The 144179-nt window shown below is 42.8% G+C and overlaps 1 protein-coding gene across 1 annotated transcript; it reads right to left on the minus strand.

The window, feature by feature from the left end:
* Window positions 1–29916: 29916 nt before the first annotated feature.
* Window positions 29917–103293, minus strand: LOC120937540 (opsin-5-like). The gene is made up of 6 exons (XM_040350846.1): window positions 103034–103293; window positions 65119–65324; window positions 41140–41239; window positions 38976–39080; window positions 32554–32774; window positions 29917–30977 (listed from the first exon to the last, which is right to left on the minus strand). The coding sequence occupies exons 1-6, from the start codon at window positions 103152–103154 to the stop codon at window positions 30519–30521; spliced, it is 1212 nt and encodes a 403-aa protein (XP_040206780.1). The 5' UTR covers window positions 103155–103293; the 3' UTR covers window positions 29917–30518.
* Between the last annotated feature and the right edge of the window lie 40886 nt (window positions 103294–144179).

Raw genomic sequence — 144179 nt, forward strand, 5'->3', positions numbered from 1 at the left:
GGGCGGATCAGTAATGATCCGCCTCCGTGTGTCTGTAAGCTCAGCGGGGATCGCTCTGTATATCCCCACTGAGCTGGCGGCTGACAGGGCGGTCCCCGCACACTGATTTTTCACGTTCGTGTCCCATAGACTTTAACAGTGTTCGTGTGTTCGAACACATTTTTTGCCTGTTCGCATGTTATGCTGCAAACCAAACCGAGGGGTGTTCAGCTCATCCCTAATACAGACCAACAACAGGTTCTTATGGCATAGGCCTGTTTTTTAAAACACAATAAAAACAAGCAAAAGGACTCACATTTGTTAGTGCCTGTCACTCAGCACCAAAGTGTTCTATGCCTATCCTGTAGAGGGAGCTCGGCCACTCCTCCTGCTCTCTATGGAGATGGCATGCATCCCAGCTTGGTAAGTGGAAAATGTAGCACTAAAAAGACTGAGTAAGCAATATTAAAAAAATCAAATGTACTATACACATAAAGATAGGTCACAAAGTGCAAGAACATAGTATAAATAAATATAACGCATATTTAAAAGGTTATGGGAAATGTCCAAATTAATTAACCAAATGGAAACATCGAGATGACGTGTCTTCAAACAAAATAATGGGGTATGTACTTGAATGTCAATGACAATGAGTCAATCGAGAAGAGATGGGTAGTCTTCCACAGAGGTCATGGAAACCCAGGCGTTTCCAGGAGCAGCTTCCAGGGGTCTTGTAGGTGACAGTAAGGTTGAGAAACCAAGTTGGAACAGCCGAATGGAAGGGCCAATAAAAAACTCTCATCAGGGAAGATATAGAGAGAAAAAAGAAGGGCTCCACGTGGTATAGATCAAAAAGGATAGGTTTTATTGAATAAAAATCAATTACCGTATTTATCGCGGTATAACGCGCTCTGGCGTATACCGCGCACCCCCAAAGTGGCCCCCAATCCTGTGGGAAAAAAAGATTTTTTGTTTTTTTGTACTTACAGTTTTGGTGTCTTGCGCGGCGTCCATCTGCGGCCTCGTCGGGTCCGGCGTCCTTCTGCAGCTTCGGGTGTCCTCTTCGGCGGGTCCGGCGTCCGTCTTCGGCGGGTCCGGCGTCCATCTTCGGCGGGTCCGGTGTCCATCTTCGGCGGGTCCGGTGTCCATCTTCGGCGGGTCCGGTGTCCATCTTCGGCGGGTCCGGCGTCCTTCTGCGGCGTCCTCCCGCTCGTTTCCCGCCACGACTTTGAATACTGCGCCTGCATATAGCGAGCGCAGTACACTCGTGAATCTTCGGACAGGCTCGGGCGCCTCTCGCACTGACGTCCTGTACGCTTAGGACGTCAGGACGTCAGTACGAGAGGCGCCGAGACTGCCCGAAGATTCACGAGTGTACTGCGCTCGCTATATGCGGGCGCAGTATTCAAACTCGTGGCGGGAAAGCGGGTATCGGCGTATATCGCGCACCCACGATTTTGCCCTGATTTTCAGGGCAAAATAGTGCGCGGTATACGCCGATAAATACGGTAACATCCGTAGTAATAAAAATTTGTGATCACAAAGGTAAAAAAGAGCAATATGGAAAGCAATAAGCCAAGCCCACTTCCAGCTTGGGCCCAGAAGTAACGTCATGACAAAGACTCCATTCTAATGCACATTTCGTCCAGTAGATGTCTTCAGGATGCAATGTCTCAGTGGTTCATGAGTATCATTTCATTTTTAATTTTTATTATTTTTATTTACCTTCCGCTTACATCTTTACACCTGTACCTATGCCCAATGGCGACCCTAGGGGGGGGGCAGAGGGGGCCCTGACCCCCCCAACATTATGCTGTGCCCCACCATGTGCCCCCCCATATTTTGCTTGGGTCGTCGCTGGAGTAACACAGTCTCTTCTGAGAGGGAGAGTGTCCCCAGTCAGCTCCTGCGGGGGATTCCTCCCCCCTCCCTCTGCTCGCTGACACTGCATAATGTGAGCGCTCACACAACCACAGCCGGCCGATCTGCTCCTTCCCCTGCATCCTCATTGGCACGGAGAAGAGCGAGTTGCAGGAAGGACTCCACAAGCACTCCACAAGCAATGTGGGGGGCCCAAGCCTTCATCTCAGACAGGAGAACCAGCCTGTAATTTTCGAGAGTAGTGACTGCAAGCTGATCCGAGTGTCAGTCTATGACACTCTTTCACAGCCCAGCGAGTCCAGCCACCCCACCACTCTCCTCACATATGAGCAGGGAGTAATACAGTTCCTCCTCCTCCTTCCAGTCCCGCCCACATTATCCGGTGTGCTGTATCTGAAGAGAGGGGATGTGTGGGTGGGAAATATGAAAATCAGCAGCATTCCTGGCTGTGTGTGAATGGAAGGGCCAAGAAAAAACTCTCATCAGGGAAGATATAGAGAGAAAAAAGAAGGGCTCCACGTGGTATAGATCAAAAAGGATAGGTTTTATTGAAAAAAATTCAATTACCGTATTTATCGCGGTATAACGCGCTCTGGCGTATACCGCGCACCCCCAAAGTGGCCCCCAATCCTGTGGGAAAAAAAGATTCTTTGTTTTTTTGTACTTACAGTTTTGGTGTCTTGCGCGGCATCCATCTGCGGCCTCGTCGGGTCCGGCGTCCTTCTGCAGCTTCGGGTGTCCTCTTCGGCGGGTCCGGCGTCCGTCTTCGGCGGGTCGGGCGTCCATCTTCGGCGGGTCCGGTGTCCATCTTCGGCGGGTCCGGTGTCCATCTTCGGCGGGTCCGGTGTCCATCTTCGGCGGGTCCGGCGTCCTTCTGCGGCGTCCTCCCGCTCGTTTCCCGCCACGACTTTGAATACTGCGCCTGCATATAGCGAGCGCAGTACACTCGTGAATCTTCGGACAGGCTCGGGCGCCTCTCGCACTGATGTCCTGTACGCTCAGGACGTCAGTACGAGAGGCGCCGAGACTGCCCGAAGATTCACGAGTGTACTGCGCTCGCTATATGCGGGCGCAGTATTCAAACTCGTGGCGGGTATCGGCGTATATCGCGCACCCACGATTTTGCCCTGATTTTCAGGGCAAAATAGTGCGCGGTATACGCCGATAAATACGGTAACATCCGTAGTAATAAAAATTTGTGATCACAAAGGTAAAAAAGAGCAATATGGAAAGCAATAAGCCAAGCCCACTTCCAGCTTGGGCCCAGAAGTAACGTCATGACAAAGACTCCATTCGAATGCACATTTCGTCCAGTAGATGTTTTCAGGATGCAATGTCTCAGTGGTTCATGAGTATCATTTCATTTTTAATTTTTATTATTTTTATTTACCTTCCGCTTACATCTTTACACCTGTACCTATGCCCAATGGCGACCCTAGGGGGGGGCAGAGGGGGCCCTGACCCCCCCAACATTATGCTGTGCCCCACCATGTGCCCCCCCATATTTTGCTTGGGTCGTCGCTGGAGTAACACAGTCTCTTCTGAGAGGGAGAGTGTCCCCAGTCAGCTCCTGCGGGGGATTCCTCCCCCCTCCCTCTGCTCGCTGACACTGCATAATGTGAGCGCTCACACAACCACAGCCGGCCGATCTGCTCCTTCCCCTGCATCCTCATTGGCACGGAAAAGAGCGAGTTGCAGGAAGGACTCCACAAGCACTCCACAAGCAATGTGGGGGGCCCAAGCCTTCATCTCAGACAGTAGAACCAGCCTGTAATTTTCGAGAGTAGTGACTGCAAGCTGATCCGAGTGTCAGTCTATGACACTCTTTCACAGCCCAGCGAGTCCAGCCACCCCACCACTCTCCTCACATATGAGCAGGGAGGAATACAGTTCCTCCTCCTCCTTCCAGTCCCGCCCACATTATCCGGTGTGCTGTATCTGAAGAGAGGGGATGTGTGGGTGGGAAATATGAAAATCAGCAGCATTCCTGGCTGTGTGTGAATGGAAGGGCCAAGAAAAAACTCTCATCAGGGAAGATATAGAGAGAAAAAAGAAGGGCTCCACGTGGTATAGATCAAAAAGGATAGGTTTTATTGAATAAAAATCAATTACCGTGTTTATCGCGGTATAACGCGCTCTGGCGTATACCGCGCACCCCCAAAGTGGCCCCCAATCCTGTGGGAAAAAAAGATTTTTTGTTTTTTTGTACTTACAGTTTTGGTGTCTTGCGCGGCATCCATCTGCGGCCTCGTCGGGTCCGGCGTCCTTCTGCAGCTTCGGGTGTCCTCTTCGGCGGGTCCGGCGTCCGTCTTCGGCGGGTCGGGCGTCCATCTTCGGCGGGTCCGGTGTCCATCTTCGGCGGGTCCGGTGTCCATCTTCGGCGGGTCCGGTGTCCATCTTCGGCGGGTCCGGCGTCCTTCTGCGGCGTCCTCCCGCTCGTTTCCCGCCACGACTTTGAATACTGCGCCTGCATATAGCGAGCGCAGTACACTCGTGAATCTTCGGACAGGCTCGGGCGCCTCTCGCACTGACGTCCTGTACGCTCAGGACGTCAGGACGTCAGTACGAGAGGCGCCGAGACTGCCCGAAGATTCACGAGTGTACTGCGCTCGCTATATGCGGGCGCAGTATTCAAACTCGTGGCGGGTATCGGCGTATATCGCGCACCCACGATTTTGCCCTGATTTTCAGGGCAAAATAGTGCGCGGTATACGCCGATAAATACGGTAACATCCGTAGTAATAAAAATTTGTGATCACAAAGGTAAAAAAGAGCAATATGGAAAGCAATAAGCCAAGCCCACTTCCAGCTTGGGCCCAGAAGTAACGTCATGACAAAGACTCCATTCGAATGCACATTTCGTCCAGTAGATGTCTTCAGGATGCAATGTCTCAGTGGTTCATGAGTATCATTTCATTTTTAATTTTTATTATTTTTATTTACCTTCCGCTTACATCTTTACACCTGTACCTATGCCCAATGGCGACCCTAGGGGGGGGCAGAGGGGGCCCTGACCCCCCAACATTATGCTGTGCCCCACCATGTGCCCCCCCATATTTTGCTTGGGTCGTCGCTGGAGTAACACAGTCTCTTCTGAGAGGGAGAGTGTCCCCAGTCAGCTCCTGCAGGGGATTCCTCCCCCCTCCCTCTGCTCGCTGACACTGCATAATGTGAGCGCTCACACAACCACAGCCGGCCGATCTGCTCCTTCCCCTGCATCCTCATTGGCACGGAGAAGAGCGAGTTGCAGGAAGGACTCCACAAGCACTCCACAAGCAATGTGGGGGGCCCAAGCCTTCATCTCAGACAGGAGAACCAGCCTGTAATTTTCGAGAGTAGTGACTGCAAGCTGATCCGAGTGTCAGTCTATGACACTCTTTCACAGCCCAGCGAGTCCAGCCACCCCACCACTCTCCTCACATATGAGCAGGGAGGAATACAGTTCCTCCTCCTCCTTCCAGTCCCGCCCACATTATCCGGTGTGCTGTATCTGAAGAGAGGGGATGTGTGGGTGGGAAATATGAAAATCAGCAGCATTCCTGGCTGTGTGTGAATGGAAGGGCCAAGAAAAAACTCTCATCAGGGAAGATATAGAGAGAAAAAAGAAGGGCTCCACGTGGTATAGATCAAAAAGGATAGGTTTTATTGAATAAAAATCAATTACCGTATTTATCGCGGTATAACGCGCTCTGGCGTATACCGCGCACCCCCAAAGTGGCCCCCAATCCTGTGGGAAAAAAAGATTTTTTGTCTTTTTGTACTTACAGTTTTGGTGTCTTGCGCGGCATCCATCTGCGGCCTCGTCGGGTCCGGCGTCCTTCTGCAGCTTCGGGTGTCCTCTTCGGCGGGTCCGGCGTCCGTCTTCAGCGGGTCGGGCGTCCATCTTCGGCGGGTCCGGTGTCCATCTTCGGCGGGTCCGGTGTCCATCTTCGGCGGGTCCGGTGTCCATCTTCGGCGGGTCCGGTGTCCATCTTCGGCGGGTCCGGCGTCCTTCTGCGGCGTCCTCCCGCTCGTTTCCCGCCACGACTTTGAATACTGCGCCTGCATATAGCGAGCGCAGTACACTCGTGAATCTTCGGACAGGCTCGGGCGCCTCTCGCACTGACGTCCTGTACGCTCAGGACGTCAGGACGTCAGTACGAGAGGCGCAGAGACTGCCCGAAGATTCACGAGTGTACTGCGCTCGCTATATGCGGGCGCAGTATTCAAACTCGTGGCGGGAAAGCGGGTATCGGCGTATATCGCGCACCCACGATTTTGCCCTGATTTTCAGGGCAAAATAGTGCGCGGTATACGCCGATAAATACGGTAACATCCGTAGTAATAAAAATTTGTGATCACAAAGGTAAAAAAGAGCAATATGGAAAGCAATAAGCCAAGCCCACTTCCAGCTTGGGCCCAGAAGTAACGTCATGACAAAGACTCCATTCGAATGCACATTTCGTCCAGTAGATGTCTTCAGGATGCAATGTCTCAGTGGTTCATGAGTATCATTTCATTTTTAATTTTTATTATTTTTATTTACCTTCCGCTTACATCTTTACACCTGTACCTATGCCCAATGGCGACCCTAGGGGGGGGCAGAGGGGGCCCTGACCCCCCCAACATTATGCTGTGCCCCACCATGTGCCCCCCCATATTTTGCTTGGGTCGTCGCTGGAGTAACACAGTCTCTTCTGAGAGGGAGAGTGTCCCCAGTCAGCTTCTGCGGGGGATTCCTCCCCCCTCCCTCTGCTCGCTGACACTGCATAATGTGAGCGCTCACACAACCACAGCCGGCCGATCTGCTCCTTCCCCTGCATCCTCATTGGCACGGAGAAGAGCGAGTTGCAGGAAGGACTCCACAAGCACTCCACAAGCAATGTGGGGGGCCCAAGCCTTCATCTCAGACAGTAGAACCAGCCTGTAATTTTCGAGAGTAGTGACTGCAAGCTGATCCGAGTGTCAGTCTATGACACTCTTTCACAGCCCAGCGAGTCCAGCCACCCCACCACTCTCCTCACATATGAGCAGGGAGGAATACAGTTCCTCCTTCCAGTCCCGCCCACATTATCCGGTGTGCTGTATCTGAAGAGAGGGGATGTGTGGGTGGGAAATATGAAAATCAGCAGCATTCCTGGCTGTGTGTGAATGATGCCTGAGATTCTTGCCTAAACCGTGGGTAAGTGTGTGCACTGCAGACTGCAGTACACTGTAATCACTGAACTGCATTATCTCCACCCCTTCTCTCCCCCCCATCTGTCTCCCTCCCCCTCTCCTGTTCTTTCAAGACATTTACAATTTACTTTCACTTTCAGTTAGGCAGATAATATAAGGTGCAAATTTCTTCCCTGCATCCACAGATTGCAGGAAAGAAACTTGCATGATTCCCCCATCAACACAGACAGTGCTGACAGGGGAATATGCCTCCTGCCCAGCAATTGTATTCTCCTGACAAACAGTGATTATCACTAGTGGCTATAGCAACCACTAGTGATAATCATAAGAGAATCTGCTCATTAATGGTTCAAATCTCAGCCAGTTCCTGCTGAACAGCTGAGATTTAAACTGTCTATGGCTAGTCTTAGCTCGTACATTGAACACTTTTTTCATTCAACTATTAGGTTGAATGAAAAAAAAAAAGAAATGATCCAATTCCCCCATCTACACATTATAGATGGATGGGGGAATCCTCCCAGTGTGGACCAGTGCTGGAACAACCTGAGTTGCTGTCTTGTCCCGGCTATTCACAGAGCTGGTCTCTGTCTCCGTGGCAGTGGCGGCAGCAAATAGGAACCCAGTGCTGCTTACTTTTACATGGTTACATAGTTAGTCAGGTTGAAAAAAGACACAAGTCCATCCAGTTCAACCACAAAAAACAAAATAAAAAAACACAGTAAAATCCTATACACCCAACTCCATACCCACAGTTGATCCAGAGGAAGGCAAAAACCCCAGCGGAGCATGATCCAATTTGCTACAGCAGGGGAAAAAATTCCTTCCTGATCCCCCGAGAGGCAATCGGATTTACCCTGGATCAACTATACCTACAAATCTTAGTACTCAGTTATATTCTGTACATTTAGGAAAGAATCCAGGCCTTTCTTAAAGCAATCTACTGAGCTGGCCAGAACCACCTCTGGAGGGAGTCTGTTCCACATTTTCACAGCTCTTACTGTGAAAAAACCTTTCCGTATTTGGAGGTGAAATCTCTTTTCCTCTAGACGTAAAGAGTGCCCCCTTGTCCTTAGTGATGACCGTAAAGTGAATAACTCAACACCAAGTTCACTGTATGGACCTCTTATATATTTGTACATGTTGATCATATCCCCCCTTATTCTCCTCTTCTCAAGAGTGAATAAATTTAGTTCCTCTAATCTTTCCTCATAGCTGAGCTCCTCCATGCCTCTTATCAGTTTGGTTGCTCTTCTCTGCACTTTCTCCAGTTCTCCTATATCCTTTTTGAGAACTGGTGCCCAAAACTGAACTGCATATTCCAGATGAGGTCTTACTAATGATTTGTACAGGGGCAAAATTATATCTCTGTCTCTGGAGTCCATACCTCTCTTAATACAAGAAAGGACTTTGCTCGCTTTGGAAACCGCAGCTTGGCATTGCATGCCATTATTGAGCTTATGATCAACTAAAACCCCCAGATCCTTCTCCACTACAGACCCCCCCAGTTGTACTCCCCCTAGTATGTATGATGCATGCATATTCTTAGCCCCCAAGTGCATAACTTTACATTTATCTACATTAAACCTCATCTGCCACTTAGTCGCCCAATCAGACAGAGCATTGAGGTCGGCTTGTAAATTGGAGACATCCTGTAAGGACGTTATTCCACTGCATAGCTTGGTGTCATCTGCAAAGACAGAAATGTTACTTTTGATTTCAGACCCAATATCATTTATAAATATATTGAAAAGTAAGGGTCCCAGCACTGAACCTTGGGGTACACCACTCATAACATTGGACCATTCAGAGTAAGAATCATTAACCACGACTCTCTGAATTCTGTCTTTCAGCCAGTTTTCTATCTATTTACAAACTGATATATCCAATCCTGTAGACCTTACCTTACACATGAGCCGTGTGTGCGGAACTGTATCGAACGCTTTTGCAAAATCCAAATATATCACGTCCACAGCCACGCCTCTGTCCAGGGTTTTACTTACCTCTTCATAAAAGGAAATCAGGTTTGTCTGACAACTTCTGTCTTTCATGAATCCATGTTGTATGCTGCTTAAATAGTTTTTTTCCAGCAAGAACTCATCCATGTGGTCTTTTATTAAACGTTCCAGTATCTTCCCAACTATAGAAGTTAAACTAACAGGTCTATAGTTACTTGGTAAAGACTTTGTTCCCTTTTTAAATATGGGCACCACATTGGCCCTGCGCCAATCCAGTGGTACTATTCCTGTCTTTAATGAGTCCCTAAATATTAGATACAGTGGCTTTGAAATGACAGAGCTCAACTCACCTTACTTTATGGGGCTGATGTACAGGAAGGCCAGCACAATTTGTTGTTAGAGATGGGCTGGGCATGTTCAAAATTCCATATGCCAGAGTCTGCCAGGAAGCCCACACTGCACAGCACTAATCACAGGCAGTGAGACATTTCCCAGTCCGCAGCTGCACAGATCAGGATATGTCTCACTGGCTGTGATTAGCACTGTGCAGTGTCAGCTTCCTGGCGGGATCAAGCATGTGGGATTTCAAACACACCCGAGCCCATCTCTATTGATTGTAGACTAAGGTGACCAGATTTTAAAATGAAATCCGGGGACATATATTTTTTTTCACTAGTAATGACGGCAATCAGCGAATCTCTGCCCATCGCCACCGCCCGCCTCACAGCCTGTCAAGTCTTACTCTCCGGGCCCCGGCTACTACTGGGTGGGGAGCGGAGAAGATCACTCCGCCAGGGAAGGCAAGGAGATAAACAGGCAGACGGCTGGCCGGTACTTGAGCCAAGGCAGAAGAATATGCGAGCGAAGCTGAATGGGCATGCAACCAAAACTGAAGAAATATTCCCCCGCTCCGACCAGCACATGATCATCAGAAAGGGGCCCCCGGTTAATGGAAAAAAATACACCCCCCTAAGCTAGTAGGAGCCGCTGAGCGGGGGGTGTAATTCTATTTTTATTTTTTGTATTAATTCTGCACTGACTGTTCTTCAAATTGCCCCAGCCCCTGTTCAAATCCAATCTGGGGACAAAACAGGGGACAGACTTGGTCCGGGGACAGTCTCCTCAATCCGGGGACTGTCCCCTGAAACCGGGGATGTCTGGTCACCCTATTGTAGACAGTTGAGCTCCCTGCAGGTTGCTTAGCAGAAGTGGAGTCTTCTCTGACATGCTGATCGTGACGCAATCCAGGTGATGCTCCTAGTCAAATCCTAGTGTTAAATATCAGTGATTTTATTTATCAAAGCCCACACAGGCATAGAGCCCACATGGCTGCTGAACATATGGTTGATTATATATATGTGGTTGTACTCTTGATGCAAATAAATACTGTGTTTATTAGATCTGACTGGGAGCATCACCTGGATCACATCCTGATCAGCATGTCAACAGAGAAGGTTATACAGCATTATTGCTGCTAGGTGACCAGCCGGGGGCTCGGCTCTCTACAACCAATAGTGCCAGCCTTCCCCTGCATGCACCCATAATGTCACCAGCACTAGGTCCTAATAGACTGCCGCCACTGCCAAGGAGACAGATGCCAGACCAGTGCTGTCAATAGCAGGGACAGGACAGCTGGGGAACCCCACAGTGGCAGAAAAGCAGAGCCCGGTGGCAAGACAACATTTGCAACCCTGATACTTCTCCCACTGCTTTGGATCCTTATATATTCTTGTTGTGCTGGTGACATATATATCTTGTTTTCTGTCACCCAGGGGGGCCCCAGTATAATAGGAAGGGAGCTCACTGCAGAACATGTAAAGGGCCCATTGTGGGATCGTAGTAAAGGGCCCCAGGATTTAGTTGCCCCCCTACTTTTGTCCCTGTCCCCCCATGTGCCCCCCCTAAATACGAAAGCTGGAGACGCCACTGCCTATGCCTAAACTACCACCATACCAAGTCTTGTTATACATTCAATAAACTATAAACACATTTAAAAACACTCTTTACAATCCAAAATGGGCAACAACAGTAATATTGATACAACTCTGATCCAGGATTTACACAATTTTCTAATTAAAAAAAAGTATAACCCTTAGCGTCTACAAATTGTGATATCTGTACTATTCTTGATTGATAGCACTGAGGGTTACTTTCTTTAATTAAAGTGTTTGCCCACCCCTGTCAAGGATGTTTTGCTATCTGGTGCTTCACTAGAAGTATTATCCTCATTTCCTCTCCTGCTGACAACATGTTACTAAACATAATGTTTATGTATCCTTTGATAGCTGTGTTCCCTAAAATATTTTTTTTAAATCAGAAGAAAGTTTTATTTGAACACATTCAAGCATACATGTTCCATAAACACTTACAAAAGAATGCAGTGTTGTAAGTTGTAATGTAAAAAACAGTAGAAAACAAATAGGCAATTACAGCTCCCAACTGCATAGAGCTCACTAAAGAGAACATACTTAGTGTCTGAAAACCAAAATTACAGTGCCAATAGAGCATTAATATTGCACACTCCAAAGTCAGCTAGTAATAACCAGCATTGAGTAACCAACAGAATTCTATATATCCCATCTATAATCAGGTCTACTAGGGCCAAGCCTTGTGCATCAAGCCAACCTCCCCAAACCCTCTCAAATTTAGCGGGGCATTTACAGTGCTGGTAAATAAACTTTTCATATCTTAAAGTTGTTCCCATATGGTCTAGCCATTCCTTAAGGGTTGGAGGGGAAGTACATTTCCAGTGGAGGAGAATCATTTTACATGCCTGAAACAAGGCTTTGTCAACAGCTTCCTTAGTAAAGACATCTAGTATAATATCATCAAAAACTCCCAGCAGAGAGAGCCTGGGGTCAGAAGGGATGTCTGTTTGGAATACTCTATTGACCATTGCAAGAACAGATGTCCAGTATCTGTGTAACTTGGGACATCTCCACAGCATGCGGATGAGATCCCCATGATCTCTACTACATTTTGGACAAACTAGTTCTGACAAAAGCCCCATTTTAAATAATTTACTGGGGTATAATAAACTCGCACTACAAGGTACAATTGCAATAAATGCTGAGAAGTATTAAGAGAACTGCCCCTGGTGACGGTTTTCTGAGCTGAAACGCGTCAGCTTTTTGGCTTCACAGCACCCCATACTGCTTTTATTCTTTCATTCATGTGATCACTTTTTATTTGTTGTCATTTTTGTATGACCTCCTTTTTATCATAATAAACTTTCAGGGCCATATTCTCAGAAGAGTTACGACAGAGTATCTCAGGATACTCCGTCGTATCTCTGTTTTTTGACCCGCGTATCTATGCGAGTGATTCCTAGAATCATTTTCGCATAGATACGCTGAAGATCCGACAGATCTAAGTCACTTACACTGTCGGATCTTAAATGTAATTCGCCGCCAGCCGCTAGGTGGCGTTTACGTTCAGGTCTCATTTGTTTATGCAAATTAGCCTGATACGCTGATTCCCGAACAAATTCGCGTCTTTTGCGTAAGCGTAAACTTACCCCTGCTATATGAGGGGTAAGTTTACGCAAGTCCGCCGTATCCATGTTAAGTATGGCGTCGGGTCCGCGTCGTCTTTTCCCGTTGGGTACGTCGTTTTTCTAAGTCGTTCTTGAATACGACTTTACGTCAATGACGCACACGTCGGCGTCATTGACGTTTTCCGCCGAGAACTGGAGCATGCGCACTGGGCTATTTTTAGCCTGACGCATGCGCAGTTCGATCGAAACGGGGGCGCGCTTAATTTAAATATAAGCTGCCCCCTTTGAAATACGCGGGGATACGCCGGGCCTTTTACACTACGCCTCCGCAAACTACGGAGCAAGTGCTTGAGGAATACGGCACTTGCTCCAGTAAGTTGCGGCGGCGTAGTGTAAATGGCTTATGCTACGGCCGCCGCAAATGTAGGAGAATATGGCCCTCAGTGTTTTTTATGACCTGCATTAATTTGGAGCACTCTCTTTTTGTTTGTTTTATTTTTGGAGTATATACAAACTTGTCAATATTCAGTCTGCAGCAGAGGGTCCACTGGTTTGTCGCTTCAGACCTCGAGATCCATTTCATAGGAGTTACCGAGATTGCATCGCTCTCCTGGGAGATCCTGCCACGCTTATTCAGGCCCTTAAGACCACAAGCTCATCAGACCCACTGTTTTATAAACAGATGAGTCCACAACACAGGGTAAGAGTATTTCATCCTCTCTTTGTGTGAAGTAACCTTGATCCCCTCTGGCTATCGGCCATTCAACATCCAGTGTCTCTATTTGGAAGGAGCTTTTCCACATCATGTGGTCACCACACATATATGGACTTCCACACCACTGTATTTCATTGTGATAATTTCCCTTAGCATTTGTTTTGATGTTACTTTATCAGTCACATTAATAATGATATATACACCCATAAAATGATATCCTATAATAGAAAATAACTATAGGAGTTCCAAAAATAAGGAACCAAACACATTAAAATATAGGCAAAGTAAAATATCTTGTGTACATCATTCACATAATCCACATAACAGACATAGATATACAATCAGTCAGTCCTTCATGTGAGTCCACCCAGGTTCAGCCTTAAAGCGGAGGTTCACCGCTAAAATGCTTTTTTTACCCTTAGAGTGATGCTCGTTGTGTCTAGGGGAATTGGCTAGTTGTTTTAAAATCGAACCTGTACTTACCTTTTTAGAGAGCGATCTTCTCCGCCACTTCTGGGTATGGGCTGCGGGACTGGGCGTTCCTTCTTGATTGACAGTCTTCCGACAGGCTTCCGACGGTCGCATCCATCGCGTCACGATTTTCCAAAAGTAGCTGAACGTCGGTGCGCAGGCGCAGTATAGAGCCGCACCAACGTTCGGCTTCTTTCGGCTACTTGTGACGTGATGGATGCGACCGTCGGAAGCCTGTCGAAAGACTGTCACTCAAGAAGGAACGCCCAGTCCCGAAGACCCATACCCGGAAGTGGCGGAGAAGATCGCCCTCTACAACGGTAAGTACTGCTCGGGTTTAAAAACAACTAGCCGATTCCCCTAGACACAACGAGCATCCATCTAAGGGAATCGAAGTAAAAAAAAACATTTATGGGAGAACTCCCGCTTTAAAGCATTCTATGCATCAAGGTGAAAAACCTTCTGTCAAGCAGCGGCCCCCTAGAACCACCATTTTTCTTACCTGAATCAGATCATTCCAGTGAGCACGAGCCCAGCAGCTCCAGTCACTGTCTCGGGTCCTCATTGGATGGACTGATATCAGCAGGAGCCATTGGCTCCAAATGCTGTCAATCAAATCCAGGGGCACAGAAGCCAGGGCCCAGGCTGAGTCCTGCTGTCTGTGTCAATGGACGCAGCAAAAAGACTCGGGAGCTTACCCGCATGAGTGCTCCCATGGAATGCGGCTCTCTGTGGGGGGCACTCGAGGAGGAGGAGCCAGGAGTGCCACTGGGGGTCTCCAGAACTGGAGGATTGGGGCCACTCTGTGCAAAACCCTTGCACAGAGAAGGTAAGTATGACATGTTTGTTATTAAAAAAAAAACAAAAAAAAACCTTTATAATCACTTTAGGTTTCACTGGAGTGCCTGCACCTCCACTGTTAAGTATTATTCCAGAGAACACCGACATGTCTCCACTGTCACCTAAACATGTATGCAAAGGGGTTGATTTACTAAAAAATTTTATACATCTGTGCATGGTAGCCAATCAGCTTCTTACTTCATCTCGTTCAATTAGGCTTTTTCAAAAACCCTTGAAGCTGACTGTTTTTTAAGCAGAGCTACTCCAGATTTTGCCCTCGCCAGAGTTAGTAAATCAACCCCACAGGTTTTGGAACTCTTAAAGCTCTGTTTTTTTTTCTATTATGATAAAGAAAAGAAAATGGTTGTAAATGTTATTCTCATAAAGAATAGAAATGTAAATCATAAAAAATATACTTTGGAACCCCTAGGAAATTTTGTTAAGGTTAGATGACTGACACAAACAGTTGATGATGATGCTGGGTCCTATAGGATTTCAGATACATTTGTTTGGATTCACTAATATTTTGCCTGCAAGTTAACTCTCAGCTAAATCAATGGAAATGATGTGTAGAAATGTAAAATAATTTCTATGTGTGTAGCCAGCAAACATATTCTAAGGTCTATGGAAGAAATAGTAAAGAAATTCATACATGACCGGAGTTTTGCTAAAAATTGTTCTTTTAAAAATCTGATTATTAGTGGATTACAGTCAACCTTTGAATTTGATCTTGTGGATGGAAACATTTAAAGCAAAAGTTTGGAAAATAATTCTTGTTTCTTATCAGAACAAGCTAAATTCTAGCTGTGAATGTTATAAACTAAAGCCAAGGAAAAAAATGTGCCAGGGCAAAAGCACTCAAACCTGAATTCATGCCAGAAAATCTGATAACTGTCAAAGATAGATATACAGTATATAGCTCAGATCCAGGGGTGTTGCTAGGTGGCAAGAAGACCAGGGGCTTCAGCCCGAGGTTGGCACCGGGGGGGGGGATTCGATATGGTCGTGGCGCGAGGCATAAACATTAATACATTTTGTTGTTTGTTGGACACCCTAATACAACCTTATATTTTTATTAATAATATCACTTGTATATTACTGCCAAAGTGCAGGTAATCCTACTGTACTATTTTTTATCATTTAAAAAGAAACATGATTCTGTGCCCATTAACATTTCCAGTGCCCAAGGCTCAGCTAGCTGAGTCCAAGGAGGGGAGAGAGACTCGATCTAAATATTGTTGAAGCTCCAAGGAACTATAAGAAGCTCTAGAGGCGTAAAGGTTCTGGTAAAAGCTCAGAAAGCGCTCCTTGATATCCACCTGGCTAGTCAACAATTCGCCATCCGGTCCCCTCAATCGAGCAATGTGGGTGACCCCCTGCTGCCCCCTCGCCAACCATGCCAGCAGCCTGCCATTTTTGTCCCCAAACTCAAACACCCTCTGGGACGTGTCAAGCATAGATTTTTTGGTAAGTTCTAAGAACAGAGAGGTCTCTCACTGAATCCTGCCAGGTAATATAGTTATTCTGGATGGGCACCCTCACATATTCAGCCTCCCGGAGCTTCGCCTGATCATCTAAGGACTGCAGAGACTGCACAGAATGCCTCTTCCGCTGAGCTATGCGAGTGATAAATTCCCCCCACATCCATGCCTTAAAAGCATCCCACAGCACCTTAGGGCCCGCAGAACCATCATTGTCCACCCAATAGTTACATAGAGCCTCTGGCATTACCTCCTGAATTTCAGGGTCCGCAATCCAGTACTTAGACAGCCTCCACACCCCCGTCCCCTCCACCTGCGAAGTCCGAATAACAACGGATAACGGAGCATGGTCGGATATACCCCGAGAAAGGATCTCAGTAGAGATCACCCTCCGCAATAGCGTCGGGGAGGCAAAGGCCAAATTGATCCGAGACATGGTCCGGTAGGTGGTGGAAAGGCAGGTGAATTCCCTGTCTGACGCATGGAAGTGTCGCCAGACATCCGTCATATGAAAGGCAGATGTCCAGTGAGAAAGACTCTGCTGCTTGGGACCAGATGGGTGGAGTCTGTCCAGATCCCTAGACGGCACTAGATTAAAGTCGCCAGACCAGCCAGCCCAGCCCCACCCCATCCAGACCAGCTCATGGCCATTACTGGTGCGTGGCTGGGGGGATACAGAGGACACAGATGATACACCTCCCACAGAGGACAGCTTTTCGTTGCCTCTGGGCAGCCTGGCACACATGAGCAATTACATGCTGCAGTGTCTCCGCAACGACCGGCGTGTTTTGCACATTATGACAGGTGCTGATTACTGGGTGGCCACGCTGCTGGATCCCCGTTACAAGGACAATGTACCATCCTTAATCCCCTCACTGGAGCGTGAACGCAAGATGCGCGAGTACAAGCGCACGCTGTTAGACACGCTGCTGGTGCAATTCCCACCTGGCAGCGGGGCCACAGTGGAAGCAGAAGGCGAAGGCAGAGGAGGAGGAAGAGGTCGCCAACGCAGCAGGGGCACCGCCAGCACCTCAGAAGGCAGGGTTAGCATGGCCGAAATGTGGAAAAGCTTTGTCAGCACGCCACAACAAACAGCACCACCAGCTGATATGGAACGTTTTAGCAGGAGGCAGCATTTCAGCAACATGGTGGAGCAGTATGTGAGCACACCCCTACACGTACTGAATGACGGCTATGCCCCCTTAAACTTCTGGGTATCCAAATTGGGCACATGGCCTGAGCTTGCCCTTTGCGCCTTGGAGGTGCTGGCCTGCCCTGCGGCCAGTGTATTGTCTGAACGTGTATTTAGCATGGCAGGGGGCGTTATCACAGACAAGCGCAGCCGCCTGTCCAGATCCAATGTGGACAAGCTCACGTTCATTAAAATGAACCAGGCATGGATCCCAGAGGAGTTGTCCGTACCTTGTTCAGAATAGACACCGGGCCGGTCTTACCCAGCCATTGTTTTTTTCTTAGCTTTCTAGGGTTGCCATCTCATCCCTTTCAAAGCAAAAACATATTAATTACACAGGTTCTCTGGCTGATAATCAAATTAGCCCCAGAACCTGTGTAACTCTGTGTTCAGGTTTAAAGGGATGAGGTAGCAACCCTAGATCTGTCTCACTATTTTGGGGTTTACCCTAATTTAAAAAATAAATCAAATAAAAACCAAAACCTGCTGTGTTGGCTACCTCCTCCTCCTCCTCCTCCTCCACCGCCGCTTCCACCTTCAGTCACATTCTTAGGCTTGCACACTGCAACTGCTTTCTTTAAGTCCCACCAGAGGTTCTCAATCGGATTTAAGTCTGGTGACTGCGATGGCCACTCCAAAATGTTCCAGCCTTTAATCTGCAACCATGCTCTAGTGGAGTTGGAGGTATGCTTGGGATCATTGTCCTGTTGAAAGGTCCAACGTCTCCCAAGCCTCAGGTTTGTGACGGACTGCATCACATTGTCATCCAATATCTCCTGGTACTGAAGAGAATTCATGGTACCTTGCACACGCTGAAGCTTCCCTGTACCTGCAGAAGCAAAACAGCCCCAAAGCATGATTGACCCCCGCCATGCTTCACAGTAGGCTAGGTGTTCTTTTCATCATAGGCCTTGTTCTTCCTCCTCCAAACATAGCGTTGATCCATGGGCCCAAACAGTTGTAATTTTGTTTCATCAGTTCACAGAACACAATCCCAAAACGTGTGTGGTTTGCCCACATGACTTTCGGCATACTGCAGTCGACTCTTATTCTTTGGAGACAGCAAGGGGGTGCGCCTGGGAGTTCTGGCATGGAGGCCTTCATTACGCAGTGTGCGCCATATTGTCTGAGCAGAAACTTCAGTACCCACATCTGACAAATATTTTCTCAGTTCCTCAGCAGTCACACAGGGACTTTTCTCCACTCTACGCTTCAGGTAGCGCACAGCAGTCGAAGTCAGCATCTTCTTTCTGCCACGACCAGGTAGCGTTTCAACAGTGCCCATTGCCTTGAATTTTGCATTTACTACTGTATTACAAAACCAATTGATGTCATATTAGTTGCATATGGTTCTTTATGAAGTCCTTGTAGGATTTCATTCTGAATACAATTACAAATGTACACTAAATTCCCTAAAACCCTTTACAGCATTGGGGGGTTCAATAATTTATAACAAAACATGTTTGGACCTCGTCCTCAAAGGTCAAAAATCATTATATTTTTTATTTTATTTTTTTTTATGTTATTTTAAGTTATTTCCCTATCCACATTTATTTCCAGAGTACTTGCCATGCTCTTCCCGACATGTTGCTGCCATTTGCAGCCCTCCAGCCCTTTCCCTTAGTTTTTAGAGACATTTTTGTAGTCAAAAGTCCGGGTCCCCATTGACTTCAATGGGGTTCGGGTCAAAGTCCGGGTTCGGGTTCGGTCCCGAACCCGAACTTTTTTTTCAAAGTCCGGGTTCGGGTCCGAACCCGAACATCCAGGTGTCCACTCAACTCTAGTTTCTAAACATTCTCTCTCCAAAACAACAAAGAACATTTAGGTATACATACACTATAATTTTCAAATCTTTTATCTGAAAATAATTGATGAATCCAAACTGGCAAGATTTTTTGCATATATGATGAATAAACTCCATAGTGTTTTTGAAGTATGAGAAATAGCAATATAGCTGAATACAGATTAGCAGTCTGCAATAAAACTTGAGGGCAGTTATAGAGGAAAAAATAGGTGTAATTGGCTAAAATCATTAGTGCAGTATAATAAACATAAATACAGTGTAAATACAATACACAATACAGATAACTGTCAAAAATATATATATACCGTATAGCTCAGATCTTTTATAAGTGAATGGCCCCTGTCTACTGTCTGTGGTTAACCTTAGAAAAATTGTGAAAGCTTACTAGTTATATAGTAGGGCATAAAGAGATGAGATCACAGTGTTGAAGGAATGGACACTATGTTCTTCCATCATGGTTGACAAATCCTTTGTGAACTTCTATCTTTTATTTCTTTGAAGGTCTCACTAGTTTGTAAACAGTTTTTGTTGTTTGTTGGACACCCTAATTCAACCTTACATTTTCATTAATAATATCACTGTGACTTGAATACCACTGTCAAAATGCACATAGTCCTACTATTTTTTATCATTTAAAAAACATTTTTTGATTCTGTGCCCTGTAGTCATTAACATTTCCAGTGCCCAAGGCTCAGCTAGATAAAACCTCTTAAACAAGGTCACAACTTTCTCACGTTAACATTCTTCTTACTTGAATCTTCAGACAGGAAAGCTTTATTGGTTTCTAATGATACCAGTTCTAATAAGATCTACAATTATAGAATACAATGATTTTGTGTGTTATAATCAGAGAGTACTTTTCAAAGCTCTAAAAACATATATTATACACTCCCTTACTCTTAGTCTTAATAAAATATTTTTATTTAATTAAAGTGTATCTTTAGCCAAAATGTTTTCTTGTTAGCTTTGGATTGATTACTAAAGGAATAAAATATCTGTCAGATTATTATTGCTTTCCATGTCCCTGCTGAGAAAATCTCCTTCCCTATTTGTCCAGGTGACCCATATCATCAGGACAGAGGGGAAATACAAAATGTTATGGTTGTCATATTTACAGGGGAGAAGGGAACCCCGGAGAACGCAGCAGTTCACAGCAGGAGTCCAATGTGTCTCCATTCACTGTTTTAGGTGTGAATTCAGCCTGAATTCTTGGCTGAATTCGGACCTGAAACGGACTCCTGTGCAATGCGCCCCGGAGTCGCCACCGAGATGTGTGAACCGACTCCAAAAAGAGCAGGTCACATCCTACTGCTATGTGAATTGGATGCAGAGAAACCAGCATCCAATTGGCAATAGTGTGAACCCAGCCTTATAGTTGGGATGCATATACAGAGAATTAATTTATGTACTGCTTCCAGGTGTAATATTGTAAGCACATTAAAATCTGAGTAAACAGTTGTCTCCATATCAGTTGTACATTGCAAGATTTTTATCAGATTTTATTCCCTCATTTTTATCTGCATCCTCCTAAGGCTCCATGCATACTGGGCTTAAAAAAAGTCTGTTCTCTCAGGAGTAAAAAACACTCATATAGAGCATTTTTTGTACAAAGTTTAGACGAGTTTAGGAGAGCTTTACGTTTTTCTGCCTCCAAGCTCAAATCAGAAATGCAAACCAGAAGTATTTTTTTTCTGCATCTAAATGTTGAGCTCAAAATATGCCTCTTAACATCCTAATGTGTATGGAAAAATAATCCCAACTCCTGAAAAAAGTGATGATAGAAGCACCTCCCCACCTAGGTCACACACTGACTCTTACCGGAACTCTACGATCTCTTATTACAGGAGATCATAGACAGCATATGATAATGGTATCCTCACAGCATATCACCAAGCTGGGACGGTCACAGTGATGGATGGCCTCAAGCAGTATACCGGTACATATGTTTAAAAAGAAAGGAGAGCTCCCATAGCATAAGATCCTCAAGATTTTTTAATAAGATAAAAAGATGTGCACTTACATCAAAGTAGTCATATTACAGCATGTATAAAAGTCGAGCCGGCCGGCTCCTCGAACAAACACCTGTATCTTCCGGGTGTAAACACTTAACACGGTGACGCCAGAATGTCGCCTCCCAACGCTTCGTCTCGATGGGGACGTGGTCACGGGATACCGTCCCCATCGAGACGAAACGTTGGGAGGCGGTTGGTATATGATCACCACTGGGTTTTTTATTTGTTGCTAAAAAAACAAAAAAAATCAAGATTGTATTCTCACCTCACATTAATTTCTATCTTACCATAAGATGTTCTTAGAGCTAAGTGGGTGCGAGATATACCAGATTTGGATATGGAGGATTGGAGGGGTGTGTGGGGTTTCCCTTTGCGATCTTTGGTATCCTTGAGAGACATCATGATCCAATATAAATTGGTACATAGAGCATACATCAAGCCACACAGACTTCAAAACATAAATTCTGTGTGCCCTTCAGAGTGTTGCCAATGTGGAGCAATTCAGGGGGATTTTACACACATTTTCTGGACTTGCCCATATATAGTTATTATTTGGGTGGAAGTGGTGGATCTATTGAACTCTATCACGCTTGCTCCTTTACGGTTTCAATGTCTGTTTGCTTGCTGGGTCTGGTAGAGGCTAATTTTCCTACAGTGTCTGAACGAGTGTTCGCTAATATAACATTATTCTACGCAAGAATAGCCATTGCGTTGTATTGGAAGAAATCTTGCCTTCCTATGCTCCTATACTGGAAACAATTGGTAAATAATAATCGCCCATTGCATAGAGATACTTACATGAATAGGGGTTGTCCTAGTAAGTACGATAAAGTGTGGGGGGCATTAATTATAATATGTGTGGTTCCACATAAGGAATGCTTGGGGTCACTGGGGATAGAAGGAATTAAGGAATTCATGTTTATTTTTTTCCCCTTTTTTTTTATCTTCTGGCTCGGTTTGATAATTAATTGGATATATGGGATGGTTTTGATTTAAGCTTTGATAAAATATATAAGAAGGGAAAAAAAAGAAAACTTTTTTTTGGGACGGATTAATAGTTGTTATAATGGATTTTGAAACCATTATATTATATTTAAGGTTCAATGTGTTATAGAATTATACAATTTTGTAAACAAGTACATTTTATCCTTCACTGACAGGCACTGTTTTGGCTGCACTAATGGGCACTGATAAGGCAGCACTGATGGGCACTAATGAGGTGGCACTGATAAGGTGGCACTGATGATGAGGCACTAATATTCATCACTGATGGGCACTGATGGGTGGCACTGATGAACACTGATAGGCAACACTGGTGGGCAACGATGGACACTGATGGGCGGCACTGATGGGTGGCACTGATATGCAGCACTGATGAGGAGGCACTGACAGGCATTACTGATGGGCAGTAATTGGCATCTCTAAGGCCCCGTACACACGACCGAACATGTCTGCTGAAACTGGTCCGCGGACCAGTTTCAGCAGACATGTTTGGTCGTGTGTAGGCCCGAGCGGACAGGATTCCAGCATACATTTGCCCGCCGGGCCTTTTTCCAGCGGGCAAATATTTCTGGACTTGTTTTAAAACAGCCCGCTGGAATCCTGCCCGCTCGGACATGTTCGGTCGTCCGAGCGCCTGCCATCCCTCGCATGCGTCGAATGACTTCAACGCATGCGTGGAAGCATTGAACTGGCAGGGCCGCCCACGTCGCCGCGTCATCGTCGCCGCGACGGCACGGACACGACCCGCGTATTGTTTACGCACGGATTTCTGTATGATGGTGAGTACAGCCACCATACAGAAATCCCCGGGCAGACATGTACGGTGAAAACGGTCCGGCGGACCGGTTTCATCGTACATGTTTGGTCGTCTGTACACGGCCTAATAGGCACTGATTTGCATCCCTGGTGGGCACAGATGGGCATCCCTGTAGGGCTCTTAGTGGGCATCCCTGGTGGGTCTGTACTGATAATTAATGCACTGATTATCAGCGCAGACCTCCCCCCCCCCCCCCAGATCGGCTTTCCTCTACCCGTGCCTTCTCAGCATGAATAGAGGAAAAGCCGATAAAAGGCACTTCCTGGTTACGATGTGACCAGCAGTGATTGGACAAAGCTGATCACATGGTAAAAAGCCTACATCATAGATCGGATCAGAGCAACAACCCACACGACACCACCGATTGCCGCTTTGCTTGCTCTCGCGGGCGTGCACAAGACGCTTATCCTGCTGGGCATCATATGAAGCCCAGTCAGGATAACTTAACCACTTTGCACCTGTCCTTCTGCTATATGGTGGGCGGGAAGTGTTTAGACATTGATTAAAATGACTGTGGAATCATTTTGGGATAGGAAGTGAATAGGGACTCAACTCAGGATTTTGCACACATGCCTTCTGCATTTAGAAAACCCACCTGATGTCATACATGCATATGCACATGGGGCTCAATTTACAAAGCATCTTACAAGGATAAGAACCTTTATTTTTACCTGTAACTATATATTTCAAAATAACTTTGTGGTCTATTAAAGTGGAATTATACCCTTTACAACTGGATAAACAGTAATGTTCTTTAGCACTGTACATACATTCCACATTAAAGTGGAACATTAGTCAGACAATGAAGTCCTGCTAGATCACTTCAGGCTGGCCCCTTTTGCAGGTATATCTATGTAAAACATAAAAAATGAGTCTATACTGTTTAAAATCCAGTAATACAGTTGCTCCCCATTTTTAGGCACTTTTAGGCACTGACAAATTTGTAGAGGCCAATGTGCTTACAACCTGAAAGTGGAATTAAACCCTCCTATCATTTACAGCCAAGGAAGCTGTGTCTGTTTGACCAGCAACACAAGCAAATGTGACAGTTAGCAATCCTGGCAATCCAGGAATATATATATTTTTTAAACTGTTATATCGATGGGTTTAGTTCTGCTTTATGATTTCCTGCTGTTCAGGGGCTCTGGTCTTCAACAAAATGGCAGCATCCAGCAAGAAGAAACAGGAGCAATGCTAGAGAGAATTTACAGCACATACTAATTTTGGTAGCATAATTGTTAGTGTGGAATCTATGGGCCAGATTCAAGTACAAATGCGGCGGCGTAACGTATCCCGTTAACGTTACGCCGCCGCAAGTTTTCGACGTAAGTGCTTGATTCACAAAGCACTTGCCTGTAAACTTGCGGCGGCATAGCGTAAAGCCGTCCGGCGCAAGCCCGCCTAATTCAAATGGGGCATGTACCATTTAAATTAGAAGCGTTCCCGCGCCGAACGTTCTGCGCATGCTCCGTTAGGAAATTTCCCGCCGTGCTTTGCGTGAAATTATGGCGCCCCGACGTGTTTTTTGAATGGCGAAGTGCGTAACGTACTTTCATATTCCCGGACGTCTTACGCAAAAAAAAGACAAATTTAAATTCGACACGGGAACGACGGCCATACTTTAACATGGCTGTTCTAAATGTAAGCAATGAAAAAGCAGGCTTATGTTTGCGACGGGAAAAACCGACTAGCGACGACGTAAGAGAATGCGATGAACGCGCGTACCTTCGTGGATCGCCGTAATCAGCTAATTTGCATACCCGATGCGGAAAACGACGCAAACTCCACCCAGCGGTCGCCGAAGTATTGCATCCTAAGATCCAAAGGCGTACGAAGCCGTACGCCTGTCGGATCTTAGCCAAAAGCCGCTGTATCTTTGTTTGTGAATTACAAATAAAGATACGAAGCGGCAAATTTGAAAGTACGCCGGAGTATCAGCAGATACTGAATTTTAAACAGTATATACACTTATTTTTTTATGTTTTACATAGCTATACCTGCAAAATGGATCAGCCTGAAGTAAACTAGAAGGACTTAATTTTCTGACTAAGTTCCACTTTAATTTTAGCAGACGACAATGGCTCTGATCACATGGGATGAAATCCGATTTGAAAATAAGCATCAATAAAGATAACTGACATGTTGACATATACAACAGTGGTATCTATTTTCTTTCTTGCATTGACTGTGGCTCAATCTAAAGAATATTATTAGATTTTTTTTTTATAGGAATTTCTAACATGATATTAAACTTTGACTAGTGTAGTTCTCAGCTTTTCTCCAACCACGTATGACAATGATTAACAAGTTGCTGTGGGCTTTCTTACACTATCAATACTTTAGTGTTTGGCACTTGTTAAATGCCATACACTTGGCTCTAGCGACTCACAAATAAAAGCAGTTCTGTTATCCTTAATGAACAGACTCTATTGAAGCATTGTTGAATGAGTGCTGGTCACTAATAGCAAGCTGTTTCCACTGGGAAGGTGTTGGCTGGATATCAGCAAAGTTCTCAAACATTTCCAAGCATTTTACACTCTGTTTCCTATTTTAAAAGCAAATTGTTGATGAGAGAACTAAAGCATCCCACGCCCTGGGAACAATGCTTCTAATCACTTTTACAAGCTCAGATTGATTCCATTGGAGCCAAAATTGAAAAAGAGACACTAGAGCCCGGTACACACAGGTTGAATATCGGGAGACATTTGCTTGTTCAAAAAACTGTCCGACATTTGGCCTGTATGTATGTTGGTCTGTCCGACAGATGCCAGCCTTTTGGTCAGCTTTTGGCAAATGAGCATGCTGGAACACCAGCAGCCGGCCCACTCCTGATCAGCACTCTAAGCCAATGGCGGAAAGCGCTGATCAGAGTGTTCTTGCGGGGCGGGGGGCCACCCCCCTGTCACAGCTCAATGGGGAGAGATCGCTGCACTTACTTTGCATAGTGAGCACAGTGGCTCCGACCAGAGCTGACAGTTTTTTTCCTTCAACTGGCTGGGTTGAAGGAAAAAAAACTATAGTGTGTACTAGGCTTAACAATACTCATAGACACAGTGACATTAATGATTTCAGAAATTTCCATTCACCTTTTATTTACCTAGTGAAGAGAAAATGTAAGATTAAAAGTTTTGCTGGAAGATGGACTTAATACTATGTAAGGGATGATGTTCTGGTCTATGGCGAAAGTTCATAGCATAGGTTTTCAACTAAAGATATATTCACATGACAAATCTAGTTATGAGTATGGTCTTGCCCTTCTCCCCACCTGCCATAGCTGATCCAACAACAGCTGTGTAAGGAGACGGCAGTGAACACTTTGTCAATATAAACAATGGCAAGTGCAATGCAGAGGAAGGGGGAATGTGTCAGCCTCAGCTTTTGTAATCATGGCAACAGTATTTATTTTCTAGGCAAAAGATCCAGAATATCTAATCTGCTTTCTCTTGAATTTGGCTTAATGCTTTCTTAGAATTACTGCACTGAAATTATAAGCATCCTCAACACTTAACTGCAGTATTTATTAGACATGTGCACACTGAAATATTTTGTTTCGGATTTTCGTTTTTGTCCGAAAAAAAAATTATTTAGTTACTCCCGAAATTTGTTTTTATTTATTTTGTTTTTCATTGAAAATTGCATTTGTTCAAAAATCCAAACAAATTAAGGTTGAATCTGTCATTGAAGGCTTATGGTATCTGACTGTCTGTCGAATGTTCAAAGAAGATTCGACGGAGCAGTGAAACTGTACGACACTGCAATCATACTTTTCCGGACGAATGTTCCGCCTACAAGCTAGCTATAGTAGAATTCTAATGTTGTATGACTAGTAATAATTATATTTATTAATTATTATTACTAGTCAACCAACAATAGAATTTTTCTATAGGCCTATGGGCCGAGCATTTGACCGGAAATGTATGATTGCAGCGTCGTACAGTTTAGCTGCTCCGTCGAATCTTCGTGGAACTATCAACAGACACCATAAGTCTTCAATGACAGATTCAACGTTTTTCGATGCTTTGTCGAATCTTCATCGTTCATGTTGAAATGTCAAGTTAGTTCTAGCTACTAGCTACTGCTCCTCCTCTTTGGTTACAATCAGCCAATAACATTCATCATTATTTTTATTTTTATTCCCCCACCCAATTCCAGCAGCGATCTTTTCTCTCTATATCGAATATTTTCTCTCTATAATGTCGAATCTTTCCTCTCTATAAAGTCAAATTTGTTCTCTCTATAATGTCGAAGCTTTTCTCTCTATAATGACGAATCTTTTCTCTCTAAAATACCTGAAATTCAGACGAAAATACATTCGGACGAAAACGAATGCACATGTCTAGTATTTATTAGACTTGGGTAAACCTAGGAACATTCATCTGAATAAATGAATTGTGCATGTTGTATTCAGTGAAGGAATGTCAAGCAATAGAAGAGAAGGGTCAAATGTTTACGTAGATTATCTAATACTCAACTGATCCGTTTTGTTTACAATAGACAGGTATCAGATAGAATTAAGAGTATTTGCCTAGATCAGATTGGAAAAGAACAATCAGTGAGTCTGATTGCCATTTTTAAAATAAATAAATATGAAGAAATAAAGCAAATATCAGCCTGGGAAATAAACCATAAATAAGCAGTTGGCTAGAGTTGAACATATGGCCCATATGAGCATTATCTAATGTGAGATACTTGAGCTATGATTAAAGCTTACACACAAAGCATACATTATACAATTTTCTTATAAAATTTCCCTGATTTACTTTCAACTATATAGTGCAAGAGGCTGCCTGATTGCACACATGTGTTTAGGTTTGATCCATGTTATATGGTTTGGGTAAATCTAAAGGAAAATGGTACAATGTAAGGTTTTGGAATAAATGCATTAGCACTATGTTGAATTAAAGGATTGAAGGATTCTCTGGATTGCTTGTCATTTTCCTAACAAAGTATCTTTCAGGATTAGAAGCTAACTCCAGTTATTTTATCTACTTACGGCTATGGAGATACTTGAAAAGATATGGCATACCCAAAAGGAATGCTCATGTAATAACATTTTTCTTATTGGAACATTTGGATCGGGCATGTCCTTATAAATCCTACCACAGTAGGCATCTGCAATAATGTTTATTAAAATCCTAGCAATGTATATAGTATATAATTTACTTGGAGTGGGATTTTTTTCACCATTCTGGAATATAGACTTCTAGGGCCTGTCTCCCAAAGTTATATATTTTAGGTATAAGTAGAGCCCTGTTGGATGAGTGAGCCCCTGGCTTCTTATATTTCTTGGGCACTCCAGCAGCAAGATCTCCCTGCCATGGTTTCCAATTCTGTTTCTGTCCATCTGGGAGTTGTTGGTGTTCCCAACCACTTTTTTGTGTTTTAGCTCCTCTTTCTTCATTGTCCATAATAAAGGGTGAACACCTCATCCAGCAAGGTGTGTAAAGACCTCTGATGTGCAGACCCAAGACTTCAAGTGCAAATAGTTAGCAACATTGTCCCTGAGAGATACAAAAAAATAGTTCTGTTGTTTTATTCCCCAGTTTTTGTTAAAAAATGGTTCTTTGTTTTTGGTGGACCGACCATTAAATAAAAATAAAAAATAAATATCATCATCATTTCAGCTTCTTTGCATTAATTATATTTGGTTAAGCTTACATGGATCTGTGGCTACTCAGCAACTGATTACACAACCTTAGTTTTTACCTGTCATCATGAAGTTGTTTGGTATTGTAATGATTTGAGATGTTCCACGTAAACAATGCCAATTTGTTTGTTTTAGATATATTTAGGAATGCTGCTCATAGCAACTAATTACGTGTCAGCTGTCCTTATTATAATGACAATGGGGTTAATTTACTAAAGGTATACAGACTGTTCACTTAGCATAGTGGAAAATATGAAGCTGTGTTCACTTTGATTTTCCAATCTTCTGCAAGAAAAATAATGATTTTTTTTTGTTCCCTTGTATATGACTGGGTATTCACAGCGAACAAAGCTTCATCTCATTTACTAAGCTAAGTGAATTTTCACCTTTTAAGTGAACAATTTCTTTAGGTAAAGGATAATAGTCAACACTATAATGGATACATTTCCAATACATACCGTATATACTCGAGTATAAGCCAACCCAAATATAAACCGAGGCACCTAATTTTACCACAAAAAACTGGGAAAAAATATTGACTCGAGTATAAGCCTAGGGTGTCCATCTGCATGCCTCACTGTGCCTCACTCTGCCTTACTGTGTCCATGTGCATACCTCACTGTGCCCATGCCTCACTGTGTCCATGCCTCACTGTGTCCATGCCTCACTGTGTCCATGCCTCATTGTGTCCATGTCTCACTGTGCCTATGCCTCACTGTGTCCATGCCTCACTGTGCCTTACTGTGTCCATGCCTCACTGTGCCCATGTCTCACTGTGTCCATGACTAGACTTACGTTTAACATGGGAGTATATAGAAGGGGTGCCCGGCTTTGAAAAATCAGTGCTCCCCGGCCCTAGGTCTCCCAGACAGAAAACTTTGCATACTTATAGAGGAGAACTGTGGCTACATGTGTGACAAGTTTTGGGTCTAGGGGACCTACGGCTGACTGGTACCGGGTCCGCCAACTTAACAGAGAAATGACCATTTAACATGGGAGTCTACAGAAGTGATGCCCGAATTTGAAAAATCGGTGCTCCCCGGCCGTAGGTCCCCCGGACAAAAAACTTTGCACACTTGTAGAGAAAGAGTGGGTCTATATTTATGCCAAGTTTGGGGTGCAGGAGATCTAGGGCCTGCTGGTTCTGTGTTCCCAAATCCGGGAGATCAGGCGCACAAACGTGACTCGAGTATAAGCCGAGGGGGGCATTTTCAGCACAAAAAAATTGTGCTGAAAAACTTGGCTTATACTCCAGTATATACGGTACTTCCAATTTTAAAATGAGCTTCTGTGAACAAAAACATAAATCTCAGCATATTACAACATCAAAAGTACATTTTCCACAAATGTTAGTACAATACAATACATTGTAATATATACATTGAACATTTTACAGAAGTTAGTGTTATACGTCATAACTTACTAGAAGAGTTTAAGTATGGTGTTCAGTCATTCAAAAAAATTAAGTGAAGTCAAGTGTTGTTTATTTAGAATGAAACAGAACATACTGTATGTTACCGCCATATACTTTGCAATTTACACAGAAATATAACAGTGAAATAATTATGAAAACATATTTAAAACAGCATTGAAAACTAAACTTTCATTCTTGCCTTCAAGATCTGACCTGATGGCTGCCATACAAGGTCGCTGCTTTGCTTTAGGCAGGTATTTAGATGCGGCTTGGCTGTTGCCTAGGTGGTCTTCCCCCAAGCAGAATTCCTTTTGCTGGTTATTAGATGACTCAGACTAATTTGTTAAGATTTCTATCAATATTAATTACTTCTTTTGATGTCAGCAGATTGCCTATTATACTATGAAGGTGATGAAAAAAGCATGGCTTTTTAACTTGTCACTTTAAGGTATATATACAACTATTTCCTTCAGAGATTACGAAGGCAAAATGTTGTTACCTATAAGGCAGGTGTGTATTTTTACTGCTTCATATAATATATACAACTACAGACCAAGTGATGCATAAAAATACAGCATAATTCAAAAAGTCTTGCATTTTCTTTTTGCTTTTATAAAAAAAAGTAATGAATCATTGTATAACATGATTATACAACTCACAGCCGATCACACTGATAACTTGGGTTTTCAGGTTCTATATTTAGATGACAGGTATAGACATCTTTCATTTCAAGTGGTGGGGTATTGCTGGGACTTCCCACTCCAGAGTCTTGACTTGGTGCTACCTTTGGTACTTCTTCAGGATGCTCAATATGTTTCTGTTCTTTGAAATTAGCATTGGGGTCCTGTTTATGTTTCAGACGTTTGAAGCGTTTTAGTCTGACAGGGTTCTTACCGCTTGCCTTTGTGCATGGAAGCAAGATGCCAAGGTCCTTTCTGAACTTAGAGCTCATCCCAAAATAAATCAGAGGATTGTAGAAACTGGCAGATTTTGCAAAAAGAGCTGCTAGTATACTGGTAAGATTGGGAACAAAATATCCCCATGCTGACCACATAGATATCACAGCATAGGGAGACCAGGCAATTATAAAGGCTGTGCAAATGACGATGGAAACCTATAAAGAGAACATAGGAACACATTTTAAAACAGAAGCAATTGCAAAATGAGCACCACTGCATTGTTTCACTGATGCATTCTGATGGAGGCTGCTAGCAAACACATGATAAATGCTTAAGGGTCCCCACTCAGGCTGTCAAGGTCTGATGAGTTGGATGCCACTAGCTAGTGAGTGTGCAGGCTGAGGAAAGGTCTGTCCAGACCCAAAGCATACTGCAAAAATAGGAAAATATAGCTACCATACACCTCATCTGGCCCAAGTGGTTAGCAGATAAAAGCAGCCCCAGCTTGATTCATTCAGACCATAACTCCATGTTTTGCCTGCCCTCAAGGATTAGACATGGAGAACCGAAGGTGGGGTAAAACATGCTGGAGTTGTAGTCTGAATGAATCAAGCTGAGGTTGATTTTACCTTCTAACCACTCGGGCTGTGTAAGGTGTGCGGTGGCTAGGCTATCTCTTCCTATTTTGCAGTATGCTAGCAAACCCAGACACATTGTCATGCTTAGCTCTTGGGGATTGGCCTCAGAATGAGAATTACTTGGGACAACAAATGTATTTGAGCAGAAAATGTTAGTATCCTTAATTTGAGTCTTTTAGTGTTTAGTTAGATACACTAGTGGATTACTACTGGTGGGAAAGGGAGCATGATTTGCTTCCTTGGCTTTAGATATGTATATGGTGCAGAAAACAGAAGACAGGGGCTGTCACCCTAGAAACTTACACCACAAACTAGTTTTTCTTTGGGGTCTGTAGCACCTGCCACATTATGATTTTCAGGTAGACAAACAGCATAATGCACAGTTAAAATAGTCCTCAACTGTTTAAACTGCCAAAACTATAACAATAATACATTTATTTAGGCAGTGATTAAACCCAGACTCCCTGGCAGGCACTTCTCAGATGCTAACTATTTGTTTTTCCACTAGGGATAGGATAGAGGACTTTCCCTATCCTTGTGAGGAAGCCAGGAGAGGTTAAAAGCATCAAGCAAGGTTGGCTCCCAGGAAGGAGACACTGTTGTATGCAAACAATTTGTTTACAAGTAATAAACATGACAAAAGTAGCTAAGAGTAGAGTGCAGCTAATACATTTTTTAGAACTCACATGTTGTTAAATAAGTACTATAGAAAGACCACTCAGACCACTGGAGAAGAGAAGAATTTGTAACTTCAATGGGTTGGACAAAAAACTGCACGGGCAAGGCATATATATATATATATATATATATATATATATATATATATATACACACATACAATTTGGGGAGAGAATGGGTGAGTTAGCCAAATATGCATTTTTTTATATTTATACTTGATAACACAATAAAAAAAGGGGTAGCAAATTTCTAACTGATAGTCAATGAGCCAGACGCCTCCTTTTAAAAGTTTTGGGTCTCTGTGTCTATATATACTATAGAGACTCAATAACTGAAACAAAGAATGAGATTTTTAGTTATAACAGAAACATGGTCCATACACAACAGTTGAACTGTACTGATATTAAAAAATCATACAATACATCCAATAATATTCTAAATCTGTCTTTATATATTTCAGTATAAAGATACCTACCCTGGTTACATCTCGTTCCATCTTTCTTTGTCTGTCTGATAAATTTGCTTCAGTTAAAGCACGACTTGATTTAACAGTGTTGATAATAGAAACATAGCAAAAGACCATGACCATAACAGGCAGGAAGAAACAGCAAATAAATATGGACACAATATAAGACTTGAATATAGTGGAGAAACTGGCTTTAGTCCAGTCTATTTCACATGTTCCATACAAACGATCTAAGAAAAGCAGACAAAATTACTTAGTATTAGTTTTTTAAATATTTTGAAATTGGGAAAAAGTGAAAATTATTAAAAATATATGCATGCAGTTCTGGTGAATTTCTAGATGCTAAGGCCGCGTACACAGGACCGTTCTCATCGGTTAACCGATGAAGCTGAATGATGGTCTGATTTACCTACACACCATCAGTTAAAAAACCGATTGAGTCCAACGCGGTGACGTAAAACACAACGACGTGCAGAGAAAAATGAAGTTCAATGCTTCCAAGCATGCGTCGACTTGATTCTGAGCATGCGCAGGTTTTTAACCGATGCTTTTGCAAACTAACCATCGGTTTTGACCTATCGGTTAGGCGTCCATCGGTTCAATTTTAAAGCAAGTTTTTAAATTTTTGACTGAAGGATAACTGACCGATGGGGCCCACACACGATCGTTTTGGACCGATGAAAAGGTCCTTCAGTCCGTTTTCATCGGTTTGGACCGACCGTGTGTACGCGGCCTAAATGAAAATGTTTCTCTGCTGATCTTACACAGTAAGCTATTTACTGTTTTCTGTGCTGTCAACTGATCTTTGTGTTGTCTATTGACTACATCAAGAACATTGACTAAGTTTGGCTCATCACGTTCGTATATTAGCTGAAATTAGAAAGGGTATAGTGGGACTATATTACGAAAGGATATGCATGAATACCAGTGCATCATATAATATCCACTTGGCATTTACTATGCACCCACAATGTATGCATGCATGTGCATAGGCTGCAGTACAAATATGTTGAGTTTATTAAGTTTGGTTCGCTATGAAAAAAAAATACTCTGGTGTCCAAATGTACATCGCTTGAGTCATGAAATGCCAAGAATTAAAATGTTTTGTTCTCCCATGTCTTGCATGTCTGTCTAACTGTTGTTACCATACATACATACCATGTAGGAATAAATCTTTATTAAGGGCACACTACTATTATCATTAAAAATCAGCAAAAACGCCATGATGAATTTTATAGGGGGTATTGTACAGAGTACAGTATGTGTGTATCTTTGTGTGCTTGTACTAAAGTTAACACACACCAGCTTGTGTATGAGTTTCCAATGATAAATACTCATGCATGCAATGCATTCTTGCTCTGATAGCATGATGCATGGGCTTTTAGACCTGCTGCTTGGCTTGGTACATGCGTATTTTATTGCATAGTGCAGATATTTTACAGCAGCCCCAATACCTGAACATTCACCAAATAATACAGAGAAAATTGGGTACTGTCTGTGATACTTTTTTTATTTGCACTAAATTAGTGCAAAAAAAAAAAAAAAGTATCACGAACAGTACTCAATTTTCTCAGTCACAATTGCACTAATACGGCTACAATCACGTCAAGTACCAAATAATACAATATTATCATTACATTGGTTGTTTTTCTATTGAGTGCATATAATGGAAAGACTGGTTCAGCTGTAATTATATTATTTTGTGATTCCACTGCTTAGTTCAGACTCCAATAAAAAATACAATATGCTAGAATGTTTAACTGAATTTGGAAAACAAAATGTTAATAACTTTCTCTTGGGTGTGTAAAAAGGGGGCATTGAAACTCTTGCAAAGTAAATTTTTATCCCAAGCGTACATTTTCAGCTCAAGTATCCTGGCACTTTATACACTTTAAATATGTCTGCATATTTATCTTCTCAGATCATCTTCTGCTCTCTGTATCCTTAGGCCCTGTACACACGATCAGTCCAAACTGATGAAAACGGACTGATGGTCTGATGGTCTGATGGCCTTATGGACTGATGGTCTGATGGTCTGATGTGCCTACACACCATCAGTTCAAAATCCAGTCCAACGCGGTGACGTAAAACACAACGACGTGCTGAAAAAAACGAAGTTCAATGCTTCCAAGCATGCGTCAACTTGATTCTGAGCATGCGCGGGTTTTGAACCGATGCTTTTGCGTACTAACCATCGGTTTTGACTGATCGGTCATCAGTCCATTAGTCTGATTTTAAAGCAAGTTCTAAAACTTTGGACTGAAGGACAAACGTCCGATGGGCCATACACACGGTAGGTTTGGACCGATGAAACTGAACCTCAGTCTGTTTTCATCAGTTTGGACTGATCGTGTGTACACTGAATTTTCATCTGCTTTGATGTCTGAGTGAATCTCTCCCTGCTTTAGTTTACTCTCTCCTTTACTGGCTGTCTGTGTAAATTTACACCAAGTGACACTCTCATTGCTGGTATGTTGAGTTAACCTTTGTTTTACTGATTGTCTGTGTGAGAACTCATCCTACTGTATGTTATCTTGTATCAATCTTATAGAAACAGATTTATCCAATAAAACCTCTTATGATATACCAACTATAGGTAGGGGCGGGCCTTAGGATATCACCTGTCCTCTGCCTATTGATTAGCACACCTGGGCTCCCTTTCAGGAGACCTCAAATTCATAGTTAGGACTGCAGCTACACAGAGTGCCGTGTCGCTGGCGCTGCAGCTTCCCAGGTATTTGCAAATGCTTGCAACTAAACCTCTGTTTTTACTTACATCAGTTAGACAGATTAATTTGGTTTAGTGCTTTTTGGTTGACAACTTTGAGCCTGGCCACATGGTAACATTTTTTTTTCCATGTTTATATTTAATTGCATATTGCTAAAATCGCATCTCATATAAAGTCCCAACCTCCACCATTTTTTATCTATTTACAGGGATGGAGGCCTATGGTAGTATCTCTATATGCCTCATTTAAAGTCCCACCCCTATCCCCCCTCTTTTTGAAAATATATTTACAAGGTTTTCCCCTCACTAGATGCGGAATTAGGTCCCAGCTCCTACAACCCTGCCAAACAGATGACACCAGAAGTCTCAAAAGACATAGCCTCATCTTAAGTAAGTGTGGCATAAAAATAGGTCTCTGCAAGACTTTGCCATGTATAACATTTCCTTCCCTGCTGACAAACAGATTTATTTTATCACTTTCATTGAAACCCTCTCATCCAGTTCTTGTCTTTTTCTACCTTTAACTTTCTACTGTGTCCCCCGCTGCCACCTCCAACTAACTAAACAAGATGCATGCAGTTTGTGATGAGATTGTCATTGTCCAGATATCTTCCCAAATAACTTATCTTTATCGCCACATCAATGCTCTCCTCTTTTGATTCTGTCACTACAGAGAAGATTGCAAAAGTTTTCTCTGATGCCCATCTCACCACCTGCCCCTTGGCCCCCATTCCCTCACAACTACTCAAGTTACCCTTTTGCTTTATTCTTTATTTTCTTACTCACCTTCTCAATCTCTCCCATTTTACTTGCATCTTCTTGCTTCACTTCCTGATTCCCTTACCGAAGATTGTGGCACCTCCACCCGAGAGCCGAGGCCGAGCGACAATTTTTTAAAAAATTCAATATTTTTTACTTTTTGCTATAATAAATATCCCCAAAAAAATATATAAAAAAAACATTTTTTTTCCTCAGTTTAGTCCGATACGTATTCTTCTACATATTTTTAGTAAAAAAATCATTGTAACCTGTGTTGTATGGCACAATAAAAACTTTTTCTGATCAAAAATAAATAAATAAAACACTTTTGCTGGATCCCACCACTCTAAACATCCTACAATACATCTCCTTGCTCCCAATTACCTCCAAACTCATAGAATGCCTAGTTTATAACTGTCCGGGATACTACCTCACTGAAAACAATCCTTTTGACCCCTTACAGTCTGGCTTTTGCCCACAACACTCTACAGAAACGACTCCTCTAAAACTCATGACTTATTAACTGCGAAAACCAATGGCCACTATACACTACCCTTACTATTAGATTACTATACTTACTATACGTTTAGACCTTTCGGATGACTTCAGCACAGTTTAACACTACCTTGGCTTTCAATATTTTCCTCTTTCCTGATTCTACGCCTACCATCCTCTACCATCCTAAGCTCTCCTTCAATATCACCTATAACTGTACCTCCCCCTTTCCTCTCTCTCTTTTTGTAGGGGTCCCTCAAGGCTGTATTTATTTTGTTTTCTATCTACAGCTCTTATCTTGGTCAGTTGATAACTTTGCATTGCTTGTAATACCATCGCTATGCTAATAATTATCAAATCTATCTCTCTACTCAATAGCTTACCCTTTCAGTCTCCTTGTGCATCACTATTCTACTAACCAACATATCAATATGGATGTCAAGCCACTTCAAGCCACTTCCCAAAACTTTTTCAAAAACAGAGGTCATAATTAGGGTTGTCCAGATACCGATACTGGTATCGGTATCGGGACCGATACCGAGTATTTGCGGGAGTACTCGTACTCGTGCAAATGCTCCCGATACCTAAATAGAATACTTTTTTTGTATTTATCAACATGTTCTATGAAAATTCTTTGAGTTTTTTACTACTGCGTGACAAGCAAATAAAACATTTTTATTCATTTTTACTCATTTTTATTCTTTTATAATGTCTTGAGTTAGAGTTCTTCATAATTCTAAAGAAAATATCCTTAGTCTGTATTGTGGTTTGAAAACTGTCACATGACATTTAAAAAAAGTATCGGTATTCGGTATCGGCGACTACATGAAAAAAAGTATCGGTACTTGTACTCTGTCCTAAAAAAGTGGTATCGGGACAACCCTAGTCATAATATTTACTCCCCCATGCCTCCCAGAATTTCTATTGAGCTTAATAACATAACTAGCCTTCTCTCCCCTTAAACCAGGATGCTAGGTGTAATTTTGGACCTCTCCTTTCAGTCCCACATCCAAGCACTTTCCAAAGTGCCTTCACCTATGTAACGTTTTCCCAAATACACCCCTTCGTAACCAACGTGACCACCAAGCTACTAATTAACTCTCTTGTTATCAATGCAACTCCCCCCTCATTGGCCAATCCCTCTGTTTTCTGATCGCCCAACAAATACTTTTCACAATATTAGTAATAACTGGCAAAGACAAGCACAACAAGATCATATCAAAATCTCAACTAAACTGTCCACTTAGCTCCTCCCAAAACCTACCCTATAGCTCACTTGTCACCTCCCTCCATGTTTTCCGCTCTTCTCTAGAGCCTCTCCCATCCTCTGGAGCCTCTAACACCAGCCTTTCTACTGATCTTTCTTCTTTAAACCACAGGGAAAAAAAACTGCAAGACAATAGCATAATGTGCTAGTATGCATTGCATACTAGCACATTATGAAATACTTACCTTAGAATGAAGCCCTGCAGCAGCACCCAGGCACTGCTGAGGGATCTGACATGTTCCTTCAGCGTTTATTCCAGGATCGCTGGCTCCGGCGCTGTGAGTTGCCGGAGCCGCGATGACGTCACTCCCGCGCATGAACGTGGGAGCCCTCCATTCCAGCAAGTTCCGGCACAATGCAGGGTCAATATAAAATAAACCGTGCAGGTTTAGGAGATATTCTTTTTACCTATAGGTAAGCTTTATTATAGGCTTACCTGTAGGTAGCAATAACAATGCAACTGCTTTACGCAATCTCTGTAAACAAATTTTTCAGGAATGCCTATTCTGCCTCTAGCTAGCAACTGAATTTTATTTTATTGAACAGCCCATCCCCATACAGTTTTGTATCATTTCCCCCTCCCCTTAGATTGTAAGCTTTCATGAGCAGACCCCCCAACCCTCCTTATTTAAAATATATTGTAACCGTACTGTCTTTCTTCATTCTTTAAAGCCCCATGCAAACTGTTGGTGCCATATAAATCCTGAATGATAATAATAATATTATTAATAATAATAATAATAATAATAATAATAACCATATTTATGGTATTAAAATGAGCTAGAAGTTGTGTATAAGTACAGAATAATATATGATCTGACAAACAGGTGGAATTATAATGGACTTATTAAATTAACTTTTTATCTGTACAGTACATGGTAACACTAACACATTCCAATATTATTTTGAGTAAATAAGTACTCTTTGTTTCCCATGAATAAAAAAAATGCTGTTTCCAACCTCCTAGCCTAGACAGCCTAGATCACCTGATCTCTACGTACTATTCATTAGAAACTATAGTATATTTAATGCAAATATGGTTGTCTCCATGTGCATGTACTGTGCATAAATACCTGAAAAATGTATAACGATTACCTTCCTGATTTGCTTAAGAATTTATTAACACACTGTAAAAAGCAGACAAAAACAAGTTGCAAATGTCCATTTTATCAGGCACCTTACCTCTATAGCTTCCCCATCCTAGAAGTGGAGCTGCTGACCAAAACAAGGCTGCAATCCATATAAGTACCAGGGACACAGCAATGCTGTTTTTGCTAATGCAGTTGGCTGTAACATTACATAAAAATATGTCATACAGAGTATGCAAAATGTAGAGGACACTCAAAGAGCAGAGGGGAAAAAAATGAAAGGAGAATGAACATTTCAGAGTTCAAAGAGGAGGTCCATACATTTCGACTTTTTTTCTATGCAATACATCGATATAAGTTTTAAATTTGTTAAAAGTCAATGTATTTAGTGGTACATAGTATCATGATTGCATAAATATGCAGCATATTTGTGAATACAGTATAAAGTAAATGTGAAGAAAATTAACTGAATGTTAAGAGAGACCCTTACTGAAATTGGCAAATTTAAAAGGGTATAAAGGTAAGAGATGTAAAACAAATATTTGTGCATACAGTTTTGTTTGTCTAGCTCAGTGTATGCACTGCTTGTATCATTGCACATAATGTAAGGGCTGTTTCCACCTCATTTGTTCCAGTTAGAAATTATTTTACAATATAGAGATGAAGTTCGTGGGTCCTGCATTGTGTATTCTGGTGGCTTAGGCACCGTACACACCATCGGATCTATCCGCTGAAAACAGTCCGCCGGAAACTAACCAATTTTGGTCCGCTGGAAACTGTCCGCTCGGGCCTACACACGACCGGGTCAGTCTGCTGGAACTGGTCCGTCGGACCAGTTTCAGCGGATAGATCCGGTCGTGTGTACGGGGCCTTACATTTGCTGTTGGTCTGTTGGATTTATAAGAATATTACCATCTTGAAAAGTATGGATTTAAAGGATAAGTTCACCTTTTGGGAAACCAAAAATAGTAAATACGCATATTTTTGCAGGTAAACAAAATGTGCGTTCATTATTTTGTTTCTCAGGAGCCTGCAGCTTATTGAACCCCTTATCAGTGAGTCGTGGGTGCAATGTCAGGCTCCTGCTACAGCTTTCTGCCCATTCTTCTGTACAGGCTTTCTGTTTAAAATCTGTAGGAAGTGTCAATAAGCTATGAGAATGCTCACCAGCAACCTAAATATGGGTGTAGCATGTAAAATGCTCCAAAAGGCAAACTTATCCTTTAAGCAGATTTTTGAGAAGGATGCACTAACCACTCACATATATCCTACTTTACTGAAGTTATAGATTTTACTTGATCATTATAAGTATGATGTCCACTACTTCCAATAAGTGTTGGAAGCATTTGGTAGGAATGTATTAACTTCCCTGGCGGTATGATTCTTTCTGGTTTTAGGTGCTGAAAGCGGGACAATTATTTTGCATGGAAATTTGGCGGTTTATATTGTAGGCCTGTAATTCTTAGGAATAACTCACTTAAATCTGACCAAACAAGAGTCTAGTAGACATCCCGGGTATGATAAAATTTGAAACACAAAATCATAAATTATAATATAATAAATAACTATAAATAATTATAAGAAATAATAATGTAATTATAATAAAAATCATTCATTAATGTAATCAAATCAAAAACACTGAAATTTGCTCAGTTGCAGAATTGTCGCTGTCATTACTTTTATTGTTTGATGACGAATTTCCCCACAAATCGCTATCGCTCAATTCTGCAACTGATTCTAATTTATTATTGCTGTTTTCTAGCTGGTCTAAAAGCACTTTTGATGTAAAGGGGCACTTTTTGGTTGCAATGAACAATCACCAATTTCCAGGCAGAAAGAACAGTATTTATTAAATAAAAGTGAATGCAGGACACTGGGCAGACCACTAGGGACAAAGGGGATGTGTAATTATTTTATACAGTACTATAATCTATAAGATTACAGTATACTGTACTGTGTATTTACTTTTTGAATTTGGCGCCGATCTCCGCCCCCGTGCGTGGTAACGTTGCAGGGAATGGAGATCGGCGGCACACGAGCACTGTGTGAATCGAGCAAGGAGACAGCTCGATCACACAGCGGGGAGGCATCGCAGGATCCAGGGACAAGGTAAGTAAACTCTGCCTGTGGATACTGCGATGCGATCCCGAGTCAGGGTCGGGGATGCTGCTAATAGTACTGGATTTCCACCCCGAGCCAGACTCGGGAATACCGCCAGGGAGGTTAAGAGAATTTATACCATGTTTCAAACTTCTTACCTCTTTGAGGATGACATCCTTTAATATAGCGAGTTACACTGATAAGAGTTAGTGTGTTTATACTGGCCAAACCAAACAGCAGAGTAAGAAAACCATCAACCTGTAATTGAAATGCAAAAGTTAAGATTTTGTATTAATTCTCATAGCATCATCCTAAAAACTGTGAAAAGTCTGGAATTAAATTTTTAGTGTTTAATTCCTGAGACTGAAGATGCCACATTCTGTGAAACACAAATACAAACAGTGGGTCTAAAGCAGGCCATAGATGATGCAATTTTCTTTTCTGAAACAGTCAGTGTTGATGTGGGAATCCTTATTGTGTTCTTCCGGCAGGGGGGTGTGGAGAGCTGTCCCTTCCAGGAGAACACATTGATTACTGCGAACAGTTATAGCTGCTGGCAATAATTGCATGCTCGAAATTCGACATGCTGGCTGTACTCAAGTTGATCCATGGATTGACTTGGGTACAATCAGCCTGCTAATACATTGATCAAATCTCACCTGGTCCCTGCTGAGTTGGCCAAAATTTGAACCATCTATAGCTGGCTTAAGTTGGCCATTTTTATCTAATCAGACCAAGCTTAAACAAACTTATTGAATATACAAAAGTAGTAAACATGACAAAAAAAATTATTCCAACAGGTTTTAATTTCTTAATTCTCTGCACATTGATTGTTTAGTCAAATCTTTATTGAATCTTGAATCTTGAATCTTTATTGAATTGCCATGACAATCTTTTCGTTTATGGCCATCCTAAGGTACACAGGCTCACTTATACCTAAAAACAATAAAACAACATTTATTATCACTGATGGCCAACCTATTTGATACAAATAGCCTTGAGGGCAGCCCTAATGTTGTCAACAAAGGGCTATACTTATTATTTAGTGAATGTAATTGTACAGAAAGCTGTCAGAGGCTGCAGATATGCACAAGGAGATGGTGAATGATTATGGGCATGCTACATAGGATTGTTAGAGACTACACAGGAGATGGTTGGAAATTATGAATGACCAAATATACATACTATAGGAGTTGTTGGAGACAGCGGACATTCTTCAGAAGACAGTCACAGTGTGGAGACACCTTACCGGAGATGTCTAAATTGCTTCACTGTTATTAGAGCCACGTTAAAAAAAATCAATGCTTCCATGTTTATGCTCTCTACAGCCCCATTAAAAAGATACTTTTCCAAAATTTGATATTTCTTTCAACATGGTCTATTATATAATCAAACATAAAAGGAATATGTCACACAGAAAACCTAACATAATGTGAAACAAATAACCTAAATAAATTAAATACTGAAATTCAGTCTAAAGAATGTTTCCTTCACTGATTTGAGAAAGTACCTAGCCAAGACTAACTTGTCTGCAGATGACCTAAGGGCTGCATAATATGTGTCAAAGGGCCGCATGCACCCCCTGGGCCGCAGGTTGGGCACCAGGATTTTTATATATTTATTTTTACCAGTGCTTACATGTGGTAGCTGCATTTGTTTTCTTTGTTTTCGGACTATTTCCCTTTATTTTCACCTAGTGATCCTGCCAGCAACAAACTTCCTGTCCTAGGGTGACAATACTTAATTATTTTGAAATATGTACTGTGCATCTGGAAAGTCTTCACAGTGCTTCACTTTTTCCACATTTTGTTATGTTACAGCCTTATTCCAAAATGTATTAAATTCATTATTTTCACTCAAAATTCTACAAACAATACTCCATCGTGAAAGGAGTTTGTTTGAAATTTGTTTGAAATTTTTGCAAATTTATAAAACATAAAAAAATGAAAAAAATCACATGTACATAATTATTCACAGAATTTGCTCAATACTTTGTTTAACCAACTTTGGCGCCTTTTACAGCCTCAAGTCTTTTTGAGGATGATGCTACAAGCTATTTTTGGGCATTTTTTTCCATTCGTGACCAAGTAAGAAAAATTAGCTGCACACCAACATCCTGAAAAGCACCATGTCACACATACATGGTGCTTCTTCAAAACCCTTTTTGTGTGAAATGTTGTCACCCGTCACGTCGTCACCCCTTGGCCTGTTGTTTTAGTCCTGGTGGCAGTCTTTTAATAAACCTGTTGGACGGATGTTGGTGTAATTTTTATCACTCTACATGTTCACGGTTGCGAGCTAGAGCTAGCACCCTGCCCTTCCTTTTTGGTGGATTATTATACTCACCTGGAGAAGTGATCTGTTTTATTTCCATTTTCCCTTGCAGAACCTCTCAAGCTCCATCAGGTTAGATGAAGAAAGTCGGTGCACAGCCATTTTTATTTTTCTCTGGAGATGTTTAATTGGGTTCAAGTCTGGGCTCTGGCTGGGCCACCAAAGGACATTCACAGAGTTGTCCCATAGCCACTCCTTTGTTATCTTAGCTGTGTGCTTAGGGTCATTGTCTTGTTGGAAGATGAACCTTTGCCCCAGTCTGAGGTCCAGAGTGCTCTGGAGCAAGATTTCATCAAGGATGTCTCTGTGCATTGCTGCATTCTTCTTTCCCTTGATCCTGACCAGTCTCCCAGTTTCTGCTGCAGAAAAACAAGCCCACATAATGCTGCTACTACCGTGCTTCATTATAGGGATGGTATTGGCCAGGTGATGAACGGTGCCTGGTTTCCTCCAGACATGACACTTGCCATTCAGGTTAAGTGTCAATCTTTGTTTCATCAGAACAGAGAATTTTATTTCTAATGATCTGAGAGTCCTTCAGGTGCCTTTTGCCAAACTCCAGGTGGGCTTTCATGTGCCTTTTACTGACGAGTGGCTTCCATCTGGCCACTCTACCATACAGGCCTGATTTCTGGAGTGCTGCAGAGATGGTTGTTTCTCTGGAAGGTTCTACTTTCTCCACAAAGAAATGCTGGAGTTCTGTCAGATTGAATATATAGTTTTTGGTGATCTCGCTGACTAAGGCCCTTCTCCTCTGATCCCTCAATTTGACCAGGCGGCCTGCTCTAGAAAGAGTTATGGTGGTTTCAAACTTCTTCCAATTACAAATGATGGAGGCCACTGTGCTCATTGGGACCTTCAATGCTGCAGAACTTTTTCTGTACCCTTCCCCAGATCTGTGTCTTGATACAATCCTGTCTCGGAGGTCTACAGACAATTCCTTGGACTTCATGGCTTGGTTTGTAGTTCTTTCGTGTTGTCATTATGGTGTATTATTTGTAGAATTTTGATGAAAATAATGTATTTAATCAATTTTGTGATAAGGCTGTAACATAACAAAATGTGAAAAAGGTGAAGCACTGTGAATACTTTCCGAATGCACTGTATACAAGGGCAGTATTGTCACCGTAGGCTTCTCCCCTGATTTGAACTACAATCTCCCCTTTCATAGCCCCATACCATGGAGCAGGAGATGTTCTGTTGTCCACAGAGAAAACTGGGAGGGTTGTTAGCATTGTTTGAAATTTTAGTTACAAGGACACTGGATTTTTGTCAATAGGTGATTTATTTACTTACAGAAAATTTACTTCAACTGAAAACAGAAAACTACTGCAGCCACCACATCTGATGACTCGTACAAAGCCACACAAAGGTACTTATGATGAAAAAGTGACTTAATCCAAACAATCAGATTACATGTTTTATCATTTTTATAAAGGTAAGATCAATAAAGGTTAATTTGCCCAAAATTTACTCCAAATACCTAATTATATTGCTGCTGTTTTATAAAATGAAAGCCTGAAACTGGCCATCAATCCTATTGTTGTGACAACTAACTGCCTGTGCCTTAAACCTTTTCTCCCAAATTGTAAACTTTTTATACACAATGATGAAAATACATGTAAACACATTATTGGGGATTGCATTTTATCCTACCCTATTTAATGTGAAATTAAAATAAACATTTAAGTTTTAAATTCTATGCCGCCTGATAAGCGTAGCAATATTTGGCCATAAATAAAGTGAAACAATTTTCTTTCAATTTTAGAGGTGTCTCACATGAATCCTGTCTATACTTCTAATCATTTTGAATACATTTCTAGTTCTAATATAGATGTCACTTGACCCTTGCTGGCTAACCTTGACCCAAAAGGAAGCCAAGGCAGAAAACCTGTTTCCATTTTAGGCAGTTTTATTTTTAAAAGTTATAATTTGTTCATATTAGCCATCATGATTTACCTCATCAATTTAAACATAAGCTAATAAAAGAAATAATGCTGCTGATATAAAAAAAACAGGCACCTAGATGTCCCTACACATGCCTGCAGCAACCTTCCAAAATTCTTATGTCACAGCTGAATGCTGGGCTGTTCTCAGGCCTCGTACACACGACCGAGGAACTCGTCATAAATAAAACATCGTTTTCCTCGACGAGTTCCTTGTTAGGCTTGTAGAGAAACTTGACAAGCTTTGTTTGCGTACACACTGTCAAGACCAAATCTTGTCGTTCTCAAACTCGGTGACGTACAACACATACAACGGCAGGGGAAGTTCGATTCCACTGGCACAACCCTTGGGGCTGCTTTTGCTAATATGATGTTACTGCGTGTTAAGTAAAAGTTTGGTAGGAGACGATTTGCACTTTTCAGTCTGTTACCGTGTGACAAATGTGTTATCTCCATTACAAACGCTACTTTTACCGAAGGTGCGCTCCCGTCTCATACTTTATTCTGAGCATGCACGGGTTTCTTAGCATACACACGATCATGTTTCTCGTCGTAAACCAGCCCGACGAGAAACACGACGAGGAAATTGAGACTCCCGACGAGGAAAAAGAGAACTTGTTCCCTTTCTTTCTCGTCGAGTTCCACAACAGTTTTCTCGATGAAAAACCTACACACGACCGTTTTCCTCTGCAAAAAAGCTCTGCCACCAAGTTTCTTGATGGATTCTTGATGGATTCTGTCAAGGAAAATGGTCGTGTGTACAAAGCCTCACAAGCAAAGCTTCAGCACTTCCGGCTAGTTCTCCACCCTTTCCTGTCTCCTGCACATTCCTGTAAGCTGTTATAGCTTACCATTAAAGTGATGATGACTGATTCTATAATAAGGAATACATTAAGAGCAGGCATTAATAACAAACTCCTTCTCTACCCAGAATTGTAGAAACATTGCCTGGCATAACTGGCTGCAATTTGGACTTCATGACACCTACAACGTGTATGTGCAGGAACTTCTAGGTGCTTATCTTTAAGACTTGCAACAGTTTTTTATTTAGATGACAAGGTCTCTTTAGGTAAAAGCTAAGAAATGTATTTGTAATGACCTTTGTACTAAGGCAATGTATGTGTCATCATTGTGCCAGAGGGCATTTGACATCATGACTAAGTGATTACCTGATAGTGGAACAGTCATAAACTATCCTAAGAGATTAACAAAGTATCTTTATTTTCCAGTTACATTTCAAGTACTGTAACACCAGAGCCCCAGGCAAGGAGAATTGTATCACTTTTGTAAAAAATAATGATTAATTGCCTCATAGGTAAAGATTGAATGCCCCAAAGCTACTATGGGCGTTACTTAGTACACCTTTGCCATCATTGATGAGAAATGTAAAGCAGCCCTATTTAATGAGACAAAAAGCAAAAAACAAGATCCTTTATTTAAATCAACCAGTCAAAGTTTTTATTTCAGTAATCGTTATTGAAAAAATCCTAAAATAAACAAAACAATAATATCTTGCTTTCCCAGGAGAAAGATCTGTTATAACAAATGGTTAAGGCAATGTAACTAGAGAAAAACAAATAATGAAAAATCAGTGGAAGAACAATTATTCCATTATTTGCTCCTCTTTGGTTACAATTATTCCGTTAGTACTGTATAAAAATTGTAAAACATGGACTACTTATCTGTTTGCTGTTGAATGTTGTGTCGTTCCTCCCATCCCTTCCCCAAACATAAGTAAGGGGACATCCCTGACCTAATAATGACGTATTGTAAGTAAGTTAGGAGAGCACCTTATAAAGGTAATATTATAATAATTAGTCAATTGACATCAATGGGTAAGTGATAGATTCTTGCCCTTAACCCCCTTTTGAAAGTTACCAGAGATTTTGGTGGCTACATTTGGTTTACCAGCAAACCTGATTTGTTTATTTAACTTGGAAAGTTGTCCACTTAACCAATGGGCCATGGGCAGTTAAAAAAACAACTTGGCAAACGATCAAACACTTACTGATTTAGTCGTTTATGCAAATATCATTATTAAGAGGTATTAAAACCAGGCAAAACTGGATAAAGCTTAAACCAAAGAGACAGCTAACAAAATCAAATCAGCAAACTTGTGAATCATGGCTCTGTTAAGAGTCCACATTGCATTGGGGCAATTAATATCACCAATTTATACAAGCATCATTTTTTGTACTAAACAAATAAATAAAAATAAGACCAACTCTGAATTTGAGATAGCAAGCTGCCCGTGTCATACTGAAAAGCATACTGAGAAAAACAAGATGTCTAGATTTTACTTGCACTGCAGAGAGTCTTGTGAGTTATCAGCAGCTCTTTACTGTGCGAAGAGATGGTTAAACAGAAATGAAAAAGAGTATGAGCGAATTGATAATGTTGTATTTTCTTGGAGCCAAAAGTTGTGTTTTACTAGCTCAAGCGTGACTTTTAACCACTTGCCCCCTGCTGCACGCAGATATACGTCTACAGCCTGGCACGGGCAGGCAGAAGGACATACCTGTCGGTCCCTTTAAGAATCGGTTGTTGTGGGCGCATGCCTGCCACAATCTCCGTGTGCGTGCCTGCGGGTCCCACGGACTCGATCGCCGCGGGCATACCCGCGATCGTCTCACTGAGAGATAGAACAGGGAGATGTTAGTGTAAACACAACATCTACCCGTTCTGCCTAGTGACACTGTCACTGATCGTGTTCCCTGTCCCTGTTCCCCCTACAGTAAGAATCACTCCTTAGGGAATACTAAATCCCTACCGCGCCACCTATTGGTTAACCCCTTCACTGCCAGTGTCATTTTCACAGTAACCAGTGCATTTTTATAGCACTGATTGATGTAAAAATGACAATGGTCCCAAAAATGTGTCAAAAGTGTCTGATGTGCGCGCCATAATGTCGCAGTTATGATAAAAATCACAGATTGCCACCATTACTAGTAAAAAAAAAATATTAATAAAAATGCTATAAAACTATTCCCTATTTTGTAGACACTATGGGCCAGATTCACGTACAGCGGCGTATATTTAGTCGGGCGTAGCGCATCTCATATGCGCTACGCCAACGTAACTTAGTGAGGCAAGTACTGTATTCACAAAGCACTTGCTCCCTAAGTTACGGCGGCGTAGCGTAAATGGGCCGGCGTAAGCCCGCGTAATTCAAAGTAGGCTGGTAGTGGGCGTGTTGTATGGAAATGAATCGTGACCCCATGTAAATGAAGAGCCGAACTAACGGCGCATGCGTGCGTATGCTCAGTATCACTTCGAATTTATGCCCTAAGATACGACGGCTCAATGGCAATGACGTGAACGTAACCTACGCCCAGCCCCATTCACGTACGACTTACATAAACAACGTAAAAAGAAATGCTTGTTCCAACGTCCATACTTTGCATTACTTGCACCTCATATAGCAGGGGTAACTTTACGCCAGACGTAAGCCTTACGTAAACGGCGTAGCGGGCGCAAGTACATTCGTGAATCAGCGTATCTAGCTCATTTACATATTCTATGCGTAAATCTACGGAATCGCCCCTTGCAGCCAGCGTAAATATGCACCCAAGATACGACGGCGTACGGCAACTTACGTCGGTTGGCTTAAGCCATATTTCAGGCGTATCTAGGTTCCTGAATACAGGGCGTAGATACTTACGCCGCGTATCAATAGATACGTCGACATAAGTCGTCTGTGAATCTGGCCCTATAACTTTTGCACAAACCAATCAATAAACGCGTATTACGTTTTTTTTTTTACCAAAAATATGTAGAAGAATACGTATTGGCCTAAACTGTGGAAAAAAATGTATATCTTGTTTGGGGATATTTATTATCGCAAAAAGTAAAAAATATTGAATTTTTTCAAAGTTATCGCTTTATTTTTGTTTATAGCGCAAAAAATAAAAACCGCAGAGGTGATCAAATACCAACAAAAGAAAACTCTATTTGTGAGGAAAAAAAGGACATCAATTTTGTTTGGGAGCCATGTCGCACGACCGCGCAATTGTCAGTTAAAGTGATGCAGTGCCAAATCGCAAAAAGTTGCCTGGTCCGTTAGCTCCAAAATGGTCCGGGGGTTAAGTGGTTAAACTATGAAAAGAAGGCAAGTTAAACACAACAGCAGAGATGCAGGGACACAATCTATGGGAAAAATAATCATTTATATGAATATAGGACACCCCTAGTCATCTTAAAGTAGAACAATAGGAAAAACGTTTTTTATTTTGGATAGAATAAGGGAGAGTTATAATTCCTGTTTGTTTATTATTTTTCATTTGTGACCCATTGATGAGATATCGCTTGGACCCCCCTGGCCACCAGAATAGAGTCCCCATTGGAAGATTTCCCCTCTATTACTTTTCTGGGGACAACCCAAAATTTGGGATTTTAATTTACTTTCACTTTCCATGATAACGGTAAACACGGCTAATAGAGAGGATGAATCTTCCTAATGGGGCCACTGAGAGCAATTGAATCTGACAGGTGTTCTAATCCCTCTCCACTCTATCCAAAACTAAAGAAAATATTTTGCCTTTCATTATACTTTCATTATACTTTGCCTTTCATTATACTTACATAAGAAAACATAGAAATTGGGCCTATATTTACATCAAGCCAGAGGTTTAGAAGGTACTTCAAGATACATTGGTTAAAAATGTCAATCTAGTCCTGTACTTTTTTGTTGGAAGATCTCCAGTTCTACTGTTCTAAAGTATACAATCAATGTACCACAAATAAAGAATCCATAGACTTAGTATGCTACTCAAACACCCTTTACAATACACTATTAGATCATTCATGACCTGTCACCTTAGAAAATAATCTTCCACCCAAATAATAGTGACTCTTTAACAACAGCTGAAATCTGAGACTTCAATAGCCTGCTGGGGCCATGGATAGGCTCCTACTTGATATCATTCTACCTCGAAAAGCATCCATCAAATTTTATTTTTACCAAGCTGATCAGCTGTCATTGGCTGACAGCTAATCATGTGGTAAAGGGCCCTCTGTGATTGGCCATTTACCCTGTTCAGTCATCGGTCGAGTCGGCAATCACAGAGTGTGCCCCACTCCACAGGGGGCGAGCGAGCAGTGCGATCACGGGAGGACATCTATTGATGCCCTCCCACCACTGAAAGCCTGCGCTGTAGCTGTCATTCTGCTACAGTGTGACCGAAGAGTGGTTAAAGAACAGTACTATTTTAATAGACAGCTCCAGCAACACTGTATTCTGGCATTACACACTTTTAATTTGTAATTGATTTTCTTTACTTTTAACATTTAGTTTGACCTTTGACCTTTAATTCAGCTTAACAAAAAGTATTTTAGATTTGCCATGGCATCTGATTTTTTATCAAGCAGTAATGGGCCCAAGTTTGCTTGTGAAAGTAGCAGCCACAACAGATCTAAACGCTAGTCCTACTTCATACAAGTTGGCTGGTGGTACAACAGTTTAATAGTATACTTTGCAAGTGTCTTTTTTCTCTGTATCACACTGCATTGGAAAAAGAAGAAATGATTGCACATTCAAAGGTTCCAAAAACTTGCCTTTATTGAAAATCACCAGGATACACCAGGACACCAGATATTTAGTCACCTAGACACCTTTCACACATCCAAACTGTGCTTAATCATTAATTAATGTACGTTTTTTTGGATGTGCAGCCATTTCTTCATTTTCCAAGTATTCCACGGAGATGGGCCGGGGCTAACACTCCTAATTGGTTACAATTGGGATTGTATACACCTGGAGTGGCGGATTATTTATTTCTTGACTATCACACTGCATTGCCTTAGAAGTTTAATACAAATTTCATAACAGAATGCACAAAGGCACTTCAAAACCACAACCCTACATTCCACAAACCCACTCCCATACCTGTGTTCTCAAAATATTCAAAATATAGAATTAAAGTTTGTGTTTGGTAGAAATTGGCTAGTGTCAGGACAGTACGCAAGCACTTAAATAGGCAGCAAAAAGAAAGTGACAAGCCAAAGTTGTATCCTGCAATACAGATTAAAGTGTGTTATTTGAGAGGTGAATAGCCACAAACATCGTTCAGTGGCTGAAGCGGCTTGGTAAGGCTGCAATATAAGAGAGAGACAGGGTAGGTTTTATCTTCAAACATTAGAGAGACTGTAGCCACAAACACTGTACAGTAGTTGGACAGTTTGTAAACAGTTTGGTAGGGTGCAATGTAAATTGGAGAGACAAGGCAGGTTTTATATTGAAATAAACAATAGAGTGTATTATTTGAGAGACAGTAGCCGCAAATATTTTTGAGAGCGTGATCATCAGAATAGGCTGCAAACTTCAAGGTGCAATCTGGGATTTACCTTGCAGGATACACTAGAAATGTGGCAGCTGAGATCTTATGCTGGAGCCTATATAATAGGCTAGACAAGGCAGCAGGAGCTGGTAATGTTGGTATGTGTAATTTTTATTTTTTGGAGGTCAGATGTCAAAGTTTAGTATATATTTTCTGCAGCAAGGGTTTTGTAGTCATTGGTAATCTAAGACTGTCTCATTGGAAAGTGTTGGGGGACAGGGGGATTTATCTCTCTGTACCAGAAGGGGAGGGGAAGAAAAAAGAAGGCAGAGTAGCAGCAGTTTCAAATAACTGACTGATCTGTGTCTGGGGGGAGAAAGAAGAGGAACACTTTGTCAGCCACTCAACTATTTCCTGTGTGTGATGTGGCTGTAAAGAATGACTGCTTGGGGAAAAAACAGGAAGCTGTGCCCTTCTTCTAGATAGTGTGGCCCAGCCACTGTCTGTCCTGCAGAACCTTTGCTTCTCACTTAGGGGATTTCCTACATTCAATAACAGCAATGACAATAGGGGATTAAATATGTGGTGCTTTGGTGCACACTACTTTATCACACAACTATGCAGTGACCTGTTGCAAACAAAGGGCAGCTTCGCCTGTGTCAGCAAAAAGTGTACACTGTGTACTCTGAAATAAAGAAAAGTGTGAGGAATGGGTTCACCTGCTGGTGGCACTATGACTCCCAGACCTATAGGTTGTAGTTCCAGTGTTTTACAGCGGGTGTCTCGCATATTTAGTCCTGCCTCTGTTACTCTATTTTGCCTTGGAGTTTTGCCCATGTGCCTCTGAATCCTGTATCCTGCTCTTAATAAATCCATTTGTGCCTGGTGGTCTCTGTGCAAGTTCACACATTTCTGGTCACACCTGTTTACAGGATAACCAGCACATGGTATCCCTGGCAAAATGTTCTAGTAACAGGGAAAAAAATACTGTCACCCAAAAAGAAACTTTAAAACAATTAACCCCTGTTTATCTGGAATGTGAACAGATTTGTGGGGTGTACATAAGAATGCGTAGGACACCACATAAATTTAGTGTACTATAGCACAGTACAACACCATATAGCAATTAATTAACTTTACACAGACTGTCAGTTTTCTCTAAATTACCCTTGTAAACACTGACAAATGGCTGCCAGGAACTCACCATTTTATAGTAGGGAGATGATATAAAACAAATCCCTTGTTACTTGCCCTTCTAAGCTAGCTGACCTAAGTTCAAGGGCCAGACAGTGTGGTGATAAGGAATTCAGTTCACCATAAATTTGCCACAACCGACAACCTCGAACATGCATGGTCACCTCTAACCCAAATCTCACATCCCTAACAAAAACAATTAGGAACCGCTTTTACCTTTTTAGTGTTCTTTTAGCAATCAGCCTTTTCACTCTGCTGCATGATCTCACAGCAGAGAGATGAGTGACAAACCCCATAGCATCAGTCATCTCAATTTGAAAAAGGTGTATGGACAGATTAGATCAATTAATGAGGACTGTCGAATGAGCTTAAGGTTTGAATGCCTGAATATTTTCCAATTTGAGTATAATAGCAGTATTCCTCAGGCAATGCTGAGCCCCTTCTTCTGCCCCATTCACTTACACTGCTGGTCCCATTTGCTTACATAGGCAGAAAATCCTGGCCATGTAAGCAAAGAAACTGGAGAGTAAAAAAAAACAATGTGAAGATCCTCTCAAATTGTATACCAGACCCTCTGGGTCTTGTATGACATTTAAAGGGAAAACCTACACAAAACGTGTGAGGTACCTTCCAAAATTGACACTAGACCCTTATCAGAGCATCAACATAGGGTACCTCTCCAGGCTGAGATTGTTAAATATATATGGATATAACCATATAGGGTCAATTATGTCAATAATGTCATAGGGATCATGTGACATCATTGACCATATGTGGTCAATAATGTCACCTAGGGAACCCACCCATGGTCTGGGACATCACACCCAAATAAACATACCAGACTCTTATTCAAGTATGCAGCCTGACAGGACAGGTGGGGCCTGGGGGACAAGTGGAGGACAAGCATGCAACCCTCCAAACCATACCAGCGGCCTGATATGAATTTGAGGTGGAACACCTAGAAATTTACTTTGTGGGAGTTCCCCATTATTATCTATATCAGACTTTCATCTAGGATATGGATCTGGTATAGATGCATGAAATCCCCCACTGCTCTTTTTGCAAACAGAAGGAAGCAACTGGGAGCTGTCATTTTGCTGGCAATTCATACACAATTTTTTTGGTGAATGCCAGTTTTGCTGCAGTAGGTTGTATAAATTGCACACATTTGCCACTGCACAGGCAGGTCTGGAGCATCCCTCTGGAATGTTATTTAATGCAATTTTAAACTTTTGTTATTTTAATTGAATCTTTGCTAAAATCGCTGATCCCCTGCAAATAGAATTTAAACTTTTGTTTTCATACATGTTGCCCAGGGCAGTGCCCAGCCCCCACACAATTTGTTTGACAATACATTGCCTATTAGCTCCCATAGACTTCAACAGGGTTTGGATTTGGCATTCGAACTTTAGTAATGTTCACTAAACCCTACCTGAACCGAACCCAGGTATGTTCGGCTCATCACTACTGTCTAACAGGTAAAATGCCTCTGGGCTCCAGGACCTAGACAAGAACTTATTAATGCAAAGCTCCACCCAAAAGGGGTGCTTGTTTGCACCCTCCCCCCTCCACTGCCACATTTGGCACATTTTGGGGGGAGCGGGTACCTGGCTTTGGCATGTACCCGCTCCCACTTCTGGCTCAGATTGCCATGGTGAACTGAGCTGGAAGTTCGGCCCCTCTCCTTCCCCTGTGGTCATTTGAGACACACCACAGGTCCCAGAAGACTACGGGACCATTCACAAGGTGCAGAACAACTCACGCATACGCAGTAGGAAACAGGCTGTAAAGCAGCAAGGCTTCACTTCCCGCTTCCCTTACTAGAGATGCCGGCACCTGCAACTGAAGCCAATTGAAGAATCAGTTCGGGTGAGGACATTGCAGGATCCCCTAACAGGTAAGTAACTCAACTCACTACTAAGGGTTGCTGTATATTGCTGTGTGCTACAACACTGGTATGCTGCCTTAGGATATTGGAGTGTCTTTTAAAATAAATACCAATACACCATGTTCCATGTGTTACCTCATGTTGCAGTAATGAGCGGTAGTGTGAACAGGCCCTTAGTGTTAATAAACATTAACTATAAGCAATAACCGTGACATATATTTTATGGTGGTGAAGCAGAAAAGATTGTTATTGAGACATGAATGGAATTTGACACATACATGACATAAATAAACTACACCCCCCTTTTCCAACAGGATTTGCACATAATCCGTACCATATCCTATCTTAACATTGCACAAAGACAAGTAGATCTCATAAGTAATTACAATATGTTCCTTTTGTTGTTGACATTGCCATCAATCCTGCCTGATGTGATAATTGTGGCTAACTAAGACCATTTAACATTTGATGTATATACATTGAAAGCATCATGCAGTTTCCCTTGCAAGGAGAGAGATTACTTGACCAACCCTGAGCTTTATTTGGCATTGCAGCACATCATATTGCATCTGACCTAGGTGACATATAACTCTGATCGCATATGGTTACTTTTTGTTACACAAAAAGCTACAAGAAATCATTATCACATCATCTGTAAATAAAAAGAAGGGTTGTTTTATACTGAGAAGTTTCCCTTTCACTGGCTCTGTTTGTCTATGGTGTGGCAGCTGTCTCTGAAAATGTTACCAACATTTTTTCCTAATCCCTTTTTAACAGAGTTAGGATGGATTGAAAACAGATTGCAAAGTAGCTATTGTGTGTCAACTTAGTCTGCAGATCTAATCCTTCCATTATCTGCTAATAAAGCTGCTGCACAAGTCACATAAACCACATCCGATTTTTTTCGTCAGTTGGTTTTTGCTGAGTTTTACTTCCTAACTATTTGAAAACAGCACATAGTATTACGCTGTAATCAAAGACATTTTTATCGAAGTTGTCCAAATAATGACCCAGGATATATTTTTTCACCTGTTCTTTAATTTCCTCAAAACTAAATCTTAAAAACATTTATTTAACATTCTGTATAGTACATTCTATAATTACAAGAAATAAAAGAAGTCCAAAGAGGGTTCACATTTAAATGCCTACTTTTTGAAGTGAGAGGTTCTTGTCTGTTTCTGGTTTAAAAATTTGAAACACTGGGGTTGATTTCCTAAATACCCATCTATTTGCAAGGGAAAAAGAAAAAAGAAACATGCTTTTTGCCAGCACATTTCTCATTAAGTTTCAATTCATTTCTTATTACCTTTAAATTAAGTTTAAATGTGTCCATTTACATATAAATATCAAACATCACTTCTGGAAATAGTGAAAGGGGAAGGGAGAAGAAGGGGAAGAATGGCCAACAGTTAACCGATGAAGCTGACTGATGATCAGTCTTGCCTACACACCATCAGTTAAAAAAACGATCGTGTCAGAACGCGGTCACGTAAAACACAACGACGTGCTGAAAAAAATTAAGTTCAATGCTTCCAAGCATGCGCCGACTTGATTCTGAGCATGCATGGATTTTTAACCGATGGACGTGCCTACAAACGATCGTTTTTTTTTCTATCGGTTAGGAATCCATTGGTTAAATTTAAAACAAGTTGGCTTTTTTTTTAATCGATGGTTAAATAACCGATGGGGCCCACACACGATCGGTTTTGACCGATGAAAATGGTCCATCAGACCGTTGTCCTCTGTTTAACCTATCGTGTGTACGAGGCCTTAGAAGCACATGTAGTTGCCAAGAAAGAATCTACCGTTTGCCAGCAGGAACAACGTTCTATATGTTTTTCTTTATTTTACATCTGAATGTACCCTATTATTAGGTTGCATTTCATGCCTACGGTATAATGTAGTTCTACATATATGAATGAATCATTGTCCAACACTTTCTGCCAGATTGTCATAACTGGATATGGATTAAGGCAGAATGGGGCTCTAGGCAAGGTAGCAGCTTTGCCATCACTGCTTCTTCCATGTCTTCCATTTACAATAATAATGATTTCAATGAGCATACAGAAGCCATCCTTTCTTCACTGTATTGCCATAGCCCTTCCCATCAGATAATAACTGCCTACAAGTGTATCCTGTATTGTGAACTGACAGGCAAGTCAACTGCTTTATGCCTGTTTTATGTTTTACTGTGGGAACATGAAGGTTGTATCTGGGCTTCATCTTTTGGATGATCCAGCTGTGGCAGGGGCGGACTGGCCCAGGGGGAGGGGTGGAGTTTGCCCCCCAGGCCGGCTACTTTATATTCAAAACGGCCGCGCTGCCTGTCTGCTATTTTTTTTCCCTGTAGATGGTAAATTCGGCCACAGCGGCCCCTGATTGGCTGGCTGGCTGCAGTGTATTCTGGGAGTTGTAGTTTGAACCATGCTCAAGTTCCTGGTGGCGGTGGGTGGAACTGAGCACCGCAGCAATAGGCACGCCCTAATCACCTCCTGCATGTTACATGCTTGTCAACAGCAGTGGGATCCTAGGATCAGGGCTGTGAAGACAGCAGAGGTATCATTGCTTGATGTGTATGCAGAAGCTTTCAATCTCGTTTTTTTCTATCTCCCCCAAGTCTCCTGTCTGTTTGATCTGTGCCCTCATTCACTCAGATCCTCCCCCCATCTCCAGTGCTGTCTGCCCAGAGAACCCGGAGGTGAGGGAATGCTATTGCCAGGTGCTGCTGACACTGTGCAGGGAGGGGGGTGAGCTTCTGAGCTGATGTTCTAAGTCTAAGAAAAGTAAATTTTGGAGAGGTAAACTGGCAGTTTCACATGAGGACTATTCCAGAGGATTTGTTTGCAGTGTGATGACGAGAATGATTTAGCTAACACAAAGGATCGAAGAGCAGAGTGTGTATGGGGGAGTCGGCTGAGTTGTCAGCCTTGCTCACAGCACACAGATATTTTGGCAGTGGCACATATCACTGTATAAACAACCCCCACACTCTGTGTATGTCCAGATAATGTGAAAACTTTATAACCATTCAATTTAACCCTGTGTTCTCCAAACTGTACAATCAACATGTCAATTCCCCACATAAACTAAACCCTCTATGTACATGTTAGCTGTCCTCAATAAACAGAGCAGAGCACAGTGTTTACAGTTATTTACATGGTAGTGCAATTGTATGAACACATACATACATACAATACACATACATACAATACAATACAATACAATACAATACACATACACATACATACAATACACAACACATACAATACATACTGCCCACGCTCATACCCGCCACTCTCCTGTCCTGTACATACTGCCCACTCTCATACCCCCCACTCTCCTGTACATACTGCCCACTCTCATACCCCCCACTCTCCTGTACATACTGCCCACTCTCATACCCCCCACTCTCCTGTACATACTGCCCACTCTCATACCCCCCACACTCCTCTCCTGTACATAGTGCCCACTCTCATACCCCCCACACTCCTCTCCTGTACATAGTGCCCACTCTCATACTCCCCACACTCCTCTCCTGTACATAGTGCCCACTCTCATACTCCCCACACTCCTCTCCTGTACATAGTGCCCACTCTCATACTCCCCACACTCCTCTCCTGTACATACTGCCCACTCTCATACCCGCCACTCTCCTGTACATACTGTCCACTCTCATACCCCCCACACTCCTCTCCTGTACATACTACCCAATCTCATACCCTCCACACTCCTCTCCTTTACATATTGCCCACTCTCATACCCTCCACACTCCCCTCGTGTACATACTGCCCAGAGACATATGAAGTCCTGCCTCTTGGACCGGCTCCTGTGATGGATGTCATACTGGTCCAATGCCGGGACGTGTGATGTCCATCTTAGGAGCCAGTCTTGCAGGCGGGACTTAATGTGACAATGGCCGGGTAAGCGGGAGATAGCCGCACTGTGTAAACCAGCGGCTCTCCTCTCTCCCCCTGCTCTGGCAAGGCTGCGCTATTGGGCACTACTGTCTGATCAGGCTGAATTGATGAGCACAGGTAAGGCTGAGCTGATGGGATGGGCACTGGCGAGGCTGCATTGGATGGGCACTGGCGAGGCTGCATTGGATGTGCACTGGCGAGGCTGCATTATAAAAACAGGTAGACATGAATGGTGAGCTGATTCGGTGGTTCAATGGGCCACTTGACTGGACTTGCCCCCCAGGCTTAAGGCTGCCAGCCCTCCCCTGAGCTGTGGTCAGAACAGTCCTGAATAATAAAAGTTTAATTTGTAATTCTGACACTTAATGACGTTTTTTTTTAATGTCATTAAAAATCATTGTGTGTGGGCTTCAGCGCATTTTTCACGATCTAAAAAATGAGCATTACAAATTTTGAACATGCTCTATTTTTTCATGACGTTTTTAACGTTGTCATTTTTAAAGTTGTAAAAAATGGTCGTGTGTGGGTTTTAACGACGTGAAAAAAACGTGCATGCTCAGAAGCAAGTTATGAGACAGGAGCACTCGTTCTGGTAAAACTAGCGTTCGTAATGGAGTAAGCACATTCATCACGCAGTAACAGACTGAAAATCGCGAATCGTCTTTTACTAACACAAAATCAGCTAAAGCAGCCCAAAGGGTGGCGCCATCCGCATGGAACTTCCCCTTTATAGTGCCGTACGTGTTGTACATCAGCACACTTTGCTAGAGCATTTTTGTACGCGGTCGTGTGTACGCGGCATAAGCCTATTCAAAATGAATACGTTGTAATGCATCTGCAAATTTTTATCCTGCTGCATTTTGTGCAGTTTACCACAATGAACACTGAAGAGAAAGTTGGAGTCGCCATTGGTGTCACTGAATGGAATAAACCCACCCCAGCTCTGGTTTCAGTGGAAACTATAATAAGTCCCAACATTTGTGTCAATGGCTGCAATAGTAACCCTCCAGCATTGGAGTCTGAAACCGCAAAAAAAAAAAAACCACACACATAATTGGTGTCAGTGACCAGAAAAATAGACCCCAGCAATGGCATCAATGACACAATAATAACTCCCAGCATTGATTTATGTGGATACAATAATAATCCAAAGTTTTGGTGTCAGTGACTGAAATAATAACCCCCAGCATGGGTGTCAGTGACCAGATAACTAGCCCCCAGCATTGGCATCAGTGACACAATAATAACTACCAGCATTGATTTATATGGATACAATAATAAGCCCCAGCACTAGTGTCCGTGACTGCAATAATAACTCCCAGCAATGGTGTCAGTGACTGCAATAATAACTACCAACCTTGGTGTCAGGGAACACTATAAAAAACCCAAACATAGATGTCAGAGACTGCTAATTAACCCACAGCACTGGTGTCAGTAAATAAAAAATAAAATAAAGATGCTTAGTGGCATTGCATTGGAAACGCCTGAGGGCCTATACGCCCGGATCAAGAACGTGGAGACTATGGAGAAAATGACCGCCAGATTGCAGGACTGGTTGGAGGCTCATGACTGGGAGCTATGGCACCTCTGGGAGGACCCACCCTGAGACGGTACGTGGGCCAACATGATGACACTTCCCCTCTGCTCTGCTCTTCTTCTCTTTTCTTTCCTCTCTCCTCTTTAACTCTGGAGCCCCCTTGTGACTCCGGCTGATACACTATTTAGATGTTAGGCTTATTGTTCATTCTAGCCACAACATACAGGTAGTCCTTATGGACGAGGGTCACACTGACACTACCGTATCCACTAGACAAGCTGGTATAGCGGATTACAGTACAGCGGATTACAGTAAGGGATGATATTGAGCACTCCCTGTTTTAATGTTTATGTGCCTTTTTTCTATATTATCTTTGTTTGCTTTCTGCTTTGTATGGCTGTAAGGCCTCGTAAACACGACCGAGAAACTTGTCATAAAAGAAACATCGTTTTCCTCGATGAGTTCCTTGTCGGGCTTGTCGAGAATCTTGTCAAGCTTTCTTTGCATACACACTGTTAAGACAAAATTTCGTCGTTCTCAAACACGGTGACGTACAACACGTACGACGGCACTATAAAGGGGAAGTTCGATTCCACTGGCACAACCCTTGGGGCTGCTTTTGCTAATCTCATGTTAATGCGTGTTAAGTAAAAGTTTGGTAAGAATGCGATTAGCGCTGTCTGTTACAGCGTGACAAATGTGCTACCTTCAGTACAAACGCTAATTTTACTTAAGGTGCGCTCCCGTCTCACACTTTATTCTGAGCATGCGCGGGTTTCTAAGCATACACACGAACATGTTTCTCATCGTAAACCAGCCCGACGAGAAACACGACGAGGAAATTGAGACTCCCGACGAGAAAGAAGAGAATCTTTTTTTCTCGTTGAGATCCAGGTTTTTTTAGACGAAAAACATACACATGACTGTTTTCCTCGGCAAAAAAGCTCTGCCACCAAGTTTCTTGATGGATTTTTTCGAGAAAAACAGTCGTGTGTACGAGGCCTAAGTTATGTAAGCACAAACCTCTGATCAATAAAAATTGTTATTAAGGAAAAAAAAAAGAAGTTTGTTCTTAACTTTATTGCTATCACATAGGGGACTAAAAGCCCTTAAAGTGAAAGCATGCTCACAGTGACAGGTCTTCTTTAATGAGACATCAGGAGTCCATTGAAGCTATTGTAGCAAGGAATGTATTCTATCAACTTCTTTCCTGGCCACAACAATCAGCGAAAGTGACACTAGCGATGAAACCCTCATTGCTTCTGGATTATTACTGTTTTTATGATACAGCATATATATAGTGCTAACAGTTTGCGCAGAGCTTTACAACTTGAGGGTAGACCGTACAGTTACAATACAATTCAATACAGGAAGAATCAGAGGGTCCTGCTCGTCAGAGCTTACAATCTAGAAGGAAGGGTAAAGTTATACAAAAGGTAGTAACTGTGAGGGATGAGCTGATGGACAAAATAAACATACAGTTGTTAGGTGAAGAGGAGGGGTTTCAGGGATTGTCTAAATGCTAACAGAGTAGGAGATAATAAGACAGATTGGGGTAAGGAGTTCAATAAGATAGGAGAAACTCTGGAAAAGTCCTGGAGGCGAGCATGGGAGGTGGTGATTGAGGGAGCTAGAGAGCAGGATGTCTTGGGAGGAACGAAGACAACGATTAGGTTATTATTTTGAATCTAGGCTAGTGATGTAGCTGGGGGCTGAGTTGTGGATGGCTTTGTAAGTTATTGTTAGTATTTTGAATTAAATTTGTTGGGTAAGTGGAAACCAATGGTGGGATTGACAGAGAGGAGTAGCAGACTCGGAGTGATTGGTAAAATGAATAAGTCTGGCAGGAGCATTCATGATTGACTGAAGGGGATATAGCCTATTTAAAGGCAAGCCAATTAGAAGGGAGCTGCAGTAGTTGAGGCAAGAGATGGCCAGGGAGTGAATAAGGAGCTTTGTGGTGTATTTGGTTAGAAAGGGGCATATTTTGGAGATGTTGCAGAAATTGAGGCAGCAAGATTTGGACAGTGATTGGACGTGGGGCTTAAAGGAGTCCAGATTACACCTAGAACCTTGGCATGCGAGATGTAGATTGAAAAAGGGATTCCTAATAGCTAGGAGAAATCAGTGAATGCATGTGCATCTAAAATTAAACAGTCAAATGGATTTCGCAAACCCCCTGCTGCTGCCCATGTATGACATATAGTGATTAACCCCCCCCCGCCACACACACATTTAGCCCTCCTCCTACACTGTTTCTCAGTAGCAGTGCTAAAAAAAAATACAATTCTTTATTTATACTGTCACATTGCAAATGTCCTTGTCAGCTTAGGAAGGTGTATAAACATATAGGCCCGGATTCACGTAGATGCGCGTATCTTTGTGCGGGCGTAACGTATCCTATTTACGTTACGCCTCTGCAACTTTTTCAGGCAAGTGCCGTATTCTCAAACCAAAGTTGCGGCGGCGTAGCGTAAATAGGCTGGCGTAAGCCCGCCTAATTCAAATGTGGTAGATGGGGGCGCATGCGCCGTCCGTAAAAGTATCCCAGTGCGCATGCTATAAATTAACCCGCAAGAAGACAATGCTTTCGACGTGAACGGAAATGACGCCCAGCCCTATTCGCGAACGACTTACGCAAACGACGTAAAATTTTTAAAATTCGACGCGGGAACGACGTCCATACTTAACATTGGTACGCCGCATGTACGCCTCATATAGCAGGGGTAACTTTACGCCGGGAAAATCCTAACGTAAACGGCATATCTGTACTGCGTCGGCCGGGCGTACGTTTGTGAATTCGCGTATCTAGCTGATTTACATATTTCTAGGCGTAAATCAGCATACACGCCCCTAGCGGCCAGAGACTTACGCCGGTCGGATCTAATACAAATCTATGCGTAACTGATTCTAAGAATCAGGCGCATAGATACGACGGCTCGGACTCAGAGTTACGACGGCATATCTGGAGATACGCCGGCGTAACTCGTACGTGAATCCGGGCCATAGTCCACTTCAGTAAATACCACGATAATTTACAGAGTGATTAGATTGAGAGATTATCCACATACATAATGTAAAGATTATAGGTACAATTTATAGTACAAATAAAAGAGTTGGTTAAAAAAAAAAGATTGACATCATTATCATCCCTTCACCCCAACAAAGAATGGGCTAATTGGTGATACATTAATAATCGTCTTTATGTCATAAAGGGCAAAGAGTTTGATGATCACAGGTTACCTATACTAAAGACCAGACAGATGAAAAAGTAAGGAACGGTTATGGAAAGAAGAAGAAACAGTGATGCCAAGGGTCCAGATGGTCAAATTATGGGTGGTAATTTGTTGCAGTCAGAGGGCCAATGTGACTAAGGGTGCTTCTAACTTCAGCTTGGTCAGTTACGCTTTGACAAAAACATGGAAGCTGATTGGTTTCTATGCAGAGCTGCACCAGATTTTGCACTCTCCAGTGTTAGTAAATCAACTCCTCTGTTACATTACATTAAGTATAAGTTTATTTCTATAAAATATAACCGGGGTGTTCATATGGACTTGAATTTGTCAGCCAAACAGAATGCTTCTCCTTTCAGCCATGGCCAATCAGGAAACGCGTCTCACACCTACGCTTCCTGATTGGTGGAGAGGCGATTCAATGTTAGAATAGAGAATATTAATTTGCTATTCTAACACACCTGGGTGGGTTCTGAGCGCAATGCTCTGCATCCAAAGCCCATCCTATTTTGAAGCCTATTAGAGCCGCTGCCTCTAATCAGGTGTTTAATGGATAGCCACTCCTGTAAGTGAGATCATATACTTGCAAATGGTCTCCCGGTCATATGAAGAAGGAAAGCAGCTGGATTTTGACTCAGATCTAATGAAGTAAGTTGTTTTTTCATGGATGTTACATCAATCCAGAGCGTCTGAATGTTTAGACATTGCCAGATAATATGTAACATAATGCCTATTGTAGTGCCGCATCTCCATCATTCAGAATTTGGTGGTACATTTTATGCAACATGGCAGGCCCTTTATATTATCTCATTAGAATCTTGGACCCCGTCTCCCAGGAACCGATGAACAATTGACGATGTGTATGCAAAATATAGTATTTTTTCGGTTGCTGGGTGCATAGTTGGATACAGTATCTAGCCCAGATTCCGTAGCAGTGCTATTTCCCCCCCCCCCCCCCGCAATTAGTGGTCAGTGGCAGTGTTCCTCAACCCCCACCCCAAATTGGTGGTCAGTGGCAGTATTTTTTAAACTCTCCAGCTTTGGGAGTTCGGCATTGGTAACCAGTGGCATTTTTTTTAAACCACTCCCTCCATATTGGTGGTCAGTACTGTAACAATGAAATGTAAACTTACCTGGTCACAAGCTCCTGCAGTGTTCTCTCCTCAAAGAGGCCTGTACAACACCTGTACCATTGGGTGGAGTTTAACTCTGCATGACTGTACTGTGTTTACTCCAGTGCTGCCAACCTGCTGCAGCTCTGCAAATTCCACAGGTTCCCAACACTTGTGGGCCACAAACAGGGAGCCAGCAGGCACATATAATGCTTGTTGGGCATTAGGACCTTAAATAGTGAGTTAGGGCACTTACAGGGAGGGTTGGAGGTAAGTGAATTGTGAAACGCTTGATCTTTGCTACTTAAACAGGCTATCATAATTTTTATTTTCAAGAGCCTGGTAGGCAAGTATATACGACTTTTAGAACTGAACAATTGGCTGAACTGCATTCCAAATCAACTCTTTGATCACGTTTAGGAGCTTTTATGCATTGTAAGTAAAGATTAAAATGACAAACACTCAGATGCATGATTGTCTTTTATAAAGTTGTGCAATGAACAATGATGTCCAAAATCAGTGGTAAATTTTTTTTAAACCTCACTAATATTTAAGAAAAAATTCACAGGTGAATAGGAAGTTTATGCGTGCAAGTATAGGGTTAGACAAATTGCCAATACATGATTTAAGCCATTAATAAGCTAGTGTGCCCACAATCTGTAAATACATTAGTTGTAAAGAAAACTATTATTTATTCCTACCTGGCATGTCCATATTGAGGTGATAAGAAAACCATCATCTCTGAAGACATTAAAGATCTCTATGATGCCCCTAGAATAGCCAAATACAGATATGCTGGCATCAGACACTGCCAGGTTAAATGTAAGATAATCTGTGGGCAACAAGTGTGTTCTCTGCTTGTATAATATAAATATTACAATGCTGTTGCCAAACCAAGACATCCAACCTGTGAAAAAAAAAATAAGACATGTTAACACAAGTAGGGGAATACAGCAAGTGAATATGATCTTGTAAAGTAACATATTTTTGTTTTTCTGTTCATGGCTTTAAAACATTCATGTTTTTAATATTGCCAGGTAGAACTAATCATGTCAACAACCCAAATGTTTTTTTTTATATATAATCAACTGCATTAGCCCTCCCATATGAGGGTCCTAAATCACATGGGCCAATTCATTGACCTTCATATAAAAACCATCTACCTGCATTCCAAACCTAGCTCTGAAGAAGAGGGGACACCCCCTCAAAACGTGCCAGCTTTCTTTGGACTCTACATCCAACCATTGTTTACTGGCCAGCAGACCTTGCTGGGTGATGCAAATGATGAACTTTATACTATTAATTTTATCACTCGTTTGTGAGTATGCATTTTTATCCTTCAATATATTTAAGTGTCGCAAAGGTAATGCGCAAGGCTGGTGCACCCACTGTAACATTTTTATTTTGAGAGTTTTTTCTGGGTTTACCCTAAACCTATTGAGAGTGGCAGCACAGCTGACGTGGTGGCTTGATTGGTGTAGATCCACTTTTCGAATCTACCGTACGGCAATTTCTTGAGCGTAGGAGCATTTGTTTTTCGGACGAAAACTAATGCACATGTCTACTATCCTGTTGTATCCTATCTTAAAGTGATTCCTCTATATTAAAGACTGATCTTCTCTACCATTACTTCCTGTAAGTTTTAAAAAGTTGCAAAAGTGAATCTTCTTTAATGCTTGAGAGCTCTCAGTGTTTAGTACAGAGACTAGATTTTAGCAATCAAACACCAATGAGATATTTGTTTAAAATCATTCAGGTCCAATTACCAATTACTGTGTACATATTGTTACAAATCCTTAAAGGCCAACATTTATAATTTCCCTAGTCTTATCTGTTTTTGAATTGCATGCTAGTTTCTATAATTTTTATAGCAACCTGCCATGAAACTATTTTGAAACATAAAAATAGGAAAGGAGGGCATTACCAATGGTACATTTTATTAAAAAACGAAAACAGCAGTAGTCATACTCACAAACGAGCTTATACAAAAAAGATTGTCAATCTGCAAGCAAATAGAACTGCGTCTCTGGACACCTACAACCCGGACCGGATATTGGAGTGGCCAGATGGCATGACAAGCTTTTTTGTATACGCTCATTTGTGAGTATGATTACTACTGTTTTCGTTTTTTAATAAGTTTTACCACTGGTAATGCACAAGGTTGTTGTGCCCTCCTTTCCTCTTTTGATGTTTCAGTTCTAAGGATACCCATTGTTCCGAGGAGGGCAGCAAGACCACAGGCATTGTTCTATCCAGAGGGTTGGCTGCACCACTTACCTATAGACTAAGCCCCCAAGCGCAGGAGATTGTTTCTGTGATGAAACAATTTTGGCCTGCCATTTTTGTGCTTTTGTGGAAATTCTCTTTTCATGCTGACCCTTAGGACCAACCGTGAGAGAGATCCTCTTGCCGCAACAGCTTGAGTGACCAACCTAGAGCAAGCATGACCATTATGACTTCTGACTTTTGTCTGATTTTCTTGATAGGCATATTTCTTCCAGGAATTTTCAAAGAGATGCCAGCAATAGCAGCGCCAGCATTTCTCTTGTGGTCGCTTTTGTAAATGTTTTTTTTATATAGGATTCTTGGTGACTTCTGGGTAAAAGTTGTGTGAATCCTGTGTAAAAACATTTAAACATTGTCCCTACGGCCCCATACACACGATAGAATCCATCCGCTGAAATTTATCCGCGGATCGGTTTCAGCGGATCGACGGATTTATCTGTTGATCCGCTGGAACGTACACACTAGCGCCCAAAAATCTCCGCGAACCAGAACGTATGCAACGTAAACCACGTAAGACGGCACTATAAAGGGGAAGACCAAAGTCAACGGCGCCGCCCTCTGTTCCGCTTTTGCTAGTTCCGTGTGACCGTGTGCTAGTGAAGGTTTGGTTAGAGCCGATTCGTGCTTTTCATTCTCCGCGTTTTGACAGTAGGTATTCTCGGGTTCAGTGCGTTTGCTTGCGGGTTTGCAGTTGGCATTCGGGCACAGGCTTTCAGCACGTTTCCGCGTACTGTGCGCTCGTATCTGTGTGTCGTGCGGGCTTAGCAGGTTGTGCTGGATTTGCGAGTGCTTTCTGTTGGAGTGTGTTCTTGACTGACCAGCCGGCCGGTTTGAATCCATGATGGAGCAGCAGCGTCGATTCTCGCGAATTGGTGCTGGTTATGGGATTGCTTATGGACATGCTCAGCGAACCAGTTGTTTGGCCAGGAACAGTGGGAGGAGGCGTTTCTGGGCCAAGAATTGGTTGCGCCAGCGTGACCAGTTTTCTCATATGCCTCTGCTTAGGGAACTCCAGGAGAATAATCCGGATGATTTTCGGAATTTTCTCCGCATGACGGACCCCGTATCCAACCGTCTGCTGGATCTTCTGTCCCCCTATATCACGAGGCAGGACACTGTGATGCGCGATGCCATCACGGCCGAGCAGAGGCTTATTGCCACGTTGCGGTACCTGGCGACTGGGAGGAGCCTGCAGGACCTCAAGTTCTCGACAGGCATCTCTCCCCAGTCACTTGGGGTCATCATACCGGAGACGTGTACTGCCATCATACATGTTCTGCAGGAGGAGTATATTAAGGTAAGTTCCCTAATTTGAACAACACAATTTTTTTTTTTTAAATGTGTGAGAAAGTCATTTTTTTTTTCTTCCCTAATAACCATGAGATTGTAATCTGCTGTGTGTGGGATGTTCCCTTTTCTCCCCATGCATGTTGTTAACCTTTACATGTTTGTTTTGGGCCTAGCTGCATATTTTGTCCTTACCCACCATAAACCTGTCCAGCATGCTTTCCTAGGCCCAAACCCACCTAGCCTAAATTGTTGGTTATTTTTTGGATAATCAATTGTAGCTCTGCCCCTCCCCCCCCCCCAAAATAGTTTCTTGCTCTATCATCAGAGGGATGTGGAGTCTGATAATTAAGTGGGTCTATATTTTTCCAAAAAATAAATCACTTCACAATGCTTGTGTGAAATGTGAATCCTGTTGTTGATGTTGCACAATGATGGATTTTCGATTATGTTTGCAATGTTTATGTGCCAAAGTAGTAAATCTCATTTTTTGTTTGTCCCCACAGCTACCCTCCACCCCACAGGAATGGCAGTCTGTGGCTTCCCAATTTGCCCAGCGGTGGGATTTTCCTAACTGCGGTGGAGCAATAGATGGGAAACACGTCCGCATTGTGCCCCCACGCCACTCGGGGTCCTACTATTTTAACTACAAGGGTTATCATAGTATTGTGTTGATGGCGGTGGTGTCGGCACAGTATGAGTTTCTATATGTGGACGTGGGGAAGAATGGCCGGATGTCAGATGGGGGAGTGTTCTCACGGACTGAATTCTACGATCGTCTCCAAACTGGTGATCTGGCACTGCCACCAGATGAAGACAATGTGGAAGGACTTCCGTTTGTGTTCCTAGCGGACGAGGCTTTCGGGCTTGGTCCTCACCTCATGCGGCCTTTTCCCCAGAGGACCCTCACCTCAGAGAGGAGTGTGTTTAATTATCGGTTGTCCAGGGCTCGGAGGGTAGTCGAGAATGCCTTTGGGATCCTCAGCAACCGGTTCCGCCTGTTCCTGACATCGATACACTTGGCGGAATATAAATTGAACACCATTGTATTTGCCTGCTGCATTTTGCACAACTTTTTACGCAGGCATTCCCAGACGTACCTATCCGACAGCGTTTCTGAGGCAAGACTACTCTCAGATCCTCTCCCTGGGCTGGTCACTGGTCGCGCTGGCATTGGCACCCAATCTGCTCGTGAGGTACGCGACAAATATGTTGAGTACTTCATGGGTCGGGGGGCCATTGCTATGCCAGATCATATTTCTTTCTAATTTGGCCCCCCAAAGAAAGGAATATTCACAGAAATAATAAATAATTAGACCATTGGACTTTATACAGTTGTTTGTCATTACTGCTTTTTGTATTTTTTTCTGTCTTCCTGGTTAGCCCAAAAAATAGTGCACTTCTAGTGCCAAATGTAGGGTTCAGGTTTTAGTAAATAAACACAATTGCACATTATTCACTCATCTCCAAACTGGGTATTCAGCATCTTAAATAATCAAGCCACTCCTTGTAATGTTTTTAAACCAACTTTTTTTATTGTCAGCTTTTTCCTGTTTTTTTCCAAAAAGGATTTTTTTTTGCTCTTAAACATGCCAACATTTTTAGTTTTCACGTTTATTATTTTTTTGTTTTTTGTTTATTAACCTTCTGAGCGGTATTCCCGTGTGTGTCTCGGGGCGAGATTTTTAGGCTACGATCGGTAACCCCGAGACACACACGGGTTTGCTTCGCTAGATGCAGGAAGAGGTTTCTTACCTTTTTCCCTGCGATCCAGCGATGTCAGCGATGTCTTTCCCCAGTGCACGGCGGCCGGATGTCCGCCCGATGCACTGTGTTCCTCTGATTCCCTTCCCTGCGAGCGTCGCGACGCAGGGGGGCGGAACGGGGGGGGGGAACGGCGCGAAATTCAAAAAATATAAATAACACATAGTAAAACACACTGACACAATTGGCTAAAAATTAAAAATAAATTACAGTGACCTTTGATTGCCCCCCAGTGCTTTCCCCAGTGCCCTGTCTGCAGATTGACTGTACCTGTACTGTACCTGTGTCTGCAAACTGCACAGCGATCATGGCAAAGCGCACCTGTACATCAAAATCGCTATGCGACCTGCTGCAAAACAGCGACAGCGATACGGAATCACTTGCGGAGGAGCTGAGTGACAGCGACGCATGGCAAAGTTCGTCATCAGACGCAGAAAGTGATATAAGCGACGATCCTGTGCCCAGCGATGTGCGGACTTGGTGCGCAATTGATTGCGGTGATGACCACGTAGCGCCCCCAAGATTTCCATTTACAGGAGCACCTGGGATAAAAGTGGACGTTGATGACAATCCCCTGGAATACCTCCAACTTTTTCTGACCGCTGAAGTGATCGACAAAATAGTTATTGAGACAAATCGATACCAAGAACAAGAAGCTGCGACTCCTCAGCGATTTTCAAGGCGCAGAAAATGGGAGCCTGTAACCAGCGAGGACATTTGGAAGTTTTTGGGCCTCATTATTTTACAGGGAGTGGTGGGGAAACCCCTGCAAAAATGGTACTGGTCCACGAACAAATTATTGGCCACGCCTTTTTTTTGGATCCGTGATGTCGGAGTACAGATTTTCATTGATCATGAAATATTTGCACTTTGCAAATAATGAGGACTTTGATGAGCATTCTCATCCAGCTCCAAAGCTGAAAAAAATTTGGGAGGTTTACCAGCTTATTTTGCAGAACTTCCAGCGGACCTATATTCCTGAGCGCGACGTTACCATCGATGAAAGTCTCATGGCCTACAAAGGTCGGCTCAGCTGGATACAGTTCATCGCATCAAAGCGAGCTCGCTTTGGTATAAAAACTTTTATGCTGTGTGAATCCAGCTCTGGATATATTTGGAACTCAGTCGTATACACTGGGAAAGGGACCAAGTTCTGCGAGCGATTCAGCGATTTTGGGATGGCAACCGCTTCAGTTCTGTCATTGATGGAGCCCTTGCTCAACCAGGGCTATTGTGTCACCACAGACAATTTTTATACCTCCCCAGAACTGTACGAGTTCCTTATCCAAAATAAGACCGACGCTTATGGAACCGTGAGGCCTAACCGGCGTAACATGCCGTCAGCATTTCCCAGCAAAAGGCTTGGGAAAGGAGAAGTAGCTGCATGGCAAAAAGGGAAAATGTTGGCACTGAAGTGGCGGGACAAAAAAGACGTTTCCCTTATGAGCACAGTCCATAACACCTCGACCGTCATGGTGCATACCAAAGGTGGCAAGGATATTATGAAGCCACAAGTTGTGTTGGACTACAACCACACGATGGGAGGTGTGGACAGGGCTGACCAGGCCATGACTTTTTACCCTGCGATGAGGAAGCAGCAGAAAAAGTACTATAAAAAAATTTTCCGACATCTTGTCGAACAATGTCTCTGGAATTCCTTCATCCTGATGAAAAAAAAAAGTGACAGGCCTATAGCCCATTCAGACTTTGTGTGGAAGGTGGCAGAACAAATCTTTCTGAAGCACCAAACGCCAATGGCGGTAAACCGATCTGGACGTCGGGCTTCTGGTGTAGTGAACCCTGAAAGACTGACCGGTCGTCATTTTTTGGACCACATTCCACCTACTGAAAAAAAAACAGCACCCACAAGGATGTGTGTGGTTTGCTGCTCCAAACGCGACGAAAACGAAAGAAAAATCCGTAAAGAAACGCGTTTCTATTGTGCCGACTGCAACGTTGGACTTTGCGCTGTACCCTGCTTTAAAATGTTTCATACCCGAGACGTTTACTGAATAATTATTTTGCACCCTTGTTTGACCCCCCAAAAAATCAGAGTATCTGAATATATTATTTGTTAAGATTTATTGAATAAAAAGTATTGTTATTATTAAATTATTACTTGTTATTATTTATTATATTATAATTTATGATTTTGTGTTTCAAACTTCATCATAGTCTACTAGAGACTCTGGTTTGGACAGATTTAGGTGAGTTATTCCTAAGAATTACAGGCCTGCAATCTAAAACGCCAAATTTCCATGCAAAATAATGGTACCGCTTTCAGCACCTTTTTTCAGAAAGAATCATACCGCCAGGGAGGTTAAGTATCCATTTTTTTTTTTTTTGGTTCAAAACAATTTCTTCAATATTTTTTGGCGTAATTTTGTGTTAAAATATTTATCACATTTTTTAAACATATTTGTTCACCAAATAATATATTTTTCTTTTTTTTATGAAATATTTAAAAACAATTTTTTGGGGTTTATTTTTATTTTTTTTATTTTTTTTTGGTGTTGTGTTTTTTGGAAATCAATTAAAAAGATTGATCTGATTTTTGGGATCGATGTGTTAACCAATCTTTTTTTGTTATTTTTTTTTTTTTTTTACATTATTTTTATTTATTTTTGTTCACTTTTTCTGTTTTGTATGGCTTGTTGAATGGAAGCCATTTTTAAACTATAAAATAGAAAACATGTCCCAAAAAATACAACCCCAAATGTGTCACTTTTGCATTCCCAAAAACAGTCATGGTGTGAGGTCACACCGGAACACGCCAAAATTTGAAGATGCACACATTCAGTGCTTTTCGCCAAATGTCAGTTATACCACACCAAAAGACTTTAAAATGGCGACATGTGCTATCTGCCATCATGGGTGAACAATGTCTGGGTTTTGTGGGAGCAAACCTTTCCTCGAAAAATATTTTATAATCGAGGAGGGGGTTGTACCCACAAAGCACAGATATTCTATATTCTGTGATGGCAGATAGCACATGTTGACACACTGTGTGTGCATCTTCAAATTTTGGCGTGTTGCTGAGTCAGACATAAAAACAGGTTGGGGGATGGGCGGGGGGGGTTGTTTTAGTCTTTGACACGGCCCATCATGTCAATGATGTTCTTATAGTTTTGCTCTATAACCACCATTCTTTGCCGCATAGTGTCCAGCTCGGCACAGCAGTCGACTATTATATTGCGCACATTCTGTTCCATCTGAACCATCTGTTGACGCATATTTGCCATTTCGCTGCTGCACTCCATTACTTGCTGGATTATAATTCCCGCACTTGCCCGAGAAAAATGGGGAACAGCATCTTCATCCCCTACAAAATTAGTAAAAAATATAAAATTAGACATTTGACCGGCCGAGATACATCTAGGGTTGCCACCTCATCACTTTAAACCAGAACACATATTAATTACACAGGTTCTGTGGCTGATTAAAAGGTGGTAATTTTACTCACCTGGTGCCATATCTGCATTACATTAGCCACAGAACATGTGTAATCCATATGTGTTCGGGATTAAAGGGATGAGGTGGCAACCCTATCTACATCTGTTTTGCCCTATCAAGCTGGGGTGACACTGACCTGATGTCGTGTTGATTTCCTCCTCCACCACTTCTCCATCTTCAATAACTCCTCCTTCTTCTTCTTCCACCAATCCACCATCTTCAAAATCATCAAAATCTTCTTCTTGAATTTCATCTTCCTCCTCAACAACTACCAGATCTAAAATTACGCCATCATCCTCTCTTCCTTCCTCCTCCTCCTCCACATCCTCCTCTCTTCCTTCCACCTCCTCCTCAACATCCTCATCTCTTCCTTCCACCTCCTACTATTTTAACTACAAGGGTTATCATAGTATTGTGTTGATGGCGGTGGTGTCGGCACAGTATGAGTTTCTATATGTGGACGTGGGGAAGAATGGCCGGATGTCAGATGGGGGAGTGTTCTCACGGACTGAATTCTACGATCGTCTCCAAACTGGTGATCTGGCACTGCCACCAGATGAAGACAATGTGGAAGGACTTCCGTTTGTGTTCCTAGCGGACGAGGCTTTCGGGCTTGGTCCTCACCTCATGCGGCCTTTTCCCCAGAGGACCCTCACCTCAGAGAGGAGTGTGTTTAATTATCGGTTGTCCAGGGCTCGGAGGGTAGTCGAGAATGCCTTTGGGATCCTCAGCAACCGGTTCCGCCTGTTCCTGACATCGATACACTTGGCGGAATATAAATTGAACACCATTGTATTTGCCTGCTGCATTTTGCACAACTTTTTACGCAGGCATTCCCAGACGTACCTATCCGACAGCGTTTCTGAGGCAAGACTACTCTCAGATCCTCTCCCTGGGCTGGTCACTGGTCGCGCTGGCATTGGCACCCAATCTGCTCGTGAGGTACGCGACAAATATGTTGAGTACTTCATGGGTCGGGGGGCCATTGCTATGCCAGATCATATTTCTTTCTAATTTGGCCCCCCAAAGAAAGGAATATTCACAGAAATAATAAATAATTAGACCATTGGACTTTATACAGTTGTTTGTCATTACTGCTTTTTGTATTTTTTTCTGTCTTCCTGGTTAGCCCAAAAAATAGTGCACTTCTAGTGCCAAATGTAGGGTTCAGGTTTTAGTAAATAAACACAATTGCACATTATTCACTCATCTCCAAACTGGGTATTCAGCATCTTAAATAATCAAGCCACTCCTTGTAATGTTTTTAAACCAACTTTTTTTATTGTCAGCTTTTTCCTGTTTTTTTCCAAAAAGGATTTTTTTTTGCTCTTAAACATGCCAACATTTTTAGTTTTCACGTTTATTATTTTTTTGTTTTTTGTTTATTAACCTTCTGAGCGGTATTCCCGTGTGTGTCTCGGGGCGAGATTTTTAGGCTACGATCGGTAACCCCGAGACACACACGGGTTTGCTTCGCTAGATGCAGGAAGAGGTTTCTTACCTTTTTCCCTGCGATCCAGCGATGTCAGCGATGTCTTTCCCCAGTGCACGGCGGCCGGATGTCCGCCCGATGCACTGTGTTCCTCTGATTCCCTTCCCTGCGAGCGTCGCGACGCAGGGGGGCGGAACGGGGGGGGGAACGGCGCGAAATTCAAAAAATATAAATAACACATAGTAAAACACACTGACACAATTGGCTAAAAATTAAAAATAAATTACAGTGACCTTTGATTGCCCCCCAGTGCTTTCCCCAGTGCCCTGTCTGCAGATTGACTGTACCTGTACTGTACCTGTGTCTGCAAACTGCACAGCGATCATGGCAAAGCGCACCTGTACATCAAAATCGCTATGCGACCTGCTGCAAAACAGCGACAGCGATACGGAATCACTTGCGGAGGAGCTGAGTGACAGCGACGCATGGCAAAGTTCGTCATCAGACGCAGAAAGTGATATAAGCGACGATCCTGTGCCCAGCGATGTGCGGACTTGGTGCGCAATTGATTGCGGTGATGACCACGTAGCGCCCCCAAGATTTCCATTTACAGGAGCACCTGGGATAAAAGTGGACGTTGATGACAATCCCCTGGAATACCTCCAACTTTTTCTGACCGCTGAAGTGATCGACAAAATAGTTATTGAGACAAATCGATACCAAGAACAAGAAGCTGCGACTCCTCAGCGATTTTCAAGGCGCAGAAAATGGGAGCCTGTAACCAGCGAGGACATTTGGAAGTTTTTGGGCCTCATTATTTTACAGGGAGTGGTGGGGAAACCCCTGCAAAAATGGTACTGGTCCACGAACAAATTATTGGCCACGCCTTTTTTTTGGATCCGTGATGTCGGAGTACAGATTTTCATTGATCATGAAATATTTGCACTTTGCAAATAATGAGGACTTTGATGAGCATTCTCATCCAGCTCCAAAGCTGAAAAAAATTTGGGAGGTTTACCAGCTTATTTTGCAGAACTTCCAGCGGACCTATATTCCTGAGCGCGACGTTACCATCGATGAAAGTCTCATGGCCTACAAAGGTCGGCTCAGCTGGATACAGTTCATCGCATCAAAGCGAGCTCGCTTTGGTATAAAAACTTTTATGCTGTGTGAATCCAGCTCTGGATATATTTGGAACTCAGTCGTATACACTGGGAAAGGGACCAAGTTCTGCGAGCGATTCAGCGATTTTGGGATGGCAACCGCTTCAGTTCTGTCATTGATGGAGCCCTTGCTCAACCAGGGCTATTGTGTCACCACAGACAATTTTTATACCTCCCCAGAACTGTACGAGTTCCTTATCCAAAATAAGACCGACGCTTATGGAACCGTGAGGCCTAACCGGCGTAACATGCCGTCAGCATTTCCCAGCAAAAGGCTTGGGAAAGGAGAAGTAGCTGCATGGCAAAAAGGGAAAATGTTGGCACTGAAGTGGCGGGACAAAAAAGACGTTTCCCTTATGAGCACAGTCCATAACACCTCGACCGTCATGGTGCATACCAAAGGTGGCAAGGATATTATGAAGCCACAAGTTGTGTTGGACTACAACCACACGATGGGAGGTGTGGACAGGGCTGACCAGGCCATGACTTTTTACCCTGCGATGAGGAAGCAGCAGAAAAAGTACTATAAAAAAATTTTCCGACATCTTGTCGAACAATGTCTCTGGAATTCCTTCATCCTGATGAAAAAAAAAAGTGACAGGCCTATAGCCCATTCAGACTTTGTGTGGAAGGTGGCAGAACAAATCTTTCTGAAGCACCAAACGCCAATGGCGGTAAACCGATCTGGACGTCGGGCTTCTGGTGTAGTGAACCCTGAAAGACTGACCGGTCGTCATTTTTTGGACCACATTCCACCTACTGAAAAAAAAACAGCACCCACAAGGATGTGTGTGGTTTGCTGCTCCAAACGCGACGAAAACGAAAGAAAAATCCGTAAAGAAACGCGTTTCTATTGTGCCGACTGCAACGTTGGACTTTGCGCTGTACCCTGCTTTAAAATGTTTCATACCCGAGACGTTTACTGAATAATTATTTTGCACCCTTGTTTGACCCCCCAAAAAATCAGAGTATCTGAATATATTATTTGTTAAGATTTATTGAATAAAAAGTATTGTTATTATTAAATTATTACTTGTTATTATTTATTATATTATAATTTATGATTTTGTGTTTCAAACTTCATCATAGTCTACTAGAGACTCTGGTTTGGACAGATTTAGGTGAGTTATTCCTAAGAATTACAGGCCTGCAATCTAAAACGCCAAATTTCCATGCAAAATAATGGTACCGCTTTCAGCACCTTTTTTCAGAAAGAATCATACCGCCAGGGAGGTTAAGTATCCATTTTTTTTTTTTTTGGTTCAAAACAATTTCTTCAATATTTTTTGGCGTAATTTTGTGTTAAAATATTTATCACATTTTTTAAACATATTTGTTCACCAAATAATATATTTTTCTTTTTTTTATGAAATATTTAAAAACAATTTTTTGGGGTTTATTTTTATTTTTTTTTATTTTTTTTTGGTGTTGTGTTTTTTGGAAATCAATTAAAAAGATTGATCTGATTTTTGGGATCGATGTGTTAACCAATCTTTTTTTGTTATTTTTTTTTTTTTTTTACATTATTTTTATTTATTTTTGTTCACTTTTTCTGTTTTGTATGGCTTGTTGAATGGAAGCCATTTTTAAACTATAAAATAGAAAACATGTCCCAAAAAATACAACCCCAAATGTGTCACTTTTGCATTCCCAAAAACAGTCATGGTGTGAGGTCACACCGGAACACGCCAAAATTTGAAGATGCACACATTCAGTGCTTTTCGCCAAATGTCAGTTATACCACACCAAAAGACTTTAAAATGGCGACATGTGCTATCTGCCATCATGGGTGAACAATGTCTGGGTTTTGTGGGAGCAAACCTTTCCTCGAAAAATATTTTATAATCGAGGAGGGGGTTGTACCCACAAAGCACAGATATTCTATATTCTGTGATGGCAGATAGCACATGTTGACACACTGTGTGTGCATCTTCAAATTTTGGCGTGTTGCTGAGTCAGACATAAAAACAGGTTGGGGGATGGGCGGGGGGGGTTGTTTTAGTCTTTGACACGGCCCATCATGTCAATGATGTTCTTATAGTTTTGCTCTATAACCACCATTCTTTGCCGCATAGTGTCCAGCTCGGCACAGCAGTCGACTATTATATTGCGCACATTCTGTTCCATCTGAACCATCTGTTGACGCATATTTGCCATTTCGCTGCTGCACTCCATTACTTGCTGGATTATAATTCCCGCACTTGCCCGAGAAAAATGGGGAACAGCATCTTCATCCCCTACAAAATTAGTAAAAAATATAAAATTAGACATTTGACCGGCCGAGATACATCTAGGGTTGCCACCTCATCACTTTAAACCAGAACACATATTAATTACACAGGTTCTGTGGCTGATTAAAAGGTGGTAATTTTACTCACCTGGTGCCATATCTGCATTACATTAGCCACAGAACATGTGTAATCCATATGTGTTCGGGATTAAAGGGATGAGGTGGCAACCCTATCTACATCTGTTTTGCCCTATCAAGCTGGGGTGACACTGACCTGATGTCGTGTTGATTTCCTCCTCCACCACTTCTCCATCTTCAATAACTCCTCCTTCTTCTTCTTCCACCAATCCACCATCTTCAAAATCATCAAAATCTTCTTCTTGAATTTCATCTTCCTCCTCAACAACTACCAGATCTAAAATTACGCCATCATCCTCTCTTCCTTCCTCCTCCTCCTCCACATCCTCCTCTCTTCCTTCCACCTCCTCCTCAACATCCTCATCTCTTCCTTCCACCTCCTCCTCAACATCCTCATCTCTTCCTTCCACCTCCTCCTCAACATCCTCCTCTATTCCTTCCTCCTCCTCCACATGGCCAGATGGCATATCCCAGGCGTGTCTGGCCCTCTCTGCCTCCTCGAATTGCTGGCGTCTTCTTTCCCCTAGAAAAAATAACCAAAAAAAAGGTATATACTCATCAGCACACAGATATTGTAGAGCATAAATCGCACACATTGCATAGAAGTTTAGAGGCTTTTTTTTTAAATATTTAGTTGTCTTATCACCCCAAACCTATATTTTAGGATGACTTCTAGGCCAAGCTCTGATTAATTCCATTTTTAGCAAAGTGACACACATGGATGTCCCCCCCTTCTAATTTAGAGCTGAGACCATCCACATTTTCGTTTAATATTTTGGGGGAGACACAGGTGCTATGGATTACAGATATGAAAACACCTGCTTAGTAGCACTGTTTGCATTTCCCATTCTTGGATTTAATTGTTCGATTAATAAATTTTACCACAATGTTTACAAACAATGTTTTTGGCAAGAGAGGCATGTCCAGGTGTGTTGTTCCTGGGCCAACATCGTATTTTTGAGAAGCAACCTGATGTGAACAAGGTTTCCTATTAACAGTCGTTGGCCAAGCAAATGAGATTTTGAGAAATACAATTATTTAAACAGGTTTTCAGAAGTACAACCAGGCCAAGGATACAGATGTAGAAATGTACCTGACCAAACATTCAAAGAATAAAATTGTCCCCACCCCTCAAACCAAAAAATAACTTACTTTTTTTGAGTATTTTTTTGATTTTCTTGAGTTGATGTGGCTCACGAAGCTTTAAGTCGGACCACCGCTTCCGTAGCTGCTCCTTGGACCTTGCGATGCCAAACATCCTCTGCATTTTACGTGCCACCTTCTCCATAATTTTCCCCTTCCTGCGGTTGGGGGTCTTGTATGGGCCATATTGCCCATCATAGTCCTTCCTCCGCATAATCTCTACCAGCTCCACCATTTCGTCAAAAGACATATTAGTTGCCTTATAACGTTTAGGCCAGGATCGGGACGTTCCTGCCTCTGTCCCCTCACTTCTGGCCTGAGAGCTCCGTGCATGCTCGCCTGTCATCGCCATCTTTCATCCCCACAGAGATTAGGGGCGTGGAAATCTGGAAATGTCCCGTCATGGGCGGGGACCAGGGCGGCGGGTCATACATACGCGAAGTGTAGAGAATGAATAAGACGTGATTACGTAGGTTACGCGGAGATTATGCGCCCGTTTCTGCTCAGTTGCTTACGCGGAGATTAGTAAAACATTTGACTGCAGTAACACAGTTAACGCCAGATTTACAGAATTAACATTGAGTAGGGGGCATGGCAATGTGTCACGCACACGCGGAGTCTATAAAAGGGAACCGACGTGATTACGTTGCTTACGCGGAGATTATTCGCCCGTTTCTGCTCAGTTGCTTACGCGGAGATTAGTAGAACATTTGACTGCAGTAACACAGTTAACGCCAGATTTACAGAATTAACATTGATTAGGGGGCATGGCAATGGTGACGATGTGTCACGCACACGCGGAGTCTGTTAAAGGGAACCTACGTGATTACGTTGCTTACGCTGAGATTAGTAGAACATTTGACAGCAGTAACACAGTTAACGCCAGATTTTGAGAATTAACATTGATTAGGGGGCATGGCAATGGTGACGATGTGTCACGCACACGCGGAGTCTGTTAAAGGGAACCTACGTGATTACGTTGCTTACGCGGAGATTAGTAGAACATTTGACAGCAGTAACACAGTTAACGCCAGATTTTGAGAATTAACATTGATTAGGGGGCATGGCAATGGTGACGATGTGTCACGCACACGCGGAGTCTGTTAAAGGGAACCTACGTGATTACGTTGCTTACGCGGAGATTAGTAGAACATTTGACAGCAGTAACACAGTTAACGCCAGATTTTGAGAATTAACATTGATTAGGGGGCATGGCAATGGTGACGATGTGTCACGCACACGCGGAGTCTGTTAAAGGGAACCTACGTGATTACGTTGCTTACGCGGAGATTAGTAGAACATTTGACAGCAGTAACACAGTTAACGCCAGATTTTGAGAATTAACATTGATTAGGGGGCATGGCAATGGTGACGATGTGTCACGCACACGCGGAGTCTATAAAAGGGAACCAACGTGATTACGTTGCTTACACGGAGATTATTTCATTGAGCTGCACGAGGAGCTAGAGATAAGGTACAAAATTGAAACATGGGATCAGCAGAGGCCTAGAAACTTGAGAGCCATGGGATTGTGGTTTTGTCTGTTGTTTGCAGCCTTTTAACGCAACTTAGTATGTTTATTGTGTCCCCCAAACTGAATTAAATTCTCACAATGCTTTTACACATCACTTAAATCTAGATGTGAAGAATGCTCTACCTATTTTTAGTTTTTGCCAGGTGTATTGTGATCATGCAAGTATTGTTCTGTGTTGGTTGGCCAGAGGTTATTAGGAAGTGTATTTAGATCTCCGGAATGATGAGTGGCAGGCTAAGTACACATTAAATACTGCCTTCATGAAAGGTCTCAATCTGTAAATTTGTGGATGGGTCTAGATTACACGTATTTAGCAAACTGATTTGAAAAAGGGTCTGCATGTGAACTAATTTTGGGTCACAACAATGGGGCAGAGCTGGCCAGCATTTTGGCTGCAGGAGACACTGTGTTTGCATAGTACAAGATCAATCTGGGGCCACATATGAATACAATGTGAATGATGGGCATTTTTTAATTTTTTTTTTTTTTGGTTTAACAGTGTTCATCATAAATTTACATTCTAAAACTCCCAAATGGAAAATATCGTGGGAAAGGAGATAATTTCTCGTCTCATAGAGAAGTTTAGGGAAATGCCCCTACTTTGGGATTCAAAACATCCTAATTATTCAAACCGGGACCAACGAAAGGCAGCACTTGCTGAAATAGCTAGATATATGCAGACATGGGTTCCCGGCTGCACAGGCAACATGGTGAAGACCAAAATGAATAACCTGAGGGCCGCATACCGATCAAAAAGAAGAGAACTTCGGGAGCAAAGATCAGGAGCAGCAGCAAGACAGTCCACGGAGCCAAGTCTGTGGTACTACCAGGAGATGGAGTTTTTGGGGGATCAAATGGAGGGCCGGCAATCAATGTCAAGCCTTCCTCCCAGACAGCATCGCAGCAGACCTTCCACAGATCACCACAGCCAGGAGGAGGACGGTGAGGGGCTGGCTGGCAGGCAGGAAAATCTGCGACTCTCCACTTCTGATGAGGTAGAGTATTTTAAAAAATGTTTTTGGCCTGCTAATTCTTGTTTGTTTATTGAGTTGATATTGTAATCCCAAACCAAAAAATGGACTAGAAAAGTCATGGTCATAAAAATAGGGGTGATGGATGCCAAGTACAGGGATCAGAAGGAGAGTCTATTCAAGTTTAAAGTAAGATAAAACAAACCAGTCTAGAGCATGAAAATGTGTGTGATTTGCTTGTGCCAAATTTTAAAACATGTCACTTTTTTTTACACAGGAAGAAGGGAGCAACCAGGAAAGATTGGCTAATGATGCTGAGCTGCCTGCCAGCCAGGAGGAAGGGGTCATTGTCAGCCAGGAGGAGGAGGCCGGGCCCAGCACCAGCCAGGAGGGCCCCAGGCCCACGGTCAGCCCCACCAGGCAACTCCCTCCCCCCAGGGTCAGGCAAACTGGCCTAATGAGGCGCAGGAGGCAGGTGGAGGATGAGAGCCTCCGAATGATAAGGGAGGCTAGCGCCTTAATGAGGGCCCCCCTCAACCCCACTGAGGCCTACAGTGCGTATGTGGCCCACGAATTGTCCCAAGCGGGGGAGGACGGTCAGAGGCGTGCGAGGAACCTCATGAACCAGGTGCTTTTATGGCTGCACCAGGGCTGGCTGACCGATGACACTGAGCTGAGTGACCCGGCCTATCCTGCACAACACCTGCTAACTCCTCCTGCTGCCACATCATCCCGACCTGCAAGGGGCCGTGGACGGGTCCGTGGAAGATCTGCTGCAAGGAGTGTTCCAAGGAACAGGAGAAGATGATTGCCGGCCTTCCATTTGATCCCCCAAAAACTTCATGTTTTTTGGAGTACCACAGCCTGGGCTCCATTGGCTCACTTGCTGCTGCTCCTGGTTTTTGTTTTTGTTGTTCTTTTTTAGTTCTCGGTATGCGGTCCTCAAGGTTATTCATTTTGTCCTTGACTATGTTGCCTGTGCAGTCTGGAACACAAGTCTGCATGTATGTTGCTATCTCAGCAAGTGCTGCCCTTCTTGGTAATTTAATTTTGTTTATGGACCAAATAAATGGTTATTTGATTTTCTGAAATACCTTGTCTATTGTGTTTTAATACTGTGGTGATTAGGCATGAAACATTTTAGCAAATAATATGTGTCATTTAGAAAGGACACCAACTCCTTGGGGGGGGGGGGGGGGTACATTTGGCGTACCAACTTGGGAAAACAAAAAAGGAAAAACACACGCCTACATAAAATGGTGACATAACTTGACCAAAACGAAAAGAAAAAAAAATGGGAAAGAAAAAAGAATGGGGACATAAATTGCACAAGGAAAAAAAAAAGGAAAAAAAATGGTCAAGAAAAAAGAATGGGGACATAAATTGCTAAACCAAAAAAAAAGGGTAAAAAAATGGTCAAGAAAAAAGAATGGGGACATAAATTGCTAAACCAAAAAAAAAGGGTAAAAAAATGGGCAAGAAAAAAGAATGGGGACATAAATTGCTAAACCAAAAAAAAAGGCTAAAAAAATGGGCAAGAAAAAAGAATGGGGACATAAATTGCTAAACCAAAAAAAAAGGGTAAAAAAATGGTCAAGAAAAAAGAATGGGGACATAAATTGCTAAACCAAAAAAAAAGGGTAAAAAAATGGGCAAGAAAAAAGAATGGGGACATAATTTGCTAAACCAAAAAAAAAGGGTCAAAAAATGGGCAAGAAAAAAGAATGGGGACATAAATTGCTAAACCAAAAAAAAAGGGTAAAAAAATGGGCAAGAAAAAAGAATGGGGACATAAATTGCTAAACCAAAAAAAAAGGGTAAAAAAATGGTCAAGAAAAAAGAATGGGGACATAATTTGCTAAACCAAAAAAAAAGGGTCAAAAAATGGGCAAGAAAAAAGAATGGGGACATAAATTGCTAAACCAAAAAAAAAGGGTAAAAAAATGGGCAAGAAAAAAGAATGGGGACATAAATTGCTAAACCAAAAAAAAAGGCTAAAAAAATGGGCAAGAAAAAAGAATGGGGACATAAATTGCTAAACCAAAAAAAAAGGCTAAAAAAATGGGCAAGAAAAAAGAATGGGGACATAAATTGCTAAACCAAAAAAAAGGGTAAAAAAATGGGCAAGAAAAAAGAATGGGGACATAATTTGCTAAACCAAAAAAAAAGGGGAAAAAATGGTCAAGAAAAAAGAATGGGGACATAAATTGCTAAACCAAAAAAAAAGGGTAAAAAAATGGGCAAGAAAAAAGAATGGGGACATAATTTGCTAAACCAAAAAAAAAGGGTCAAAAAATGGGCAAGAAAAAAGAATGGGGACATAAATTGCTAAACCAAAAAAAAAGGGTAAAAAAATGGGCAAGAAAAAAGAATGGGGACATAAATTGCTAAACCAAAAAAAAAGGGTCAAAAAATGGGAAAGAAAAAAGAATGGGGACATAAATTGGAAAACAAAAACAAAGACATTCACATGTGGATGCAAAAAATAAAGTTCAAACATCTGGATAGATGGCATCAGCAAGAGAACGGGTTTAGTCTAGCAAGAGAACGCGGAAAAAACAAGAGGAAATAAACGACACACTATATAGTTAAAATGACGAATGTGCCATATCACAAACAAACGAGAGTTTTACCTGAACGAGTGCTCCCATCCCCTTATTTTGTCTGAGCATGCGCGTAGTTCTTATCCACGGATAATGTGTACTAACCAACGGATCTATCCGTCGGATAGATTCGCAGCGGATAGATTTGTTTAACATCTCAACAAATATTCGATCTGCTGAAAAGCCATTCGACGGATAAATATCCGCGGAAACAGATCCGCTGGAGTGTACACACCATAGAATATATCCGCTGAAACCCATTTGCGCGGATTTATCCGCGGATGGATTCTATCGTGTGTATGGGGCCTACGGGTTTAGATATATATACTTGAATGTCATTTTGCATTCAGGTTCTTTAAACATTAGATGTAGATGTGTATATGATTGCTGTCAATTGCAGGTTGATGCAAATGGATAGTATTAATCTAAGGTAATACAAAAGCTCAAGAAACTTGATAATTATTTAATTATGGGAAGATATCTGGAAAATCAAAGTTACCCATTTGTATGAAGCAAATATCTAAAAAAAATTTTTTTTACTTATCTGAGAGAATATGTGCAACAACAAAGAGTTAATTAAAATAATCTAAATAGACTACAGTGCTACAATCTCTAATACATGCTAAAGGTAGTAATATTAAAACGCTATCATATCATAATACAAACTGTGCAGTAAAAGAAAATGTGTAACACAGTTCAGAGAAAGTTTCTGGTAGGAACTCATTAAAACTACTGCACCACTTTTCTGGTGTTAATCCCTCTTGTAGTGTACTGCACAAAATTCATGAAGCATCGACGACACTTTTGGTCCTGACAACGGAAAGGTTTTTTCACAGTAAGAGCTGTGAAAATGTGGAACAGACTCCCTCCAGAGGTGGTTCTGGCCAGATCAGTAGATTGCTTTAAGAAAGGTCTGGATTCTTTCCTAAATGTACAGAATATAACTGAGTACTAAGATTTGTAGGTAAAGTTGATCCAGGGTAAATCCGATTGCCTCTCGGGGGATCAGGAAGGAATTTTTTCCCCTGCTGTAGCAAATTGGATCATGCTCCGCTGGGGTTTTTTGCCTTCCTCTGGATCAACTGTGGGTATGAAGTTGGGTGTATAGGATTTTACTGTGTTTTTTTATTTTGTTTTTTGTGGTTGAACTGGATGGACTTGTGTCTTTTTTCAACCTGACTAACTATGTAACTATGTAACTCGTGCACCAAATTCAGGTAGTTCTACAATGCACTGCTTATACACTGTAGGGCAATGAATGTGTCAAATTCAAAATAGCATACCGACAGTTCTTATCTTAGGAAGTGGAGCTAATTAGGACCAACTCTCTTTGGGGTTATAGAGAGAGAGAAATGGCGCAGACAGATTTTGTGAATGTGTCTCTCATGTATTCTAAAAGTGGAGTAGCATGTGCCAAATTCAAAAGACACTTTCACAAAATCTTTCTGTGCCAGTCTTTATGAATTCCGTAGTCTGTGTGTAATGTACACGCACTGCCCACTTTATTAGGAACACCTTGCTAGTACTGGGGTTGACCCTCTTTTACCTTCAGAACTACCTTAATTTGTGGCATAGATTCAAAAAGGTGTTGGAAAAATTCCTCAGAGATTTTAGTCCATATTGACATGATAGTATCTTGCAGTTGCTGCAGATTTTTTTGGCTGCACATCTATGAGGCGCATCTTCCGTTCCACCACATCTCTATTGGATTGAGATCTGGTGACTGTGGAGGCCATTGGAGTACAATTAACTCATTGTCATGTTCAAGAATCCAGTGGTAAGATGATTTGAGCTTTGTCACATGGAGCATCATCCTACTGGAAGTAGTCATCAGAAGATGGGTACACTGTAGCCATAAAGGGATAAACATGGTCAGCAGCAATACTCAGATAGACTGTGGCTTTTAAACAATGCTCAATTGGTACTAAGGGGCCTAAAGTTTGCCACGAAAATATCCCCCACACCATTACACCACCACCAGCCTGAACCATTGGTACAAGGCAGGATGGATCCATGCTTTTATGTTGTTTTGCGCCAAATTCTGACCCTATCATCTAAATGTCGAGGCTGAAAGGGTTTGGTGTGTTGTGCGTTCAGAGGTGGTATTCTGCATAACTTGGTTTTAAATAGTGGTTATTTGAGTTACTGTTGCTGTTCATCTCGAACCAGTCTGCCAATTCTCCTCTGACTACTGACATTAACAATATGGCTAAATGCATTGAGTTGCTGCCATATGATTGGCTGATAAGCAATTTGCATTACCAAGCAATTGAACAGGTGTATTTAATAAAGTGGCCGGTGAGTGTATATCCACAGGTGGCATGAAAAATCACTTGTGTTTTAAATGGAAAAAGTGTGCCAAAATAACAAAAACTCATGTGGTGTAAATCCTTCACTCCATGTCCACATCAACCTCTCTTCTGTGTTTTCCTCCACCGAACAAATGGACGTACACTCACCAATTTAAATTACCAATCTCTTTTAAGACAGGTAAGCACACTTGGGAAGCTTAAAGTGGTTGTAAACCTCAGCCATGAAATATTAACAAAGCATATCCCTCTATAGTTTGCACTTCATTCCTCTGCTATCTGCATGAATCACTTTGAACATGTGGAGAGTAGAGAAGACTACATATCAACGCTGTATCCTGGCCTAGGGCAGCACTTTGCAGGGGGGCAGCACGAAAAGAGTCCCCACCAGTCTTATGGGGCAAACTGGGATGAGAGGCATATTAGTCTAGCTCCCCCATAAAGCGGCCGCACTGCTACTGGTATGCAGGCGGCCAGCATTCCACAATTTTTTGGAGGGGGCGCCACTTCTAATTTTGACTCTCTTATCATCCTGGACCACAAACTTTCCTCACTGTGCTATATGTTTTCTGCTGCACCATTGGCATGGTTATATCTTCTTAGTCCTCTCCATAAAATTATCAGAAATTTGTGCTTAGTAGAACTAGGCAACACTTTTTTTTTTCATTTTGTAGAGTAAGGGAGGGTTATAGCCCCTGTCAGTTTATTTTTTACCATCCCTGTCCCATTGCAGAGACTTCCCTTTACTTCCTGCCCCATAGCCAAACAGGAAGTGAGAGGAAATCTATGCAAATTAAGGGAATCCATTGCCCCCCCCAGGCCCTCAGAACTACTCGAGTCCCCACTCGAAAATTTCAGGGCGAGTCTTAAACATGAAGGAGTGTGGCCTTGACAGGAAGGGGTGGGTCATATTTAAAGTAGGGGGTGCACAAGTTTAGTCAGGCCTAAGGCAGCACAAAACCTAAATACACCACTGCTACAGATAAACAGGTACAATATTTGTAGGAGGATTTGTTTAATCTCTGTGTATCAGCTAAAGATAGTTACTTCACTGGGTTTATGTAAGAGTTTAAAACTATTCTAAGTAGATGATCCACTCCTTCTAGTAGAAAACCGCCACCAGGCATCTGAGAAGTGTGGCCTTGTCTATTCAGAATGACCTTACAAAAAAGACTGCACATAGCGTGTTAACCTCCCTGGCGTTATGATTATTTCAGATTTTAGGTGCTGAAAGCGGTACCATAATTTTGCATGGAAATTTGGCGTTTTAAACAAGAGTCTAGTAGACATCCCGGGTATAATAAAATTTGAAAAACAAAATCATAAATTATAATATAATAAATAACTATAAATAATTATTACAAATAAAAATATAATTATAATAAAAATTATTCAATAATGTAATCAAATCAAAAACACTAAAATTTGCTCAGTTGCAGAATTGTCGCTGTCATTACTTTTATTTTTTGATGACGAATTTCCCCACAAATTGCTATCGCTCAATTCCGCAAGTGATTATAATTTATTATCGCTGTTTTCAAGCTCTAAAACCACTTTTGACATAAAGGGACACTTTTTGGTTTCTATGGACAATCTCCAGTTTCCAGGCAGAAAGAACAGTTTTTATTATATAAAAGTACATGCAGGGCACTGGGCAGACCACTAGGGACAAAGGGGTGTGTATTTTTTGCATACAGTACTGTAATCTATAAGATTACAGTATACTGTATGTAATGTGTTTATTTACTTTTTTGAACTTGGCGCCAATCTCCGCCCCTGTGCGTCGTAACGTCGCAGGGAACGGAGCTCGGCGGCACACAGGCACTGTGTGAATCGAGCGAGGACACCACTCGATCACAGGGCAGAGAGGCATCGCTGGATCCAGGGACAAGGTAAGTAAACCATGCCTGTGGACACTGCGAGGCGATCCCGATTCTGGCTCAGGGTTACCGCTTTTGGTTCTGAAATTCCGCCCCGAGACAGACTCGGGAATACTGCCTGGGGGGTTAACACCAAAAAAAAATCATATCCTCTTATATAAGTTGTCATTATGACAAAACGCATTGGGGTGGAGCCAGACCGGGTGTGGTCAGTTAACAGACCAGAAGCGCATGCCAGAAATGCCAGCTGTGTCTGTTATGTTTTATAGAGCACCAGTATTTCTTGGCTAGAGACCATACAGTGTTTTGATGGGACTGTTCTACTTTAGAAAGATATGAGTATATGATATTATTCATGAATAAATTATTTTGTTTTGCGGTATCACACTATTTGTGGTATTTTTAGTATGGACACTATAAATTGATGAGTCTATAATCCCCTGATACCTGAAGGTGGTTTCCTACCAGGAGGGGTATGTATATTAATTGACTGGAGGGAACCACTTTGTGATTGGCTGGCATCTTTCCACATGAAGAGAAATTAATGGCATTATTTCTAAACATGATTTTTGTTATTACCATTATCACACTCTTTTGTATTAAATTTTGGATTACAGTGCTGTATTCTACTTAGAGTTTTTTTATTTTTTTTTTTTCATATTTAACCTTTTCTTTTATTTTCTTGTAGTCAAGGTCACAGAGTAATAACACAGCATAAATCAAAAATACATAGACATATAAGAATCAACTGTACATTCTAATAGAGAGTCAGCTTGAAAGCAATCCAGAAACAACCCAGACAGATAGTGGGAAACCAGAGCTATAACCGTCCCGGTTCCCTTACTCTGTTCTTGTTTTAACTATCTTTTTGTCTCTGCCATGCCCTCCACTCTCCCCCAGAACCCCGTGTTGATCCATACTTCTGACCCACTCTGTTCCCTTTACCTACCCCGTGCCCTACCTATCGACTCCCAAAACTTAAAACCAAATCAAACCCTCACAACCACAAAATAATAATAAAAAAAAAAAAAAAAAAAAAAAAAATTATATCAATGTCCTCCCCTCCCCCCTCCCCCCTCTCCCCCCTCTCCCCTCCTCCTCCCCACCAGAGACAGATATAACCTTGTTTGGTTCCCCTCTTTTACCTCTCTCTACCTACTCCAATCCTAGTGGACTCTACCCTCTCTATTCTATTCTTCCAATAGTCTCTTTCCTTCTTCTGATTTCATAAACTGGTTCCACCTGGACCATGTTTCTTCATATTGTTCCCTTTTGTTCCTCGTTGAGAGGATTAAGTCCTCTATAGCTCCGATCTCTCTCACTCTATTAAGCCATCTCGCGATAGAGGGTAGTCTACTTTCTCTCCACTGTAATGTTATTCCGATCTTAGCCGTATTTATCAAATGGCATATTACCGACTTTTTATACTCTTGCATTGGGATTTGTGAGCTGTGGAGCAGGTAAAAAGCTGGGTCGTCCGGAATCTGACGTTCCGTAAATTTTTGAACAATTCTCTGGACTTCCTTCCAGTAACCTCTCACTTTTACACATGACCAGAATATATGCAGCATAGTTCCCTGCTCCAGTCCACATCTCCAACAATACTCTGAGTTATCCTTGCTAAATTTATGCAGCCTTACTGGTGTATAATACCATTGGGACAGTAATTTATAATTGGATTCTTGTATACGCGTAGATGTTGAGGAGCATAAAGCTAGGTGAATTATTTGTTTACGTTGATTCTGTGAGAAAACTCTCCCCAGATCCCTTTCCCATTTTCCCAGTCCCGGCAACTCAAAGTCCTCTTGAGGTGATATCAATAGTCTATACATCTTTGAACTTACTCTCTGTATTGGTTCCTCATCTTCACAATATTGTTCAAATTTAGTTAATTGTCGCTGGAAATTAGATGGTTGACCTAGGGATCTTAGGAAATAACTTAATTGAAGTGCCTGCCAAAAGCTTAACTCGTAACTCCCCTTTCTCTTCGTCAAGTCCTCGATTGATGGCCATGTATTTTTTTGCAGAAAGTGTGATGCCTGCACCTTGCCCCTTTCTTTTAATTTATTAAAAACCACTCCTCCTGTACCCGGTATGAATCCCGGATTCCCTAATATAGGTATCAAGGGTGAACATTTTGTTGAAAATTTTGGATTTTTGCATATTTTTGCTGCAATCACCAGCGTAGGGCCGATTATAGGGTGTTTCTTCATCTTACTTGGTAGAACATTATAGCACCAGGGGGCTCTACCTAATGCAATTGGACAGATCTGCTGTTCAACTTCAACCCACCTTTTATAGTGCCCATTCCTACACCAATCTATTAATCTCGTCAGGTGTGCCGCTTGATAGTATTTGGCAATGTCTGGAACCGCCATCCCCCCAAAGCACTTGGGTACCTTCATTACTTCTTTTTTTATCCTTGCTTTCTTCCCCGCCCAAATGAACTTCATCAGAAGAGAGTCCGTTTGTCGGAGAAAAACTTGTGGTATGGTTATCGGCAAAGTTTGGAACAAATACGTTATTTTTGGCAGAATACTCATCTTGATTATATTATTTCTGCCGAACCATGAGTGAAATCCGTGTTGCCATTTCTCAAGTAGTATTTTTATTGAATTAAACAGCGGTGGAAAGTTTTTTTTAAACACTTCTTTTATATTTGCCGGAATCAAGGTACCCAAGTACTTTAGTGTAGTCTTCCAATTAAAACCAAAGTTTTGTTGTATGATCGCCTGTTTATGGGGTGTCATTGATACGCTCATTGCTTCAGACTTTGCTTGGTTTATTTTTAGATTGGAGAGCTCTCCAAATGCGGCTATTTCTTTAACGAGGTTGGGTAGAGAAACATGTGGGTTTGATACAGCGAACAGCAGATCATCTGCAAAAGCCGTTACTTTATGTGTTCCCTCCCCTATCTGAATACCCTGTATATCTGGGTTTTGGCGTATTTTATTTAGCAGGGGCTCCAGAGATAATACAAATAACAGCGGTGACAGGGGACATCCCTGGCGCGTTCCGTTTGTGACTTGGAAGGTTTTGGAGAATATCCCATTCACTCTCACTGCTGCTTGTGGGCCTGTATATATACTCCCTATCCATCTTAGCATATTCTCCTCCATCCCCACATGTCTCAGCACTGCGAACATAAAGTTCCAACTCACTCTATCAAAAGCCTTCTCGGCGTCGGTGTTTAGGAACACGCAAGGGATGTCCCCGTCAATAGCCTCCTGCACCAGATTAAGCACTCTTATTGTTCCATCTCTTGCCTCTCGTGTGGGAACGAAACCAACTTGGTCCATATCCACTAGCTCTGGTAGCCAGACCTGGATTCGTCTCGCCAAGACCTTCGTAAAAAGTTTTAAGTCGGAATTTAGCAACGAAATCGGCCGATAACTGCCACACTCCGCCGGATCCTTTCCCTCTTTGGGGATAACTATAATATGCGCCAATAAGGAATCTGGTGGGAAATCTGCTGACCGGCCCACTTCGTTAAGAAACTTTACTAATTGCCCTCCCAATAGTGTTCCAAATTCTTTATAGTACCTTATTGTGTAGCCATCTGGGCCCGGGGCTTTCCCGTCCGCCATGGTTTTTAATGCTGCCTCTAACTCTTCTATTGAGATCGGGGTTTCTAAGCTAGCCCGGGCAATTGGTGACAGTTTGGCCATATCCATTGCTGATAGATATTCTTCTATTTTTGAAGATGCTACTGGTTTCTGGGACAAGTTATATAGAGAGGAGTAGTATCTACCAAACTCTTCCACTATATCCTTCGGCTTCCGTTTTAATTGACCCTCCTTCCCCTTAATTTGTGAGATAAATGTTTGTTGGCTCCTCTCTTTCAGTTTCCCAGCTAATAATTTGCTACACTTATCTCCGAATTCGTAGTTTATTCTCCTTCCTCTTTGTATGCTTGCTTTGGCTTTATATCTTAAGATCTCTGTAATCTGCCTTCTCAGGTGGCTCAGTTCTCTACCTGTCTGGGGAGTGTGTATCTTTTTATGTTGAAGCTCCAGTTCCTGTATTTCTGCTAGTATTTTTTTAACCTGCTGTTCACGCTTCCTTTTTAAGTTCACCCCGTGTCTGATCAGGACCCCCCTAATCACCGCTTTGTGCGCTTCCCACACCATCCCTGGGTTACTCCCGGGAATGTCGTTCCTTTGGAAATACTCTGTAATTTCTCGAGCGACATCTTCCCTCACTTCCCTGTTCTGTAGGAGGCTTTCATTTAGTCGCCACCTTCTCTCCTGAGTGGGCCCTGTGCTGACCAAAGAAATACGTAGGCTGACCGGGGCATGATCAGACCACGTTATGCTCCCAATGGACACCTCTACCACGGACGAGATCAGATAGTGGGGGATCATGAACAAGTCTATCCTAGAGTAAACTTGGTGTGGATTAGAGTAGAATGTATAATCCCTTTCCTCTCCTTTCATCGTCCTCCATACGTCTACCAGCTGAATTTCATGTAGACTGCGCAAGACCCCTCGTCTGACCCCGTCTGCAATAGATGAGGTACCCCTGGAGGTGTCCATTTTTGGATTCAGGGGAATGTTGAAATCTCCCCCCAGAATTAGCTTACCTTCCGAAAATTTCATCAATTCTTTGAGGATTTTCCTCATAAAGGTATCTTGGTGTACATTCGGAAGGTAAACCGTGGCTAGAGTTACTTTAATTCCTCCTATCATCCCTTTCAAAAAAAGATATCTCCCTTTTAAATCTTGATGCCTATCTTCCAGTGTCCAAGGGATTCTGTTGGATATTAAAATAGAAACCCCCTTAGATTTAGCTTCCTGGTTTCCTGCATGATAGGCTAATGGAAAGAACCTATTTTGCAATAAAGGGAGCCCACCTGTCCTGAAATGCGTCTCCTGTATGTAGGCAATATCTGTCTCTGCGTGTCGCAGGTCATTCATCAACATCCTGCGCTTTTCAGGGACATTAAGTCCCTTTGCGTTCAGGGAGATAATTTTTAATCCCTCCATCTCTGGCATTGAGAATAGAGAAGGGAGGGAGAGGGAGACAGAAAAAGAGGAGAGAGCAAAAAAAAAAAAAAAAAAAAAAAAAAAAAAAAATAAACAAAAAATATATATATATAAAAAACCCCCCCCAAAAACAGTGTGAGGGGGCACCTCTCTCCTTACCCCCCCTAACCCCCCTCCCCCACTCTAACTGCACCCGCCCACTCAACCCTCCCCCCTACCCACCCCTCCCACCCGTTCCTAAATCCCACTTGGGGACGTTGCCCACTTTTAACCTCCTCCCCTAATGGTCCAGAGGGCAATAACCTAATCCGGGGGCTCGTCGTCTAATTAGGTGGTTCCATATACCGAAATAACAACGGTAAACAAATAAAATAAAAAAGAAAAAAAATGAGACACTCCGGTCTACTCCCCCCCCCCCCCCTCCATCCACCCTCCTGCTATTTTTCTATTTTTGCAACCCTTCCCACTTCCTTACTGTTGACCTTTCAGATGCTTTTTCTTCTTTTCTCCCCCTCTCCCTTTCCTCCTCCCTCCCCTCCCCGTCCTGACCTCTAACTGTTACCCTATCCCTGAAATTTTTACCTTTGGCTTCTCCCCTCCCCCCTCATGGAGGCCCCCAGGCCCGGCCCCCCTCCACCCTACTATTTCTTCCCCCCCTCCTCCTCGCCGCGCCCGCTCCCCGCCCCCCCCCAGATCCCTCCCATTCCCAATTTCCCCCTGCATAAGTGGTTCTGTGTTCCTTAATTAATCAAGTGCGAACAACCCAAAAAAAAAAAAAAAAAAAAAAAAAAAAAAAAAAGGGGCCCCCGCCCAATCTCTGTGCATAATATTTAAATTACATTGTGTTACATTGTGCTTCCTATTACTTCTTATAGGGCCACAGTTAATCTTCCTGTGGTCCACCCTACAAAGAATGAATAGATAAATAACTAAACCAAACCATGATTACAAAAAAGAACCTTATAACCCTGCTCTGAGGTACCTTAACTGTACCATTACCATTATGATACTCTCCTTTATAGTGTATATATCTACCAATAACTACCAATAATCTCACAAAAAATAAATAAATAAGTGATGAGGAGAAAAAGAGAAAAAAAATGAAAAAATGGCTATCATGCCACCCTACTCCCCCCCCCCCCCTTTGAATATACATAGTAGTGATCCAAAAAACGAAAAAATAACATAAAAATAAATAATTAATACATGGTGCTCCTTCTGAGGGATTGGGCCCGGGTGCTGGGCCGGGTATTTCCCCCATCAGAGGCGCGGGCGCGGCGGGACAAGGGCGGGAGGCAACGCCTACTCATACACCTCAAAATTTAGACAGATCCCGGAGAACCAAAAAATCTATCACATAAAAAAAAAAAAAAAAGAGGGGGGGGGAGAGAGAGAAGCCCCTCTCTACTGGTGGGTTTCGGTAACCATAAATTAATGTCACATAATCATATCTAGATGCCATGCACCGCTTATCTATCGTCCTGTGGGCTTGGTAGTCAGGAAGGGAGAAAAAAAGAAGAAAGAAAAAAAAAAAAAAAAAAAAAAGGGAAGGGGAGAAAGTCTCCGTATTTGCGGGTCCCCAATCTTCTTCTTTACGGGGGTACCGACCCACTTTCCTTCCTCTTCTCAAGCCTCCTTAATCCGATGGATTTAGCGGTGCTTCTAGTGGACCAGGATAGGTGCTGCAGCCAGTTTTGCACCTCTATTGCCTCCATCTCCATAAATCTAAACAGCTCTGGAAGTTCCAGAGGTTGTTGTAGGTGGAATGTCTGTGTGTTCCTTTTTATTATAACCGCTATAGGAAACCCCCAACGGTAGGTCCCTCCTGCCTGCTTCACCTTATCCAGCATTGGGCGTAACATAGCCCTACGCCGAAGCGTAGCCCGCGAAAGATCTGGCAGTATCTGGATCCTAGACCCCTCAAATATGATCTCGCCTACTGTCCAGGCCCTCCTGCTGATGAGTTCCTTATGTGCAAAATAATGAAAGCAGCAGATTATGTCCCTCGGCCTGTTTAAATTTTCTGATGGTGGACCTAGAGCTCTATGTAACCGTTCAAATTCAAGAGGGTAAGGGCTGGGGGGGTCCATCAATTGGCGACATATTGTTTCAACTGTTTGTTGCAAAGCCTCCTTTCCAATTGACTCGGGTAACCCCCTAAATCTCAGGTTCCTGCGCCTACTACGGTCCTCAATTTCTTCTAACTTAAGCTGTAAGGAGTCTACTTGTAAAGTTTGTAATCTCTGAGCCTGTTCTAGGCTTGCAACCCGTTTTTCCAACAGCCCCCCCTCAGCTTCCACTTGTGACAACTTATCTGTTAGTTGCTGTACATCCTCTTGTACAGTTTCCAGCGCTTTACGGTGTGACTCCTCCATTCTTATCACCAAAGCCTCCATCTCTGTTCTTGTGGGTAGTGCAAGTATGTCTGCACGTGTTGGGAGGGTGAGTAGCATCTCCTTCAGCACACTGAGCTCTGGCTCTTGGGTCACCCCTCTTCCGTCTGACTCTTGCTGCTGCTGGACACTCTCCTCCTGATCTGACCGCAGCGCCCGCCTCATGGCCATTCCTCCTTCCTCTCTCTCAACAGTGGCTGGGGATGGCTTTCTACAGACCTCCGAGTCACTTTCACTTAGCACACTCACCGTGCGTGTGACTACGTCTGGCCCGGCGTGCTGTGCTGCGGATCGATTCCGGATTGCAGCTGCTCTGGTCTGGGGAAAATATTGCTGGATATCAGCTTGAACACGGGTTTTAGAAAACCCCTCCTCCTTCCTCATCCCCAGTGCGCTGTTCGAGGCCTGTTATGTCCGTGGAGACCGCGCTGTATTAAGGGGCCGTTGTTAATCTATGGCCGTGGGAGTATTTTCGGCATCAGCCTCCTATGTTAGACCGGAGGTGGATGGAGGTAAGAGGAGCTCAGAGCCTGCGTGCCTCTACTCCACCATCGTTAGACCACTCCCCCCTATATTACTCAGAGTTTTTTTATTAACACTTTTTTTTGCTGCACATATTTAAGGAGTTTTTAATATATGTGCTGATTTATTGTTTTTTTTTAAATTACGGTAAAACCTTGAATTGCAAGCATAATTCTGGAAACATGCTTGTAATCCAAAGCACTCGTATATCAATGCAAATTTCCCCATAAGAAATAATGAAAACTCAGATGATTCGTTTCACAACCATTAATTCTTAGGTCTTTCAGTTTATAGTCCATATAAAAAAGATTATAGCAAGGTTGTGTAACCATAAGATGTCCATCCACAAATGGCAGCCTCCGCAAGGGGATTAGAAGCAAAATCCAGCAGGAGCTACAGAGTATAAAAGAGAAGAGATGCGTCTCTAAGTGTAACAATATGGTTACATTTATTGAAGGTACAACATTTAGCAAACTCACATGATTGATGATTAAAACAGGCAATCTAAGTATGCAGGCATCCAGGTCTGCAATCGTGACCGGGAAGACTATCCTGCAGTAGAGCAATCTGTATCTGAGGCTTAAAGCACTCATGGAGCACAGCATGGAATAGATGACATCAATGGCAATGCAGAGATTAGTCACATCTTTACCCTGGATGCCTGCATACTTAGATATGCCTGTTTTAATCATCAACCATGTGAGTTGCTAAATGTTGTATCTTCATTAAATGTAACCATATTTCTATACTAAGGCCCGGTACACACGACCGAGTTTCTCGGCAGAATTCAGACAGAAACTCGATTGGAGCTGTATTCTGCCGAGAAACCCGGCCGTGTGTACACTTTCGGCCGAGGAAGCCGACGAGGATCTCGTCGGGCCAAATAGAGAACATGTTCTCTATTTCCTCGTTGTTCAATGAGGAAAGTTGGCTCGCCGAGACCCTCGGCGGCTTTACAAGGAACTTGATGAGCAAAACGATGAGTTTTGCCCGTCGAGTTCCTCGGACGTGTGTACGGGGCCTTAGAGGCACCTCTCTTCTCTTTTATAGTCAGTTGTGACATGACGCTACTTGTATATTAACCCTCCTGGCGGTATTCCCAAGCGTGACTCGGGGTGGATTTTGTGTGCTAAAATTGGTATCCCCGAGTCACGCTCGGGGTAGCTATGCAGAGCCTGCAGCGTGCGCTGGCTTACCTTGTTCCTGGATCCAGCGATGTCACCGTGCTGTGTGAGCGAGCGGGACCTCGCTCGATTCACACAGTGTCCCCGTGTGCCGTCAATCTCCGTTCCCTGCGACGTTACGATGCACGGGGGCGGAGAACGGCGCCAAATTCAAAAAGGTAAACAAACACATTACATACAGTATACTGTAATCTTATAGATTACAGTACTGTATGTTGAAAATACACACCCCCCCTTGTCCCTAGTGGTCTGCCCAGTGTCCTACATGTTCTTTTATATAATAAAAACTGTTCTTTCTGCCTGCAAACTGTAGATTGTTCATAGCAACCAAAAGTGTCCCTTTATGTCAAAAATGGTTTTAGAGCAGCTAGAAAACAGCGATAATAAATTATAATCACTTGCAGAATTGTGCGATAGCGATTTGTGGGGAAATTCGTCATAAAAAAATAAAAGTAATGACAGCGACAATTCTGCAACTGAGCAAATTTCAGTGATTTTGATTTGATTACATTATTGAATAATTTTTTATTATAATTATATTATTATTTGTTATAATTATTTATAATTATTTATTATATTATAATTTATAATTTTGTTTTTAAAAAAAATTCATACCCGGGATGCCTACTAGACTCTTGTTTGGACAGATTTAAGTGAGTTATTCCTAATAATTACAGGCCTACAATATAAAACGCCAAATTTCCTTGCAAATAATGGTACCGCTTTCAGCACTTTTTTCTGAAAGAATCATACCGCTAGGGAGGTTAAAGGATAAAAATTAACAATGTTGATGGGAACCCACTTGCTTGGTTCAAGCAATGCTTTGTTAAAGCAACCATTGGCTTTAGTCTCTGACCTTCACAAAGCACATTATGAGGAGTGACCAAAGCACTCTGCCACACAGATCCTCAGCACTGAAGTTCTCTCCACCCAAGTTGTTGTTGTTCTCACCAATTAGGTTTGGCAAATATACACAGAAAAAAGATTATTAACTTGTAATGGAAGTTTCTAATGTTTTTCTTAAAGTGATTGTAAATGTAGAAGGTATTCTACTTTAATGCATTCTATGCATCAAGGTAAAAAACCTTTTGTGCAGCTTCCTCCTCCAGATCCCCCCCTTATATTTACCTGAGCCCCATCTCGATCAAATCTCAATCCAGTGCTGTGCCCGAGAACAGTGGCTCTCTAGGCTCTAGCTAGCAGAGGGAGCCAATAATTCCTGCTCCTGTCAATCACAGTGTGTGATAGGGAGAGAGTAGGGGCCGTGGCCGAGCCACATTGTGTGTGTCTATGGACACACAAGCACAGGTTGGGATCAAGCTTGAGTGGGAGGAGCCATGAGCGCCGGTGAGGGTCCCCAGAATAGCAGGTTCGGGGCTGTTCTGGGTAAAGCCATTGCACAGAGAAGGTAAGACAAGTTTGGTTTGTTATTTGAACAAATACATTTACAAATACATTTACACTCACTTGAGTTGACAACTCTGCAATCCCCAATTTCTACAGTACAATAATGGTAACTGGTTTTATTAAGTGAAGCCTCCTGTTCTACAAATGAGACTGTGGATTATCTACTCAACTGAAAACCAGCTGGATCTCCATATTTACGGTAATTATACACCTATTCTTGTATGTCCTGAATTGACTCTAACATGTCAGTTTCAATCTGGCAGCTGGGTAGAACAGAAACACTTCTGGTTATATAATGGATATATATATATATATATATATATATATATATATTAATATATACATACACTGCATCTATTTAGGTATTTAGCATTTGGATGACTGCAGGGAGAGTATTTACATACACTTCAAACGGTAGAAAACAGATGCCCAAGACACTTTGCTGCACTAGGTTCTTAAAACCAATCAATCATCTTCTTTCTGTCTTCTCGTAAGTAGAAACTGCAATCTCGTCTATAGGATGTTATTTACTAACTACAGTTTATTTTTTTTATTTTTTTTTAATAGTTCTCAAAAGTATTACTGTTTTATAGTTGTGTTTGTTGGCATCATTACCAATAACATTAAGAAATTATTTATATACAAATTATAACATAGATAAATAAGTTGTGCACACACAATGAAGTTGATTTACTGAAGGCAAATAGACTGTGGGCCAGATTCACGAAGGAGAGCGCATCTTTGTGCGGGCGTAATGTATCCTATTTATGTTACGCCTCCGCAACTTTGACAGGCAAGTGCAGTATTCACAAAGCAAAGTTGCGGCGGCGTAGCGTAAATAGGCCGGCGTAAACCCGCCTAATTCAAATGTGGAAGATGTGGGCGTGTTATGTAAATTTATTGTGACCCCACGTAAATGACGCTTTTTACGAACGGCGAATGCGCCGTCCGTGAAAGTATCCCAGTGCGCATGCTCCAAATTAACTCGCAAAAAGCCAATGCTTTCGACGTGAACGTAAATGACGTAAATGACGCCCAGCCCTATTCGCGAACAACTTACGCAAACGACGTAAAACATGAACAATTTGACGCTGTTCCGACGTCCATACCTAACATTGGTACGCCTCATAGAGCAGGGGTAACTTTACGCCGGAAAAAGCCTTACGTAAACGGCGTATCTGTACTGCGACGGCCGGGCGTACGTTTGTGAATAGGCGTATCTAGCTGATTTACATATTTCTAGGCGTAAATCAGCGTACACGCCCCTAGTGGCCAGCGTAAATATGCAGTTAAGATATGATGGTGTAGGAGACTTACGCTGGTCGTATCTTATACAAATTCTGGCGTATCTGATTCTTTGAATCAGGTGCCAAGTTACGACGCCTCAGACTCAGAGGTACGACGGCGTATCTGGAGATACATCGTCGTATCTCCTACGTGAATCTGGGCCTGTTTGTTTTGCACGTAAAGTTTCCCTTTCCCCGAAGCTTAGTGGATGTGGTGAAATTTCATTTTGATAAGAATACCCAATCACGTGCAAGGAAAATTAAAATGAACTACATTTTTTTGTGCTTGCACGTCTTTGGATGATGTTAGCAGAGCTTCACCTCATTCACTAAGCTCTGGTGCAAAGTATAATTTCCCTTGCAAAGTGAACATCCTATTAGCTTTTAGTAAATCATCGAGCAAGAGATTATAATTCTGACTGACCCTAACAAGGCAAATAGAGCTATATTACACAAAACTAGAGATGTTATTGTTTATAGAATTAGCAACTATTACGTCAGAACAAAAATATTTATTACATTTTTTGTCTCTTTAATAAATATACTAGCAGTGGGAAACTGTATACGAGGTTACATGGTTGATTTACTAAAAGTAATGAGGCTGTTCACTGTACAAGGGAATTTACCCTAAGGCCTCGTACACACGACCGTTTTCCTCGACAGAGAATCCATCAAGAAACTTGGTGGCAGAGTTTTTTTGCCGAGGAAAACGGTTGTGTGTATGTTTTTCGGGCTGGTTTTCGACGAGAAACACGTTCGTGTGTATGCATAGACACCCGCACATGCTCAGAAGGGTGGCGCCAGTGGAATCAATCTTCCCCTTTATAGTGCCATCATACGTGTTTTACGTCACCGCGTTTGAGAACGACGAGATTTTGTCTTGACAGTGTGTACGCAAAGAAAGCTTGTCGACAAGCCTAACAAGGAATTCGTTGAGGAAAACGATGTTTCATTTACGACGAGTTCCTCGGTCGTGTGTACGAGGCCTGAAGCTTAGGAAATGTAATGAAATTGCTTTTCAAAGATTACCCAATCAAGTGCAAGGAAAAGAAAATATTGCACAAGATCGGATGATGAAAGTCAGCAGGGTTTCACTTAATTTACTAAGTTCTGGGGAAAATTCACTGCAAAGTGCAACTTCCCTTACAAATAGAAAAGCTGCCTTTCAGTAAATCCACCCTTATGTCTACAGAACATGTGCTTGTACTCACAAGTAGCAGATGGTAGAGCAATTTATATCCATAGCTGGGCCTACTCTGATGACATAAACTGAATTTAAACTTTACCACCCATACACAACAGTTGGTTATTTTATTTTATTGTTTGACCTAGAATATCATACTGGTCAGAAAAAAAAAATACATAGCAAAAGCACCATAGAAAAATAAGTCCACTGTTAGCTTCTCTGGTCAGGCTTCAAGTTTCAGGTATTTAAATTCACCTCTAAGCCATAATATATTTAAAATACTCAATTTCATTCAAAGACTTTGTTCCCCTTTCTCTTTTTACCTATGCAGTGTAATAATGTAATGAAATACACAGAATTTAACATTTCAGCTGCCTGTTTTAAAACAATCTGCCATTCATCATGAACACAAATAGACTCAGGGGTTCTACAAGTGTCTAATTAGAATTGTTATGTAAGTCAAGATTAGCCATGAGCCATGAGTTTCTGTAAAGCCTCGTACACACGATCAGTCCATCCGATGACAACGGTCTGAAGGACCGTTGTCATCGGTTAACCGATGAAGCTGACTGATGGTCCGTCGCACCTACACACCATCGGTTAAAAAAACGATCATGTCAGAACGCGGTGACGTAAAACACAACGACGTGCTGAAAAAGACGAAGTTCAATGCTTCCAAGCATGCGTCGACTTGATTCTGAGCAAGCGTGGATTATTAACCGATGGTTGTGCATACTAGCGATCGGTTTTGACCTATCGGTTAGGAATCCATCGGTTAAATTTAAAGCAAGTTGGCTTTTTTTTAACTGATGGTTAAATAACCTATGGGGCCCACACACGATCGGTTTTGACCGATGAAAACGGTCCATCAGATCGTTGTCCTCTGGTTAACCTATCGTGTGTCCGAGGCCTAACACCATTTATGTAATCAGACATGGACATGGTGCATCAATTTATTGCTCAGTCATTCTTACATATAAATTTGTGTAAATTACACATATCCTTGATCACAGTTATGCTTATAGTATACCTTCATAAAAAAGTTACTGACCTTATGTATGTAAAACAAATACAATAAAAAAAAAAATCACAAGAAAATCACACAAGTTTCACCCAGCATCCACACATTTATGAATACAATTAGATTTATTTTTTAATCTTGAGTGACAGTTGGGTAGATCTTGCATTAAACCAATTATAAATAGTTTCCAATTAATGTCGTTCACAGTGGAGTCAAAATTCTTAATGTATTAACAAACTGACGCTGGCATCAGGCATTAAAAAAAAATACTATGAAACTACTTTCTGTAACATACCATTATGAGCCACTTTCAAAACAAGAAGTAAAAAAAACTGTTTTACTAAGTAGTAAAGAAGCCATTTTTAAAATTGTGTCTATTTTAGTAGCAAACTCTATAGCAGTATCATTATTGAAGGGCTGATTTTCCTGCGGTACATACCCAAGGATAGCAAATAGATTCCTATGATTGTTTCTGCTTGTTCTGATATTGGATTTTCTTTTTGCGGTAGAGTCATGCTGTTGTTCCTCCATGGTATTGGACGTGGAAGCTGTATAGACATTATTACTGTTTTACTAATTCTAAGCAAAATAACAATTCAGCTCTCTAGATACATGGATGGAGTAAATGTTCAAATGTCCAGTAATTAGCCAATGCTTCTGTCTTCTGCATTCTGAGATTAACAAATTAGGAATGAAAATCTTCTCAAGAGACAGCGAGCTGGGTAAACGTTTGACCCCCCCCTTCCTCCCTCCACTCCTTATTCTTTTAATCCATACTATAAATACATCAGTGACTGTCACTGAATAGCATATGTAATAGATGGCTCTAGGAAAATGTGTCTTCTTTTACCTGCTTACTAGGGATAAGGTTTAGGTTCCCTGGTACCATAAATTTGTGGCTAATCCTGCATGTTTGAGGTTCACATATAATAATGGAGACATTTGCTATAATAACCATAATGCACTACCTGGCCTTTAAGCTTGGTATAAAGGGGCTTTTGTATAAGCCAGCCCCCTCACTCTAAAAGGATGCAGTCACAGCAGACATATTGATAATGTGCTTTTGCTGTGATAGGGAAAGCATAGTTACATAGTTAGTCAGGTTGAAAAAAGACACAAGTCCATCCAGTTCAACCACAAAAAAATAAACAAACAAAATAAAAAACACAGTACAATCCCATACACCCAACTTCATACCCACAGTTGATCCAGAGGAAGGCAAAAAAAAAAAACCCAGCATGATCTAATTTGCTACATCAGGGGAAAAAAATCCTTCCTGATCCCCCGAGAGGCAATCGGATTTACCCTGGATCAACTTTACCTATAAATCTTAATAGTTATATTATGTACATTTAGGAAAGAATCCAAGCATGAGAACGTTGCTGACAAATTTCATAGAGAACGATTAATGTAGCCACAGGCAGGTCTGTTAAAGTAGATGTAAACCGTTACCGAGTGTCATGTAGGAAGGAAAATGCTTTGTACTGTATCTGAGAGCAGGGGTCCTCAACCCCCGGGCCATGTAGGGTGGGCAGAAAGGGAGCTAATTAGCAAAACTTGAAGTGCCACCCTCCCACCACCATGCTGCACAAGCCCACACCCTCCGGAGGTAACAGGCTGCACACCCCCCCAGAGTTAACAGGAAGCACAAACCCCCTTCCCGATTTGTGAAGGGGTTGTCATCACTGAGGCCGGTCCCTGGTGCCAAAGAGGGTTGGGGACAACTGTTTTAGAGAATTGGGGCTAGGGAATGGAATGATTTTTACTTTTTTCTTGTGTCTTAATGCTGCTGATGTTCTGTAGCCTCTTTATAGCCTGTCCCTGCCCATATGTACTACAGTGATAACAGGCTGCATGTATTTTAAACAGGGCATTTTTCCTTATTGTTGATGGCTGCAATTGTTTTTTGCAGGCCTTTTTTGAATGATGACCCCCAAACAAGAATCCTCATAGCAGTGTCACCAGTTGTTATGTTCATGAAAGCTAGCAATTAAAATAAAAATAGGCTTTCCACGTGAAAATAAGCTTTTTCATGTATTATTATCGTTAAAACGTATATGAAATTTTTGTGGTTGGATTTACATATATTTTAAACTCTTGCACGCTGGCCACTGTACAAATACAGCAGGTCCACTCACTGTTCTGGGAGGACATACCGGTATGCCAAACAAATGTGTTTAGTGTTTTTAGTTAAATGTAAAAAATAAATGCATTGATTTTATTAGTAACATCTGTAGTGGGTGTTTGGTAGTCTGCAATCCAGGCCTGATTAATTTTGTGAAAAGTCAGCTTCTCATTTACAAATCCCATCTGATGCTCTGCAGACCCTCTCTGACATGACACATGTAGCAGTGCAGGCTACAAACTCAACCGCAAATTAAGCCACCTTCCAGCCAGTGGCATACATTTGACACACAGTATTATATTGGAATAAACTTTAAAAGATTAAAGTTAAAGGCTCCATACACTCTCAAGAGTCGCTAAAAAAATGCTGGATAAAAATGCTAATATTTAGTGTTTTTTTGTCAGCATTTTTTCAGTGTTTAGGAGCCTTTTCAAAAGCATTTAAAAAAAGCACCCCCCCCCCCCCCCAATCCATACCAGGCCCTATTTGGGAACCCTGCTGACAGCTGATGAGTCTGTTGTTAAGGACGTGTGGCTGGCTTGAACGCCTGCTCCTTAACCACTTATAGACCACCTCCTGCACATTTACGTTGGCAGAATGGCACAGCTGGGCACATGCACATACAGGTACGTACTGTGCTAGTACTCAGCCGTGGGTCGCGGATGTCACGGGACCGTGGGACCCGTGGACCCGATCGCCGCTGGAGTCCTGCAAACGGTCCCCGGAGCTGAAGAACACAGCTTCCCCGTTCTTCACTGTGGCGGCGGCATCGATCGTGTGATCCCTTTTAAAGGGATACACAATCAATCACGTCACACCTACAGCCACACCCCCTACAGTTGTAAACACACATGAGGTCACACATAACCCCATCAGCGCCCCCTTGTGGTTAACTCGCAAACTGCAACTGTCATTTTCACAGTAAACAATGCATTTTAAATGCATTTTTTGCTGTGAAAATGACAATGGTCCCAAAAATGTGTCAAAATTGTCCGAAGTGTCCGCCATAATGTCGCAGTCACACAAAAATTCGCTGATCGACGCTATTAGTAGTAAAAAAAAATTATAAAAATGCAATAAATTTTTTTTATAAAAATGCAATAAAACTATCCCCTATTTTGTAAACGCTATAAATTTTGCGCAAACCAACCGATAAACGCTTATTGTGATTTTTTTTACCAAAAATATGTAGAAGAATACGTATCGACCTAAACTGAGTATAAAAAATGTTTTTTTATATATTTTTTGGGGATATTTATTAAGTAAAAATTGCATTTTTTAGCGCAAAAAATAAAAACCACAGAGGTGATTAAATACCACCAAAAGAAAGCTCTATTTGTGGGAAAAAATGGACGCCAATTTTGTTTGGGAGCCACGTCGCACGACCACGCAATTGTCTGTTAAAGCGACGCAGTGCCGAATCGCAAAACCTGGTCGGGTCCTTTAGCTGCCTAAAGGTCCGGGTCTTAAGTGGTTAACAACCAGCTATACATTGGTTGCTAAGAACACCGATGTGTCACTGGCTAAGAAATAAACAATGCAAAATCTGGAAACTAGTGCTTAGCAGCGGTATTTACAGCCTTTAGGAGCTTCTAGGAGCTGTTAGCATTTTTTCTGCTGGCAAATTGCTCCCAAAAACACAAAAGCTCCTAGAAGCTTAAGATTGAAAAATGCTTTTAGCCTTCAATAGTGTGCATGGATACATGGGCATGCTATTTGCTTCTAGGAGCAGAAAAAAATGCTCAAATTAGCTGCTAAGAGCTTAAAAATAAGCTAGTGTGCATAGAGCCTAAATCTGTAAATACTGTTTAACAAAAAAGAAATACATAATAAATAGTGTGGGCAAATGTTAATGTAGGACTTCCCAGGCCATGAACTAAAGAAAGAAAAAGAGCCGCTGTTCCAGGGGTATGATGAGAACCTGAGGTGGAATGTCTCGTAGAGTGGCAGCCCCGGCCCATCTCCATGGGAAACTTGTAAGAAAAGAAATGGCTGCACATCCAGGAATTCCAAGGTCACGTAGTCGAGTTTCTCACATACATCTTGTGCTTAATCATTACCAATGATTAAGCACAAGATGTATGTGTGAAACGCGTCTACGTGACCTTGTGTTGGTGTTTTTGGTGTTATCTCTTTGAACAATAAAAGACCATCGGAATTCCTGGATGTGCAGCCATTTCTTTTCTTACATGAACTAAAGAAAGGGGGTATTTTAACCAGCTGGTATGAATGCAGTTCAATTGCCAAGCTGGCACACAGGTGCTAGATTGATGAGGGGTTTGGGGAAAGTTTCTGTTCCACTGCACTGGGGGATTCTTAGCAAGTGCCTAGTTGAGTATCAAGGCTTTACTCTGGGGAAGGTCAGGGAGGCTATGATTGTAGGATTGTATGATACATTTTTGTCCTTGGAGAAAGACTCAAAGGAAAAGGTCCACAGAAATATAAATAAGTCTCTGACCCATAAAATCCAATTGGGTCCTCTTTCCTAGTTGCCAAGATTTTTACCCAGTTTGTATTGCCCTACCTGACCATGTGCGCTTGACCAGGGCCCAAATAGGGGGAACAAATAATAGTAAAAAAAAAAGGAAAACTAAATAATTTTTAAGAAAAAGGGTAAATAACAAAAAAATAAAATTGTGACCGGTTGTAGAAATGTGTTAAAATGCAAAATGTAGTGCTTCCATGAAGTGATTATGACCCCACATTATGTATATAGTATCCCAATATACAGTATGGGCCAGATTCAGAGAGAACTTACACCTGTTGATACGCCGTGTAAGTTCTAGGATGCGCTGTCGTATCTATGCGCCGTATTCTTGAAACCAGATACGCCTGAATTCTGGCTCCATCCGACCGACGTAAGTCTCCTACGCCGTCGTATCTTGGGTGCAAATTTTTCGCTGGCCGCTAGGGGCGCTTCCATTGATTTACGCGTTGAATATGTAAATGACCTAGATACGCCGATTCACGAACGTACTTGCGCCCGTCGCAGTAAGCTACGCCGTTTACGTAAGGCATACGTACGGCGTATAGTTATCCATCATAAAGCAGGGGTAAGTCATGTTAGGGTATGGACGTCGGAACAGCCGTCGGATTTTACGTCGTTTGCGTAAGTCGTACGTGAATGGGGCTGGGCGTAGGTTACGTTCACGTCGAAAGCATTGAGCCGACGTATCTTAGGGAGTATATGCAACGTGATTCTGAGCATGCGTGCGCATGCGCTGTTCGTTCGGGAATTAATTTACATGGGGTCACGGCTAATTTTAATACAACACGCCCACTACCTTCCTATTTTGAATTAGGTGGGCTTACGCCGGCCCATTTACGCTATGCTGACGTAACTTAGGGAGCAAGTGCTTTGTGAATACTGCTCTTGCCTCTCAGAGTTACGTCGGCGTAGCGCATATGTGATACGCTACGCCCGCACAAAAATAAGCCGCTGTCTCTGTATCTGGCCCTATATGTGTAGCATTTTCCCAAAATATTCCAATCAGTTTTGCCTTGCTCCAATGCATGAAATATAAATAATTTATTTGATTCAATCTACTAATGCTTACCAGATTTGTAGACCCCTAGGCCCCTAGAGAGGCCAAATCATGCCTGTGTATGGAATATGCCCCATAGTAGCCACAATCTACAACACAGTAATAGCTTAGTTCTCTTTCAGTAGGAAAGAAAGGAAAATGCTCAAAATGGTGCAGATACGGTAATCCAAGAGTTTTTTTTCACAGTTTGAGTAGAAATATGGTAATGGAGGGCCATCAGGGGGCTGTTTTTACCAGTTCTTCAACATATATGATTCAGTAGACACTAGTCCCTCCATATGAACACAACTGTCTAGAGCCTCTCCTTGTGCCAAAAAAAAAAGGAGAAGAAGTGAAGGAGGCGGGTGGAGAAGGGGAAGGAGGAAGAAGTAAAGGAGATTTAGTAAGAAGAGGGAGAAAAAGTTGGAGGAGGAAGAGTTGAAGGAGGAAGGAGAGGAGTAAAGGAAGGAGGACATCACATTAGCAAAGCTTGGTTACCTCCAGATGACATCACCTCTCTATTTAAGTATGTCTGAATTTATTTTAAATAGTCCTAATTTGGGAAGGTGTGCAGCCACTGGCCATGAATTAGACACTTAGGCCCGGATTCAGAAAGGAGATACGGTGGCGTATCTCCGGATACGCCGTCGTAACTCTGAGTTGTGTTGTCGTATCTATGCGATCAGTTACGCATAGATTTCCCTAAGATTCAACCGACGTAACTGTCTTACACCGTCGTATCTTAGGCTGCATATTTATGCTGGCCGCTAGGTGGCGCTTCCGTATATTTACGCGATGAATATGCTAATTAGGTAGATACGCCGATTCAGAAATGTACGTCCGCCCGGCGCATTTTTTACGTCGTTTACATTCGGCTTTTTCCGGCGTAAAGTTACCCCTGCTATATGAGGGGTATCCTATGTTAAGTATGGACGTCGTTCCCGCGTCGAGTTTTGAAAATTTTATGTTGTTTGCGTAAGTCGTTCGCGAATAGGGCTGTACGTAAGTTACGTTCACGTCTAAAGCAATGACGATTTGCGGTGTAATTTCGAACATGCGCACTAGGATTCTTTCACGAACGGCACATGCGCCGTTTGTAAAAAAATTTAAAATACGCGGGGTCACCATTCATTTATATAAAACACGCCCACATCATCCCCATTTGAATTAGGCGGGCTTACGCCGGACCACAGACGTTATGCCGCCGTAACTTAGGGTGCAAGTTCTTTCTGAATACGGAACTTGCGCCCTATTTTCCGGCGGCGTAACGTATCTGAGATACGTTACGCCCGCCAAAAGATACACCAATGTATCTGAATCCGGGCCTAAATTTTTGCTTCTGCCTGCCCTTCATCTTAACTGTAGCCTCCTTCACTTGTTGCTGCCAGCCCTTCCTTCCCCCTGTATTGGGGAAAGAGCAATGGCCTATGACCATAGTTTTTGCCCTTGCCGCTATTCTTCCAGTGCCCTAACTATAATGAAATAATTAAATAAAAACAAAAATACAACTGGCTGCTAAGTAGGGGAAAAAAGATTATGCTGGCAAAGCAAAGGCATTGCAGACATGCCTGACCTCTGCTGTGTGCAGCATATCCACTGAACAAATACCAAAAATACAGATAAAAAATAAAAATAAATACATATGAAAATAAAAATGTAAAAACATAGGGCCAGATTCAGGTACATTTACGTTGCTCCCCCGCGGCGCAACGTATCTGATTTACGTTACACCGCCGCAGGTTTACAGCGTAAGTGCCTGATTCACAAAGCACTTACCTGTAAACTTGCGGCGGTGTAACGTAAATGTGCTCGGCGCAAGCCCACCTAATTCAAATGGGGCGGGCACCATTTAAATTAGGCGCGTTCCCGCACCGAACGTACTGCGAATGCCTTTTTTTTTAAATGCGACGTGCGTTACGGCGTTTCGTATTCCCGGACGTCTTACGCAAAAAAAAAAAAAAACGAAATTCGACGCGGGAACGACGGCCATACCTTAACATGGCTGTTCTAAAAATAAGCCATGTTAAAGCAGGCCTAACTTTGCGACGGGAAAAAACGACTAGCGGCGACGTAAGAGATTGCGACGAACGCGCGTATCTTCGTGGATCGCCGTAAGTAGTCATTTGCATATTCTACGCCGACCGCAATGGAATCGCCACCTAGCGGCCGGCCTAGAATTGCATCCTAAGATCCGACGGTGTAAGTTAATTACACCTGTCGGATCTTAGAGCTATCTATGCGTAACTGATTCTATGAATCAGCCGCATAGTTAGGATGGGCGGATCACAGAGATACGACGGCGTATAAGGAGATACGCCGTCGTATCTCTTCTGTGAATCTGGCCCATAGATTATATGAGAGAGGCTGTGGTGCAAAGATCTTGGACAAAGTGGGCCTAGATCAGCAAACTCTGGGGTGGTTATAATGCGTCTTTTTTGCATCTCCATGTGACACCTAATTACTACTGTCATCTGGGGCTGAGGTGTAAAAAAATTGTGGCTATGAATACACTGGGCCAGATTCATGTAGCACTTACGCCGGCGTATCTCGAGATGCGCGGCGTAAGTCAAAATGTGCACCGGCGTATGTCTGCGCCATACCCACAGAACCAGATACGCCTCAAAATAGACTTCTTCCTACCGGCGTAACTTTCCTACGCCGGAGCGGCGTGGGTGCATCTTTACGCTGGACGGATCTGGCGTGGCCATGGTTTTTTGGTTTTAAATATGCAAATGAGGGAGATACGCCGATTCACGAAACTACGTTTGACCGGCGCAGGCTACTCCCGGTGAGCGTAACTGGAAATTCCGGCGCAAAGTTACCCCCTCATAAAGCAGGGGTAACTTTGCACCAGACTTGCTCAAGTCAGCTGGAGAGGTCCCGGATGGCAACCCCCCTTTTTTTATAAAAATAAATGACCAAATAAAGGGGGCTTTCCATCCGGGACCTCTGGGCCCTTTAATAATAATAATAATAATGATAATAATAATTATATATATATTTTTGTCCGAAAGGCACTGGCCGTGAACTTGTTCTGCATACAGACGGCAGAACTTTTTCAGCCAACATTCACGAAACTACGTAGTTTTTCTGCTCTTTTGTCCGATGGAGCGTACAGACTGTTTGATTATATGACAAAACACGTCCATCGGAATATTCGATCGTGTGTGCGATCCTTTAGCCTGTAGGGTTCAATATTGGGTTGGCTCACCCTTTGCAGCTATAACAGCTTCAACTCTTCTGGGAAGGCCGTCCACAAGGTTTAGGAGGGTGTCTATGGGAATGTTTGACCATTCTTCCAGAAGTGTATTTGTGAGGTCAGACACTGATGTTGGACAAGAAGGCCGGGCTCACAGTCTCTGCTCTAATTCATCCCAAAGGTGTTGAGGTCAGGACTCTGTGCAGGCCAGTCCAGTTCCTCCACCCCAAACTCACTCATTTATGTCTTTATGGTCCTTGCTTTGTGGACTGGTCCAAATCATTTGATTATGGTGGGGGGTTGTTTTTCAGGGGTTGGGTTGGCCCCTTGGTTCCAGTGAAGGGAACTCTTAAGGCATCAGCATACCAAGACATTTTGGACAATTTCATGCTCCCAACTTTGTGGGAACAGTTTGGGGAGGGCCCCTTCCTATTCCAACATGACTGCGCACCAGTGCACAAAGCAAGGTCCATAAAGACATGGATGAGCAAGTTTGGGGTGGAGGAACTTGACTGGCCTGCACAGAGTCCTGACCTCAACTCGATAGAACACCTTTGAAATGAATTAGAGCAGAGACTGCAAGCCAGGCCTTCTTGTCCATCAAAAAAATATAAATAAAAATATATTAAAAAAATATATTTTTTTTATAAAAAAAAAGGGGGGGTTCCCATCTGGGCCCCTGGGGACCCCCGGGCCCCTTACAGGTGTACTGCCTGTACCCCCCTGATGGCGGCCCTGGTCATAAGTCTCCATTGCTGTTATGAGGGCTGACATCTCCTGGGTGTTAACGTTTTTTTTCCTCCTCTGCCTGTGGGGAACGGGAGCAGCCATCTCACAGCAAAAGTACCTTCCCTGGGGGGGGAATAAAACTGGATGTACTTTTGCATCGGCTGGGCGTAAGTTGGGCCGGCGTATCTCTGTAAGTTGGGCCGGCATAGTTGTGAGCATGCTCAGAAGGGAACGAACGTACTGAGCATGCTCCGTTCATGATACGCCGGGCGTAAATCACTGCTCCACGTTCAGAACATCATTTGCAAAAGGTCACACCCACTTCCACTTACGCCGAGGAAATTAAGTTAGGCCGGTGCAAAGTCAGGCACAAGTGCTTTGTGAATACCCTACCTGCCTCTCCACGCTGGTCCGGCGTAGCGGAAAAAAGATACACTACGCCGGCAGAAAGATAAACCATTGTATGTGAATCTGGCCCACTGTTATTTTTATTGCAAGATAAAATCTGCCTTGTCTCTTTCTATTTTGTGTCTATTCAAGTGTTCATAGTAAAGCCTTTTTTGTTTAAATAAATTAGGTTTAGCTGATGCTGCTTTAGTTAAGCCAAGCTAAATGTAGTGTTTTTAAAATCCAAAATACGTGATGCCAGAATACAGTGCCACTGACACTGTCTGTGAAAATCATATTTTTTCTTTAACAAATACAGCTTAAAGCTATCTCCCAAGCAAGTCATATAAAAGACTGGTGTTTTCTCCTCAGTATTGCCTTAAAAGGCAATGGTGGTTACATTTTCTTTTTCTTTGGAAAATGCCCCCTGTGGCAATGCCCAGCTTTATATACTCTATTAACCTTAGGCAGTATTTAGTATCAAGGCCCCCTCCCCCAATAGACTTAGATAGGCTTCACAGCTAAGTTTGTGTTTTGAAGATTTTAGGCTACATGCTGTTTGTCAGCATTTGGGACAAGTGTAGGATTCTCTATTCTTTTAAAGGGTTTGTAAAAGTAAATAAAAACCAAAACCAAAAAACAAACATGTCTATACCTACTTACTCTGTGCAATGGAATTGCACAGAGCGGGAACCTCCTCTTTTCAGGTCCACCGCCCCAGCAAAGCCAGTGATGAAGGAGTGGGGGGCGGGACCGGGTTCCTCTGTGTCAATGGGGCTGAGGGGGCGATTCAGGCACCTTAACATTTTTTACCTTCATGCAAGGGATGCATTAGGGTAACCCCTTTAACCTCCCTGGCGGTATGATTCTGTCTGGAATTACGTACCAAAAGCGGTACAATTATTTTGCAAGGAAATTTGGCGTTTTATACTGTAGGCCTGTATTTTTTAGAAATAACTCACTTAAATCTGACCAAGCAAGAGTCTTGTAGGCATCCCGGGTATGATTTTTTTTTAAAACAAAATTATAAATTATAATATAATAAATAATTATAATTAATTATAACAAATAATAATATAATTATAATAAAAATTATTCAATAATGTAATCAACTCAAAATCACTGAAATTTGCTCAGTTGCAGAATTGTCGCTGTCATTATTTTTTTTTTTATGACGAATTTCCCCACAAATCGCTATCGCACAATTCTGCAAGTAATTATAATTTATTATCGCTGTTTTCTAGCTGATCTAAAACCATTTTTGACATAAAGGGACACTTTTGGACAATCTACAGTTTTTAGGCAGAAAGAAATTTTTTTATTATATAAAAGTACATGTAGGGCACTGGGCAGACCACTAGGGACAAGGGGGGGGGGGGTGTTTTTTTTTACATACAGTACTGTAATCTATAAGATTACAGTATACTGTATGTAAAGTGTTTGTTTACTTTTTTTAATTTTGCGCCGTTCTCCGCTCCCGTGCGTCGTAACGTCGCAGGGAACGGAGATCGGAGGCACACGGGGACACTGTGAATCGAGCGAGGAGGTCCCGCTCGCTCACACAGCGGGGTGGCATCGCTGGATCCAGGGACAAGGTAAGTAACTTGCCTGTGGATCCAGCGAGAAGGTAAGCCGCGCCGCTGCACACTCTGCACGTCCACCCCGAGCGTGACTCGGGGTTACCGATCCTAACATGAAAAACCAACCCCGAGTCACGCTCGGGTTTACCGACAAGGGGGTTAAAGGAGTTGTAAAGGAAAAAAATGTTTTGCCTAAAATTAATGTCTGCAAGGTAGACAGACAGAATAGTGTAATGATTCTGTTAAAAAAGAGTAAATACCTATTAAATTCCTTCATCTATAAACCATTAGTGCACTGTGGATGGTGGAAACACTGGTATAAACTGGATTTCACCGCTTTATGCACATGCACTTTTTTCCATGAACTGTTGTTTCTGAATGGACTTCTGTATACTTGTACATTACTTGTCACTTTTTGGGCGCATAGTGCACTTTATTGTTGAAAATTTATTTTGCAAATTGTGGACTGCTTTTTTGCACATTTTTGAATACATCGCTTTGCACTTAATGAGGTTTTTTATTGCTTTTTCTGCATTTTTATGAGGATTCTCTACCGTAAATGATTACACGCTGTTATATTGATTATAGATTAGTGTTTAATTAAATAAGAGCCACATTTTTCTACTTTTTTACATATCTCAGTGTGTGTAAACACTTTCATATGTTGGCAGCTACTGACTAGCTTCTGCATTGCCTATTTTGGTTTGCTCATTAGTACCTCCACCCTCCCTCAGCACTGCTTCCCCATCTTCCGCCCAACTCTCTTTGCTGTTGGCATGGCCCATGTCTATTTAAAGGCTTCTTTAGCTTTCTGCCAGACCTCCAATCTGAGTATTTGCTAAAGGCCCCTAAATATTCATGGAATCTCCTCCTCGCCTCCACCCCCTCATTCTAGAACATTCTCCAATGTCCCAGAAACAGGGGGTGGCACCAGAGAATTGCCAGGATGAGTCATCCAGCCCTGACATCTAGTAACCCTGACCCAGATTTATCGACTCAGGGTTTATCCCTGGCCAGAAAATGCTTTTACCTACTCTCACTACTAGTAGTACACACTAGGAGGTGCTACACTCTGATTGGCAGGATCCTGTAGCGAGATGGCGAGTGTCCCTGCAGTATGTGGGCTCTTTAATTGGGGATCACATTTTGGGATGCCCAATGTTTTATTTCATTTTTTTTTTCCACTAGGGTCAGTGGTGCTTAGTTTGTGTCTCCTGTGCTTCTGCAGATAGAGTAAGTTCCATACTGCTGACTGTTTGCCCCATCCCTGTGTGACAATACCCCTTATGTTCAGGTTGTTATTATTGCTGCAGCCGTGCACTTGTATGGGTATGCACGTGGATTACTCCCTTGCACACCGGAAGCAGAAATGTATTATGGGGGTGGAGCCAGTGACCATCTTGGTAAAGGAAATGAGTGGGGTAGCCTGGTAGAAACAGACCTATTACTTGGCCAGCAAACTTGGAAGATTTCTTCCAGAAAGTTATCGGAGCATAGCTGGGAAGGGTTCAGGGGCACTTCTGTCAGGTCTAGAGAGCACTGTTAGTAGTCCTGCTGATTTTGTATCTCCCGAGAGACCAGTTGTGACAGGTGCATCTGAGCCATTATGTCTGTCTGGTATTGTGGCCACTGCAGGGGCGTCAACTTAAGCTTATGTCACTAAGGATGACTTAGCTTCTGCTTTGACTGGGGTAGAGGAAATTGCTGGAATGCTTGCTTCCTTGGAACAGAATAGTAGAAAGTGGGAGCATTGCCCTTTGCCAGATCCTTCTTCGATTGTGGATGAGGAATGGGTATATATAGACGAGAAGGTGGTAGGGGTAGAAGTTGAAGCAGGTCAGAAAGTGGAATCCATGTCGTAGGATTCTGAAACTGAAGACATTCAGGGGCTGTCTGTCTCTCAAGCTCAGAGGATATTGGTGCATTACCTTTCTGAGATGGTTTGGTCTGATTTCAAGTTACCGCCTGCTAAATGGGATCATCCAGATATGATATTTGTGCCACCAAAGAGATTTTATCTACTTTATCCAATAAAGAGAAATAAAAAAAAAGTGAAGCTTGCATGGGTTTCTTATCTCAATAAGAATTTGACTTGCTTAGCTGATGATGTCCAGGTCTTCAAAATCCCGGTTGATAAGAGACACTGTTAAAAGCCACCTTCTCTTTGGAAGGCTCTACTATGCAGACGGAGGTGGCAGACATTGGCATTTGTCAAAGCCTTAAAGGGGTTGTAAACCCTCCTGTTTCTTTATAAAAAATCAAGAGATGGTGTTGCGCTCTACAATCAAGTGCTAGTATATAACATAATATAGAAAAAAAGTATATATATATATATATATATATATATATATACAGTTGTGTTCAAAATTATTCAACCCCCCAATGCTGTAAAGGGTTTTAGGGAATTTAGTGTACATTTGTAATTGTATTCAGAATGAAATCCTACAAGGACTTCTTAAAGAACCATATGCAACTAAAATGACATCAATTGGTTTTGTAATACAGTAGTAAATGTTTATTTTGTGAACTCTTCATTTACACAATTATTCAACCCCTTAAAGACTACCACTCTGAAGAACAGAGGTTCATTGAAGTGTTTTCAATCAGGTATTGAAAACACCTGTGGATGTCAGTGAGCAGCAATAAAGCATAATAAGCACCAACCAGGCAGCTTTAAAATGACTGTGATACTCAGCTCCTTCTAGACATTTACTGGTGTGGTTATAAACATGGTGAAGTCAAGAGAATGGTCCGGGAAGACAAGAGAAGAGGTGATTACTCTTCACAGGAAGGGCAATGGCTATAAGAAGATTGCAAAGATGTTAAACATACCAAGAGACACCATAGGAAGCATCATTCGCAAATTCAAGCCAAAGGGCACTGTTGAAACGCTACCTGGTCGTGGCAGAAAGAAGATGCTGACTTTGACTGCTGAGCGCTACCTGAAGCGTAGAATGGAGAAAAGTCCCCTTGTGACTGCTGAGGAACTGACAAAAGATTTGTCAGATGTGGGTACTGAAGTTTCTGCTCAGACAATACGGCGCACACTGCGTAATGAAGGCCTCCATGCCAGAACTCCCAGGCGCACCCCCTTGCTGTCTCCAAAGAATAAGAAGAGTCGACTGCAGTATGCAAAAATCATGTGGACAAACCACAGAAGTTTTGGGATTGTGTTCTGTGGACTGATGAAACAAAATTAGAAGTGTTTGGGCCCATGGATCAACGCTATGTTGACAGGAGGAAGAACAAGGCCTATGATGAAAAGAACACCTTGCCTACTGTGAAGCATGGCGGGGGGTCAATCATGCTTTGGGGCTGTTTTGCTTCTGCAGGTACAGGGAAGCTTCAGCGTGTGCAAGGTACCATGAATTCTCTTCAGTACCAGGAGATAGTGGATAACAATGTGATGCAGTCCGTCACAAACCTGAGGCTTGGGAGACGTTGGACCTTTCAACAGGACAATGATCCCAAGCATACCTCCAAGTCCACTAGAGCATGGTTGCAGATTAAAGGCTGGAATATTTGGGAGTGGCCATCGCAGTCACCAGACTTAAATCCGATTGAGAACCTCTGGTGGGACTTAAAGAAAGCAGTTGCAGTGCGCAAGCCTAAGAATGTGACTGAACTGGAGGCTTTTGCCCATGACGAATGGGCAAAGATACCCGTAGATCGCTGCAAGACACTTGTGTCAAGCTATGCTTCAAGTTTAAAAGCTGTTATAACTGTAAAAGGATGTTGTACTAAGTACTAAGATTGAATGTCAATTGGGGGTTGAATAAAACTGATAATGATGTGAGCACAGAAAAGACATTTGTGGTTATTTCATTATAAATGTTATGTTATATTTGTCTGACCTACACGTGCCTCTTTGATTTAATTGTAAGAAGGATGACAGGATGATCAAAATCAATGTCAAACTGGGCAAAACAATCAATTTCAGTGGGGGTTGAATAATTTTGAATACAACTGTATATATATATACATATATATATATATATATATATATATATATATATATATATATACATATATATATATATATATATATATATATATATATATATATATATATATATATATATATATATATATATATATATATATATATATATATATATATATATATATAATAAACATAATAATTAAAATATCATGAACATGAGATTACATACTGTATGTGATTGAATACAATAATAATCCACATGTTAGTAAAGTGCCAAGAAATAATGTGCAAATATAAATATAAATATTTATGCAAATAACAGTCTATAGAGAATCTTCAATGGTGAGAAGTGCTGGTGCCAAAAAATAAAGTGCTGAATGATGATAATAAGTGACACTGTGATTTCAGGGATTCAACTCTTGAATTCCACACCCGTAGGTGTGCTAACTTCTTACCTTACTGCTGTAAGATAATCAGCATAAACAGATAAGGGTAGATGATTATGGACAGGGGGATCCCTTCTATGTTTCTTCCTGGTGGTACCGGTCTATATACAGCCAGGGCCGTTTGAAGGAATTTGGGGGCCCCAAGCAAAATGGACATAGAGGCCCCCCAACCCCCCCTGCACGCACACAAAGCCTACAGGAACCGGTGGGCGGCCTCCTACTGGCGGCTCTGGACTGTGAGGGAGGGAGGAGGAGGGGAGAGGGAGGAGGAGGGGAGAGGGAGCCAGGCAGGACACACTCGTGTATTTAGGTTTTGTGCTAACCTAGGCCTGGTGAAACTCGCGCACCCCTTCCTTTTTAAGACTCGTCCTGTCATTTTCATGGGATGAGGACAGAGGGACAGGGTGGGAGGGGGACAAGGTGGGATGAGCACAGGGGGACAGGGTGGGATGAGGACAGGGTGGGATGGGGACAGGGTGGGATGGGGACAGGGTGGGATGAGCACAGGGTGGGATGAGCACAGGGTGGGATGGGGACAGGGTGGGATGAGCACAGGGTGGGATGGGGACAGGGTGGGATGAGGACAGGGTGGGATGGGGACAGGGTGGGATGGGGACAGGGTGGGATGAGCACAGGGTGGGATGGGGACAGGGTGGGATGAGGACAGGGTGGGATGGGGACAGGGTGGGATGGGGACAGGGTGGGAAGGGGACAGGGTGGGATGGGGACAGGGTGGGATGAGCACAGGGTGGGATGGGGACAGGGTGGGATGAGCACAGGGTGGGATGAGGACAGGGTGGGATGGGGACAGGGTGGGATGGGCACAGGGTGGGATGAGGACAGGGTGGGATGGGGACAGGGTGGGATGAGGACAGGGTGGGATGAGGACAGGGTGGGATGGGGACAGGGTGGGATGGGGACAGGGTGGGATGAGCACAGGGTGGGATGGGGACAGGGTGGGATGGGGACAGGGTGGGATGGGGACAGGGTGGTATGGGGACAGGGTGGGATGAGGACAGGGTGGGATGAGGACAGGGTGGGATGAGGACAGGGTGGGATGGGGACAGGGTGGGATGGGGACAGGGTGGGATGAGGACAGGGTGGGATGGGCACAGGGGAACAGAGCATCTTAATTTGGGGGGGGGGTAGAGGGTGGTATGGGGATATGTGCTGGGGAGTGATTTGAGAGGGAAGATGATATGTGCTAGTGGGGGGGGGAATCGGACCCCCCCCCCCACACACACACACTAGCACATATCATCTTCCCTCTCAAATCAGTCCCCAGCACATATCACCATACCACCCTCTCCCCTCCCATCACTTCAATAGTTCACCTCGAATCTGCTTAAGGGGGGCCCCTTACCTCCTGCTTACTGTGCAGCACTCGCGTCTCTCCTCAGCTCCTCCTCCTGGCTGTGTACACATTGAGCCATGAGGGGGGGAGGAGCCGAAGTGTGACTGTGTAATGTATTGCAGTCAGTGGAGAGAGAGGGACGGCTGCACTGTCCCCGGTGACCGCGCCACTTTGCGGGGGGCGGAGAAACTGCCCCCCCCCGCGAGCCCCCCTCCTCCCGCACGGAGAGCCGCACAGCTGAATCCTGGAGTTCAGTGCAACTGCACGCTTCGGCACTGAACTCCAGGATTCAGCTGTGCGGCTCTCCGTGGGGGAGGAGGGGGGCACGCGGGGAGCCTGTGAACATAGCAGCAGGCAGACAGGCGAGCCAGCTTGGGGGCCCCCCTCTAGCTCGGGGCCCCAAGCAATTGCTTGCCTTGCCTGTCCTGTTGCGACGGGCCTGTATACAGCCTCAGGGTTGCTTCATATATGTTTTCCTTTCTCCCAGGGTTAAGGTCAGCAGAAAAGATCCTCACAAGTATGCCAAGCCAGGCATAGGACAAGGGGAGATATGGAGAAAGCAAGGAGCCTCTATAGTGTAGTATGTTTATATAAAAGCGATTTATTTTCATAAAAGCAAACAATAGTTTGGGTTCTCACATTTAAAACAAAGAAAAATGCACAAAGTGAAACGAGCAACGAGCTCACGTCCAGGACCTCACTTTCTGTTTTTTCACCTTAATGCATCCTGGGGTGGGGCCGAGTCCTGTATTTGGCAGCTGTGGACGCCAAATGCTGTACACGGGAGTGTGTCCGCAAGGTAACCCCCTGGGAGAGCACTTTCCTAGGGGATTATCTGATGTGGGGAGGAGCCACGAGAGCCACCGAGGGTCCCCAGAAGACGGTGTTCGGGGGCCACTCTGTGCAAAATTCAAATTCCGATCGGGTTTAGAACGCGGTGACGTAAAACACACGACGTGCTGAAAAAAACGAAGTTCAATGCTTCCAAGCATGCGTCGACATGATCCTGAGCAGGCGCGGGTTTTGAACCGATGCTTTTGTGTACTAACCATCGGTTTGGACCGATCGGGCAGCGGTCCTACAGTTCCATTTTAAAGCATGTTTTAAAATTTTGGACCGAAGGACAACAGACCGATGGGCCATACACACGGACCGATGAAACTGAACTTCGGTCCATTCTCATCAGTTTGGAACCACCGTTTGTACGCGGCCTGAGGGGTTAATGGAGTTGAACCGGGCTCTGTGTTTTGGGATCATCCAGATATGATATTTGTGCCACCAAAGAGATTTTATCAACTTTATCCAATAAAGGACTCTAATCAACAAATTTCTCTCTTTGTCCTGGGGTTAAAAAGCTGTTCTGAAGAGGTGACCTGTAAAAAATTATTATCAGGATTTACTTTTCATGAGGAACGCTTATTTGGAGATGACTTGGATAAATATGTCCAAAAGATTCCCGGGGGTAAAAGCTCCCTCTTGCCGCTCAGGAAAAATGGCTAGTGTCCAGCGTTATGAGGTTCTGCCACTCTAGCTTCCAGTTCGACGTCTAGGCAGTCCTTTCAGCCATCCCAGGTGGCTGGGTCCAGAGGGAGGACTCAAGGCCAAGGGCAAAAAAGGTCCTGGTCAACCAAGTCAACCAAGCCAAAATATAAGTCCTAATCACAGTGATAAGGGCACCTGCACTCATTCGGGTGGGGAAGAGGCTGCTGTTTTTTTCGGAGGTCAAATGTGCCTGTAGATCAATGGAAGAGGGTGTTGCTGTTTCAGGCACTCAATTGTCAGAAAATCAGATCAGTTCCAGTGACCGAAAGTTTCCTCAGATTTTACTCCAATCTCTTTGCAGTCCCAAAGCAGAGTTGTAAAGCTGATTTTGGTCTTACAAAGTCTGAAGAAGTTTCTTAAAATGCTGACATTTTATATGGAGTCGGTTCATTCAGTGGTGGCCGAGTTCCAGCATGGAGACTTTTTTGCATCAGTGGACAAAAGGGATGCATACCTCCTTTTTCAATTTTCCCGCACATCAGAAGTGCTTATTATTTGTGGCCCTGCCATTTGGATTGGCCACAGTCCCTCTTGTTTTCACAGAGGTGTTAGCTCCAGGGCTGGGCCTGTTAAGGGTTCAGGGAGTATCAGTTCTGGTGTATCATCGGTTGTTTCATCGGTTAAGGCAAAATGTGTCCCTCACGGTTCTACACTGGAAAGTAGGGTTGTCCCGATACCACTTTTTTAGGACTGAGTACAAGTACCGATACTTTTTTTATGTACTCGCCGATACCGAATACCGATACTTTTTTTAAATGTGTCCCCAAATGCAGCCATGTCCCCCCACATATGCAGCCATGTCCCCCCCATATGCAGCCATGTCCCCCACATATTACAGCCATGTCCCCCACATATGCAGCCATGTCCCCCACATATGCAGCCATGTCCCCCACATATTCCAGCCATGTCCCCCACATATTCCAGCCATGTCCCCCACATATTCCAGCCATGTCCCTCACATATTCCAGCCATGTCCCCCACATAATGCAGCCATGTCCCCCACATATTACAGCCATGTCCCCCACATAATGCAGCCATGTCCCCCACATATTACAGCCATGTCCCCCACATAATGCAGCCATGTCCCCCACATATTACAGCCCTGTCCCCCACATAATGCAGCCATGTCCCCCACATAATGCAGCCATGTCCCCCACATAATGCAGCCATGTCCCCCACATATTCCAGCCATGTCCCCCACATATTCCAGCCATGTCCCCCACATATTCCAGCCATGTCCCCCACATAATGCAGCCATGGCCCCCACATAATGCAGCCATGTCCCCCACATATTCCAGCCATGTCCCCTACATATTCCAGCCATGTCCCCCACATAATGCAGTCATGTCTTCAACATAATGCAGCCATGTCCCCCACATAATGCAGCCATGTCCCCCACATAATGCAGCCATGTCCCCCACATAATGCAGCCATGTCCCCCACATAATGCAGCCATGTCCCCCACATATTCCAGCCATGTCCCCCACATATTCCAGCCATGTCCCCCACATATTCCAGCCATGTCCCCCACATAATGCAGCCATGGCCCCCACATAATGCAGCCATGTCCCCCACATATTCCAGCCATGTCCCCTACATATTCCAGCCATGTCCCCCACATAATGCAGTCATGTCTTCAACATAATGCAGCCATGTCCCCCACATAATGCAGCCATGTCCCCCACATAATGCAGCCATGTCCTACATACCTTGATGATGCCGCACGTGCCGCCGCTAATCAGCGTGCGGGGAACATTACAGCTTTCGTTTGAATAGCTGTATCCCCGCCGCGTATAGACACTCCCCCAATGCGCGGCATTGGACAGATCATCCGTCCAATCCCGCGCAAGGGGGAGTGTCTATACGCGGCTGGGATACAGCTATTCAAACAAAAGCTGTAATGTTCCCCGCACGCTGATTAACGGCGGCGGCTTTGCGGTTTGCGGCGACGGGTTTGCGGCGGCGGCGGGGGGGGGGGGGGAACAAGTATTCTATTTCAGTATCGGGGGTATTTGCGGGAGTACGAGTACTCCCGCAAATACTCGGTATCGGTCCCGATACCGATACTGGTATCGGTATCGGGACAACCCTACTGGAAAGTCTAAGCTGGGTCCTCAATGTGCAAAAATAAGTGTTGGAACCAATGCAGAGCATGGAGTAGCTAGATCTAATCTTGGCTTATGTCCAGATAAAGGTGTTTCTGCTTCCAGAAAAGTTCCTTTCTCTGAGAAATCAGGTGTCCATACTCAGGGATTGCAATCCTCCCTCTTGCCTTTGTATGAGACTGCTGGCGAAGATGGTTGCCACATTCGAGGAGGTTCCATACACTCCATTCCAGGCTGTTACAGAGAAATATCCTGTTGGAATGGAACAGAAGGGTTCAGTTACTGGATTTTTGAATGTCCCTAAGTCCCAGCATGATTCTCTAACCATTTCTGCTCAGACCTTTATCACAACTTTATCACTGAATATGTCACCCAAACATCTGCTATAAGTTATACAACCAAATGGATAGGTCTGCCATTTAGCCAGCTGCTGTCTTCATTCTGCCCTTGATAGTCCAGTTTTTCTATTCATCCTTGTCTAAAATTGTCATTTTGTTTCTGATAAAGCTGTATACATATTATAGAACTGAATAACAAACATTAGGTTTTTTATAACATAGACATTTTTGTCTCCCAAGGGATTTTGGCAGGAAGAAGTATTTCTGCTGTAATGAAAGCATTTTAACACATATATTTACATAGACATTAATATTTTAAACAGTTTTGATATATACTGACAACTATTTATAAGCACATAGTTGATATTGCATAGTTAGAATTGTATAGGATCAACTGTGTCTGAATTGTATATAGTATGGTGCAGCGTTTGTAAGGTAATTAATTAATCAGATAATGACAACTGCCAGATCAAGAGCAAATATTTATATCATTTAAACATGATGGGGTAGATTCAAAAAGAATTTACGTCGGCGTATCTATTGATACGCCGCGTAAATTCTAATCTGCGCCGGCGTACCTTTTTTCTGTATTCAGAAAACATGATACGCCGGAATTTGGCTAAGATCCGACTGGCGTAAGTCTCTTACTCCGTCGTATCTTAGTTGCATATTTACGCTGGCCGCTAGGTGGCGCTTCCGTCGATTTACGCAAGGAATATGTAAATTAGGTAGATACGCCGATTCAGAAACGTACGTCCGCCCGGCGCATTTTTTTACGTCGTTTGCATAGCGATTTTTCTGGCGTAAAGTTACCCCTCATAAAGCAGGGGTAAGTCATGTTAAGTATGGACGTCGGAAACGTAAGTCGTTCGCGAATACGGCTGTACGTAAGTTACGTTCACATCGAAAGCATTGACAGTTTGCGGCGTAATTTGGAGCATGCGCACTTGGAAACGTTCACGAACGGCGCATGCAAATTTAAATAAAACACGCCCACATCATCCACATTTGAATTAGGTGGGCTTACGCCGGACCACATACGTTACGCCGCCGTAACTTAGGGCGCAAGTTCTTTATGAATACGGAACTTGCGCTCAAAGTTACGGCGGCGTAACATATCTGAGATACGTTACGCCCGCAGAAAATTACGCCGGGCTATCTGAATCTAGCCCGATATCTTTGATTATAATAAAAAGATTCATTACAAGACTCCCTTAAAGTGTTATTAAACCCAGGACCTTGCATTCACTATATCTGGTCTCCCACAGCATACAGAACATGGAAATGCAATAGTAAATATAAAATGCTAAATACCTTTTCTCATCAAGAGTTAGAACAGTCTTGTGACTTCTATCATTGTTCAGCAGAGCATTGGCTAAAGCTTGTAGTAGGAATTTTAATTCTCCCCTGATTGTCCTATGAGCCTGCAGGGCCCCTGACCCTCTCTCTGGGCAGTGGGCAGTGCTGATTGGCTCTGTGCTGATCACATGCACGCTCCCAAGAAAAAATAACTCTTTAGCAATACACACTAAACTGAGCTCTGTTCTACCAGTAGATGGTTTTGGGACTGTGAAAGAAGGGGAGAAGACAGGATCAAACAGCCTTTTTACACAATGCAGAGGATAACCCCCTTAGGTTCCACAGTGAGTATAAGTGTAAGCACACTTTACTGCATATACAGACAGATTTTTACTGTTGTGGGTTTAGTAACACTTTAAATTATACTGTATACTCTATGTTTTAATGTAGAACTGTTTTAGTAGAAGAAGAATCATAACCTGCTAGCCAAAGTGTGATCACTCTTTATGTGTTTTCCAGACTCATGTAATGCACGTAACCATAAGAATCCAAGAGAAGATTTCCACTTCATGTTAAGCTTATAACCATTAGAATCCAAGTGAAGATTTCCACTTGGGGCCAACCTATCATTTGGTAGATCAGAAGGTCTTTGGACTCTGCAGTTTAGATGTATTTATCCAAGAACTAAACAAAATGTTTTTTTTTTTTTTTTTTTTAACTTCGATCATTTTTTATTTATTTTTTGTTAAACATCAAAATATTTTTCTATTTAGTCCTCATCATCCTCAGGAACTATGCAGTTGAACTTGTTGCAACATCCGAGTTCTGTGCCACATTGCAGAAATTTTAAAATGCAGCCGCAACCACGCCTAAAGCGGGCCGCAAACCCCTCATTACGGGGTCTTTCTCTTTCTCGGTCGGCCATCTCTTGAAATATTCTTGCACATGTGAGAAGGCTCATATTTGCCATATGATCTATTACTTCGTCCACTCTCAAAGGTCTCATGGGGGCGCTCTCCTCAGACATTTCTTATTCTTGTCGTTTTCCTCACCTCCTCCCTTCTACTTCTACTTATTTGGGGGTTTTGATGCTGCCTTAGGTGATGGCTCATAAGCTTCCTTTACTAAATAGGCTCTGTTGCACTTGCCTATTACGGCTGTCAATCTTTCTTAGACATCTTTCATGCAAGCGTCATCAGTTCCATCACGATTATCACATAATAAAATACTGTGAAAATGTAAGCCCTTTATGTTATTTTACTTCAGTTTTGACATTAAAGCGATTGTAAAGACTTGTTTTTTTTTGTTTTTAATAATGAACATGTTATACTTACCTCCTCTGTGCAGTTGGTTTTGTACAGAGCAGTCTGGGTCCTCCTCTTCTCAGGTCCCTCTTCGGTGCTCCTAGCACCTCCCTCCTTTTGAATAAATCTATAAACAAAAAAAATATGTTTCTTGACCAAAAACAAACACAAACATAAATGACATAAATGAAGGACATCTGTTTATATACACGTTTAGGTCTCTAAAAACCAAAAAGTATGCAGACCTTCTGTTAAAGACATAGGCCCGGATTCACATACATTGGCGCATATTTATGCGGGCATAGCGTATCTAATATACGCTACGCCGACGCAGCGCACAGAGGCAAGCACTGGATTCACCAAGCACTCGCTCCCACACGCTCTTAAAGATATGCTGGGTTTCCTCTGCATAAGCCAGCATAGGTGGAAGTGGGCGTGAGCCATGCTAATGAGGCGTGACCCCATGCAAATGATGGGGCAAGCGTCATAGAAGTACTTAAAATGAACAAAGTATGCGCCGTCCTGTGGCCGCATCCCTGTGCGCATGCTCAGAATCACGTCGGAACTACTCCCTAAGATACGACGGATCACTGCCTACGACGTGAACATAACCTACGCCCAGCCCTATTCACGTACTACGTAAACAACGTAAAATACGACGGCTTGTGTTCCCTGGTCCATACCTTTGCATGAGTTGCGCCTCCTGTATGTGGAATAACTTTACGCCGGACGTACGACTTACGCAAACCACGTATATTATGCGCCGGGTGCAAGTATGTTCGTGAATCGACGTATCTCCCTCATTTGCATATGTGCATAGAAAATCAATGGGAGCGGAAAATGCGCCCAGCGTAAATATGCACCCACGATACGACGGCGTAGGCAAGTTACGTCGGTCATAGGTTTTTGGGCATATCTCAGACTGTGGGCACGGCGTACAGATACGACGGCGCATAGTTAGACTTACGCGGCGTATCTCGAGAAAGTGTGAAAGGACGTAAAACCATTTACATCCGCCCACTCATAGACATACACTGCAGTTCAGTCTGGATCTGTCTGAAAAAACTTTTAGAAGGGTCGAGGCTGAACACTCATATACAAGTTCCCTTATTTCTACTTTAGAATTACTGCTTAGAAATTAAAGTTCATATTGCATGTTTGTGAACACATCAAACCATGGCTCCCAAGTCCTGGTCATTTGGAGGGACTGTCTGTCTGCTGCATAGACCTTGGTAAAAGTAAGCTTCAAGTCAAGCCAGTATGAGATTCAAGGGTCTAAAAGACCTTCCTTAGCACCCTTGCCATAGAGTAAAGGGAGCTACAAAAAAAGTAACCAAGTGCCCGGCCAAGCACCTATACATCCCCTAGCAATCTCATCTGAACCAGTTCCAGCAGGCTCAGACCAGGTACAGCAAGCCATGGATCCCAAAATTTGACAAATTTCCTGGCATTACCCCTGTGCTGATATATATACTTCTCCATTATGAGCGTTCTACCCATGTGCTGTATCCATGTTTTGACCTTGGGCAGTATAGCTGATTTCCAGTGAAGAAGAATATTTTTTCTCGTCTGAAACAAAGCCCTGGTGAATGCCACTTTGGTCATCTCCTCCGGTATCGCCCCCTCCAGATCCCCGAGCAGGCAACACAGTGGATCCAGTGGGACGTTGGTCTTGAACACTGAGTTAAGTGTATAGAGAACCTCTGTCCAGAATCTGTGGAGTTTGGGGCAACGCCAGAGCAGGTGAATCAGGTCCCCAGGCACCGCCCTGCACCGCCCACACAGTGGGTCAGGTTCCCTGCACATTCTGAAGAGTTTCACTGGGGTAAAATGCACTCTCAGTAAAATGTACAATTGAGAGACTCTTTGTGACACATTGAGCGAACATGTATTAACTGCCTGTAGCGCCCCCTCCCAGAGTTCCCCTGCAATGGGTCCAACATCTGCCTACCACTGACCCACTACCCTCACAGGATGCCCCTCCAGAAATGATGCTAGCAGCATGTTATAGCACTGGGAGATGACACCCTTAGTGTCGGATGCGCCCTGTAGTATACGGAAAACCGGGGTGGGGGACTGAACCCACTCCATCTCATTTCTCTGGGCCCTGACAGCGTGCTGTAATTGCAAGTAGTAAAACTGCATATTAGGTGAAAGCGCATATCTAGACTGAAGCGCACTAAATGGGAGCAGAGCCCCGCAATCGAAAACATGTCTCAGGTGTGTTATCCCCATGGGGCACCATTTGGGTCCTTGCTTAATCTTGGCCAGTTCAGTGTATGTGTTGTTCCCCCAGAGAGGACTATATTCGGTGAACCCTGTTACATTCTGGAGCTGTTTGGCCTTGTTCCATACCTTCTAAATGAGCGAGTAGGTGGGCATACGTTTATTGGGTTTTTGAAACTGCTGGGCCTTCAACCCCTCAGGTATCGCATCTGCCCCCAACCCCAGCAACAGAAGCCGAGCCGATGAGGCCGCGGACAATGAGACCATGGATCAGAGATTATTTGATTGCAAAAAGGATTGCTTTTTGACTACATGACCATATATTGTTCCATTTGATAAATGGGGGTGGCTTGATACATGTGTGCCACCCTTCTAGATATTTGCTAGGTTAGGTAAATTTAGCTCTGGCTCACTGTAATCAGTGTAGTGTCATCATCTGTAAGGATCCATGTCCAGGGCAGCAGCACGCTGAGAATGTTACACACTCAAGGATTAGGAAGCCAGTAGAGACAAGAGGATGCGGCGTGAGTTCCACAGTGGGGCGCAGCGTGCCGTCGTCGCACCGGAAGTGACGTGGAAGTCCAGGCTAGCCAATCGGATTACGCGTTTCACAGCGTCAGCTGTTTCGTCAGATCCATACTGTCCATAGAAGACGGACGTATTATCAATGAGCGGGATGGCTGTGATAGGTTGGCGGCATACATCAATCAAACAAGGATAAGAAATGAACAGAGAAGGCTAAGGAGATTAACATTTTAGCAATTAATCTAAAAGCGATAAAATACAGTATCACTAGAAAAGTGTTTGGATAACATTAGAAGGAGGCAACCACCCTCTTACTTTTGTTTGTTATTATTGAAATTATATATATATATATATTTTTTTTTTATTATTATTTTTTTTATATATTTTCCCCCTCTTTTTTGTTTTACTTTCCTTTCCCCCCCCCTTTTTTTTTTTTACGACTTACTATGTGCAGAGCATGCAAGGATTGTTCGCTGCTCTCTGTGTTGACGCATATAATCTTTACTCGAAAAACAAATAAAAATCATTGAAACAGAAGGAGGCAACCAATAATCAATGGGCATTAGTGAGTACAGTCTGAGACCCTTGAGACTGTGTGCTACTACTATTGTGTCTGTTGTCCTAAAAAGCTCAGTCCACTATTTGCTGCAAGGAAGGGCTTTTTGTTCACATTATTGCTTCTGCTAAATTGTAATACAGTTCTACATAAACGGAATTTACTACTAAAGTGTTTCTAAAAAGCTTGGTCCAATATTTGCTGCAAGCAAGGACCCTTGCTCACTTTACTAGTAAGAGCTAGTCTAGTGTCCTCAAGTTCAATACTATAAGTTAATGGAGTATCTCACAGTTACCCTGGACCTATCAAGTTCAAGTCCTGCAATAAAGCATCAGAAAAGTATATCTCTAGACTGTTCATTGAGCCAAATGAGGGACTGTGTGCCTGGCTGTGGGGCAGTTACTTGGAGTAGAACCCTGGGCATCCATTCAGCAGCCCCTTGCAGGGGTATGCGCTACAGATGGATTGTAAGTAGGGTTGTCCTGATACCGACACTAGCTGAGTGCAGGGTGTACCAAGATGGGAGCCTTAGGCAGCATAGTAAAATATTTTTGTTTTCTTTCTTTTCCTCTCATGTAATTTAGTGGAAAACCAGCAGCTGACCAATGGCAGAGAGCGATGATTGGAGTCAGGGCCGTTTGAAGGAATTAGGGGGCCCCAATCAAAATGGACATGGAGGCCCCCCCCCCCCCGCATGCAAGCACAGCGCAGAACCACAGCAAGCAGAAAACCAACAGCCGGGTGGATGGAAGGGGTGATGGTGGGGCACAAGATGAATCACTAGTGCCCCAGCATAGCATGAAATATAAAAGAGGGCTCCCTATGGTGTAGATCAACCAATGAATTGTATTTATAAAAATATCTTACAAATCAGTGTAAATATAGCCAATAAAAGTTATCACAAAATGGTAAAATATGAATAAAAGCAATGTGGGAAGCATAAAGATTCCAGCATGACCTACCTGATCCCTACACTGACCAACCTGATCACTACACTGACCTGCCTGATCCCTACACTGACCTGCCTGATCCCTACACTGACCATTACACTGACCTACCTGATCCCTACACTGACCATTACACTGACCTGCCTGATCCCTACACTGACCATTACACTGACCTACCTGATCCCTACACTGACCACTACACTAACCTACCTGATCCCTACACTGACCTACCTGTGATCCCTACACTGACCACTACACTAACCTACCTGATCCCTACACTGACCTATCTGTGATCCCTACACTGACCACTACACTAACCTACCTGATCCCTACACTGACAAACGCTGCCACTTTTCCATCAAATGCTCCCACTGTGCCCCCCCCTGTCTGATAGAGGGGGTGGCTGGAGAGAGGCGAGTGGCGCCCTTATGGACACACTACCTCTAGATAAACAAGACCCCCAGCTAGGAGGACTGTGTGTGTGTGGGGGGGGGGTGATAAGAAGGGCCCCTAATAAATGAATCCCCCTCTCTTCCCCCCTAGTTATGAGGATTGCAGGGGGTGATATTAGGGGACCCCCATCCAGGAAAATAGGAACTCCCCTCCTTCCCCCACCAGTTAAAAAAGACCCCCAGCTTGGAGAACTGCAGGGGGGTGATGGGAGGACCCTGCTCACCCCCTCTAATAGAAAAAAAGAGCACTGGCCAGGAAGACTGCAGACCCCAGCCCCCCCCCAAAGGGGAATAGTGTGTGGTTACTAGTGACTGTGAACAGATGCAGAAAGTCATTATACACACAGCAGCCCCAGGGGGGAGGAGGGGGGGGACTCACAGTAAGATGAGGAGGAAGAATTCCTGCACAGCTCCGATGTCTGCAGCTCTGGTCTGTCACTGCTGTCTCTGTCTGTGTTCTCCATGCAGCTGAAACTTCTCTCCCTTCACCAAGTGTGGACAGACGATCCCGTGCTCTGCACAAGGGGGAGGGTGGAGGCGGGGAGAAATATGTGCAGGGAGTTGAAGTGCCCGTTCCCTTATTGGTCAAAGCTGTGAAAGCTGATAGTAAGGGAGAGAAGGATTGGTGCTACAGGGCTGCCACTGATTTGATCGGTTTTAGGCAAATTAAAAACCAAGCATTAGCGCAGAGGAGGAGGAAGTGAAATCCTCCTCCACCTTCAAGCTGGGCAGTGACGTCACTGGTTGCTAGGCGGCTATAGCAACCAGTGATTTGGTGTATAGTCAGGTGGAGGCGGAGCCAGAGCCAAAGCTATGGTGGCTCAGTCTGCCTCTGTCCCATGATTTCCTGAATGTTCCCAGTGTTCTTTTCATTCCGGGACAATGTACGTGGGCACCCTAGTTGGGGGCCCCAGTCCAGCTCGGGACCCCAAGCAATTGCTTGCTTTGCCTGTCCTGTAGCGACGGGCCTGATTGGAGTGTTTTGGTGGTGGTGGTGTCCCTCTGTCAGAACACAACAGCTCAGCAGGGGAGATCGCTGTACTAATGTTGAATGGTTAGTACAGCGGTTCTGACTAGAGCTCACAGTTTTTTTTTGTGCAACCTTCTGGGTTATACGAAAATAAAACTGTTAGTGTGTACCAGGCTTTAGGGTTTAATACTACTTTAACCCTTGTAAAAAATGAATACACCTGTTAAAGGAATAGATGAAAGGCAAGCCAATATTGTATTCACATTATAACTCAATAACAAAGACATTGGCCCAGATTCAGGTACATTTGCGTTTTATTTGCGGAGGCACAGGGCAACGATTTTGCCCTGCGCCTACGCAAATATTTTGCGCTGCCTTCGATTCACGGAGCAGTAGCTCCGTAAATTGGCGAGGGCGCGCCGGCAAAATTGCCCGGCGTAAGCGTGCGCAATGTAAATGATCCCACCGGGGGCGGGAATCATTTAAATTAGGCACGCTCCCGCGCCGAGCGTAGCGCGCATGCTCCGTCGGGAAACTTTCCCGACGTGCATTGCGGCAAATGACGTCGCAAGGACGTCATTTGCTTCAAAGTGAACGTGAATGGCGTCCAGCGCCATTCACAAATCACTTACGCGAACAACGTAAAATTTGAACGTCGTGACGCGGGAAGGGCGGTATACTTTAGCATTGGCTGCCCCTACTATTAGAAGGGGCAGACTTACGCTAAAGACGCCGTACGGAAAATCCGTAACTTGCGTACGCAGGGCCCGCGCAACTTTGTGAATCGGTGTTAGTGTGCAATTTGCATACTATACGCTGATCACAATGGGAGCGCCCCCTAGCGGCCAACGCAAGAATGCAGCCTAAAATCAGCGTGGCATAAGAGCCTTATGCCACGCAGATTTTAGGCTGCAGTCGGCGTTACGATGTTCCTGAATCAGGAGCATTCGTAACGCCGGCGCAAGTAAGCAATTGCGCTGCGTAACCTATGGTTACGCAGGCGCAATTGCTTACTGAATCTGGGCCATTCTTTACTACCTCAGATTCCTAGTAAAATGGCCTTAAAGTGATTGTAAAGTTTTTTTTTTTTTCCTATAAAAATAATAAACATGTTATACTTACCTGCTCTGCTGTAGTGGATTTTCACAGAGCAGCCTGGATCCTCCACTTCTCGGGTCCCTCTTCTGTGATCCTAGCCCCTTCCTCCTGATCAGTGCTCCCACAGCAAGCAGCTTGCTATGGGGCACCCAAACTGAGCCACAGCTCCCTGTGTCCATTCAGACACGGTGCCTCGACCCAGCCCCGCCCTCTCTCTCCCCTGATTGGCTAGCTGACTTTGATTGACAGCAGTGGCAGCCAATGGCATCACTGCTGTGTCTCAGCCAATCAGAAGGGAGAATCTCAGACGGCTGAGACATTTGTGGACATCGCTGGACAGAGAGGGACCTCAGGTAAGTGTTAGGGGGGGGCTAAGGGTGGCTGCTCACAGAAGGCATTTTTTCTTAATAAATAAAATGCATTAAGATAAAAAAACCTTCTGCCTTTACAACCACTTTAATCTCATTAGGGGTTAAGCTGTTTAGATCACATGGAAAAAAATTAGGAGGTTCTGATAGTAAGGACAATAAAAATACATGGCCATGAACATAAAATAGCTTAAAATCTACACTCTTTTAACATATAAAGTATTAGTAAAATCTATTTTTACTTATGTTAAAAATACAATCTATCTATCTATCTACATATCTATCTATGTTTCGTATACATGGACAGTATACATAGGATTACCATACTTCTTGATCATATATGCAGATTGCCCTTATCATAAAAATTTGCAAAGAATAGCTTTATTAAATACTTTATTTTTCATTTACTCCCCTGCCTTCTGACAATGGCCATATTTACTAAGGGCAAATTAATCCACCTCGCCTTACTTCCTGTGGACTTGGAAAAGAAGGCAGGAGCACCCGCAGACCTAAGAAATAAGGTATGTTTAACCCTCCTGGCGGTAACCCCGAGCGTGACTCGGGGTTGATTTTTTCGACCAAAATCGGTAACCCCGAGTCACGCTCGGGGTAGCTGTGCAGAGCCTGCAGCGCGTGCTGGCTTACCTTCTCCTGGATCCAGTGATGCCACCGCGCTGTGTGAGCGAGCGGGACCTCGCTCGATTCACACAGCGTCCTCCTGTGCCGTCGATCTCCATTCCCTGCAACGTTACGACGCACGGGAGTGGAGATCGGCGCCAAATTCAAAAAAGTAAACAAACACTATACATACAGTATACTGTAATCTTATAGATTACAGTACTGTATGTAAAAAAAACACACACCCCTTGTCCCTAGTGGTCTGCCCAGTGTCCTACATGTTCTTTTGCATAATAAAAACCTTTTTTTCTGCCTGCAAACTGTAGATTGTCCATAGCAACCAAAAGTGTCCCTGTCAAAAATGATTTTAGATCAGCTAGAAAACAGCGATAATAAATTATAATCACTTGCAGAATTGTGCGATAGCGATTTGTGGGGAAATTCGTCATTAAATAAATAAATAAATAATGACAGCAACAATTCTGCAACTGAGCAAATTTCAGTGATTTTGAGTTGATTACATTATTGAATAATTTTTATTAGAATTATATTATTATTTGTTATAATTATTTATAATTATTTATTATATTATAATTTATAATTTTGTTTTTAAAAAAATGTCATACCCGGGATGCCTATTAGACTCTTGTTTGGTCAGATTTAAGTGAGTTATTCCTAAAAATTACAGGCCTACAGTATAAAACACCAAATTTCCTTGCAAATAATGGTACCGCTTTCAGCATGTTTTTTCTGAAATAATCATACCGCTAGGGAGGTTAAAAGGAGTTTATTAAAAGTATTGACGTGTACATCAAGCCAAAACGTTTTTGGGTAAAAGGACTACCTCTTCTTCGGGGGTTATCAAACAAATGCAGAAGTATACTGAAAACAAATACTGTATATAAAAGCAATAAAATGACAGCTAAACACAGAAGTATACAAAAGTATTCTTTTATTCTTCATGCAGAAATGATCGTAAGGCCGTATTCAAGAGGGTCTACCACTACTTTCCACCACTGAGCACAACCCGCTGGAAGGAATCTCTTCCTACTCTCCCACACATTTTACCCACCTAAGACCAGTGACTAACCGAGTCAGTTCAGAGTGGCCTCCAACATAAAAGAAAATTAGTCTGCCTCCTGGAACATGTGACAGGAACTTCCCAGGATGCAGCTGTGAGTCCATGGTTGTATCACCAGTGCCTCACTCAACTAGGAAGTTAAAAAACAGTAATTAAACAGTAAGTAAAAGCAAAAAATATTTAACTAATGAATGTAAGGTGATTCCATATCAACACGCAGAGTTGTATGCTTATGTGATTTTTTAGTAAAAGGTGGTGGGGGATGAGAAGGTCCACTTTAATTACTTATATAAGAAAAAAAGTGCGGCGCTATGAGGAATATAGTATGACCTATAGTCCAATAACATGTGAAATCGTGAATATTAATAAATAACACTGTGTGCATAATATTGCATCAAATTAAATAACAACAATAGTAGTGATGGTTACAAGAATAGATGAGTGACCATAAACATATAATCGTAAACCAAACTGGATGATGTGAGTCCAAAATAACCACAGTCCCTATGTGAAAAAATTCAGCACATGAGAAAGGGATAAAGAGAGAAGGTCCTATTATGCGACTATGCTGAACATGTGAGATGAGTCGCATCACTCCAGAAAAGTAAATGGAAGGTCCGCCATGCAATCCAATAACACACAAGGTATATAGAGGTAATGGATACTCTTACCGGACGTATTGGACACACTCACCAGCGGCGGTGTGTCAATCAGGCATATACGAAATCCTAGAGATGGTGACGTCCACGGAAGGAGCGTTGAAGACTTCAAAGGAAATCGCAGTAGTCCAATATCACCCGTCTTATGTGTCCAGGATATGCAAAATCAACACAGGGACTCCTCATGGAATGCAATGGAAGAGCAGATTCACATAGAGGGATATGGAAAAAATAAAAGGAGGCTCTGCATTATTCCCAATGAGAGATAAAAAAGCCTTTATTGGCATAGACAAGGTAAAATAAAATAAAAACAGGTAAAAGGTACTAGCCCTGTGAAGAGGCAGGTACGAGTGATCACAAGGAGTAACAAAGCGTGGTGAACAAATAGCTGTGGCAGGCTATGTAGCCGACATGTTTCGAGCGATGGCTCTTCAACTAGGGCATAAACCTGCTAACCTGCACCACGTCAATATATACTATGTATACACAATTAATACAATTATGTCAAAACATCAATCAGCTGTTAGTGTGAACAGCCACGCTCTACACACGGCTGATTGTGATAAAAGCACCTCCCATCAACTGTCAGGATCCCCCAATCACTGTGAAGCGCAAAGCACTCACGTCAAGCGTAGGTCAGGGAAACCACAATCCAATCCGCGTATGAGAGGCGTCAACGTCATCACGCTCACCAGCGATGACGCATAGATGTTGTATTACCTCCCCACGTTTGCGTTCCAGCTTAGACAGCGGACATCCGGACCAAACACAGGCGCAAGGCATGTCACTACATTATCATGACGATGCCCACTGATGTCATCACGCCGCGCCCAGTAACTGTTTGCGTTCCAAGTAGTGGACCACTGGGTGTCATCGAAAATTGGCCAACCCAGGGTCAGGGCAAACCAAACATGGTGGTGATGGTATAATCCAGTATAGACAACTCCTGACATGTATATACCTATGACCAGTATATAAAACTTTGTACTTGGGGTACATATGTGGACAATTTGGAAAAGAGACTATATAATCCAAATAAATGATAGTATCATATCGCTAGTACGGGGTCATATAAAAAACGGCCTATAACAAAAAAATACATTTACAATAAAATAATGAGACTATACGGTCATTATTCATCAATGATACAGAAAAAAACATAAATACCAATATGCATATATGTTGATATTATTGCACATGGACATAAACCTGATAGATGTTAGTCTTACGCCTTATTGATGAATGCATTGATATCCCAGTCGATGTTTAACCCATGAGGGGAAAAACATCGGAGCTGGTATATCCAATACATCTCAAGTTGAGACACTCCTCTAACACGTGATTCTCCCCTCCAATGGGGGGTGAATTTGTCAATCACTTGAAAACTAGTGCCTGCCGGGTTCTTATGATGGCATTGCAAATAGTGCCCAGGCACACTGTGGTTAGTCCTACCTTTCTTTATGCTAGTGATATGCTCATTAACCCTAATAGAAAAGGTAGGTATCGTCCTGCCAACGTACTGTTTTTTGCACGGGCAGGTTAGGAGGTATACCACATATCGCGTGGCACAAGAGACAAATTCTTTCATGTGTTAAATGATGGAGGTTACTGTTACCTTTTCATGGCCCAGTGGGAGGAGGATATCGTCTATGCTCTCCAGCGCCCTGAATTGGTGCTGTGGGCCCGTTATATAGACGACATCCTCCTCCTATGGCAGGGTGATGAGGAATCATTACATGATTTCATGGTTACCTTAAACGACAATGAGATGGGCATTGTTTTGACGTATGGGATGAGCCATACTATGATCCACTTTTTGGATCTAGAGATATCTGTTGCTGATCAGCGGCTTGTGACTAAGACCTTCTTCAAGCCGACTGATCGCAATGGATATATTCCTACAGATAGTTCAAATCTGTACCATACAGTCAACTACTCCGCATCAGGAGAAACTGTACCAATATAACTGACTTCCATCAACAAGCGGTTATCCTAAAATCTAGATTCATCGAAAAGGGCTACACGCCAGCCACTATAGATGATGAAATAGATCGTGTTTCATAACTGGATAGGAACTATATCATTTCAGAACAACCTAAATGTACTCCTGATACAAAATTTAAGTGGTCATTTACCACTCAATACTCTGTACAACACAAACAAGTAAAAACATTCTTAATCGTGTAATACTCTGACAAAGAGAAAAATTGAAAGTTTCACGTCTACAGTAACCTCCATCATTTATCACATGACAGAATTTGTCCCTTGTGCCATGCGATTTGTGGTATACCTCCTAACCTGCCCGTGCAAAAAGCAGTACGTTGGCAGGACGATACCTACCTTTTCTATTAGGGTTAATGAGCATATCACTAGCATAAAGAAAGGTAGGACTAACCACAGTGTGCCTGGGCACTATTTGCAATGCCATCATAAGAACCCGGCAGGCACTAGTTTTCAAGTGATTGACAAATTCACCCCCCATTGGAAGGGAGAATCACGCGTTAGAGGAGTGTCTCAACTTGAGATGTATTGGATATACCAGCTCCGATGTTTTTCCCCTCATGGGTTAAACATCGACTGGGATATCAATGCATTCATAAGGCGTAAGACTAACATCTATCAGGTTTATGTCCATGTGCGATAATATCAACATATCAAAATATCAACATATATGCATATTGGTATTTATGTTTTTTTCTGAATCATTGATGAATAATGACCGCATAGTCTCATTATTTTATTGTAAATGTATTTTTTTGTTATAGGCCGTTTTTTATATGACCCCGTCATACCTCATAGGTATATACATGCCAGGAGTTGTCTATACTGGATTATACCATCACCACCATGTTTGGTTTGCCCTGACCCTGGGTTGGCCAATTTTCGATGACGCCCAGTGGTAAACTACTTGGAACGCAAATAGTTACTGGGCGCGGCGTGATGACATCAGTGGGCACCATCATGATGATGTAGTGGCATGCCTTGCGCCTGTGTTTGGTCCGGATGTCCGCTGTCTAAGCTGGAACGCAAACATGGGGAGGTAATACAAAGTCTATGCGTCATCGCGGGTGAGCGTGATGACGTTGACACCTCTCATACGCGGATTGGATTGTGGTTTCCCTGACCTATGCTTGACGTGAGTGCTTTGGGGGACGTGAGTGACGTGAGTGCTTCACAGTGATTGGGGGATCCTGACAGTTGATGGGAGGTGCTTTTATCACAATCAGCCGTGTGTAGAGCGTGGCTGTTCACACTTACAGCTGATTGATGTTTTGACATAATTGTATTAATTGTGTATACATAGTATATATTGGCGTGGTGCAGGTTAGCAGGTTTATGCCCCAGTTGAAGAGCCATCTCTCGAAACATGTCGGCTACATAGCCTGCCACAGCTATTTGTTCACTACGCTTTGTTGCTCCTTGTGATCACTCGTACCTGCCTCTTCACAGGGCTAGTACCTTTTACCTGTTTTTATTTTATTTTACCTTGTCTATGCCAATTAAGGCTTTTTTATCTCTCATTGGGAATAATCGCTAATCAATGTGGAGCCTCCTTTTATTTTTTCCATATCCCTCTATGTGAATCTGCTCCTCCATTGCATTCCATGAGGAGTCCCTGTGTTGATTTTTAATATCCTGAACACACAAGACGGGTGATATTGGACTACTGCGATTTCCTTTGAAGTCTTCAACGCTCCTTCCGTGGACGTCACCATCTCTAGGATTTCGTATATGCCTGATTGACACACCGCCGATGGTGAGTGTGTCCAATACGTCCGGTAAGAGTATCCATTCCCTCTATATACCTTGTGTGTTTTTGAATTGCATGGCGGACCTTCCATTTACTTTTCTGGAGTGATGCGACTCATCTCACGTGTTCAGCATAGTCGCATAATAGGACCTTCTCTCTTTAATTGGATATTATCCCTTTCTCATGTGCTAAATTTTTTCACATGGGGACTGTGGTTATTTTGGACTCACATCATCGAGTTTGGTTTACGATTATATGTTTATGGTCACTCATCTATTCTTGTAACCATCACTACTATTGTTGTTATTTAATTTGACGCAATATTATGCACACAGTGTTATTTATTAATATTCACGATTTCACATGTTATTGGACTATAGGTCATACTATATTCCTCATAGCGCTGCACTTTTTTTCTTATTTTTGTACACAATACTGTTCCATTGTTGGTGCAGGCCGCTACATTTATATTTGTTCATTAGTAGCGCAACTTTTTTCTTTTTATTTTCGCACTTTAATTACTTATTAAGCATTACTCTTAAGTACAACACAATGGGCCGGATTCAGATACCTGAGCGTATCTGTCCGGCCGGCGTAACGTATCGGAGATACGTTACGCTGCTGTAACTTTGGGCGTTTAGTTCTGTATTCAGAAAGAACTTGCGGCCATATTTACGGCGGCGTAACGTATGTGTTGCGGCGTAAGGCCGCGTAATTCAAATGGGGATGTTGGGGGCGTGTAGTATTTAAATTTGTCTTGACCCCGCGTTTTTTAAGTTTTTATTGAACGGTGCATGCGCCGTCCGTAAAATATCCCAGTGTGCATTGCTCTAAATGATGTCGCAAGGACGTCATTGGTTTCGACGTGAGCGTAAATTACGTCCAGCCGTATTCACGAACGACTTACGCAAACAACGTAAAATTTTCAAAATTCGACGTGGGGACGACGGCCATACTTAACATAGTATACGCCGCACATACCCCTCATATAGCAGGGGTAACTTTACGACGGAAAAAGCCGAACGCAAACGACGTAAAAAAAAAACGCCGGGCGGTCGCTAGTTTCTGAATCGGCGTAAATCCTAATTTGCATATTCCTCGCGTAAAACATATGGAAGCGCCACCTAGCGGCCAGCCTGAAATTGCAGCCTAAGATCCGACGGTGTAAGACACTTACACCTGGCGGATCTTAGGGATATCTATGCGTAACTGATTCTATGAATCAGTCGCATAGATACGACCGAGCGCAATCAGAGATACGACGGCGTATCAGGAGATACGCCGTCGTATCTCTTTCTGAATCTGGCCCATCGACTGCACTTTGCTGCTTAACATTTTAGTGGAAATCTGTAGACCTAGTTTGAATGATAAAAGGAAACCTGTACTGAGAGAAATATGGAGGCTGCCATTGTTGACCTCTGACTCGAAATTCAAGCTGCCTGGCCCTTCTTTTGGAGAGGTTATCTTTAACTTGTTGTATCATGAAAAATCTCCCCAAAGTGAAATAGATAGCAAAAATATGACAGAGCTCTTTTAACCTTTCCATACTCTGCCCAAAAGTTATGACTTTAGATATACAGGGCCAGATTCATGTAGAATTACGGCGGCGTAACGTATCCCGTTTACGTTACACCACCGAAAGTTTTCAGCGTAAGTGCTTGATTCACAAAGCACTTGCCTGTAAACTTGCGGTGGCGTAGCGTAAAGGCAGTCCGGCGCAAGCCCGCCTAATTCAAATGGGGCGTGTACCATTTATATTAGGCGCGTTCCTGCGCCGAACGTACTGCGCATGCTCCGTTTTGAAATTTCCCGCCGTGCTTTGCGCAAAATGACGTCGCCCCGACGTAATGTTTTGAACGGCGACGTTCGTTACGTCCTTTCGTATTCCCGGACGACTTACGCAAAAAAAAAAATTGAAATTTGACGCGGGAACGACGGCCATACTTTAACATGGGTTGTCTAATATTACACCACCTAAATAGCAATCGCAAATTTACGATGGGAAAAGCCGACTAGCAACGACGTAAGAGAATGTGACGAACACGCGTACCTTCGTGGATCGCCGTAAACAGCAAATTAGCATACCCGACGCGGAAAACGACGCAAACTCCACCCAGCGGGCGCCGAAGTATTGCATCCTAAGATCCGAAGGCGTACAAAGCCGTACGCCTGTCGGATCTTAGCCAAATGCCGTTGTATCTTTGTTTGTGAATACAAAATAAAGATACGACACGGCAAATTTGAAAGTACGCCGGAGTATCAGCAGATACTCCGGCGTACTTTTTCTGTGAATCTGGCCCACAGTATTTTAACTATTAGGCTTGTAGTAAACTGTTATTACAAAATGTACAAATGATTAAGCACATTACAGGTGTAAAATGTCAAAATAGCACATAAAACATACTTCTCAATTTCACTTTGTTGTGTGTATTGGTCCAGCAGCGCACCAACACATTTGCATCCATTGTGCTACATGCTGGGTTTTTGGTGTGCTCCTGTACCTTTAAGTAGGGGTGGGCTGCCCTTCAGTCCACCTGTTCTCATCTATCCATCAGAATGCATGTGCCTCCATTGTGTTAAGACCACAGATTTCAGGGTGTCGTGACGTGGCTCACTCATGTGTTTGCAAATGCGTGCGGACAAAACCCCTGTTTTTAACGCATACTGTTAGACACAGTAATTCGTTGTTCTGCGAGCTGGTCGGTAAGTAAGCTTGCTTTTTTCCTGGGCATTCCCCAGGCCTTTGTTGTTGTCTTTAACCACTTGTCCACCGCAGCTACAGGCATCATTCAGATATCGCCGTCTTCAGCCGCCGATTCTGTGCACGATAAGAACGATCAAAGAGGCGGTTCCGCCGTTTGATCGTTCTTATAGGCAGCGGGAGTGGACGTCCCCCCCTCCCGCCGCCATCCGGTGCTTCTCCGGGCTCTCCCGTGCCATCGGGGGCCCGGAGAGCGAATCGGTCGGCGCTGCCTGGAAAGCATAGAGATGACTGGTGACCAGATGGTCACCAGTCATCTCTATGACTATCAGAGGCCCGGGCGCGACGTTATGATGTCACGCCCGGTCCCCGGAAGTAAACAAAGCCGCAATCGCGGCTGTCGGCATGTGATCAGTGATTTTGTTTTCACCGATTTCATGCTTGTAAGCCTGGAGGAGAGATGTGGGCCTGTCCAAAAATGTTTATTAAGACATGGCAGCCCTGCTCAACATATCTGCATCCCAATTGGCTGACATTTCTATTGCATAATAGTGTGTACAGCCTTTTCTCCTTTGTGTGGTTCTCAATGTGGGGTAACTAATGCTGATGGGTATAAGTGTATTGCTTTAGGGGGGAGAGTGGGGTGCGGATGCACATATGTTTTTTCCCTAATTAAGGCTATGTTTCGGCAGTTGTAGTTAGACATTGTTGTGTTGATGGCTGTACGTCTTTTTGTACTCACTGCAAAATTCCTAAAATAAACACTTATTAAAAAAAGTCCTGATTGGATTGGATTCCTGATGAGTCCCGGAATCTGATTAATCTCCTCTGTTATTCCTATTTTCTATAACTTTGTCAATTTGAATCACACCGCTTATAATAGGATGGTTTCCTCAACCCTCCCTCTACCTTGCCTTCCCCTACCCCTTCCTTTCCCCCCTAAATACTCGAATTTTATCTTGACTGCTTTGTTGTGACTATGATGGATCACTAACTTTAAATATTGATCCTTGTTTTATGTTCTTAAATGTAATGTCACTTATTCGACTTATTGCATACATTGTAACAAGATCGCTTTGTATACTCTTACATGTTTTAAAAACCCATTAAACATATTTGAAAAAAAAAAAAAAAAGTCCTAATATAATTCACTATATTTCTGACACAAGTCAGATCATATTTAGTGATTATACTATATTGTCATATGTTTGAATATACTTTTGATATGATTTTTCCTGGGATGAATTGGCAAAGATAATAACCAATATTACTCCACTAACAAATGTAAAAATACATAAGTATTGTAACGGAACGTCCCACACTCCGCTTGACTGCTTCCAACATATACCGCTTCCTATCAGTCTGGATATAGATATCAGATATTCCAGCTGCTCAAAAGCACACAACGAGACGAGACTTGTTTGTCTGCTGAACATGGAGTGTTTATTAGAACCAAGAATACAACCTTATATACAGATAAAGAGGAGGTAACCAGAACATAAATTAACATGAGCTAATTAACTAATCATTTACCAAGACTAGGTGACTCATAGATATGACCTTTCAGGGTAGACCTCGCTCACCTGCTATACAATACACATTATCATAAGTGTAAACACAGGACATTTACACACAATTGTAGAGTCAATTAGCACAGAGAACAGACAGATGGCTGGAGGTAACGGCATTAGCACCTCCTTACACTGTATGTCCCAACAGTATGAATCAGTCACTCTAATATGGCATATACAGGGTCCC

This window comes from Rana temporaria, chromosome 4 (assembly GCF_905171775.1).
Source record: "Rana temporaria chromosome 4, aRanTem1.1, whole genome shotgun sequence".
In the NCBI taxonomy this organism is placed as follows: Eukaryota; Metazoa; Chordata; class Amphibia; order Anura; family Ranidae; genus Rana; species Rana temporaria.

Coding starts and splice junctions, on each gene's coding strand:
- LOC120937540 (XM_040350846.1), bottom strand. CDS start 103,154: ATGTCTATACAGCTTCCACGTCCAATACCATGGAGGAACAACAGCATG. Junction 41,240..65,118: donor CCTCAATATGGACATGCCAG/GTAGGAATAAAT, acceptor TTTCAATTACAG/GTTGATGGTTTTCTTACTCT. Junction 30,978..32,553: donor TGGAACGAGATGTAACCAGG/GTAGGTATCTTT, acceptor TTCTCTTTATAG/GTTTCCATCGTCATTTGCAC.